The sequence below is a fragment of the Nycticebus coucang genome, chromosome 1, assembly GCF_027406575.1.
Source record: "Nycticebus coucang isolate mNycCou1 chromosome 1, mNycCou1.pri, whole genome shotgun sequence".
In the NCBI taxonomy this organism is placed as follows: Eukaryota; Metazoa; Chordata; class Mammalia; order Primates; family Lorisidae; genus Nycticebus; species Nycticebus coucang.
In genome coordinates this window covers 12,947,871-13,071,228 of record NC_069780.1, presented here as the reverse complement: position 1 = coordinate 13,071,228, position 123,358 = coordinate 12,947,871, and the positions used below count along the sequence as shown (strand labels likewise).

The following is a 123,358-nucleotide window of genomic DNA, read 5'->3' as shown; positions in this document are numbered from 1 at the left end:
CTTCTAGAATTTGAACACTGCTGAAACTCCTCTAGTCTTACTGCGGAAACCAGAAAGTCAATTTGAGACCCTGGAAGACAGAGGTTAGTGCCTGTTTGCGGTTGCTCCAGGCAGCCCACGCTCTCTGTGGGGTTTCCTGTGCACTGCAGAAAACGCAAAGGTGGGTTTGATAGGGCGCCGTCCTTGAGAGACATGCAGCTTAGCAGCAGAGACAGGATTCTCATAAATAAATGCACCGAAAATGGTAAGAGGAGGAATTCAAGGGAGAAGGTGGAAACACAGTGCTGAAGGAGATGAAAAGAGGGTGTTGAAAATTATAATCGAGGCCAAGCTGGTACCACTCATCACAGGACAGCCAGTAAGGTGAGAGACAAGGTGTCGCGAGGAAGAAAGTAGCTGTTATTTGGGAGCCAACAGCCCTGGGTGTCAGGCTAGTGTCCTGACAGACCATTTTAAGTTAGTACAAACTTTAGGCACCTTTTTATCTTAAGGAAAGGGGAAATGGAGGGGGTTGTTACCACCCAAGCGGGTTCCTTGCCCACTGCCCAGGAGGACGCCAATCCACTGTGACAGCTGGGCTTACAGCAGAGAAAGAACTTAATATCCCAAGGTACCAAGTGAGGAGATGAGAGAAGTGTCTCAAATCCATCTTCCTGGGAATTTGGGGGCTAAGATTTTTAAAGGTAGTTTGGTGAGCAAAGGGCTAGGGAATTAGATCTCCTGATTGCCTAGGGATGAGCTCATAGGGTTGAAAAGCAGAAATTATCTTCTTGGCTGAGACTGTTCCTGGGTAGAGGGTTGCAGGACCCACTGGGTCAGTTCCCACACATGGCCAGTGGCCTAGGTGATATCAATTGGTGCCCCCAAATGCAGAGTCTGGAAGATATTTCAAATATCAGTCTTCGGTTTTACGATAGTGATTGAGGAAGTCACAAATCTTACACCAGTCAAAGATACATGGCTCATAAGCAGTAAGCAATTACAGGAAGGCAAGCTTTGAAACAATTGCTAGGTGACTGTTAGCTATGTCTGTACTTCTGTAGAAGTCAAATGTTTACTGCAGTTGTTGCCTTATGGCCTTAATTTACTTCTATATAGGAGATTTCATCCTCAGAGCTAAGCAAAACCTTCCAAAAAAGAACTCCTCTTTCATCCTTCTCATGATGGCTAGAAGAATAAATTACGATTGATGAAAACTTAGTTATAAGACAAACCATGAAGCTACACTGGTTTGGTTCTTAGGGCTCATGCCCATATCACGAGGACTGAGAAAGATACCAAGGTACTGTTACCCCCCGAAAATGAGACCAGCTCTGAGGCTGGTATATGCGCAGGTGTCTTCCACTGAAAACTCTAAGCTCCTCTGTGAAGAGCCGCATCGCCTGGTGGTCCTGAAACACACATCAGGCGACTCGCTTGCGTAGTTGGGACCGAAGGCGCACCACACGCAGCCCAGCCCCATTCTAAGCTCAACTAACTGGTTTGTGTATTTTGATGATTTGTGTACCCAGTGTTTCTCAAAGGAGGGAAATTCCCACTCCCTCCCTTGGGAACATCTGACAAAATCTGGAAACACTTTTTGTTACGGGTAGGGGCTGGAACAGTCCTACTGACATCCTGGCCTCTTGAGACTTCAGTATCTTGTTTTTTCGTTGTTGTTATTTGTGTGTTTGAGGCAGAATCTAGCCCAGGCTAGAATGCCATGGTAACAGCCTAGTTCATAGCAACCTCAGACTTCTGGTTTCAAGCAATCCTCCTGCATCAGCCTCCTGAGTAGCTGGACTACAGGCGCCTACCAAAATGTCCAACTAATTTTTCAATTTTTAGTGGATTTGGGATCTCACTCTTGCTCAGGCCGGTCTGAAACTCCTGATATCAAGCAATTCTCCTGCCTTGGCTTCCCAGAGTGTTGGGATTACACTCTGGGCATGAGCCATGATGCCCAGCCAATACCCTGACATTTGTTTAATGACTAAAATAATGTAAAATGGGACTAAGCCCTTGGTCCTTGACACAGTTGCCTCCTGCCCAATAGCCGTGGTCCTCACAGTAATTATGAACTCCTGCTTTTACTGTTTGTTATTTGTCAAGCAGAAGGAGACAACATGAGGGTCACAAGAAAACTCTATGCATTTGTTTTGCAGTGAGAATGAATACCTTTGATGTAGTTAGCTTAGAAGTCTGATTGGTCAACATGCTCTGAGACTGAGGGAGCACAGACTTCACTCCCAGTCCCTGGGACCTGCTTCCCTTCCCCACCATAGAAACCTCCCCCAATCTCACATCTGTGACAAGGTGGATCTGAGAGATTTGCTCTCCTGTCTTCTGTTTGGCCAAATCAAATAAACTTGTCCCTGTCTCCAGGCATCAGTGTCAACAGTGTTTACCTTTAACTGAGCCTGAATTTGGGGTTCCACAACAGAAAGAGGCCAGGCAGGCTACTAAACATCCTATACACAGGACAGCCACCACCACAGAGAATTGTTGGCCCCCCAAAATGTTAATAAAGCTGTAGGATTCAGGACATGCTACTCCCACATAGGACACCTTGGCGTATTGAATATTTTAAGTGGAAGGAATTTGAGATTCCCTTTACTCAGGAGAAAAGGAACATCCTTATCTTGGAAGCCGCAGGGACACAGAGGGATCTGAATACACATGCCTCACTAAGTTCCCTTCCATCAGACCATTCGTCCAGTCGTGTTTCTCCACACCTGTCTACTCTCCATCAAGTCAAGCAAGAATACTCAGGTTTACCCCATTGCTTTGGGTCTTCATTTCCTCAAGAAGATTCCTGTGTCATGTAAAAACTTGTTACATAAATTGTGATGCTTCTTTTCTTGTCAATCTGTCTTTTGTTACAAGTACCTCCAGGCAATGAACCTACCCCTAAGAGGGGTAGAAGAAAAGTTGAAAAATCCTGGCTAGGCAATTAGAAAAGTTAGTGTGTTCCTGCTACTTTGCCAAAAAGGAAAATGGCATACTTGACATTTGCTAAATTACCTTTTTTACCTCATTATCTGACACAAGTTAAATGAGTTTACAATGACCCTACAGTGTGTGGAAGGGCAAATAAGTGACTTAATTCTCCCTGTGGAAATTAAAAGAAGAAACTCATGTCCCCACTTTTTTTCCTTTTCTTTCAGAATTCTTTTATCAGTTCTCTTCAAATGTATGTAAACCTTTTAATAGCTAAATAAGCCCCTTGGCAGTTCCATAATTCAGGACTATTTCCTCTCTTTGAAATATAGTCATCAAGGAAGTGATACCCTGTCTCCCATCCTCCTGGGAGGAATGGCCGCCTTTGGCTATCACCCTCCAGTTTGCGAAACCTATCTGATGTGTTACGTTATAGCCACTCAGCTACAGGCGAGTGAGGTTTCTTTCTGCCTTTGCAATCTCTTTAATGGATTGCCTAAGACTCACATCACATTCTGGTTTAATGCTTGCTCAGTCACATGTTGTTTTTTTTCTCTTCCTTGTGGATAGGTTTGGGGGGGATGGGATATTTTATTTTTAATTATATTTCCCTAACAAATGCCAATCTATTAGAGTGGTTCAAGGGCAAAAATCTGTCCAAGATGTGGACACACACATTTTTTCATGATTTCTTGATAGGCTACATCCACCAAAAAATAACCCAAACTCTGTAAAATAATTTAAAGAGGTTTATTCTGAGTCAAGTTTAATGACCATGGCCTGGAGCCATGATCAAGAAGCCTTGAACAAGTGGGCTCTCTGTGGTTAGGTTATAGTTTGGTTTTACACATGTCAGGGGAATTACATGTAGATATCTCTAAATGGAGATTACAGGTTATAGATGGGTTTAAAAATTCTTTGTTTTTTGTTTTTGTTTTGAGACAGCATCTTCTTTTGTCACCTTGGCTAGAGTATCATGGCCTCAGCTTAGCTCATAGCAACCTCAAACTCCTGGGTTCAAGCAGTCCTCCTGCTAATGAGATTCCTCCTTAGTAGCTGGGACTATAGTCATACACCACCAGGCCCAGCTATTTTTTCTATTTTTATTGTTTAGACTTTTTTTTTATTTTTGAGACAGAGTCTCACTTTGTCACCCTCAATAGAGTGCCCTGGCATCACAGATCACAGTGACCTCAGACTCTTGGGCTCAAGCAATTCTCCGGGCTCAGCCTCCCCAGCAGCTTGGACTATAGGCACCTGCCACAATGCCCGGCTGTTTTTAGAGACGGGATCTCGCTGCAGCTCAGGCTGGTCTCAAACTCATGAGCTCAGGTGATCCACCTGCCTCAGCCTCCCAGAGTTCTGGGAATTTTTCTATTTTTAATATAGATGGTCTTGCTCTTGCTCAGGCTGATCTCAAACTCCTGAGCTCAAGTGATCTTCCCAACTCAGCCTCCAAAGTGCTAGGATTACAGGCATAATCCAACAAGCCCTGCTGATTCTTTGATTCATAATTGGTTAAAGAGATGAAGCTTAGTATAAAGGCTTGGAATATTTTAAGTAAAGATAAAGAAGTCTGCTAATCAGAGACAATCCCATATACCCAGACTCAAGTGACCTGTTGAGTATACTGATGACCTGCGGGTGTGATTTAAGCTTTGCCTTGAATAGCCTTAGGCCTGTTGCAAAGAATATCTCTAAGAAGGAACCGGGCATGAGAAGGCATGTCTGACCTCTGTTCTCATGGCCAGCAACTCAGCTTTAGGGTATTTCTGGGGTCCTCTTGGCCAAGAGAGGGTTCGTTCAATCAACTGGAGGGGGGGGGTGTTTAAGATTGTATTTAATTCACAGTTAATTAACACCAAGCTATTCTTATTTTCTTATTTAATCTTGATTTGGCTTAAGTTCTCCGTTGTTTAAATATTCTTAAAATTTGTCCTTAACCAAATTATAATGAACATTAGCATTGTTTTCAAATAAATTGCATGTAATCTTAAAATCACTTTTGTTTTGGCTCAGCACCTGTACCTAAACAGCTAGGGCAACAGCCACATACATCAGAGCTGGTGGGTTCGAATCCAGCCCGTGCCTGCCAAACAACAATGACAACTACAACCAAAAAATAGCCAGGTGCTATGGTGGGCACCTGTAGTCCCAGCTACTTGGAAGGCTGAGGCAAGAGAATCGCTTAAGCCCAAGAGTTTGAGGTTGCTGTGAACTGTGAGACCTCGGCACTCTACTGAGGACAACATAGCAAGACTCTGTCTTAAAAAAAAAAAAAATAAGAGATTTGAACAGAAGTTTTCTCTGAAGAAGATAGGCGCATGGCCCACAAACATGAAGAAATGCTCATCATCAGAGAAATGCAAATCAAATCCACTTTGAGATATCATCTAACTCCAGTAAGATTAGCCCACATCACAAAATCCCAAAACTTAAGATGTTGGCATGGATGTGGAGAGAAGGGAACACCTCTACACTGCTGGTGGGAATGCAAGCTAATATGTTCTTTTTGGAAAGAAGTTTAGAAAACACTCAAGGAACTAAAGTAGACCTGCCATTCAATCCTGCAATTCCATCTCTAGGTATATACCCAGATGATCAAAAATCATTTACAACAAAGACATTTGCAGAATGTTTATTGCCACCCAATTCATAGTTGCCAAGTCATGGGAGCAGTGAAAATTGTGGTATGTTACACCATGGAATACTATGCAGCCATAAAAAAGATGGAGACATATTTTATGTTTACCTGGATGGAACTGGAACATATTCTTCTTAGTAAAGTATCTCAAGAATGGAAGAAAAAGTATCCAATGTACTCAATACTATTATGAAACTAATATATAATCCCCCACACTTTCATATGAATGATAAAACAAACCTATAGTCCAGAAGGAAAAAAAAGGAAGAGGAGAGAGAGGGGAGAGGAGGGGGGAAGCTGAGAGGAGGGAAGGTATTTGGTGGGACCAAATCTATTGCACATAATGCAATGGTACATTTTAAGACTATTAAGAGTAGAGTATAAATGTCTTACCACAACAAATAAGGGAGGCGTTGGTTATGTTAACAAGTTTGATGTAAGCTTTCCACGTTGTATATCAAATTATCACATTGTACCCCATAAATGCATTAATATACTGTTATTATTTAATAAAAATTTAGAATTAAAAAATAATTATAAAAATAAAAGTGGGTTTCTGCTCCCAGGGATGCTTATCTATGTCTAGCTCCTCCAAGGGTTAAAAAAAAAAAAAAAGTTTTCTTGAAGTTAAATATTTTCTAAAATACTCATAGATCATATAACATGCTTCTAATTGTAGATAAACATAGGTAAAGTATGTTGTAAGTTGAAAGAAATAAGGTAAAATGTTTTAAATTGTTTATAGATGGTGGGATTTGAGTGAAATTTCTTTCTCTATCATTATTTCGTCAATTGTCTGAAAAGAGCACAAATTATCTGAATAAGCAGAGAATAAATAATTTCTAAAACCCTCAAAAAAACAAAAAAACACTTTGTTTCAAAAGGTGATTGTTTTCCTCTGTTTCATTCTTTCCCAAGAAACCATAGACTGATTTCAGGACACACTTTTCCAAAATATAGCACCTTGGCTAGTCGAGGTGGCTCACACCTGTAATCCTAGCACTCTGGGAGGCCAAGGCAGGTGGATTGCTTGAGCTCACAAGTTCAAGAGCAGCCTGAGCAAAAGCAAGACCCTGTTTCTACTAAAATTAGAAAAACTGAGGCAAGAGGATTGCTTGAGCCCGAGTGTTGGAGGTTGCTGTGAGCTTTGACACCACAGCACTCTACCCAGGACAAAAGTTTGAGACTCTATCTCAAAAAAAAAAAAAAAAAAAGCACCTTGGAAATTGAGAAAACAACAGTAAAAAGGTCACTCTCTGACCTTGTCCTGACTTTTCTATGTGAGAACTGACCACAAACATTCTCTGAATGTAGATCTTGAGACCCTTGTGTGACAGGTGTCCTGCCCTATACCCAGAGGAAAAGAATGAAGACACAGTGACACGGGGACAAATGTAAATTCCCCCAGTTTATTACCATTAATAATTCCTGTTCTCTGATCATCTAGTGATCGGCATAAAAAACAAATAGATCCTACCAGCTTTTTCCCATTATGTTTCTCCACAACTTTTCGATCTTCATCAAACCTTAAGCATAAAAATACACGGTTGTGCCTCCCACCCCCATTTCTTTGAGTCTTCATTGTGAAGGCTTCTATGTCACATAAAATTTTTGTTAAATAAATTTGTTATGCTATTCACTTGTTAATATGTTTTTTATTGTAGGAGTGTCAGCCATGATCTTGCAAGGAGTGAGGGAAAGATCATACTTTTTCTTCCCTACATCATTCTACTAATTTCTTTCTTTAAAAAAAACCTCCTGTACTCAGCCCTACTATGAAACTAATTTAGGGTTTTCACATGAAAGCTATAACCCAGTTACAACCTAAGAATAGGGGGAAGGGGGAAAGGGAGGGGAGGGAGGGGGGAGGGGGGTAGAGGGAAGGGGATTGGTGGGATTACACCAGTGGTGCATCTTACAAGGGTATATGTGAAACCTGGTAAATGGTCTGTGAAGCTAGTGAATGATGCCCCATGATCCTATCAATGTACACAGCTATGATTTAATAAAAAAAAATTTAAAAAAACCTCCTATCTTTCATTAGTAGGGGCTATGCTTAATATTAATAAAAATAAGTCCTATAGCTGAGCCTGCATAAGTAGTGATTACCTGTGCAATTGCCAAAAACAGTAAAATAAAATGGACTCTGATTTCAGGATAGGAGGCAAATGTTGAACCCCTACAGAGGCTGCAAAATCACAAAGGAAAATCTCTCTTCTGCTATATGTGTAACCATCCAAACAGCAGGGAGTGCTGGTATGTGTAAGTGCTTAAACAGCAATGTCAAGTCTGGATTCAAGGTTAAAAAAGACAAAAATATCAGAACACAAAGAGCGATTTTGTTACCACAGGTGCCGCCCTATTTTTGATTTTTAATTAATGTTTATTATGAAAGAAAGAGCTTTCTTATTATAAAACTAATATTTACTCCTGGAAACTTAGAAAATAAAGAAAATCTTTAAAAAGATTAATTTAATTAATTAATGCCAATTAAAAAATGGCAATGCCTGTGGCTCAGTGAGTGGGGCACCAGCCCCATATACGAAGGTGGTGGGTTCAAACCCAGCCCCGGCCAAACTGCAACAAAAAAATAGCTGGGGGTTGTGGTGGGCGTCTGTAGTCCCAGCTACTCGGGAGGCTGAGGCAAGAGAATTGTCTAGGCCCAAGAGCTGGAGGTTGCTTTGAGCTGTGACAGCAGGGCACTCTACCGAGGGCAACAAAGTGAGACTCTTTGTCTCTAAAAAAAAAAAAAAAAGTTAATTAAAAAATTTCCCCATCAGCACCTGTAGCACAGTGGTTATGGAGCCAGCCATATACACCAAGGCTGGTGGTTCGAACCCGGCCTGGGCCAGCTAAACAGCAATGACAACTGCAACAAAAAATAGCTGGGTGTTGTGGTGGGCGCCTGTAGTCCCAGCTACTGGGGAGGCTGAGGCAAGAGAATAGTTTAAGCCCAAGAGTTTGAGGTTGCTGTGAGCTGTGACGCCCGGAGCACTCTACCAAGGGCGACATAGTGAGACTCTGTCTCAAAAAAAAAAAGTTCCCCATCCAGAAATAATTCATGCTGACTCTTTGGGATACCATTTTCCTGCCTTCCCTTGAAAACATAGACGTTTAACAAGGTACTGGAACATGTGGTCAGAGGTGTCACCATGGGCACCCATGGTTCAGACATAGGACAGCAGTCGCTAGAAGCTGATGGGAATATAACGATCTTGTCTTTTCTTCACAAAATCATTTCCCCTTGTCAAGATAAGGTTTCGGAAAGTCTGTGTTTTGTAGAGCCACACACCACAGATTAAAAAAAATTAGATCTTTTTGAAAGGCTTTGTAGGGGAAGAAAAATGCTTTCCTCTGCCCTTTTATACTCTGTAGCTCAGACCTGTGAATTACACTGACAAAAATAGAGTAAGAGGAGGAAAAGTTTTATTTATATGCACACAGGAGCCAACAAAAGAAGAAGCTGGCCTGTTAAATGGTTGAGGTTAGTAGAGGAAATGGAGCGGAGCGAGGGAAGGCGTCTGTGGGAAGAAGAATAAGATTTCCTTGGGAAAGACAAATGGAAGACAAGGGAATCTGCAATAATGTTTGTCTTATAGGTGCAAATGATCTTTCCATCTTCTTTCAGGCCATAAAACTCCTCTGGAGAGGATATTTATGATAGATTTAGGCTTGGTTTCTCTCCTAGTAGAAAATGCCGCAAAGAAATGTACGGCAGGAACTAAACAAAGTTTTGGTTTTAAGTCAGGTAAGGGGAGCTTCAAGTAGGCTTCCTTCTGCATCTGTTGTATCTCAAATGCCTTTGGTTCAGAATAATCTCTACAGCAGCGCTGGGCTTCCAAGTGGGTTCCCCACACCTTCAAAGGGGAATAAGCTGCAAGTGGAAGCTCGTGCTTTTTAATGCCTGGCGCTGGGCTGGGCTCTGGGCTCTGAGTAAATCACACAGTTCCATGAAAGTGGACCCATTTTACTTTTAGTCAACAATGAGTGAGGGAACCCTAAGTGGAAGATGTAACCAAGCATTGAGGATGCAAAACCAAATAATAAATTGCTGCTGGCTTGAAGGCATTGCAGTCTAAAGGGAAATCAAAGCAGGCTGACGATACTGTGCACTGGGCAGGTGCTGTGACAGAGACGGGTATTCTGCACACAGAGGGCCGTGTCATAGAAACCCGTAGTCGGACACCTGCCTCAGCCAGCTGACAGTTCTCTGGCTGGATCTGGGCTTCAAACATATCTTATTTGACTTATACAGTTCTTTTTTTTTTTCCTTTCCTTTTTTTTGAGACAGAGCCTCAAGCTGTCGCCCTGGGTAGAGTGCTGTGGCATCACAGCTCACAGCAACCTCCAACTCTTGGGCTCAAGTGATAATCTTGCCTCAGCCTCCCAAGTAGGTGGGACTACAGGTGCCCGCCACAACGCCTGGCTATTTTATGGTTGCAGCTGTCATTGTTTGGCAGGCCCGGGCTGGATTCGAACCCAGCAGCTTAGGTGTATGTGGCTGGCGCCTTAGCTGTTTGAGCCACAGGCGCCAAGCCTGACCTATATACAAGTTTTATGGGTTGAACTGTGTCTTCCAAAAGACGTGATGGAGCCCTAACCCTCAGTCCCTCAGAATGTGATCTTACTTGGAAATAGGAAGCTGCAGGTGTAATCAGTTAAGATTCATACTGGAGTAGGGCGGGCCCTGACTCCAGTGGGACATGTGTCCTTGTAACAAGACAACACGAAGACACAGGGGGAGATGTCACCTGATGATAGAGGCAGGGATGGGAGTGATGTGTCTACAAACCACAATTCAAGCCAGCAGCAATTTATTATTTGGTTTTGCATCCTCAATGCTTGGTTACAACATCTTCCACTTCGGGTTCCCTCACTCATTGTTGACTAAAAGTAAAATGGGTCCACTTTCATGGAAATGTGTGATTTACTCAGATATCTCTACTGACACTTCGATTTTGGACTTTTTGCCTCCAGAATTGTGAAAGAATAAATTTCTGTTGTTTTAAGCCACCTAATACTTAATACTTCATTATAGCAGCCCTGGGGAATAAATACAACAGCGTCACATTTAAACAAAATAACCCGGTGATTATTGTTGGTGGTGACACTGCGTACTTCTTCACCCTCCCTGATCTTCTCTTCCGGTGGATGGAGGGAGCTCCACCAGCACAAGGCCCCTGCCCCTCCCTCTTCCCCAGCAGAGGAGTGAACTGTGGTTGCTGAGCCTGGAGTCAGGAACAGGGCTCCTGCCCAGCTCGGCCTCTTCCTGCTTCCCTCTGGGAATGCTGCTCAGAGGGCCCCTCTGCTGCCCAGCTCTGCTGCTCTGTAAATGTAACAGGGCTTCCTGGAACCAGACCCGAGATGAAAGTTGTTTCCATGCTTCACAGGCAGATGCTGTCAGGAGCAGCAGACCAGAGCAAGCAGGGTGGGACCCCGGGATAAAGCTGAGCCTAATCCCACGGAGATGCTCTGGGGCACAAATGGAGACACTGGGCGGGGGCTGGCCTTCTGTCCCTGCCCCGTGGGTGAGAGCCTGGCACAGCCTCCTGGGCAGATAAAGGCAACTCCTAGTTGCTGAAGGCAATTCCCCAGCAAAGGGGGCCGCTGCTGCCCAGGGTTTTGGTTTTTTGTTTTTTTTCTTTTATTTCAGATTCGGGTTTTGTTTTTATCTTTTTTTCCAGGTTAATATGAGTGTACATATGCTTAGGTTACATTATTTGTATTTGGAAGGTAAAGTCCAAAGTCCAAATTGTAGTTGAATTCTTCAGTCAGGAAGTGTGCCATTAGCCCATATGCACAGCAGCTGGGGACGGGGTGGGTGCAGGCACCACCCACACCAGCACTGAGAGCTGTTACAGCAGTGGGGGGCTTCTCCTGCCTGGGTGGGAAGGGGATGGAAGAAGCAGAGAATCCCCTCTTCCTCCAGTGTCCATCTAGAACCCTCTACTGATAAAACCTAGCAAAGTTGGGTGGCACCTGTGGCTCAAAGGAGTAGGGCGCCAGCCCCATATGCCAGAGGTGGCAGGTTCAAACCCAGCCCCGGCCAAAAACTGCAAAAAAAAACCTAGCAAAGTGCTTACCGCTCTGGAGGCCAAGGCGGGTGGACTCTTGAGCTCAGAAGTTTGAGACCAGCCTGAGCAAGCGTAAGACCATGTCTCTACTAAAAAAAGTACTAGCTGGACATTGTTGTGAGCACATGTAGTCCCAGCTACTTCTTGGGAGGCTGATCAAGAGGAGCACTTGAAGTTGCTGTAAGCTATGACGCCACAGCACTCTACCCAGGGTGGAGAGTTAGACTCTGCCTCAAAGAAAAAGAAAAGAAAAAAAGTATTCATTGCGGAGGAGAAACACTTGGGAGTGTTTCATTATCACAGAGCTGATAATAGAAAGTGGGTTTTGAGTTGAGCAGCAATATAGTGACAATTGGCAGGCACACTTAGAGAACTGTGGCCACCAGCAGGACTCGAGGTGGCACAAGAAACCACACGAGAAAACCCACCTGGCCACAGCCCTCACAGCCAGCTCCTCAGGAGGCCCTTCCACGTAAAGCCACGGCAGACTCCAAACAGGTGCTTTCTGCCCTGCAGCTGTTCCAGCAATCATGGCAGCTCCAACTCTGTTGAGAAAAATGATGACGTTTTGTTGGCTGCATTTGGTTACAAAGATCATGCTATTGCTGCCATTCCTAGAGTCGCTTTTAGGTTGTCAAAGTAGCTGGTGTCTCTCTCTTGGCCTTGTACAAAAGGTAAGAAGTTTTAGTTTACATTTTTATTTTCTTTACATTAGAAATGTATAGTTTACATTTTTTTTTTAGAGACAGAGTGTCACTTTATCCCCCTTTGTAGAGTGAGGTGACATCACAGCTCACAGCAACCTCCAAATCCTGGGCTTGGGCAATTCTTTTGCCTCAGCCTCCCAAGTAGCTGGGACTACAGGCGCCCACCACAATGCCCAGCTATTTTTTGGTTGCAGTTTGGCCGGGGCCAGATTCGAACCCACCACCCTTGGTATATGGGGCCGGCGCCCTACCCACTGAGCCCCAGGCGCTGCCTATAGTTTACATATTTTAAGTTAACATGTTTAAAAATAATGTTTTAATTAGCCAAAGTAAATAGAATCATTGTATTTTTCATATATTGTAATTCTGTTCATTGTCATAAAGAGAACACCGCGTCATTGCTATACCAGGAGGGTACAGAGGAGAACACTCAGGGCACCACAGGTTTTGTCCTGTTCTCCTGCCTGTATTGATCCATCTTCAGAGTTGATTTCAAGCAATGTGCTCAGCGTTAACTTACGACTTTAGAGCTGAGTGAACCATCAAGCACAGAGCTCCTTTATACTCCTGAACCTTGCAAAAGAAATCTGAGCCGCTCACCAGAATTACCCACTTTCTGTTCCTCTATATTAGGAAATAGCTTTATATTACTCATATCGCTGGAGTTCTTTTTTTTTTTTTAGTGTTTTAATTGTGCTCTTACATGTATCAGAAAAGCTATTCATTTTTTCCAGTGATCAATAGAAATGTTCTGAAAATCAGCGATTGCCTTCATCTTTATGGGGTGATTTTAGAAATTATTATTATTATGTTCTTCCATTTCCAGGAACATTACCATTTAGAGGTTTAATGGTAACTAGTGCAGAGCACGATACAGCATATTTAATGCAAAGTATCAGTAATGTTATTCTATTTATTTGTGTCTACTTTTGTAAATGAAAGAAATGCCGTATAAGATGGTAGAACCTCCTCAGCTGACCGCCTTCCTACACTGGCCGCCTGCTGCCGTTGACTTAATTTTCAGAGACGGGACATGCACCACGTGTACGTGTCGGTCCAGCAGGCCTGGTTCCTTATGTTGCCCCCTCCGTAGCCTGACCAGTCTGGTCTAGTTCCTCGGGTGTCAACTTGCAGAGGTTCTACTGTATTTCCTTTTATGGGTAAGTATGGGCAGGTCGACTGCGTAATATTCTGGTGTCTTTGAAGAGTGGTGGCTTCTCTGTAGCCATATTCAGTGGGCCGTTCTCGGTCCCCACTCTCCCTGACCCCTCTGCAGTGGCCAATTCTGTCAGCGGGTCCCACACTCTTCTTTATTCTCAGGTGTTTGAAAGGCACTGATTCTCTTCTCTGCCCACTACTCCACACCTCCGTTTGCTCCCCTTTCCCCTTCCACTTGGACGTATGCCAGACAGTCCTCACCCTCCTCCTCTTCACTATAATTATAAGATTTGAAGACATTACGCTGGTTATAGGTTCCTAATTCCTTCCCCCAGATTCCCTTTCCCTAAAGGTTTCCATGATCATCAGTGAAACTCTCATATCTATGTGCTCGCAGCCAGGACTCTAGAACGGGACCATCAATCAAAAAACCTGACTTTAAACCCTAGATTTATTCACTCCTGTTGTGGGCCTATGGGTGTCACTTTGCCTCTCTGAACCTCAATTTCCAAATCTGTAAACTGGGGATCTCAACCCTACCTTGCTGTGAAGGTCACGCGAGGTTATATCTAAGAAAGCATTTTGTAAAGGAATAAGTCCTTTATCAAGATCTTACAACAATTCAGATATTATTGAGGATATTTTACCCTTATCATTTCATTTGATTCTAACAACAATCCTGTAAGGTATGTATTATTGTTATTGTTTTACAAAATGAGAGAAATCGAGGCTTAGAAATGATTAAGTATCTTGTTGAAGGCCACAGTGCTAGTGCCCGGGCTGAAATTAAAACCTTCCATGTTTATTTATTTATTTATTTTTTGAGACAGAGTCTCACTATGTCACCCTCGATTGAGTGCTATGGTGTCACAGCTCACAGCAACCTCAGACTCTTAGGTTTAAATGATTCTCTTGCCTCAGCCTCCCAGACAGTTGGGGCTACAGGTGCCCACCACAAGGCCCGGCTATTTTTTAGTTGTAGTTGTCATTGTTGTTTAGCAGGCCCTGGCCAAGTTTTAACCCGCCAGCTTTGGTGTGTATGTGGCCAGTGCCTTACCCACTGAATAATGGGTGCCGCCTGCTTTCCACGATTAGTTCCAAAGCTCACCCCCAAGCCTCAGTCGGGTGGTGAATGTTGTTTAGCCACATGAACCCTCTCCCCTCCTCCTCCTCTCCTCCTAAGACAAAGACACAAAGGCTCTGGCTAGCCTCCCCACCCCAAGTTTGCCCAAGACCCTAACTTTCTGGGGAAGCTATGGAATTTGCCCACCTCCTGAGGCCCCAGGTAAAAGAGGTCTCTAACTTCCTCCCAGTTAGAGGAAGGTCACCCTTCCCTTGCAATACACCTGGCCTGATGGTGTCTGCTGCAGCCTCCTCTCTGGATGCCACCGCTTATACTTTTTACCAGAAACTGACTCTGACAGTTACAACAGGAGGTAGCACAGACTTCAGAGTATTAGTCTGAAGTTGAGGCCCAGACCTGGAAAATTAGCTAGAACAAAGGCAGCTCCAGAGAACAAAAGAGGGGGAAGGGAATAAGTCTTTCTCAGAGCTGGTCTTTGGGAGGGATACTGTGACACCAGACTCTGCTGCCAACTCAAGAGAGTGTCACGCAGCTGCCATGAACAACCACTCTGTGTCACTTGTTCCAGATTCAAAGTCCCTCGGGAGCATCACACTGGCAGAGTTTGGAACCCACGACCCAGCCCTGGCTGCACAGCCCCAGGAGAGAGGTACCCTCTGAATTCTCCTTCCACATTAACATTACCAGCCACTGTTCACCTGAACGGCCTTTTCATTAGGCGCTGCCGGGCAGGCCCTGACAAGGCCGGATGGGCCTCCGTGCCGTGCCGACACCTGGAGGTTGTTTACTCACTTCCCAGGCTACAGGCACAAGTAAGTCGGTGAACTCCGTGGCTCTGGTCAAGGACCCAGGGCACTCTGCACCCAGTGAAGCTGCAACTGGCTGTAAATTTAGTCTAACTAGGCACGCTTGGAAGATACAGCCATCTTCAAAACAAGAGATATTTTGACTCTGTAATCCATAAAGGGGCTGCCCTGTACTAATTAATAACACTGCTGAGGTATGGGCTAGTGCTGTGAGGGCACAAAACTGACAAGGAGAAACAAGGGGGCTGTTTCTGTCTCTGAGGAGATGGCCTCGCTGCTCTCCGGAATCGCTGCTTTTCTGTAAATAAAAGTGAAACTGTTGATCTCTCCGCTTCTCCACGGACTAGCTTGGGTGACAGGTGGGCAGACTCCTTGGTCCAGCAACAGTAGCGGGGAGGGCTCTGTGATGGGCCAGGCAGGGACAGCTCTTCCAGGGTTGCACAGCCCTGCGTCCTCACGCGCTCACACACCCGCATAGTCACACGCACAAGCACACACACCTTTTCCTTTCCCTTCTGAGAAGGTGACGTGTTTTCTCTCTGTGCAAAGCCAATCTTTCTGTTTTTGAAACAGAGAGCTTTCCATCGTCTTCAGTCTGTGTACAAAGGGGTTAAGTGTCTCCGGTAGCTATTAGGACACTCACTGCAGGGAGCAGCAGGATAACCCAACCTCCGTGGCTCCAGCCCTGCCCAGAAATCACAATACTTCTTTGGTCAGCTCCCTCTCCAGCTCACGGCTACTTCAAACCTCCACACCCATCAGATCCGGAAGTGTATAATGTTCTGTCACCCTCCAGGAGGCACAGAAAAACCTGTCTTACCTGTCTCAGAAGCAAAAGGTCAATGATTTCACAGCGGCAACCCTAGAAAGGGAGTCTGGACCCTGGAAAAGTAGAGGAGACCAGAGGAAAGAGGAAAGTAGGCTCACAGAAGACCATCCTAAGTTGGAGGTCCAGAGGGAGGATCTAGCTAAAAATGGAAAGAAATGTTTTGCAGTTATTTCCGGTAATGGTCTGGACTATATACAGGTCTCAGATGCAAAGTAAGAGAGTTACATACAAATATAATTTTTATATTTATTTATTTGATTTTATTACGTATTTTATTTTATTTTCATAGCTTGTTGTAACCTGAAACTCCCGGCCTCAAGTGATCCTCCCACCTCAGCCTGGTAAAGTGCTGTGATTGCAGGTAGAAAGATTCTAATCTGTGCCCAGACTAGAATCCAGTTGTTATGAAAGACAAATTATCAAGGTCAAGTGAAGAAAGAATGGTGGTGTCAGAATAATTGGTTAAAAATTTAGAGAAAGAAAAACTTGTTAGGTTCTTACCTGAATAATACCAAAATAAGCTCAAGATACTTTAAAGGTATGTAAATAGGGCCAGGTGCAGTGGTTCACACCTGTAATCCCAGCACTTTGGGAGGCCAAGGCAGGGAGGACCGCTTGATGTCAGGAGTTCGCAACCAACCTGAGCAAGATCGAGACCCCAGTCTCTACTAAAAATAGAAAAAAAAAGCCAGGTGTGATAGCATGCACCCATAGTCCTAGCTACTCAGGGGGCTGAGGCAGGAAGCTTGCTTGAGCCTAGGAGCTGGAGACTGCAGGGAGCTATGATCACACCACTGCACTCTACACAGAGTGACAGATCCAGACCTTGTCTCGGAAAAAAAAAAAAGTGTATACATAAATAGTACAAAAATATAAGAAACTACAATTTTAAAAATAAGGAACTATAAACTGAGGGGAAAATGGGCATATTTAACTACATAAACGTTTTAACTCCTGTATATAAAAATATAAGTTGATTAGAAAAATTTTTTATAATGTAGGGGAGGGAAAATTTTATCCTCTTATGGGTTTCAACTTGGCCTGACAATTAAATTGTCATAAGACACATCGACAGGAGAAAAGTGTACAGATTTATTTAATGCAAGTCTTACGTGGCACAGGAGTTCTCACAAGGAAATGAAGATTACACAGACTCAGTGAGAGCAGAGCATTTATATAATCAATCAGACAAAGGGCAGGAAGTCAGAACACTTGCCAGGGCAAAGGGACTCCAGCCAGGGGGGTTAACTGAGTGGAGTAGAGACTAGGAAGATATGGGCTAGTTTCATAAGGTTCATTTGTACAGATTCCCCTCTGCCTCAACTTCCTGTCCCTGATGATAAGAACGATACTTTCCTTCTGGTACAGGAAGAACATCTTCCGCATGGGAATGTCTTCTCCTGCTCTTAGGAAACAGAAGAAAGGTTGGAGCACCCTTCTCACACCTGCTGTTTTGTTGAGTGCCTCTAACTCAGCAGTTCTCCACCTGTGGGTCGCGACCCCTTTGGACTGTATTAAAGCATTAGGAAGGTTGAGAACCACAGCTCTAACTCAAGATAGTCAATATGCCAGAGTGGTATGTTTTGGGTGGCATGTACTAAACTCCTTCAGTAGCAAATATGATAGTCAAAGGGTTAGTGTATTTTTTATCAAAATTGCTCATGTCAGTTGATAGCAAAAATGCTTAAAGTGGAATAGTTCAGTTGGCTGAGGACACTGTTATAGGCTGATTCGTGTCCTCCCTCAGATTCACATGTTTAAGTCCTAACCCTCAGCGCCTCAGAATGTGACTATATTTGGAGATAAGGTCTCTAAAGAGGTAACTAAGTTTAAATAATGTTATTAGAATGGCCCTAATCCATAAGAAGAGATTAGGACCCAAGCACACACACAGGGAAGACCATGTGAAGACACAGGGAGAAGGTAGCCAAGGGGGAGGGCTCAGAAGAAACCACTATTGCTGGCACCTTGACCTTGGATTTCCAGCCTCCAAGTTGTGAAAAATTTCAGTTAGATAAGCCACCCAGTTTGCAGTACTTTGCTATGGCCACCCTAGCACACAGACATAAATAATTTGCAGAAGAGAATAGTTAATAAACAAAAGCATATATTCAAAACGGGAAGGGAAATTTTCACATTTGAACTTGGTCCTAAGAAATTAAGAACTGTTGACATCTGATCAGCATGTAATATAGATATATATTTTTTTTTTTTTTTTTTTTTTGAGACGGAGTCTCAGTATGTCATCCTAAGTAGAATGCTATGGTGTTACAGCTCACAGCAACCTCCAACTCTTGGGCTTAAGTGATTCTCTTGCCTCAGCCTCCCAAGTAGCTGGGACTACAAGCGCCCACCACAATGCCTGGCTATTTTTTGGTTGCAGTTGTCGTTGTTTAGCTGGCCCAAGCTGGGTTTGAAACCGCCAGCCTCAGTCAGTGTATGTGGCTGGCACCATAACCACTATGCTATGGGCGCCAAGCCAGCATGTAATTATTATGCAGTGTTGGTTTGCTTTTTCTAAAGAAAAGACATCATATTTTTCCAAAAATGAGTAAATTTGAAACACATAAGCTAAAGTTTTATAATTTTGTATCCATAAAACAGACAGACAATAAAAGAGTTGGATCCAGGGCAGGACTTGCCAGAGGAAGACAGCATAGCGGGAAAGATGGCCGCTTGATCAAACAGCAATATGTCAGATAAAATCTAGAAGTCATGTGTATTGCTTTGATAGGGTTTTGTGGTGAGCTAATCTTAGGGCAGCAGAGACAAAGAGATGCCTTGAATGGCTGTTCACTGTTCCTGTGCCCATTTTGCCGTGGACAGCCCTGGGTCTGCAGCTGTTCCCTGGGGATGGATGTGGTAGGACAGCCACACCTCTGTCATCCTAACTCCTCCTAGTGTGCCCTTGGGAGCCACAGAGTGGGGAAAACCAAAAACCACATTTTCTTCCCAGACGTCCTTGCAGCTAAATTCTAGACATGAGATAAATTATACCAATGAGTTGCATGCATGTCTGTACTGCTACTTATCACCCATGTGACATGGATATGCTTACTTTTTCTTTACCTCGGTTTTCACGTCCGTAAAATGGGGATAACAGCAACATCTACCTCAAAGAGTTTTTAATGAGAACTAAGTGAGTTAATCATGCAAATTGCTTAGCCTATTAATCCATAGTTAGGATTAATAATTGTTAGCTTTATTATAATCACATTGTTGTTTGGAAGGTGGAATTAAGGCAGAGGCCTTCCTTCCTGCTATGCAATCTTCCTGGCAAGTCCTGCCCTGTATCCATTTGGGTTTTCCATAGCAGGATCCTGGTATCCATCATCGGCTTCGTGATATCTAGAGTTAGCTGTCCTGGATCAGGTTATGGGGCTGTGTCCTTGAAGTTGACACATCTTGCTCGAGACTCTGACTCCTTGTTGGGCCAATTCTGACATAAACTTTGAAAATCATCCCAGAGGCCCAGCCTAGAGCCCTTATTTCTAGTCCCTCCAGCAACTTTGTGAGTGCTTCATTAGCTTTTATTTTTTATTTATTTTTTTCTTCTCTTTTTTTTTTTTTTTTTATTGTTGGGGATTCATTGAGGGTACAATAAGCCAGGTTACACTGATTACAATTGTTAGGTAAAGTCCCTCTTGCAATCATGTCTTGCCCCCATAAAGTGTGACACACACCAAGGCCCCACCCACCTCCCTCCTTCCCTCTTTCTGCTTCCCCCCCATAACCTTAATTGTCATTAATTGTCCTCATATCAAAATTGAGTACATAGGATTCATGCGTCTCCATTCTTGTGATGCTTTACTAAGAATAATGTCTTCCACTTCCATCCAGGTTAATACGAAGGATGTAAAGTCTCCATTTTTTTTAATGGCTGAATACTATTCCATGATATACATATACCACAGCTTGTTAATCCATTCCTGGGTTGGTGGGCATTTAGGCTGTTTCCACATTTTGGCGATTGTAAATTGAGCTGCAATAAACAGTCTAGAACAAGTGTCCTTATGATAAAAGGATTTTTTTTCCTTCTGGGTAGATGCCCAGTAATGGGATTGCAGGATCAAATGGGAGGTCTAGCTTGAGTGCTTTGAGGTTTCTCCATACTTCCTTCCAAAAAGGTTGTACTAGTTTGCAGTCCCACCAGCAGTGTAAAAGTGTTCCCTTGTCTCCACATCCACACCAGCATCTGCAGTTTTGAGATTTTGTGATGTGGGCCATTCTCACTGGGGTTAGATGATATCTCAGGGTTGTTTTGATTTGCATTTCTCTAATATATAGAGATGATGAACATTTTTTCATGTGTTTGTTAGCCATTCGTCTGTCATCTTTAGAGAAAGTTCTATTCATGTCTCTTGCACATTGATCTAGGGGATTGTTGGCTTTTTTCATGTGGATTAAATTGAATTCTCTATAGAGCCTAGTTATCAAGCTTTTGTCTGAATGAAAATATGCAAATATCCTTTCCCATTGTGTAGGTTGTCTCTTTGCTTTGGTTATTGTCTCCTTAGCTGTACAGAAGCTTTTCAGTTTAATGAAGTCCCATTTGTTTATTTTTGTTGTTGTTGCAATTGCCATGGCAGTCTTCTTCATGAAGTCTTTCCCCAGGCCAATGTCTTCCAGTGTTTTTCCTATGCTTTCTTTGAGGATTTTTATTGTTTCATGCCTTAAGTTTAAGTCCTTTATCCATCTTGAATCAATTTTTGTGAGTGGAGAAAGGTGTGGGTCCAGTTTCAGTCTTTTACATGTAGACATCCAGTTCTCCCAACACCATTTATTGAATAGGGAGTCTTTCCCCCAAGGTATGTTCTTGTTTGGTTTATCAAAGATTAGGTGGTTGTAAAATGTTAGTTTCATTTCTTGGCTTTCAATTCGATTCCAAGTGTCTATGTCTCTGTTTTTGTGCCAGTACCATGCTGTCTTGAGCACTATGGCTTTGTAGTACAGACTAAAATCTGGTATGCTGATGCCCCCAGCTTTATTTTTGTTACAGAGAACTGCCTTAGCTATACGGGGTTTTTTCCGGTTCCATACAAAACGCAGAATCATTTTTTCCAAATCTTGAAAGTACGATGTTGGTATTTTGATAGGAATGGCATTGAATAGGTAGATTGCTTTGGGAAGTATAGACATTTTAACAATGTTGATTCTTCCCATCCATGAGCATGGCATGTTCTTCCATTTGTTAATATCCTCTGCTATTTCCTTTCTGAGGATTTCATAGTTTTCTTTATAGAGGTCCTTCACCTCCTTCGTTAGGTATATTCCTAGGTATTTCATTTTCTTTGAGACTATGGTGAAGGGAGTTGTGTCCTTAATTAGCTTCTCATCTTGACTGTTATTGGTGTACACAAAGGCTACTGACTTGTGGACATTGATTTTATATCCTGAAACATTACTGTATTTTTTGATGACTACTAGGAGTCTTGTGGTTGAGTCTTTGGGGTTCTCTAAGTATAAGATCATGTCGTCAGCAAAGAGGGAGAGTTTGACCTCCTCTGCTCCCATTTGGATTCCCTTTATTTCCTTGTCTTGCCTAATTGTATTGGCTAGAACTTCCAGCACTACATTGAATAGTAAAGGTGACAGAGGACAACCTTGTCTGGTTCCAGTTCTAAGAGGAAAAGCTTTCAGTTTTACTCCATTCAGTAAAATATTGGCTGTGGGTTTGTCATAGATAGCTTCAATCAGTTTTAGAAATGTGCCACCTATGCCTATACTCTTCAGTGTTCTAATTAGAAAAGGATGCTGGATTTTATCAAATGCTTTTTCTGCATCTATTGAGAGGATCATGTGATCTTTATTTTTGCATCTGTTAATATGGTGGATAACTTTTATAGACTTGCGTATGTTAAACCAGCCTTGCATCCCTGGGATGAAACCTACTTGATCATGATGAATGACTTTTTTGATGATAAGCTGTAATCTATTGGCTAGGATTTTGTTGAGAATTTTTGCGTCTATGTTCATGAGTGAGATTGGTCTGAAATTCTCCTTTTTGTTTGGGTCTTTTCCTGGTTTTGGTATCAGGGTGATGTTTGCTTCATAGAATGTGTTGGGGAAGATTCCTTCTTCCTCAATTTTTTGGAATAATTTCTGCAGTACAGGAATAAGCTCTTCCTTGAAGGTTTGATAGAATTCTGGAGTGAAGCCATCTGGACCAGGGCATTTTTTGGTTGGAAGATTTTTTATTGTTTCTTTGATCTCAGTGCTTGAAATTGGTCTGTTCAGGAGCTCTATTTCTTCCTGGCTGAGTCTAGGGAGAGGGTGCGATTCCAAATATTGATCCATTTCCTTCACATTGTCAAATTTCTGGGCATAGAGTTTCTGGTAGTATTCAGAGATGATCTCTTGTATCTCTGTGGGATCAGTTGTTATTTCCCCTTTATCATTTCTGATTGAGGTTACTAGAGATTTTACTTTTCTATTCCTCGTTAGTCTGGCCAATGGTTTATCTATTTTATTTATTTTTTCAAAAAACCAACTCCTTGTTTCATTAATTTTCTGAATGATTCTTTTGTTTTCAATTTCATTGATCTCTGATTTGATTTTGGATATTTCTTTTCTTCTACTGAGTTTAGGCTTAGATTGTTCTTCTTTTTCCAATTCCATAAGATCTCTTGTGAGATTGTTGATGTGCTCTCTTTCTGTTTTTCAAATGTAGGCATCTAAAGCGATGAATTTTCCTCTCAAAACTGCTTTTGCAGTATCCCACAGGTTTTGGTAGCTTGTGTCTTCATTGTTGTTATGCTCAAGGAAGTTAATGATTTCCTGTTTTATTTCTTCCTTCACCCATCTGTTATTCAACAGAAGATTGTTTAGTTTCCATGCCTTTGGGTGGAGTCGAGCATTTTTGTTAGAGTTGAGTTCCACCTTTAGTGCCTTATGGTCTGAGAAGATACAAGGTAAAATTTCAATTCTTTTGATTCTGTTGATAATTGTTTTGTGTCCCAGGATATGATCAATTTTGGAGAATGTCCCATGGGGTGATGAGAAGAATGTATATTCTTTATCTTTGGGATGGAGTGTTCTATATGCATCTATCAAGCACAGTTGTTCTAGGGTCTCATTTAAGTCTCTTATATCCTTGTTTAATTTCTGTTTAGAGGATCTGTCCAGCTCTGTAAGAGGAGTGTTAAGGTCCCCTGTTATTATGGTATCATCAGATATCATATTGCTCAGACTGAGTAAGGTCTGTTTCAAGAATCTGGGAGCATTTAAATTGGGTGCATAGATATTTAGAATTGAAATGTCTTCTTGTTGTATTTTTCCCTTGACCAATATAAAGTGACCATCTTTGTCTTTTTTGACTTTAGTTGCTTTAAATCCACATGTATCTGAAAATAAGATTGCAACTCCTCTTTTCTTCTGAATTCCATTTGCCTGAAAAATTGTCTTCCAACCCTTGACTCGGAGCTTTAATTTGTCTTTTGAAGCCAGGTGTGTTTCTTGCAGACAGCAAATGGATGGCTTGTGTTTTTTAATCCAGTCAACCAATCTATGTCTCTTCAGTGGGGAATTCAAGCCATTAACATTTATTGAGATAATTGATAAGTGTGGTAGTATTCTATTCGTCTTATTTGGTGAGAGTCCATTGCTTAGTTTTATCTTTTGCATCAGTGTGGAGGTTTGGTTCTGTCCTTAAATTTCTGAGTTCTTACTTTGCTGCTGATCCATTGTGGTGGTCAGTGTGCAGAACAGGTTGAAGTATTTCCTGTAGAGCTGGTCTTGTTGTGGCGAATTTCCTCAATGTTTGTATATCCGTAAATGATTTGATTTCTCCGTCAATTTTGAAGCTTAGCTTAGCAGGGTACAGAATTCTGGGCTGGAAATTGTTCTGTTTAAGTAGATTAAAGGTAGATGACCATTGTCTTCTTGCTTGGAAAGTTTCATTAGAGAAGTCTACGGTCACTCTGATGGATTTGCCCCTGTAGGTCAATTGGCGCTTACTCCTGGCAGCTTGCAGAATCTTTTCTTTTGTCTTGACTTTGGACAGGTTCATCACAATGTGTCTTGGAGAAGCTCGGTTAGAGTTGAGGTGACCTGGGGTCCGATATCCCTCTGAAAGCAGTGTGTCAGAATCTTTGGTGATATTTGGGAAATTTTCTTTTATAATATTCTCTAGTATGGCTTCCATTCCTCTGGGGCATTCTTCTTCCCCTTCTGGAATTCCTATAACTCGTATGTTGGAACGCTTCATAAAGTCCCATAATTCTGACAGTGAGCGTTCTGCTTTCTCTCTCTTCTTTTCTGCCTCTTTTACTATCTGAGTTATCTCAAAAACTTTGTCTTCTACCTCTGAAATTCTTTCTTCTGCATGGTCTAACCTGTTGCTGATACTTTCCATTGCATCTTTAAGTTCCCTGATTGACTGTTTCATTTCCTTCAGCTCTGCTATATCCTTTTTATATTCTTCATATCGTTCATCTCTGATTTGATTCTGTTTTTGGATTTCCTTTTGGTTATTTTCCACTTTATTAGCAGTTTCCTTCATTGTTTCCATCATTTCTTTCATTGTTTTCAACATGTGTATTCTAAATTCCCTTTCTGTCATTCCTAACATTTCTGTATAGGTGGAATCCTCTGCAGTAGCTACCTCATGTTCCCTTGGCAGGGTTGTTCTGGACTGGTTCTTCATGTTGCCTGGAGTTTTCTGCTGATTCTTCCTCATGGGTGATTTCTTTTATCTGTTTCCTTGCCCTAATTTTCCTTTCACTTCCTCTTGCTCTTTAAGTTCTCGTGCCTGTGGAAGTTGCGGGCGGGTTTAGACGGATTGAACACACGCGACCGCTTGCCAGTTTTCCACTGTTTTAGTCCTCCTCTTGGGGTCCAGAAGTCTCTTGCTGACTCCCTGTATCCTCTCAGGGGTGATGATAGGCAGATCCCACCAGCCAGAGATGCCTGGAGTCCTATATCCCCAGACTCATGGTGCCCAGATGCAAGGAAGCTGTTACTCGGCTGCCATCTTGCTCCGCCTCCCTTCATTAGCTTTTAAAGCATGTGGAACGGTGTCTGTTTCCTACAACTGAATCCTGAGTGATCTACCTGTGTGAACCTCTCTCTCAGTTTGCCTTTGCTCCATTTCCAGTTGTGAAAATAGACAGGAAGATTAGTTTAGGAAAAGGCTTCTGCAGGCTGGATGTAGAAACCACAGACAGAGCTCTTGGTGTTGGCAAAGACCAGCCTGGAACCCGGGTCTCCATTGTCCTATTGGGTACATTTTTATTAGCTCAGGCCCTAAGGAATGTGACCTTTCCAGACCAGCTAACTGATCCTATGGTCTCTCCCATCCGTCTCCATGGATCCCCAACAGCAGAAATGGGAGGAAAAGAACTTGCATGTAATTTATCGACTATATTGGTGGGTTCAGACTGGTGTAACAAAGTATTACAGCCTGGGCTACTCATTAACAACAAATAGTTATTCCTCCAGTTTCTGGGGGTTGGAAGACCCAAGATGGAGGTTCCAGCAGATTCAGTGTCTGGTGAACAGACGGCATTTTCTCGCTGGTCCACATATGGTGGGTGGGTAGTGAGCTCTCTGGGGACCACTTTATAGGGGCACCAATCCTATTCCTGGAGGCTCTACCCCCATGACCTAACCACTTCCCAAAGCTCCCACTCCTAATAGCATCATTACTTGGGTGTTAGGTCTCAGTGTCTGAATTTTGGAGGAATACAGATATTCAGTATATCGTGTTGACGTTCTCTATGTATGCCTTGGACATTCCCTCCAGAGGCCAGAGACCATTCTTGGTCATTTTGTATCTCCACTATGGGCACAATCTAGTATATCCTCATTAAGTGTCTGATAAAGGATCTGAACCGAGCTGTTAAGCAAGCTATATTATTTTGTAGACTCCATAGATCTCTGCTGGAAAGTAAAAGTTTATGAGGAAATCAAGGGCAAATTGCAATGTGGTTGTTTCTACATGTGTTCAGTTTGGTGTTTTAGGTGAACTTACTGGGCACTTTATTTGTTTTGAGCTGGGAATGGAAACTGTAAATGTGTAGAACCTAATATAACTGTTTAGGCCACAATCTTTTTTTCACTAAAGGTGGCATTATTTTTCTCCTAAGTAAGTTTGTTTTTTCTTTTTAAATATTTAGATTCCATGCCTAATTTTTAGTAAATGGCTTGTACTTCTTAGTCAAAGTTCTTTGAGTTACAAGTAAGAGAAATCCATGCAAAGTGACCCGGGATGAAACAGAGGCTTTATTGTAAAATGTGGGGGTACTTCATAGATTCCAAGAACAGGATGTACACTCAAGAGCACGTGGGTGCATGTGGGAGTACTTAAGGGAAAGAGTCATATCTTAATGTGCTTGCATTGCTAGCAATAATGATTTTATAAACTTAAAACCAGTATTCAAGTTTTAGTTATAAGTAGGTTAGGAATTGAATTAAGAAAATGATCGCAGAGGATGGGCAAAGGAAAACAGAAACAGGAGAGAATTGGATTTGAGAAACCCTAAACCCAGTGAAAAAGGCACTGCTGGAGGCCTCGTGCCTTTCAAACTCAAGAAGCATCTTGCTGAAATTTCACCCCTCCGCCAGCGCTACTCCGCTGGCTGCCGAGGTCTCTAGGCAGGTGAGGCTCCACAGTGGGGTGGGCAGGGCTGCTCTGGGAGAGTGAGTGCTTTTTTTTTTTTTAATTGAGACAGAGTCTCACTATGTCACCCTTGGGGTAGAGTGCTGTGATGTCACAGCTCACAGCAACCTCAAACTCCTGGGCTCAAGCGATTCTCTTGCCTCAGCCTCCCAGTAGCTGGAACTACAGACACCCGCCACAATGCCCAGCTAGTTTTTTTTTTTTGTTTTGTTTTGTTTTTTTGAGACAGAGTCTCACTCTGTAGCCCTTGGTAGAGTGCCATGGTGTCACAGCTCTCAGCAACCTCCAACTCTTGGGCTTAAACAATTCTCTTGCTTCAGCCTCCAGAGTAGCTGGGACTACAGGCGCCGGCCACAACGCCCAGTTATTTTTGTTGCAGTTGCCACTGCTGTTTTAGCTGGGCAGGTCTGGGTTTGAACCCGCCACCCTGGGTATATGGGGCCGGCATCCTACCCACTGAGCCACAGGCGCCACCCAACACCTAGCTAGTTTTCTTGTTTTAGGAGGCCTGGGTTGGGTTCAAACCCACCAGCCCTGGTGCACGTGGCCAGCGCCCTACCCAATGAGCTACAGGCATTGCCCAACAATGAGTGCTTTTGTGGAGTTAGGATATGCAGAATGTATAAACTTTGCTAAAGAAGGCAAGATTTGCTCCAAACTAGGCAAGGAGATAAAAAATTTCTCTTATTCTGTCACCTTGGTATAACCAGAAGCGTCTGTCTGTCTGAGCAGAGAGCTTCTTGAGTATTAGTTGTCATTCCTGTGCTTTGTGTGCATGGCCTAATTGGGGTCTTCTCTGACATCCTGCTCTTGGACTCTTTTCATGGTTCCATGTTCGGTTTGTGTTAAAGATCATAAATACCTTAGAAAAATAAAAGTAAAAAGTAAACTCATCCAATTAATGTAGTCAGTTAAAGAAATAGTTTAGTTAGAAAAGTGCAAGTGCAGTAAGAACCATAGCATAATGTTTGCCTTTCCCTCATGAGATTTATGATTAAAACAGTGGTGTATGAAATAAAAACGGAGCTAGCCTGGAGCAAGACACTGCATACTGTGTTGATCCTCACGAAGAAGGTATGCAGTCTCCCGGCCCAGCTACCTCTTAAACTTTATCTAGTCTCTTGTCTCCTCATTTTTTCTTTGTCCTCTCATTTCTGCCAAGCCCCTGGGAGGGACCCAAAGCATATTTGGGGCTGGTCCCTGATAGGAGCACAAGGTCCTGGTGACAGGAATGAGAAAGCTGTCAGAAACCAAGGGCTTTGGCGCAGTGGCTCACGCCTGTAATCTTAGCACTCTGGGAGGCCAAGGTGGGTGATTGCCTGAGTTCACAAGTTTGAGACCAGCCTGAGTCAGAGCAAGACCTCGTCTCTAAAAATAGCCAGGCATTGTGGCAGACACCCCAACTATTCCCAAGGCTGAGATAAAAGAATCGCTTGAGCCCAAGAGTTTGAGGGTGGTGTGAGCTATGATGCCAGCACTCTACCGAGGGCAACAAAGTGAGACTCTGTCTCAAAAAAGGAAAAAAAAAAAAAGAAACCAGAGGCTTTGTGTCTGCTGTGCTTCATGGCCCATGTGTACTTTCACTGTGCCGGAGTCTCTGCCCTATTCTCTCTCTCTGTAGGCAGACTCGTGGCCCTTACAGATGTGTGGTACGGGAGATTGGCTGCACAACAACAGCAGCCTCAGAGCCACACTTACAGGACGACATTTCCACATCAACAGGCACTCTCTCCAGTCTTTAAGTCAAAATTTCCCAGAAAGCAATGACCAAGCTTAAATTAGATTTTCATTCTTAGTCAATCAACTGTGGCCAGGAAACACTGGCCATCACATAGTACAAATTTACCACACAGAGGCAACTCTGTGGACGGGTGGGAGGAGAAGTTCTTGGAGGCTCAAAGAAGAGCCAACACAACAAAATATATGGGTGACAATACTACAGGGAACAAAGACTATGTAACTTTAATGTGAAATTAATATAACTGTTAAACTGCATATAGAAAAATCATGACCTTCACATTTAAAAATTAATGCTGTTTACATATGAATATGTATAGTTGGTCCTCCATATTGACTAACCAACTGGTCCCATTCAACTAAAAATACTCACAAAAAAATCCCAAAACCAATAAAATCTACCAAAAAAGCAATACAACAACACGTAAAATAGTATAACAATCATATAGACAGCATTTTCACCACCTTGAGTATTATAAGTAATTTAGAGATATTAAAAGCATATGGAAGGATGTGTGTAGCAGGTTATACGCAAATATGACACCATTTTATATCAGGGATTTGAACATCCGTGGATTTTGGTATCCATGAGGATCTTGGAACCAACCCCCATGGACACACAGGAAGGACTGTGTTCTCATACAGCAGCTTGGAATAGCCCATGTTAGCTCAGCATTTTTAGCATTCCCCTATCCAAGCAATATGACCTTGCTAGTCTGAGAATAGCTATCAAAGTAAGTAGAAAGTTAATTAATGAGATAAATAAAAACAATTTTCCATTTTGCTGGGTGGTTAAATCGTGCTCAGGATGCAAACTGGGCAATTCAACAGGGGCATCCATTTATTCAGGCCTCTAGGGCACCATTTAAGGAATTATTACTCTGGTAAATGAGCATAAATAGGACCCCAGTGACTGAAAGTTTGCGGCTGCTTCCAAAAGCTCTAATTTTGCACCCAGGGAGTACAAGGAAGAATCTAGGTGGACCAAATAGACAGATAAATAATGCAAAAACTGAGTCTGGGCCCAGGTGGAAGCCATATTTGAGAGATCAGGTACTGATGGCAAATTTTAGATTGTGTTTTACAGAAAGGTGATCATAGCAAATTGATTGACATGGGGCTTTGACAGTAAGGTGTCAGTCACTAGGGCATGTGACATGTGAATTCCCAGATAAATTCATAGCTCAAGCTGAATTTGAGCTTGGGACTGAGACCCCAAAATGGCAAATACGAGGTTTGGGCAAAAGGAGCAGACTGCTATTCTCACTTGGTTCCGGTATCCCTACCTTTCTCAACGGTCCTTCCTTACGGCTCATCTAAAGAATGATCTCTCCAGTGTGACACATATGAATATATTGTCAGGGCATGAGTGATTTTTGTGCACAGAAAGTTATTTTTAAAATTAGCATTCAAATTATTCAAAACCTACTTATTTCTGAAGCTTTTTTTTTTGTAGAGACAGAGTCTCACTTTATGGCCCTCGGTAGAATGCCATGGCCTCACACAGCTCACAGCAACTTCCAACTCCTGGGCTTAAGCGATTCTCTTGCCTCAGCCTCCCGAGTAGCTGGGACTACAGGCGCCCGCCACAACGCCCGGCTATTTTTTTGTTGCAGTTTGGCCGGGGCTGGGTTTGAACCCGTCACCCTCAGTATATGGGGCCGGCGCCTTACTGACTGAGCCACAGTATTAGCCACAGCCGCCCCTATTTCTGAAGCTTTTAAGAAGCCACAATTTTTAAAAACATATAATTCCCTTTGTAAATCTAGTCAATTTCAACATTCACATTAAAGATTTTTTAATTGAATTGAGTAAATTCCCTTAACTATTTCCAGCTATACTTATACATTTAACATATTTGATTTTCCTCCCAAGAACTGTTTAACAACAACTACAACAAAAACTGGGACACAGGCAGTGGCTCATGCCCCAAATACCAACATTTTGGGAGGCTGAGGCTGGAGGATCTCTTGAGGCCAGGAGCCCAACACCAGTCTGGGCAACACTGAGCCATCCCATCTCTATTAAAAACAAACTGTCCCATGTTCTTAGATAGGCTAGTGTCTCATGAATTCAACTTATAACACTTCAACTTAAAATCATGAGCTAAATCAATTGCTCAATAACACAATTAAGAATTACAAAGCTGCATCACTCTAACATGCTAAATTATCTTAAAACACTTCCACATCAAATATGTACAGTTTCTTTAATCCCCAAACATGCATGTATGGGACTGCTCCTCCTAAGTGTTTTCTGGGCTAAGAGATGTTTACCCACCAAGGGAAAGAATGTGTCAATCCACACTCTTTTTCTCTCTCTCTCTCTCTCTTCAGACAAGGTCTCTCTCTCTCTCCCTGTCACCTGGGCTGGAGTGCAGTAGTATCATTACATTTCACTGCAACCTCGAATTCCTGGACTCAAGTGATCCTCCTGCCTCAGCCTTCCGAGTAGCTGGGACTACAGGTGTGTGCCACCACACCTGGCTACTTTTTTCTATTCTTTTATAGAGAGGGGGTCTTGCCATGTTGCTCAAGCTGGTCTTGAACTCCTGGGCCAATCCACACTCCTAGGGATTGCTTTCTCAGATGTTTGAGAGTGGCGGGACAACCAGATGTGTGGCCTGGCCTAAGAGGTCCCTTTTATAATTACTATAGTTTCTTATACCATAACTAAAAGAGGGTGTGATCACTCACAGGACTGACTTATCCACTAGGCAGAGTGGCTCAGGGCCACAGAATTCTACATTTGCTTTCAATTTTTACTATCTTGAAGGGCATGCAACCCTCATAATTTTAAATGCTGTTCAACTTGCAAAAATTTGAACAGTCATTTCATAAAGGAACCTAATCAAATGTGGCAAATAAGCAAATGAAAACATCATCACTCATAAGAGAAATGAAATTAAAACCACAATGACATAGGATTATATATCTACTAGAATTGCTAAAATTTTAAAGACTAGCAGCACTAAATGTTGGTTTAGGTTTTGGCAGTTTTGTATCAATGCTATGACCCAGCAGTTCCCCTCCCGGCTATTTACCCTAGAGAAATGAAAATACAGTTCTACAAATAGACTGAGATAAGAATGTTCTTAACAGCTTTATTCACAATAGCAAAAAAAAAAGACAAAGGCCTCAAATCAATAGGAAAATAGATAAGCAAACCACGATGTATTCATACAATGAAAACTACTTAGAAAAAAAAAGAGGAAAGAATGAACTCAGATATACAGAGCCTAAATTAATTTCAAAAACTCTACACAAAGGGGATGTATATGGCTCAGTGCCCATACATAGCTCAGTGGGTAGGGCATCGGCCACATACATGGAGGCTGGTGAGTTCGAACCCACCCTGGCCAGTTAAACAACAACAACAACTGCAACAAAAAATAGCCAGGCGTTGTGGCAGGCGCCTGTAGTCCCAGCTACTCAGAAGGCTGAGGCAAGAGAATCACTTAAGCCCAAGAGTTTGAGGTTGCTGTGAGCTGTGATGCCACAGCACTCTACCCAGGGCCACATAGTGAAACTCTGTCTCAAAAAAAAGAAAAAAAGAAAGAAAGAAAGAAAGAAAAGAAAAGGAAAAAGAAGGGGATGTGAGATGTGGTTCTTTATAAGCATCTCCGTTTTGGGTTTTTTTTTGTCATTTTTTTTTTTCTGAAGTTCTAGAGCAAGCTAAACTATTTTATGATGAATGAAGTCAGACAGTGGTTGCCTCTGGGGATGGGGGCAGGGATTTACTGAGAAGGGCTTGAAGGAATGTTCTGGAGGGATAGAGGTTTGGGTGTATGTGTTTGTCAAAACTCATCCATGTTGCATTTAAGATTTGTGCATTTCATTGTATGTAAATTTTGCCTAAAAGCAAAAAGAATCATAAATAAATGTTGAACTCTAGTTAATAATATGATTGTTGAAGGCTTTAAGAATAAAGTATCCCAATGTCCGCAGCTTATACACAAAATAAGACAATGGGCAAAGAATAAAAATAGCTATGTCTCCAAAGATATACAAATGGCCAATAAACACATGAAAAAAAATGTTTGGCATCATTTGTCATTAGGGAATGAAAGTCAAAACCACAATGAAATATTAATTCAATTCACACTCCCTAGGATAGTAAAGGGGTTCAGAACACACCACACCAAAATATGCCGCTTTTGCACATGGATTATTTTGAACTGAAGGCACTTAAGAAACAGCAAGTGCAAGAAGGATTCTCCGCCCTCTTCCTCTCTACCTAAAAGCAGCCCATAAATTTCCTATGAGAAAGATGCCTTGGGCAGAGCCTGTGGCTGAAGGAGTAGGGTGCCGGTCCCATATGCCGGAGGTGGCGGGTTCAAACCCAGCCCCTGCCAAAAACCACAAAAAAAAAAAAAAGAGAAAGATGCCTTTCTTGCACCAAGGAGAAATAACATCATTATCACCAGAAACTGGGAGCTGACCCTAAAATGGACCTATATAAACAAACCTATTGAAATAACCTTTGTCTTCCATTAGTTTTCATATATATTTTCTAGTCAGCCCTCCACAATTTACTGCCTCTCCCTAAAGCCCCTTTGTCTTGTTACATCTCCACAATGTATCGTGTTTTGTGTACAAAGGTATATGAGCATTCGTTTTTCTTCTGAAGATTTTCACGTACATATAAAAACATTAAATCGATTTGTGTGTTTTCCTCTTGCTGATATGACTTACATCAGTTTAATGCTGAGGCCCAGCCACCAGAACCTAAAAGGACAAAAGGAAGTTCTTTCCTACCCTACAAATGGTTATAATAAAAAAGACACACAACAGTAAGGGTTGACAGGATGTGGAGGACAGGGAACCCTCCTATATTGCTGTCAGGAATGTAGAAAACAGTTTGGGACATCCTCAAAATGTTAAACACAGAGTTATCATATGACTCAGCATTCTATACCTAGGTACAAACCCAAAAGAACTGAAAACATATGTCCACGCAAAACCTTGTACATGAATGTTGGTAAGAGCATTATACATATAGCCCCAACGTGGAAACAACACAAAAGTCCATCGATGATAAACAGACACAAGAGGTATATCCATTTAAGGGAATATTATTCAGCCACAAAATACTTTTTGCACTGATTTGTACAACAACATGAATGAACCTTGAAGACATTTTGTTAAGTGAAAAAAGCCAAAAACTAAAGACCACATATTGCGTGATTCCTTTTGCACAAAACATCCAGAACAGGCAAATCCACACAGAGAGAAAATAAATGGCAGTGAACAGTGACGGGGGTTTCCCTTTGGGGCGATGAAAACGTTCTGGAATTATATAATAGAAACAATTGCACGATATTGTGAATATGCTAAAACCACTGAATGTTATACACTTTTAAAAAGGCGAGTTTAGTATATAAAAAATTGCATCTCTATTAAAAAACAAGATGGATTGATTAATAGAGGATGGTTAGATGGATAGACACATAATAAAACAAACATAGCAAAATGTTAATTATAGAATCCAGGTGGTGGTTATATGGGTATTTGCTGTACAATTCTTCAAACTTTTCTGTATGTTTACAATTTTTACAATAAAATGATGGAAAAAATAATGACTGGTTGATAAAACTTTTAAGATTATTCTATCAACATATATGAGATGGATTAAAGATCTGAAATCATAAAAATTCTGGAAGAAAACCTAGGAAAAACTCTTCTGGACATTAGCCTAGGCAAATAATTCATGGCTAAGACTGAAAAAGCAAATGCAACAAAAACAGAATAAAAAAATGGGACTAAATAAATTAAAAAGCTTCTATACAGCAAAAGAAATAGTCAAGAGTAAACAGACAACATACAGCATGGGAGAAATATTTGCAAACTATACATTTGACAAAGGACTAATATCAAAAATCTATAAGGAACTCAAACAACTCAATGAGAAAAAAAAAACAAATAAACCCATTAAAACATGGGCAACGTTAATGTACACAACTATGATTTAATTAAAAAAAAAAAAAAAAACTGGGCGGCGCCTGTGGCTCAGCGGGTAGGGCACCGGTCCCATATGCCGGAGGTGGTGGGTTCAAACCCAGCCCCGGCCAAATTAAAAAAAAAAAAAAAAACCATGGGCAAAGGACATGGACAGACATTTTTCAAAAGAAGATATGCATGTGGCCCGGAAACATAAAAAAATGCTCAACATCACTAATCATCAGAGAAACACAAATTAACACCACAATGAGATATCATCTTATACCAGCCAGAATGGTTATTTTTTTAAAGTCAAGACATAACAGATATTGAAAAGGATTCAGAGAAAAGGGAATGCTTATACACTGTTTTAAAATTTAGTATGTATAGAGAAGGAATAGGGAATAAAATAAATATTGTGATAATCTTTTTTTTTTTTTTGAGACAGTTACTAAGTACAACCTCTAGTGGAAAACTGGAGATTTCTCAAAGAACTAAAAATAGAACTACCATTCAATTCAGCAATCTCACTATTGGGCATCTACCCAATGGCAAACATATATATCAAAGATACCTGTCCTTTTATGTTTATTACAGCATTATTCACAACAGCAAAGAAATGGAATCAACCTAAGGGTCTGTCTAGAAAATGTGCATGGTATACACACCTGCCCCCCCACACACACACCTGCACATACACCATGGAATACTACTCAGCCATAAAAAAGAATGAAATCACGTCCTTTGCAGCAACATGGGTGGAACTGGAGGCCATTATCTAAAGTAAAATAACTCAAAAAGAGAATGTCAGATACCACATTCTCACTTACATCTGTTCACATGGACATAGAGTGTGGAATGACGCTCAGAGGGTGGGAGGGTAAGGTTGAGGGGGTGAAGGATTAAAAATTACTTAATGGGTACAATGTATTGTATTTGGGTGATGGCGACACTAAAAGGCCACACTTCACTGCTACACAATATATCCATGGAACAAAAACTGCATCTATACCCCCAAATCTATAAAAAAAAAATTTTTTTTTAATTAGAGAGTGCTGTAATCCTAGCACTCTGGGAGGCCAAAGTAGTTGGATTGCCTGAGCTCATGGGTTCCAGACCAGCCCAAGCAAGAACAGACCCCATCTCTTAAAAAAAAAAAAAAAAAAAAAAAGCCAGGCATTGTGGCAGGTGCCTATAGTCCTAGCTACTCGGGAGGCTGAGGCAAGACAATTGCTTGAGCCCAAGAGTTTGAGGTTGCTGTGAGCTATGATGCCATGGCATTCTACCAAGGTCAACAAAGTGAGACTCTATCTCAAAAAAAGAAAGATTATCACAATATTTATTTTATTCCCTATTCCTTCTCTATACCTACTAAATTTAAAAACTTTCTTATTGTTATAAAAAACATATAACATAACATTTACCACCTCAACCGTCTTTAAGTGAATAATCTCTTGTAGTGCAAGTGTATTTATGTTATTGTGAAACAGATCTCCAGAATTTTTCCATCTTATAAAACTGAAACCCCATAACCATTGAACAACAAACAATTCTCCTTTTCCTTCACCTCTTGTATGTGAAAATCACCATTCTATTTTCGGTTTCTATGTATTTGCCTTAGATACCTATGTAAGTGGAATCATACAATATTTGTCTTTTTGTGACCAGTTTTTTTTTTGAGACAGAGTCTCACTATGTCACCCTTGGTAGAGTGTGGTGTCACAGCTCACAGCAACCTCAAGCTCTCGAGCTTAAGTAATTCTCTTGCCTCAGTCTCCCAAGTTTCTGGGCTACAGGTGCCCACCACAATGCCTGGTTATTTTGTGTTGCAGTTGTCATGGTTGTTTAGCAGGCCCAAGCCGGGTTCAAACCCGTCAGCGTTGGTATATGTGGCTGGCACCGTAACCGGTTTATTTTATTTAGCATAATGTCCTAAAGGTTCACCCATAGTATAGCATGTGTCAGAACTTGTTTCCTTTTTAATGCTGAATAATATTTTATTGTATGTATGTACCATTTTTTATTTATCCTTTTATCCTTCTATGGACAGTTAATGTTTCTACACATACTAACTTTTTAAAAAGAACATGTATTCGCTTTATAAACAGAAATAAAATAAAGACATTTCCATTTTGGAAAGAAATCCTACTCTCTCACAAAGCACAGGTAACAAAGAGAAGGAGCTAGCTGGCTGTAGACAGGTCTTTGACTTAGCTAGTCAGCCCCTCCTGCAGGATGTCTGGGGAGTTAACCAACCATGATGAGGTAGGGGCGGGATTGTCTCTAATCCCAAAATCCACGAAGAAGAAATAAGGGGCTTGAGCTGCTAGAAATCTCCCTAGAAGCTGCAATTTACTCTAACTTGAGCCCTTCACTCTGAAATTGGGGTCTCCCTACTGATTACTCACTATGGTCTCCCTTCTTTGACTTAACCCAAGTCAACTTGGCCGCTATAGCTTGCACACACAAGTCTTTAGCTTGCACACACACTCTGTGTGCATGAGCAGGGGATCTGTGAGGGGCACTAGGATTCCAGAGAGCTAAAACCATCATAAAATTCCTGATCACATCTTGCCCATTTGATAATCTGATACTGTAGTTCTGGCATTATTTTTAAAACACATTTTTTTAAACTTTTAATTATAATTTCTAATACATACAAAAGTAGACAGGATGGAACGATGCACCTCTATCTCAGTTATATTTTGCTGCCTCACAAGCCACCCCGAATTTGTGATGTAAACAAGAGCCATGTGCCTGTGGATTCCCGAGGCTAGGAATTTGGACAGTGTGTGGTAGAAATGGCGTGTGTCTATTCCACAGCGTCTAGGACTTCAACGAGAAAGACTAGCCTGGCTGGTGTGACTTGAATCACTGGGGCTAGCATCATCTAGAGCAGTGGTTCTCAACCTTCCTAATGCCGCAAACCTTTAACGCCATCACAACCCACAGGTTGAGAACCACTGATCTAGAGGTTTCTTCACTCATGTGTCTGGTTCCTGGCTGGGACAACTTGAAGGCTGGGCTTAGCAGGGACCAGGGACGGAGCATTCACACAGGGCCCCTCCGGCTGACTGGAGCTTCTCACACTGTCAGCTGGTTCCCAGAGAGAGCACCCAAAGCAGATGTGTCTAGAAAGCGAGTATACCCAGAGCATCAGGTGGGAGCTACATGGCCTTTTATGAGCTGGCCCCAACGTCATGTTATGTCATTTCTGTTAAACTCTATTGACTAAAGGGGTGTACACTTGCCTCATATTCAAAGATGTGGGGGGGAGTAGAGCCTCACTTTGTAAGGGAGGATGGAAAGGTCAAAATACAGAAGAGCATGCAGGTGGAAAACATTGTTGTCACAGTCAAAAAATAAAATCTGCCAATATCATCACCCGGCTTCAATAACTGTTCACTCATGGTCAATCTTGTTGCATACATTCCTATACCTACTTCCCTCCCCATTCTGGCTTTATTTTGAAGCAAATCTTAAATGTCATATCAGTTTACCCACAAACACTTCAGCAGGTATCTCTAAAAGATAAAGATCTTGGAAAAAATAGCTACAATTCTAATATCCCACCTCAAAAATATAACAATAACTCGCTTGATAAAATTCAATATCCAGTTTATGTTTCCCTGATTGTCTCATAATTTTTTTTTTTTTTTGAGACAGTCTCTCACTGTTTCCCAGGCTAGGGTGCCATAGCATCAACCTCGCTCACTGCAACCTCAGACTCCTGGGCTAAAGTGATCTTCCTGCCTCAGCCTCCCAAGTAGCTGGGACCACAAGGACCAGCCACAATGCTAGGCTAGTTTTTCTATTTTTAGTAGCGACCAGGTCTCCCTCTTGCTCAAGCTGGTCTCAAGCTTCTGAGCTCAAGCGATTCACCGGCCTCGCCCTCCCAGAGTGTTAGGATTACAGGCATGAGCCGCAGTACCCAGCCACTCATAAATATTTTTTAATAAGGTGTATTTGTTTGAGTAGGCATTGAGATAATCTATTTCTTCAATAGGCTCTTTATGGTTTTTTTTTTTTTTCAGTAGACAATGTACATTTCACCTTCTTAAATCTGAAGAGCATCAGATAGGAGACAAAGGTTTGTCTCTATCGGCACCCCTAAAGATTTCCTACCTGGTTGCAAATGAAGTAAGGAAATGAGACCCGTGCTTCTTATAAATAGCATTTGCCTTTCCTGTTCATTTTATGAAATAATTACAAAGTCTAATAAAATAAATAATTGGCCGATCATGCCTGTCTAGTCCATTTTGTGCTGCTCTAACAGAATACTGGAGTCTGAGTAACTTATAATGAACAGAAATTTACTTCTCACAATTCTGGAGACTAAAAGTACAAGACAGAGGCACCTGCACCTGGCGAGGGCCTTTCTTGCTGTGTCATCAGTGATGGGAGGTGGAAGGAGAAGGTGAGCAAGAAACCAAAGTTGTCCAAACTAACCCGCTCTCACAATAACAGCATTAATCTATTAATGAGGGTACAGCCCCCCCTTGCCTGATCATCTCTTAAAGATTTTTTTTGTAGTTTCACTCTGTTGCCCTGAGCAGAGTGCTGTGGTGTCATAGCTCGCAGCAACCACAACAGCAACCTCAAACTCTTGGGCTCGAGCAATCCCCTTGCCTTGGCCTCCTGACTAGCTGGGACTACAGGCATGCGCCACAAGCCCAGTCAGTTTTTCTATTTTTGGTAGAGATGAGGTCTCCCTCTTGCTCAGTCTATTCTTAAATTCCTGAGCTCAGGGAATCTACCCATCTTGGCCTCCCAGAGTGCTAAGATTACAGAGAGCCACCATCCCTGTGGCTGTAATTGTCTCATAATTTTTTTTTTTTTTTTTGAGACAGTCTCTCACTGTTTCCCAGGCTAGGGTGCCATAGCATCAACCTCGCTCACAGCAACCTCAGACTCCTGGGCTAAAGTGATCTTCCTGCCTCAGCCTCCCAAGTAGCTGGGACCACAAGGACCAGCCACAATGCTAGGCTAGTTTTTCTATTTTTAGTAGAGACCAGGTCTCCCTCTTGCTCAAGCTGGTCTCAAGCTTCTGAGCTCAAGCTCAAGCGATTCTGAGCTCAAGGCCAAGGCAAGGGGATTGCTCAAGCCCAATCCCTGGCCCAAGGTCCCGCTTCTTAATACTATTACAGTGGCAATTAAATTTCAACATAAGCTTTGTATGGGACACATTCAAACTGCAGCAATGCCTGGACCAACAATTCAATAAATGCTGTAGAAGCAATTGCCTACCCCGCCCTGTGACCACGGCAAACGCACTTTGCCAACATCTAGGAGCAAACAGTGTCATTACAAGGCTTCAGTTGCCAGTGATAAATGAGTCCTATCACAGGGCTATTCCCACACAGGGCTCTTCCTTCTTAACTACTGATCTCTAGTCCACAGGAAATACTTTTGCCCAACTTCCAAGCACATATTTCTTGAGAAAATCCAAAACCGATATCTGGCCCCAAAAGTCAAGAACGTAATAGAAAGTCCAGCCTACAAATAATACTAGGATAGGGTATCTTTGCCCAATCTCCCCACCTCAGCCACTTCCTTATTTCCAATGCATTTGGTCGAGGTCTTCTTTCTCTGCCCTGTGTTTACCTTGCTCACACTGCTTATAGAACCTAGGGGTACAATAAATAATATCCCATTTAATTTACTTTATTATGCTTTTAGGGAATCAGTATAATTAGTAGGGTCTTCCAGGGCCTTCTTTATCCCAAAGACAAGCAACCACAATTGGCCACTCAGCTCTTTGGGAACTGCTGAATAATCCCTCAGCCTATATTATAATAATCTACCTGTTATACTGTGTGACCACTGGCGCTTACAAGTTCTTATTCTAGGGACACATCTTGTTTTCTCTGATACCCTCTAGTTTACTTACTGGTTCCCAGTACCCACTTTCCAACAGACACAGAGAAATACATATTTATAGTATGTATGTGTATATATAGATAGATAAAGATATAGACACATATATTTAAGCTTAATAAAAGAAAATTAGAAACTGTATCTACAGAGAAATGCACATCCACATCTAAATAAATAGATATCTATGTGACAGAGGAAACAACATTTATAGTTGGCTTTTTTTTTCTTTGAGACAGAGTCTCATGCTGTCACCCTCAGTAGAGTGCCACAGCGCCACAGCATCACAGCTCACAGCAACTTCAAACTCTCGGGCTCAAGCGATTCTCTTGCCTCAGCCTCCCAAGTAGCAGGGACTATAAGTGCCTGCCACAACAGCAGATATTTTAGAGATGAGGTTTTGCTCTGGCTCAGGCTGGTCTCGAACCTGTGAGCTCAGGCAATCCACCCGCCTTGGACTCCCAATCCTATGCTAGGATTATAGGCATGAGCCACCATGCCTGGCTTTCTTTCTTTCTTTCTTTCTTTTTTCCCAGACAGGGTAAAGTGCCATGACATCATAGCTCACATCAACCTCAAATTCTTGGGCTCAAGTAATCCTCCTGCCTCTGCCTCCGGAGTAGCTGGGACTACAGGCGTTGCCACCATGCTTGGCTGATTTTTTTCTGTTTTTTTTTTTTTTTAGTAGAGACGACGTTTTGCTCTTGCTCAAGTTGGTCTCAAACTCCTGAGCTCAAGCAATTCACCTGCTTCAAATTCTCAGAGTACTAGAATTATAGGCTTGAGCCAGTGCACCTGGCCTAATTTTCCTTTTAAAAATAGGAATCTGAGCTCAGCATCCATAGCTGGATGAGCCAGCCACATGCACCAAGGCTGGCGGGTTCGAACACAGCCTGGGCCAGCTAAACAACAATGAGAAAGGCAACAACACAACAAAAAATAGGTGTTGTGGCAGGCGCCTGTAGTCCCACTTACTTGGGAGGCTGAGGCAAGAGAATCACTTAAGGCAAAGAGTTGGAGGCTGCTATGAGATGTGACGGCATGGCACTCTACCCAGGGTGACATAGTGAGACTCTGTCTAAAAAAAAAAAAATATATATATATATATATATCTGAATCTGATCATATCATGTCATCTATCTACCCCAGACTTTAAGCCCTTTCAATGGCTTCCTATTGCTCCAAGGATAGTTCTAGGCTCTTCAATGTTTGTCCCTCTGTCCCCAGCTGTCCTCTTGCTTTCTTTGACCCAGATGACCCCCGCTTCTCTCAGTCCTCTCATCCCCCATGCTCCCTCCCTCCCTAGGACCTTTGCACATGCCATCCCCTCAGACTTGAATGATTTCTCCTATCTTTGCTAGTTGTCTACGTACCATTCAGATCTTAAATCGAGAGTCACATCCTCAAAGACTCCTTCCCCCTCCACACACCTCAAATTTATATCCTTCATCACGCATGTGCAAAGCATCACGCTCATCCGGGGAGCACCTTGCACTTGCAATTTGACTTTTGTGTGATTTTTAAAATACCTCTAATCTCTGGCATCTTCTCTAGTAAGTAAGACTTCAGAGCACAGGTGCCATTCCTGCCGCTGCTTACTGGTGCCCAGCTCAGTGCTTGGTGCATAGCAGGCAGCTGGTACATATCTGAGGGAACAGATGAACAGATGAATATGGGAAAGCACCTTAGACAGCAGCACTCAGCAGACGTAACTCCCTTCATTTCAGCACCTGGCAAAGATTTTCGTTTAGTTTAAACTTGTTTTAGATTATAGTTTGATCACTAAATAATCAAACCTTAACCGTAGGACTTCATAACCCAACAACTCAAAACAACACAGTACATAACTATGTACACAGTATATGACTGTTAACATACAGCTGACTATTGCTAACTTCAGTAAGTCATAATCTAGTAACTCAAAACAACACAGGGTGTATCTATCATATTTAGGTAGATATAAAAGTTGCTCCCATTAATAGATTTCTACATTGAGAAAATTGTAATTTTCTTGAAAGACAAGTGAAAAGATTATTTTCTGAAAACACTCTGAAATCAGCCTGTTGTCCCACAAGCCCTGAGTGTTTGCCCATGGAAATCTTGTGTGAATCCCTCAGAACCCATTGCCACTACTGAATATCAGTCCAAACGCTACGAGAATGACCTCACATTATGATTATTAAATGATTCACATGAACTGCCCTGGTTCATTTGAAAATTTTTATTTCTAATTCATTATCATACATAATTTGAGTCACCAAACCTGGGTGATACATGTATAGTGGAAAGACCCTGGACTTTCCTGAATCAGAAAGCTGGATCTAAACCTACTTTACAAGAGTACTGTGAAGATTAAAAGGGGGGGGGGTGTAATTTTTTTTTTAGAAGCATTCGTCTATTAAACACATACTTCATATTACAGATGGAGCTAGCTGTGTTACATATATTAAGTCAATTCTCAAAAAAGACTACAAAAGGCTGAGCGCAGTGGCTCACGCCTGTAATCCTAGCACTCTGGGAGGCCAAGGCGGGTGGATTGCCTGAGCTCGCAGGTTTGGGACCAGCCTGAGCAAGAGTGAGACCTCGTGTCTTAAAAAAAAAAATAGCTGGGCATTGTGGCAGAGGCCTGTAGTCCCAGCTACTTGGAAGACTGAGTCGAGAGACTTGCTTGTGCCCAAGAATTTGAGGTTGCTGTGAGCTATGATGCCATAGCACTCTACTGAGGGGGACAAAGTGAGACTCTGTCTCCAAACAAAGAAGACTACAAGATATATTTTTCTTCATTTTACGAATGAAGTAACTGATACTCTTAAAGGTTGACAAACTGGCCCAAGATAACTACACCCTACCAAGCAGCAGGGCTAGGATATATGTAGCTGTAACTTGCCATGAAAAATGTAAGGTGTCCAAATGCAATCAGTGTAACCTGGTTTCTTGTACCCTCATGAATCCCCAACAATAAAAAAAAGTAAAGTGCCTTATTATAAAATATGTCTGAAGTGACAATTTCTATTAATATCCCCATATATCCTCCTGTCTGTGCTCCCGTCGAGTCCTCTTATCCAACATAATGGATGAAACCGACTTAGGTTCAGGAGCCAGAAAGTCATCCAGTCTTAGCCAACAGATGATCCTGTGTGCAAGTTGCTTCTCTGCTTCTCATTTCTGTCTTCCCAGTTCCCACACTGTGGTAAGTGCGCGTAGACTGCGCTGGCCCACATTTCAGGATGTCGTGAGGATTCACTACTCAGAAAACTTGCAATGATCCACTTTTCAAATCATCCAAATATTTCAAAGAAATTGGTGTGACTGTTGCCCCATGGCAACAGGAGGCAGAGGCATGAGGTGAGATGTGGGATCAAAGTCAGGACAAAGATTAAAAAAAAGATTCAGACACTCTAGCCAGTGTGACAGAGTGAGACTCTGTCCTTCCCTCCAAAAAAAAAAAGGTAGAAAAAGAGCCTCATCTTCTGCTTTTCCACCTCCGGTCTGCCCATGATTATACTCTCCCGGTATCACAGCGTGTGGATATATACGTGTTCATGCATGTATCATAGTAATTGTAGGATAAGAACCTGATTCAGGTTGAAAAATCAAACACTTAACTTTTAAGTTGCTTAAGAATAGACAGATCTATACAAATCAGACATGCATCTCAAAACAGTCAGCTTTTATTTATTGTTTTTTGGTGGTACAATTAAGCGGAAAAACCTAGGAGTTTTGGCATTTTTGTTTACTCAACTAATACCTATTGGGTGTCTACTCAGAGCCAAGCAGGGTTGTGCGCATGGGCTGCGCTATCTCCCGGTGTGTGAGACAAACCCTGTCTCTGCTTTTGTGGAGAGTATAATCTAGTAGGTGCGCCAATGTTGAGCGACATCGCAATGGTGACAAACAGGCTCAGGTCTAACAAATTCGGGACCCTGTGAGAATGTGTGTGGTGGTGGTGAGACTTCTGCTGCCTGGAGAGGCAGAGAAAGCTTCTTTGAGGAAGACACGTGTGGGCTCAGGCAGACTGCCACCTGAGGTGGTGTAACTGATCACATCTCAAATCTGACACTTGGACAAGTGACCATCTCAGAGCCGGAGTTCACCAGTGTGAAAGACGGAAAATGCGCACGTGGCGGGGCTGCGGGGAGGATGAGCTGAGCCGCAGGTAAGCACCTCACAGTTTTAGGCCCACAGGAGGCTCGAAGCGCCTGGTGTTGGCTGTAATTATAAAGCAATGAAAGTATCGAAGAAAAGCTGATGTCCGGCCAACACCTGCAGACCAAGCACAGAAGAGAAATGTGGCAAACGCTCCAATAAAGGGAAGTCAGGGCCCACACTTGGTACAGAAGCCTCACGTCCTGGATTTCAGACGCCGCAGCACCAGGCACGGTGTATCTGCTGACCACTGTCCTCACGAGAGGCTGATAGGCACTTCTGGCGATTCGCCTCCTTCCAGCTGCAGTTTAGCCCATGCCCGGGTCAGAGTTTTCAGGCAAAAAGTAAGGGACCTGAACCAGCCGCCTGGTCAGGGACACGGGTGACTCAGGTTGGGGCTGGCTGGGGCTGGCTCAAGGGACAAGCAAGTGCCGCTCAGCGAGATGGGCGGGGAGTGGTGATGCCCAGCTGGAGGCTCTGGGGGACGGTCGGCGGGAAGACCAGGCGCCCCCGGGTAGGAGCTGGCAGCGGGAAACGGCGCGCAGCACGCGGGGCATCGGGAAGCCGAGTCCGGGGTGGCCGGCCCAGCCTCCCGGGCGCTGGGATCGCGGCCGTCTCCACACCCTCCAAATGGGTGTGGGTGATTTCGTAAGGGAACGGATCTGCCACGGAGGGGACAGAAACCGAGGAAGTGGGAGCGAGCCGGGGAGGCTGGGCGGGGGAGGGCGGGCAGGGGAGGAGGACGCGGGGAGGAGGAGGAGGGAGGGAGGAGAGCCGAGCCGGAGCGGGCGCGGTGGCCCGGCGGGAGGAAGTGCGCCAGCTGCCCTCGCGTCCTGGCCGCGGCGCCCTGCAAGGAGCAGCCAGGTGAGCCCGCGATGCTGCCGCGCTCGAGTCCGGGGCTGCGGCTGCCGCGGCTGCTGCTGCTCCTCCGCGCCCTCTCCCCAGGCGCCCTGCTCCGACCCGCGGAGGCGGAGGACGTAGTGGAGCTGGACTTCCTCACCGAGCAGCCGCTGCGCCTGGTCAGTCCCGCGTTCCTGTCCTTCACCATCGACGCCAACCTGGCCACGGATCCGCGGTTCCTCACTTTCCTGGGGTAAGCGCCGGAATCCGGGTCCTGTCCCCTCTCGGGTCCTGCGGACCCCGCGCCTGCCCCGCCAGCCAGTCTCCTCTCTCGGGCACTGAAAAAACTTCCACCCGGAACCCCCCACCCGTCCTCCACTCCTCTCCCCTCTCTGCGTCCAGCCCCAAGCCGCGCTTCCGTTCCTCATTCGTTCGCTCAGCAAGCTTGACCGAGAAGCGCCCGGGGCCAGGTGTCCAGGAGAATTTGGGGAGAGGAACTAACACCTGCTCCAGCACCTCCCCGGCAGGGGACCTGGGCAAGTGCGCCTGGCGGGCTGGGAGCGCTGAATTTGCGCAGAGAAGGATAAGTCCAATTGTGGGTCAGGACTCTGTCTTTTATTTATTTTATTTATGTTTTGAGAGTCTCACTTTGCCGCGAGCTTGGTAGAAAGCTCTGGCGTCATAGCTCACAGCACCTTAAACTCTTGGGTCAAATGATCCTCCTGCCTCAGCCTCCTGAGTAGCTGGGAGTACAAGCGCGTGCCACAACGCCCAGGAAAGTTTTTAGAGCCCGGAGTCTCACTCTTGCTCAAGCTGGTCTCCAACTCCTGAGTTTAAGCAGTCCATCCACCTCGGCCTCCCAGAGTGCTGGGATTACAGGTGGGAGCCACCGTGGCCCAGCAGCCCCAGGCTTCTGTCTTTTAAACTCTGTTAGAAAGGGGTTTTTTGGTTTTGTTTTTTAAATAGTCAGGTGGAAAAGACTTTAAGAGAGAAGAATAAAAGTCTAAATACGAACTAAACGAGACTAGAAAACCACTGCGTGACTTACAGTCCTGGTATCTGTCCAAAAGAAGGCTGCAAAATGTGGTGCTGCTTTGTCAGCTGCAGGTTTTTTTCTCATCCCGGGAAGAATGACCCTGGTACAGGTTCAGGGCTCCTGTCCCAGACGTGCAGACCCCAAGGGGCAGCAGAGGGCCCCAGGGACAATCCCAGGTCTTCTCAGCCACTTATCTAGGCCTCAGGAGTCTCCAGAAATGGCCACAACCGGGCCGCCCAGACAGGAGGAAATCCTATTATCTCACCATTGTCAAACACTGCCCTTCCTGAGCACAGGCTGTCTAGGCTGCCATCCCTAACCACTCACACCACCCGCTTGGCCGAGGCCCAGCTGGATAACTTGGTTTTTACATAGTTCTTGGCCACTCCAAGTCTCAATTTCTTCACCTGTAGAATGGAATTTCTAAAACCTGCCTTGTGGGATTATTATGAGGATTTGATAAGTACCAGAGCAAGTGCTGAAAATTTAAACTCTCTCTCAATTTCTTCACCCCTGATATTTTTTGGTAATCTTCACTCAGTGTTGTAACGGAGCCAGCTTGCACCAACTGTACATTCCTTCTCAACTCTGCATTCACTGATGTCCCAAGGGCATCTTGAAACCAGCTGCAGTAAGAACATTTACACCATGGAAATGGGCGAACACTAATAAATAGGAGAGAGAGAGCGCTTATCAGCAGACGCTGCTTCACTCCATCTCCACCACCTAATGCCATGGCTGTGCCTTTTCAATGCCAACTTTTCAGCATCTGAAATCTGAAATTCAACCCTTCCACTCTTGGACCACAACTGCTTACCCTCTCAGGCCTTTTACTCTATAATTTCATCTACTGAATAGCAGCCTCTTCTCTCTGCCTCTGTCGTATCTGATTTGAGTGTCTTGAACCACTCTTATAATAATATCTCCAAGCCCCTGTTCCATTGTTCTTCCTGATAATTCTCCAAACCTGGCTTAGTCCAATTATACTTTCTCTCTTTAGAATCTACAGGGTGGCCCCCAAATCTGGAAATTGAAAAGTATTACTTTTTTTTTTTTTTAGACAGAGTCTCACTATGTCACCCTCAGTACAGTGCTGTGATGTCACAGCTCACTGCAACCTCCAACTCTTGGGCTTAAGCAATTCTCTTGCCTCTGCCTCCCAAAAAGCTGGGACTACAGTCACCTGCCACAATACCCGGATATGTTTTTGTTGCAGTTGTCATTGTCGTTTAGCTGGCCCGGGCAGGGTTGGAACCCACTAGCCTCAGTGTAAGTGGCCTGTGCCCTACCCACTCACTGAGCTACGAGCGCACCACCCTTAATCATGAATATTAATGCATACGAGTAAACCATTTTTTATGCATTTTCCTGTTTCCAGTCTTAGGGGCCACCCTGCATAGCTAGGCTGTTGAGCTTTTAGGGGAAGGAAGGAGTGAAAAACCTCCCAGCCATGTTTCACCATAACTTATTGATCTCCAGACTTATTTGCAATGTCCCCTAACTCTTCATTTCCCTACCTCTCTCATTCTCAAAAAAAAAAAAAAAAACTCTGATTCCACCTCCTCACTCTTAGCACCTGACTGTAATTCTGCTCCCAGAGAAAATGAGCTCTTGTTTGTCTGTGTCCAGGCTTGGCCCTTTCCCTCATCTCTGGACAGTTCTTCCAGTTCCGCTCTGGACCTCATCCTCTCCTGCCTCCCAAGGACGTTACTGTGTCACTCATCTCTTCTCTCTCCTCTCCCTATTTTTTTTTTTTTTTGAGACTCTCACTCAAACTGGAATGCAGTGGTGTCACCATAGCTCACAGCAACCTCAAACTCATGGGCTCAAGTGATCCTCCTGCCTCAGCCTCCCGAGTAGCTGGGACTAGAAGCATGGATATCTTTCTGTTTTTTGTAGACGTGGCGTCTTGCTCTTGCTCAGGCTTGTCCTGGCCTCAAGCCATCCTCCCATGTTGGCCTCCCAAAGTAGTAGGAGGCCCAGCCCTCTCCTCTGTTTAGCCTCTCCTTTTTTGTTACCTCCTTCCTCACGTATAAACATCTCCAAGTCCTCCCATCTCAGGCACCTCTCTGCACATGTGTCTTCCCCCCACCCTTTGCAGCTTCTTTAGAGCTTGTTCCTTCCTATTTCGCCCTTACAATGTCACCATCATTGTGTCACTAAAACCAATCCCTCTGACATCATCAATGATCTTCTGTTCTTGAAAAACCCAACAAACTGCATACCTTACCTTTTTTCTTGAGACAGAGTCTCACTATGTCACCCTTGTGACATACGTGCCATGGCATCACTGCTCACAGCAACCTCAACATCTTTGGCTCAAGAGATTCTCTTGCCTCAGCCTCCCAAGTAGCTGGACTACGGGCACCCACCACAACGCCCAGCTACTTTTTAGAGCCGGGATCTCGCCTGGCTCAGGCTGGTCTCGAACCTGGAAGCTCAGGCAATCCAACTGCCTCGGCCTCCCAAGTGCTGGAATTACAGGCATGAGCCACCATGTCAGGCCTGATGTCCTTATAAAAAGGGGAAATTTGTGGGCGGCACCTGTGGCTCAAAGGAGTAGGACACCGGCCCCATATATCAGAGGTGGTGGGTTCAAACCCGGCCCCAGCCAAAAACTGCAAAAAAAAAAGGGGTGGAGGGATTTGAGCCAGGCACAGTGGCTCACACATGTAATCCCAGCACTTTGGGATGCTGAGGTGGGAGGATTGCTTGAAGCCAGGATTCAAGACCAGACTTGGCAACTTAACAAGACCAAAGTCTTTACAAAAATAAAGATTGGCCCATTGTTCAAGCCAATCAGTTTGTGCTTCTTTGTTACTGCAGCCCTAACAAATTTATACAGCCTCCTGGAAGCACCACACCTCATCTCTACTAAAAATAGAAAAACTGAGGCAAGAGGATTGCTTGAGCCCAAGTTGGAGGTTGCTTTGAGCTATGACGCCATGTCACTCTACCTAGGGTGATAGCTTGAGACTCTGGTCTCAAAAAAAGAAAAAAAAAAGGCTTTATTTTTTTCAGAGCAGTTTCAGCTTCACAGCAAAATTGGCTAGGAGGTGCAGTGATTTCCCTGTGTACTCCCTGTGCCCACACGTGCATAGCCTCTCCCAGGTAAAGATCCCCACCAGGATGGGACGTTTGTGCCATGTGATGAACCTACATGTCATTATCACCAAAGTCCATATTTACATTGGAATTCACTCCTAGTGAGGATTGCCTAAGCCCAGAAGTTTGAGGTTGCTGTGAGCTACGATGACACCACTACACTCTGGCCTGGGTGACAAAGTGAGACTTTGCCTCAAAAAAAAAAAAAAAAAAAAAAAAAGTACTGAATACGATCATGCTTGTCAAGGTAAAACATAAGCTCTAGGCTGGGCATGGTCCAGAGGATACTTGAGCCCAGGAGTTTGAGGTTGCTGCAGTAAGGTATGACATCCTCTTCTCAAAATAAAATAGGCTCAGCGCCCGTACCACAGTGGTTACAGTGCCAGTCACATACAACGAGGCTAGCAGATTTGAATCCAGCCTGTGTCAGCTAAAACAACAATGACAACTGCAACAAAAAATAGCCAGGCATTGTGGCGGGCGCCTGTAGTCCCAGCTACTGGGAGGCTGAGGCAAGAGAATCACTTAAACCCAAGAGTTTGAGGTTGCTGTGAGCTATCACCCCACAGCACTCTACCAAGGGCTACTACATAGTGAGACTCTGTCTCAAAAATAAATAAAAATAAAAAAACTCTCACCCAAATTAGAGCTCCAAGTTGCCTGCAGGTGATGAGAATAATAGTCCTGCAATTAGAAAGATTCAGATTCAAGTGATTCCCCTCCACGTCCTGCACAGTTAGATGTTAGGGAATAGGCCCTCCACTGGAAAAGGAAATGAGAACATCTGACTGGATTGTCTCAGAAAAAATAAATCTATTTCCTTGCTTGTCTTCATAACAGTTCTCCAAAGCTACGTACCTTGGCCAGAGGTTTGTCTCCTGCATACCTGAGATTTGGTGGCACCAAGACAGACTTCCTAATTTTTGATCCCAAGAAGGAACCGACTTTTGAAGAGAGAAGTTACCTGCAATCTCAAGTCAACCGGGGTAAAACATGAACGATTTAATTAACTTGAGTCAGTCACGAGAATACTTGGAGAAAATGGCTATTGCTCACACCCAGCAGTAAGAAAGTAATAAGGGCCCCCCTCCCCCAGCTGAGCTATGGAGACACCTAAACAAAACAAGGGGGCAGGTGGCTGCGGTGGCTCACACCTATAATCCCAGCACTCGGGGAGGCCCGGGCAGGTGGATCATTTGAGCTCAGGAGTTCAAGACCAGCCCGAGCAAGAGCAAGATCCTGTCTCTACTAAAAATAGAAAAAATTAGCCAGGCATAGGGATGCATGCCTGGAGTCCTAGCTACTTGGGAGGCTGAGGCAAGAGGATGGCTTGAGCCCAGGAGTCTGAGGTTGTGCTGTGAGCTGTAACACCACGGCACTCTACCCAGGGCAACAGAGTGAGATTTTGTCTCAAAAAATAAAAGAAGAAAGAAAAACAAACAAACAAACAAAAACAAGTGTGCATGTTTCTTCCTCATGATGTTTTCATAAATGTGAGACTTTACAAGAAAAGATGTCTGTGTATAAATGAGAGTTAATTGTGCTGTAAACAGAAGGATTATAGCTGAGGGACAGAGCTGCTTGGAGGGCACAATGGGTAGAAATGTGTCGTACTGGAGAGAGTATTTCCAGAGAAGACATGGTGGGAGACGGAAGCGTATTTATTCAGGAAATAGAACCTGAATGAAAGATAGAGCGAGGGCACGCAGAGATAATACTCCGCTTCTAAAGGTAGAGTACACTAGTTTACTGGGCAGTGGTTCTCAGGTTTTATGGAGTATCCGTCACCACCTGGGTGAGTGTGAATATTTGGATTTCTGTGCTCCAACTTAGACTGCAAGTTGAAAAAGGTGATTCTGATGTTGGTTGTCACCCAAAAACCTGCACTAGGATGGTCCTGTGTCTTTCAGAGGTGCTATCAGACACTAAGTGGAAGCTGAGTCATTATATTACTAATGTATTCTGTATACATCATGGAACCACACCAAAGTGTGTACCGTGTATACATTCATGAGGAATATTTAATTATTTCATATATTTCATAATTTTCTTCTGTTTATTATCTCCAGTTAGCAAGTATTTAGAACAGTTCATCTGTCAGTGGGCCAAAATCGATAAAATAGTAATTGGAAAAAATAGAAAAAAGGCAGGAAGGTTTTCTTTGAGTAAGAAGGAATACTTTAGGTTTAGACTTGGTGCCTTCCCTCCAGTCATGGGTGTCCAGGACATCTGATAGGTTTAGGCAGGAAACTGTCCTTTGCTCATTAGTCTTCTTCATCCTGTCGGGGACAGGGCATTGGGATTATCCAAGTTCCTCTGAAACGTCTTTCGTGAGCACCGGATGGATGAGGCAGTGGCCTCCCATAAGTCACAGAGCACAGCTTCCCAGAAAGGAAGTCGCGGCGGGTCAGCCTGTCCTGGCAGCAAGAGCCTGGTGACCCTGTGGTCCTGTGACAAAGTAATGGTCTGCCTGACAGGATAGTGGTGGATTTTTCCAAGTGTGCACACTGCGGTTCCAGAAGCTTTGATGGTACCAAATTTAAAGGGAAAAAAGTCTCTAGTTCCTGTCTTCCAAAAAGAAAGAAAAAAATCATCACTATGCAGATGAAGTCCATGTGAAACAACTTCTATGTATTCTGAAAGGAAAGAAAGAAAACTGAGCTGTTTCTTCATTAGGGCTCTCTGGCAAAGTGAAGCTTCTGAAATTATGGCCAATGTATTTGCATCCAGTGTTTCTAAGGAAACCTGCCCGGTGGTGTGTTGTGTTGTGTGTCTAGTAATTGATGAGCCCATAAAGTTGTCATGTGTTAACAGAGTATTTCTTTCTCTGATCTCACACCCCATACCCAAAAACTTAATTATCCTGGTTTAGTCATATAAATAGCTAACTAAATATGTATAAACAATTTCAGCCTTCTCTCTGTGAAAAGAAATCCTCTAAATGATCTCTTCCACTTACAGATATTTGCAAATACGGGTCCATCCCTCCTGATGTGCAGAAGAAGTTAGAGTTGGAATGGCCCTTCCACGAGCAAACGCTGCTCAGAGAACAATATCAGAAAGAGTTCAAGAACAGCACCTACTCAAGTAAGAAGGGAAAAGCACCTTGCAGGTGTCTGCCCCCAAAAATATTTGGATAGGTTGCACGTGGGCTTGAATTCAGTAAGTGCTACAGCACATGTGAAAAGCTGTACAATACCCAAACATTATCAAGAGTTAATGGGAAATCCTGAACCTAAAACTTGCTGGTTTATTGTTTTGTTTTTTTGTTTGTTATTTGTTTTTTGAGACATTCTCACTTTTTCTCCCTTGGTAATGTGCCGTGGCATCGTAGCTGACAGCAACCTCAAACTCCTGGGCTCAAGCGATTCTCTTGCCTCAGCCTCCTGAGTAACTGGGACTATAGGCACTCTCTACAATGCCCGGTTATTTTTTGAGACAGGGTCTCGCTCTTGCTCAGGCTGGTCTCAAGCCTGTGAACTCAGGCAGTCCACCCACCTCAGCCTCCCAGAGTGCTGGGATTACAGGCATGAGCCATCATGCCCCACTTGGTTTATTTTTCTTTTTTTCCATCTCACTTTGCCTGCTGGCCACAGAGTGAAAGATAGAACTCAATCATTCATGATCTAATAATGACGTTCACTGCTTTTTGAAGAGCTAGGAAGACACAAATATATTTTCATATGAAAACAAAATGCAAAAGCATAAAGGGTAAAATTAAATTCCTCTCTCACAAGTAACCCCTAGTCTGCGTTGGTTTGTGTCATTAGACAGGGGAATCCTGGGTTACACCAGTCTTGGCCACCAAGCAGCTTTGTCAATTTCTTTCTTCTATGGCTTTGCAAACACACGGTTAGTTCAGCTAACCAGGCATGGATTTCCATTCCGAGTAGGTTAACATCGTCACACAGGGCTTTAAAGCAAATGAAACTGGTGATTCTTATTTAACTATGAAATACATGTTTATTTGAAAGTTGCTCTTTATCCCCTAAAAGATGATGTTGCCCCAGCTCTCAGTTAAGGAACTGACTTGCTCAGATACACTAAAACTGTCTTCTTTTGACTTTTGAAAAATAGATTATCTTAAAGTCACTGTACTTTAAATTAGTCAACATTATTTATTTATTTTTATTTATTTATTTGGAAACAGAATCTCACTTTGCTGCCCTCGGTAGAGTGCCGTGGCATCACAGCTCACAACAAGTTCAAACTCCTGGGCTCAAGCAATTCTCTTGCCTCAGCCTCCTTAGTAGTTGGGACTGTAGGTGCCCACCACAATGCCCATCTATTTTTAAAGACAAGGTCTCCCTCTTGCTCAGGCTGGTCTCAAACCTGTGAGCTCAGGCAATCCATCCACCTTAGGTGCACCCAGAATGCTAGGATTACAGGCATGAGCCACCGCACCCAGGCTCAGTCAACATTATTTAAAGTGCATTATACAAAATAAATTATTTATCTTTGTAAGATTTTACTGTACACTACCTGAATTTCAGTGTATGAGATATATTTTAATTTATATATATATAATATTTATGTTTATGAGGCACAGAAAAACGTCTGTGTTTTCACACAGAAATTAAAAAATAGCTTATATGCTAGTAACTAATGTATTTCTCTAAACTAGTATTTTTCATTTTTAAGAGGGGAAAAACAACTTAATACTTTAATAAACATGATTTATTGTTAAATGGAATTTGACATGAGACAGGGCCATTTCAGATCCTGTTAAAAGAATGACAGAAAGTCTAAGGGAATCACCTCACCCATTTATAATAAATCATTATGATATGGGCTTACTACGAGAAACCCCCATGGTATTAGGCAATTAGTGGATTCCCAGTTTTGTTGGTCATGTTAAACATTGTTCCAGTTCATCTTTGATTTCTAAAAAAAGTTTGCCACCTCATATGATCTTTCTGTCACCACAATAATACATTTCTAACATCTTTGCCTGCCTCTAGGACTTGGGCCTTAATGGTTCTTGTAGCAGGGGAAATGCCTTCCTTTGCTAACTGTGCAACTGTGTTAGTAGTACAACTCCAGCCACCTTGCTGTCAATGCTAAAAATATGTAAGCAACTTACATGTTTTATTTGTATTTGGAGTCATTCGGGTTTTGGCTTGAAATTTTCCATTTTCATGGCATGTCGTGGAAACGTAGACAAAAACCTGCTGTGTTCAGTCTAGGTAACTACTCACCATAGTGAAAAAATATTTCAGAAGCCAGTAGGCATTTCCACATGTTGTGATGAATCTTTGGCCGAGTAACTTGGGGGGCATCCTACAAGGAAGATGCAGCAAAGTCCGTTGTGGCAAAGACATGCTAAGTCCTTAGCAGTCTGCGCCCTAGAAGATGACAGGTGAGTTTTCTAGTACAGAAAGTAGGTGGTGTACTCCACCATCTTAAGTAGAAGATGACGAAAACGTTTTTCCTGAGAATGTCGACTCATTGTAAACTGGTTTGGGCAAGAAAAGGAAGCAAGGTTACAGATATAATTCTGGGTGTGACTGCAGAAAGGAGAACTCCCTTAGTACAAGAATCGTACTTAATGAACTAATTATTTTCCTTCCTTCTTCTCTACCTCTTTCCTTCGTCACCCCCTCTTCCACCCCTCCACCCAGTCCCATGCTGGCGGTGGGCACATTCTATAAATTTACATGGCATAACCCAAGGGAAAGAGTCTGCTATTTTTAAAAATGTGCTGTCTGGGTTATCTTCATCCCAAGGATCTCTTCACACTCTCAGAGAGTAGAAGATAAGAGTTTGGAAAATAGGAATAGGATAATTAATTATAAGGTTTTTCTACTTCCTCTTTGGGGAGGAAGTGGGCCCGGTGGCTCTTCTTTTCTTTTGAGAGTAACTTTAAACTCAGTCCTATATGACCTTTATTGTAGGAAATATTACTGTTTATTATGTTATAAGATGTGTATAGTAAATTTCAAGCTACATAAATTCCAAGTGCATCTGGAAAACTGAAAAAATAGAAGAGACTGTGGTGGCTCACACCTATATCCTGGTTCTTTAGGAGATTACTTGAGGCCAGGAGTTTAAGACAAGTCTGAGCAAGGTGAAGACCTCATCTGTACAAAAAATAGAAAAATTCAAGGCCGAGCACAGTGGCTCACTCCTGTAATCCTAGCACTCTGGGAGGCTGAGGTAGATGGATTGCCTGAGCTCCCAGGTTCGAGACCAGCCTAAGCCAGAGCGAGACCCCCATCTCTAAAAATAGCCAGGAGTTGTGGCGGGTGCCCAAGTAGTCCCAGCTACTTGGGAGGCTGAGGCAAGAGGATCACTTGAGCCCAGGAGTTTGAAGTTGCTGTGAACTATGATGCCATGGCACTCTACTGAGGGCAACAAAGTGACACTCTGTCTCAAGGAAAAAAGAAAAAAAAGGGAAAATTAGCCTGGTGTGGTGGTGGACAGCTGTCATCCCAGATACCCAGGAGGCTTAGGCAGTAAGGCTGCTGGAACCCAGGAGTTTGAGGTGGCTGTGAGCTATCATGATGCCACACTCTAGCCTGGGTGACAGAGTGAGACCTTATCTCAGGAAAAAAAAAAAAAAGAAAGAAAGAAAGAGAGAGAAAGGGTAAAATGAGTTGGATAAATATTTTAAAATGCAAACATTCTGGGTTTCTGAAGATGCTGTGATCTTTGTAAAGGGGTGGGCCACAACAGTGTGGATGTCCATAAGGGATTTTTGTGATTTACAGTTTTCACATGTGTCATTTTAACCTCAGTTTTGTGGGGTACGCATATGACCGCCAGTGCTTGTTCCAGGCCTGTTGAGCCATAGCTGAGGCTCCTGTTTGTATCTCAGTCTGTAAGATGTCACCCCTGATTATATTTCAGTCTATAAGTGGAAGAGCTAGATAGACCTGGAGCTCAGGTCTACAATTCTTGATTTCGGGCAGCTTCTACAACATGATTTTGCAATACACGAAGCTGCAAAATAGTTGTGACTTGGGCAGTTGAGTCACCACCCCTTTGTAGCAGGCTCTGGTGATTGCACTACCACCAAATAGCTGTGTGATATTGGTCAAAGCACTTGTTTGAATCTCGATTTCCACATAGAAAAAAATTAGGGTGGTGGTTTGGGGCAGGATCCATTTTGTCTCAAACTGTGACTCTCTGATCCAGTAGAATCCTGAGTCACAGGACTCTGACAGCTTTTCAAACCCAACATCTGTCACTTCTTGAGTGTAGGCAGCAGTTGCAGAACCAGGGAACAAAGCAAATATCCAAACACTTTTTAAGCAGGCCAGGCACAGTGGCTTGTACCTGTAATCCCTGCATTTTAGGAGGCCAAGGTGAGAGAATGACTTGAGGCCAGAAGTTCAAGACTTAACCTGGACAATATAATGAAACCTCATCACTACAAAAAAGTAAGAGAAAGTATCCAGGCATGATGGTCCTCACCTGTGGTTCCCAGCTACTCAGGACGCTGAGGCCCGGGAAGCCCAGGAGTTTGAGGCTGCAGTGAGCTATGATCATACTACTACACTCCAGCCTCCACTACAGAGCAAGACCCTGTCTCAAGAAAAACTCACACCTAAAGCAGTTTGCTAGAGTAATTTCTGTTTGTCAGAATCTAGGAATTACTTGGATGCTATGGTTATTCAAGTAATTCAGGCCAGAGATTTAGAAACAAGACAAAGTCACTTTTAAAGAGAAAGCATTTATGTTCAAGAAAGTTTTCTTTTTCTAAACTAGGGAAGTTCAAAAGTGAATTACCATTTGACAAATTACTCTAAGTATACATGAAAAAATTCAAGAACTTATGCATATGATAATGGATTTAAAAACAACTCTTAAAACCATATGGTTGACACTCTCAAAAAGGAATCATAGATTGACTAAAGTCTAAAAAGCAGACCATATAAGTTTCCAAACTCTTGGTGGCACCTTAGTGTCTTAGAATTTTTTTTTTAATAGCCTACCTAGGCTAAAGTTTTTGATTTGTTTTTTAGCATGTTGATTATTAAATTGTTAAGTGTAAATAATTTAATAGTAATAAATTACGTTTCCCTTGCAAAGTTGAAAGATCTTACAGTGCCCCAGGAATAGATCTGCCTGATTAGATTTGAATTTAAGATTAAATATTAATAATATATTTAGCTTTTTTTTTTTAAGAGACAGAGTTTCATTTTGTCACAGTAGAGTTCATTAGAGTGGTGTGGCATCACAGCTCACAGCAACGTCCAGCTCTTGGGCTTAGGCGATTCTCTTGCCTCAGCTTCCTGAGTAGCTGGAACTACAGGCACTCACCACAATGCCTGGCTATTTTTTGTTGCAGTTTTGGCTGGGGCCTGGTTCAAACCCATCACCCTCAGTATATAGGGCCAATGCCCTACTCACTGAGCCACAGGCCCCGCTCTATTTTTTTAGCATTAAGTATTTCTCAACTATTGCATAGGACATACCCTATAAATTAATTAATTATTTTTGCCATAGAGTCTCACTCTGTTAACCAGGCTAGAGTGCCATGGTGTCATCATAGCTCACAGCAACCTCAAACTCCTGGGCTTAAGCAATTCTCCTGCCTCAGCCTCCAAAGTGGCTGGGACTACAGGTGCCTGCCATGACAGCCAACTAATTTTTCTTTTCTTTTCTTTTTTTTTTTTTTGCATTTTTTTTTCTTGTTTCTTTTGCATTTTTTTTTTTTTTGGCCGGGGCTGGATTTGAACCCACCATCTCTGGTATATGGGGCTGGCGCCCTACTCCTTTGAGCCACAGGCACCGCCCTAATTTTTCTATTTTTAATAGAGACAGAATCTTGCTCTTGCTCAGTCTGATCTCAAGCTCCTGAGCTCAAGTGACCCTGGCTTCCGACAGTACTAGGATTATAGATGTGATCTGCCGCTTCTGAGCTTAAAAATGATTCATTACTTATCTGAAGTTCAAATTTAACTAGGGGTCCTGTGCTTTTTATTTGCTAAATCCTACAACTCTATGCCTGAATTCATGGTGGCTCCCCCACCTTGCCATGTAGTTTGGAAACCATGATCTTATAGTCCTATGCCAATTTTTAATGTAAAATTCTAATTTTAAATTGATAAATCATGTATGGGCCTTTTAAAAATTGTTTTAAATACAATTAAAATTACCAAAACATTTTGTTTGAAGAGATAGTTGATTACAAAGAGCAGAGTCCATGCCAACTAATAACAGTCTGGCTGGGCACGTTGAGCACTGAGCCATGAATGTGGTTTCCCCAGTTCACCTGATGTCACTTGAATGAAGCAGGAGACCAGAGTTTCTTCTGTCTTCCCTGGGACTCCATTCGACTGCTGAAAGAAATGAAGTCAGATTGACTTTTTTAATTTGCCTGTCCAAATTGTGTTGTTCCTTAGACATAATTATAGTCACTTATTAGAAATAGAGATCCATTTAAAAAAAGAAATATTAACTGACCATGACGAGCAAATCTAGAAGACTTCATTAGAAGTGCTGACCTAACCTAACGTTGCGACCTTTCTCTCCTAGGAAGCTCAGTGGATATGCTATACACTTTTGCAAATTGCTCAGGACTGGACTTGATCTTTGGTCTGAATGCATTACTAAGAACAGCAGATTTGCAGTGGAACAGTTCCAATGCTCAGTTGCTCCTGGACTACTGCTCTTCCAAGAATTATAACATTTCTTGGGAACTGGGGAATGGTAAGTACCTCACTGGCATTACTGTTTTCCTATTTCTGACATTTCTTTTTACACATAATGTTAGCAAATATACTCCTGCCGGGGCACGTTCTAGTAAGTGCTCAACAGTGCAATGTTTGGAACTGGATATGGCAGAAAACTCCTTTATAATATATCCCAGAACCTATTTCGAGTTGCAAATCCCAGTTTTTCTTACATTTGAGGTGAGAACGAGTAGTTGCAGCTAGCAATCTTCCCAGCTCCCAGGTCCACCTGGAATTTTCAGAGTCACTTCCCCCTGTTACACTTGTCAGGCTAGACTCAACACAACTTGGCACTTTGGTTTCCCTTGGCACTTTGGTTTCCCTCATCCCTGTTTCTCAGCTTGTCAGTTAATCTCAGCACCTCGTTCCAACTTTCACCGCGTGCTCAAGCTGTCTGGGACTTGCTGGTGCAGAATCTTACCTGGGCAGAGCTCCTTATTGTCTCCTTTGCTTTTTTGCAAGGAACTTATAAATTCCAACTTCAGTATTAATGATTAGCCACATTTATTCAAAACATATTTATAGCACTTTCCCACATATCAGCCATGAAATGAGATGTAATAATACGGCAGAGCTGTGTACTCCTCCCACCCAAACTCTTTTTAAGGTAAATTAGGTTATTGGATACTGCATTCTATCTGACAAAGATCCATTGGATTGTTATTAAACTAACAATTAGTAATTAGTCCCATTATTAACTGTGAATTGTTATGCCTCTCGGACCTTAGTTACATAGTTTGAATTTGTGTTTTGCTGGAATACCTTCTGTATTACTAGAGAGTTTACTTTTCTTGACTTTGAATTCTAAGCTTTTGTAATTTAGAAAATGTTTTGTTTTTATATACTGCTGTATGTTTGCTTTTAAATAAAACATTTCTAGGTGGGTGTTATTTTGAGAATTGCTGTCTTTCAGAGCCCAACAGTTTCCGGAAGAAGGCGGGTATTTTCATTGATGGATTACAGTTAGGAGAAGACTTTATTAAATTGCATAAACTTCTAAGAAAGTCCACTTTCAAAAATGCAAAACTCTATGGTCCTGACGTGGGTCAGCCTCGGGGAAAGACTGTTAAGATGCTGAAAAGGTATGAGCTGAAAGACCCTGAGCCACTCCTTTTTTTTTTGCAGTTTTTGGCAGGGACTGGGTTTGAACCCACCACCTCTGGCATATGGGGCCGGCGCCCTACTCCTTTGAGCCACAGGAGCCACCCTCACTTCTTAAAAGTAAACATCCCACGCTGGTGAAGCAGCCTCAATAGACACAGGTTACTAAACAATTTGCTGCCAGATGACAAGCTTACCAAAAGAAGAAATGTTAATTAGTTCATAATATCAAGGATTCTGAGGCAAATGGCATCTGTGATAAAACCTGCTCTCAGAATTGGGAAGTGTGTGTTTACCTGATCTTAAAGTAGTAACCAGCCTATTTCTAGGGAGTAAAGTTCCTGTGAATATATTACACGTGTACATATTGTGCGTATGATGACTGAGTAATAACATTAGAGATTTTTCCCCCTAGTTTCCTGGAGGCTGGGGGAGACGTGATTGATTCAGTTACATGGCATCAGTAAGTATGTCTCCTATTCTCAATACTGGGAAAGTAATGCTAGCTTTATTCATTACCTAGTTTTCAAAAATTATTTCCATTTAACTGTTAATTGACTCTGAACTACAAATAAACAGTGTCTGAAGAAGCAACGTAGAACCCAGGCGAGGTGGCTCACACCTGTAATCCCAGCACTCTGGGAGGCTGATGGGGGAGGATCACTTGCACGCAGGAGTTTGAGACCAGCCAGAGCAAGAGTGAGACCTTGTCTCACCTAAAAATAAAATAACTAGCCAGGTGTTGTGGTGGGCACCTGTCGTGTCAGCAATGCAGGAGGCTGAGACAGGAGGATTGCTTGTACCCAGGAGTTTGAGGTTGCTGTGAGATAGTCTGATACCACGACACTCTAGCTTGGGCAACAGAGGGAGATTGTCTAAAAAAAAAGAAGCAGTGTAGAATTTAAATATTAAAAAAAGCAAAAATTTTATGTTGTTCTAATGTGCTGGTGAATATTCCCTTTCGGTATCGGTCTTTCCCTAGTAGAATTTCTGCCTCTTTTATAACAAGGAGGTTGGAGAATAGGAAAAATAGGATAAGGTTGGCAATTAACACGCAAGCAAAAAGTAAAGTTTGTTCTTTTCTTTTTCTGTATATTTTCTGAATAATTTAGCTACTATCTGAACGGACGAATTGCTACCAAAGAAGATTTTCTAAACCCTGATGTGTTGGACACTTTTATTTTATCTGTGCAAAAAATTTTCCAGGTAATAGTCTTTATAAAATTTTTAATGCAAAACCAGAATCCGTCTTTCATAGTCTAGTTCTAAGTTCCGTAGTTATATATATTTACATGTTTTTATAATTTTAGAGAACAAGCACTGTGACTTATTCACCATTGGTCCCCCCTTAGCAGTTGTTCTCACCCATGTACGTTGATCAGAAATTAAAAATACTTCTATAACCTTTCAGTAGAATTAATTAACCACAGACCATAACAATGGGTTTGTTTCCATTCCTTCCACATCAAGAGTATTCCGGTAAAAGAAAATTGCCTGAGACCTAAATGATTGTGAAAGTATTTTGTAACTTTATAGGATGCGTGGATCTAGGAAATCTTCATCACCACAGCTGGTCAGCTGGTTTGTGGTTACCATGGAGACTTTCCTTTCCACAGGTTGTTGAGGAGACCAGACCCAGCAAGAAGGTCTGGTTAGGAGAGACAAGCTCTGCGTACGGGGGCGGAGCACCCTTGCTCTCCAACACCTTTGCAGCTGGCTTTATGTGAGTGAAGCAGCACTGACCCCAGGGATCTGCTCTTCCCCCCCTTCTATTCAGATGAGGTAGCTCCTCAGCCAAAAAGCAGATGAAAGATGGTTTTGGTGGTCGAGTCCCAGCCCCAAGAGTCATGTTAAATTCTTCAAGAAAATAATTCGCTAAAGCTTTTTGGGCATCTTGGACAGGTATCCCAAATTCATTCTTGTAAGAATGAATTGTTTTAGAAATATTGTTTTTGGCCGGGCACAGTGGCTCAATCCTGTAATCCTAGCACTATTGGAGGCCGAGGAGGGAGGATCACTTGAGCTCAGGAGTTCATGGCACCAGGCTGAGCAAGAGTGAGACGCTGTCTCTAGTGAAAGTAGAAACATTAGCCAGGCTTTGTGGTAGGTGCCAGTAGTCCCAGCTACTCAGGCGGCGGAGGCAGGAGGATTGCTTGAGCCCAAGGAGTTTGAGGTTGCTGTGAGTTAGGCTGACACTACAGCACTCTAGCCTGGGTAACAGGTGTCAAAAAGAAAAAAAGAAGTATTATTCTTTCATTATGGCCTATAAATATAGGTGTCTTTCCTTTAAAGAAGTACATTGCAAAAAAACATGCCCATCTACTGCTTTGGCTCAGAGAAGGACACTTAGTATATGTAACTATATTCATAGTTTCCCAAGAAGTTTAGAGCCTGAAGTGTGGGGTCACACCGAGGGGCCATCAGTGAGTTTAAAGATTTACTAAGTCACCTCATTCTCCAGGGGCACGAACTTGATTGCTTGGAACTCTGGGTTTACTTGGTCTCACCCTGAGGGGGTTTCTTCTCTTCCTTCTCCCATCCTCATTCTTATCACCCCAGAATAAAGCAAAAATCTTTTATGCTCCTGGGGGCATGAGGAGATGTTTGTTTTGCAGTTAACTAAAGCTTTGCGTTGGGGGGGCAGAGGAGAATGGGGGAGAGGTATTCAGGATAGTTCTAGGATGATTCTGCCTGTTTCACATCTACAGCTGCTGACCACAACCTTCCCTTCAGCCCTCACTGCAGAGGTTGTTGGGGGTGGGGGGCAGAAGGCGACAGGGGGAGGAATTGTCCATAGGGGAGGGGATGTGTCTGCTCTGCGTTGTGGAAGTCCTCTCACCCTGCCAGGGACTCCTCTGGCCAACAGTCTCCTGCGATTGGTGATCATGCTGACGGGCGGGAAAAGAGGGCGAGGGATTCTGCTGCTACTGGCTGTCGCCATGACTTAGTCAGAATTAATGCTGCTCTTCTGGCTTCCTGTTAATTCTTCCCACATAGAGGAATAAAGCAGGATAAGTGTGTAATTACCACTCAGTGATTTTTGTTTCCAAACCTGAAGAAAGCTCGGGCTCTCTGTGTCACAGGTGGCTGGATAAACTGGGCCTGTCGGCCCGGATGGGCGTAGAAGTGGTAATGAGGCAAGTGTTCTTTGGAGCCGGAAGCTACCACTTAGTGGATGAAAACCTCCAACCTTTACCTGTGAGTGACCATTGTTTTCCTATTTCTAGAGTAACGTGTACTCAGGAGCCCTGGCATAAACCTCCTAGAACAGTGGGTCCTCTCAGTAAATAGCTAGATCACATGAGGATGAGTTGGAAGGAAACAGATGATCCATTCTAACATTTCTTTGTCTCAAGAGAAGTAATCAAGAGGCCAGAGTAACTTTTTAAATATGGGCCATTTGGGGTGTATTTTTTTAAAGGAATAATTTAAAATTTTATGACTCATTTTACAAGATAACAAACTTGGATTAAAAATGTTTTGCAAAGTAAATCAAAGTTAAAATTGCTTATGGTATCCAAAGCTTCTAAACTCTTTTTATGACATGAAGTCATAATTTTTTAACTTTAACATTAGCCAGTACTGTGCATTTGTTAAGTCTCAGCCTTAGAATTGACTATTCTGTTAATAATCTTCAAAGTCTCATTTTCACTCTACCTCCAAGTGGATCTGGTGCTAAATCAGGAAATCTTTCTATCCAAAAAGCCACCTGGAAGATATATATGTCTAAAAACTGAGATAATAAAAGATGTAGCCTGGAGAAGTATGACCTTGATTTTTGTAATCTAAAATGGCATTTTTGAGTATCTATTTTCTAAAAATAATTCCTAAAGAGATTATTTAAATATTGTAGGAAAGCTAAGACATTTTCCAAAGAGCATATGCCAAAATACAAGCTAGGCTTTTGTGATTTGTGGACGTCTTTGACAGGTGTCTCAAATTAATTCTTGTAAGAATGAATTGTTTTACAATAATTAAGAAAATGCCATGAAGGCTATGTTAACCAGTTCAGTGAAAATATTTCAGACTGTATATGGAACCAGCACATTGTACCTCATGAATGCATAATTGTACACAGCTATGATTTAATAAAAATAAAAAAAAAAGAAAGAAAGAAAGAAAAAAAAAGAATGAATTGTTTTAGAAATATTGTTCTTCCCCGGGCACAGTGGCTTAATCCTGTAATCCTAGCACTATTGGAGGCCGAGGAGGGAGGATCCCTTGAGCTCAGGAGCTCATGGGACCAGCCTGAACAAAAGAAATTCCAACAAAATACCTTTTTATCTGTAGTAGTCTAAGCTTGTGGAGTATACTACTCATGTTTATTTTAGAAAATTCTTAGAAAATCTCATGCAGATGTTGAATGAGGAAAAAAAAAAGAAAATTCTCAAAAAAGTTAACTTGTTCTATAACTGGGGTCACTTGGGCCCACAGAGAACATAAGCCCTGCTCTTGATTGACTTGAAATCAACAGAAAATATTTCAGGGATCAATGCTTTGTGAGCAAACATCAATAAAATTACAAACTAAAATTGTGAGGACATTTTAAAAGGATTTATAAAAGAAATTAAACTTAATAAAATAATGACATTTGACATAAACATGTTTTATATATATGTATGTATGTGTATGTATATATAAACACTCACGCATATGGGAGATTATTTTAGCTCCCAATCAATAAAGAAATGCAGTGTTGAAAGGATTTGTAATGAAATATGGGTCACAACTTACATTTGTGTGTTTTGAAATGTGCCTTCAAATTTAAAAGGAATCAAGAGCTGGGAATATGCCTTGGCTTTGGATATAAAATGAGAAAAGTACCAAGAAATATCAGCAATGGAGAGATAGGGAAATGATTCAATACAAATGATTTAATCTTTTTTTTTTTTTTTTAAGACAGTCCCACGTTGTCACCCTCAGTGGGGTGCTATTGCATCATAGCTTACAGCAACCTCAAACTCTAGGGCTCAAGTGGTCCTCTTGTCTCAGCCTCCTGAGTAGCTGGGACTACGGGGCCCATCACAATGCCTGGCTATTTTTAGAGATGGAGTCTCGCTCTTGCTCAGGCTGGTCTCAAACCTATGAGCTCAGGCAATCCATCCACCTTTGCTTCCCAGAGTGCTAGGATTACAGGCATGAGCCACCACACCCAGCCGATTTAATCTTAAAAAAAAAAAGGTGAGCTTTCAAAAAATGAAATGTATCTTTCCCCAAGCATATTATGTCATCTATGAGTTAAACCATTAGACAAATGTTCGAAATCTACCCCTGGCCTTTTCTTAAATGGACAAGGAAGATAAATTATTTCGTAAAATTCACTTTGAGTACAATGTATAAAAATTAGCTAGCTATCAGCAGCACTCAGCGCCGGAGCCGAGAGCCCGCCGCCGCCATGTCCCACCAGACCAGCATCCAAGCAAGTGAAGAAGTTAAAGATATCTTTGCCAGAGCCAGAAATGGAAAGTACAGACTCTGAAAATATCTATGGAAAATGAGCAACTTGTGATTGGATTGCGGAGTCAGCCTTCAGGTTCCTGGGATAAGGATTATGATTCCTTCATTTCACCTCTGTTGGAAGACAAACAGCCATGTTATATATTATTCAGGTTAGATTCTCAGAATGCCCAGGGTTATGAATGGATAGTCATTTTGTGGTCTCCAGATCATTCTCATATTCGTCAAAAAATGTATGCAGCCACAAGAGCAACTCTGAAAAAGGAGTTTGGAGGGGGCCACAATAAAGATGAATTATTTGGATCAGTAAAGGAAGATGTATCATTACATGGATATAAAAAATATTTGCTGTCACAGTCTTCCCCTGCCCCATTGACTGCAGCTGAAGAAGAATTACGACAGATTAAAATTAATGAGGTACAAACTGACGTAAGTGTGGACACTAAGCATCAGACACTCCAAGGGTAGCATTTCCTATTTCTCGAGACGCTTTTCAGGCTTTGGAAAAATTGAATAACAGACAGCTCAACTATGTGCAATTGGAAATAGATATAAAAAATGAAGTTATAATTTTGGTCAACACAACAAACACAGAACTAAAAGATTTGCCAAAGAGGATTCCCAAGGATTCAGCACGTTACCATTTTTTTCTGTATAAACATTCCCATGAAGGAGACTATTTAGACTCCACATGCAGTTCAGAGAACGGATGTTGTATTCTAGCTGCAAGAGCCCTCTTCTAGAAATCGTAGAAAGGCAACTACAAATGGATGTAATCAGAAAGATTGCGATAGACAACGGGGATGAATTGACTGCAGACTTCCTTTATGAAGAAGTGCATCCCAAGCAACATGCGCAAAAGCAAAGTTTTGCAAAACCAAAAGGTCCTGCAGGAAAAAGAGGAATTCAGAGACTAATTAGGGGTCCAGCTGAAACTGAAGCCACTACTGATTAAAATCTATACATTAAACATTGCAATACTAGTTTTTTTAAAGTTCAGCTTTTAGTACAGGAGAACTGAAATCATTCCATGTTGATAAATAGTAGGGAAAAAATTGTACTTTTTTAAAAATAGCACTTTTCACCTCTGTGTGTTTTTAAAATTAATGTCATATAAAGACTCATGATTTCTATTTTTGAGTTAAAGCTAGAAAAGGATTCAACATATTGTTTAATTTTGTCACACTGTTTTCATAGAATGTTGATTCCATTTTATACAGTTTGACTAGTTCCAGGAAGTTTAATGGTCGCCAAGTAGGATTTACTTTTTATTACATTTTAGTGAAATATCTGAGTTCTTTTTTAAGAGAGACAGAAAGACCTTAAAATATTCACACTACTTAATATCTTAAGAACCAGATTAGATTATTTTCTAAGTGAAAATTCAGTGTGCCTAGGAAAAGGTGGGAAGTTGTTTACTTCCAAGGAGCTTTGCTAACTCTGTCAGATTGTAGGATCACATCTGCAGCTTTTAGAAACAGTGCTTTATTGCAGCAGTCTTTTCTATTTGACCTTTTTGATTTTTTTAGTGGCATTGAAATTTCAGAAGATCAGCTTTCTCTGAAACTTGAAGGATACCAGATATTTTCCTGTCCTGCAGGATTTCTGATGACATTGAAAGAGTTTGAACAGCCTTAGTAAATTCTCTCTAGTGCTTTAAAAATTTTGCATTTCCAAAGTAAGTCATTTCATTGTAATACGATGGGGCCAAATGTTTATGCTCAGATTAAAATTTAATATAATTCAAAAGGAAACAAAACTAAGATAAATTATTGAAATAGTTCTAAACATCAAGATTGACATTTCTCTCCCCAAACATGTATTTATAGGCAAATTGTGTTCTTTATCACTTCTGAGCAAATATTCACATTTAAGATGTTTTTAAGGTCCTAGTATTTATCAGCCTAAAACAAGTAAACACCTTGAGAATCTTTTTTCAATTAATATCTTCCAAATATATTTACTGTTTTTTAAAGCTTTGCATTTTCAATTACAACCTAGAGAGATTTTGAGCCTCATATTTCTTTAACACTTGAAATGGAGCTAGAACACTTCATATTTAATCTGTTAAACCTGCTGCAAGAGCCATAACTTTGAGGCATTTTCTAAATGAACTGTGGGGATCCAGGACTTGTTATTTCTTGATCTAAACCCTGTGCTGCATAAAACAAATATCAGAAGTGCACATTTCATGGTATAAAGCACTCATTTCTAAACCTTATTGTCTAAGGTAATATATGCACCTTTCAGAAATTCAGTGTGTGTTCAAGTAAGTAAATCTGTTAGAATAACTATGGGTTGACAGATTTTTAAAAATAGAATTTAGAGTATTTGTGTGGAGTTTTGTTTACAGACAATCAGACTATAATATTTAATCATGCAAAGTCATCAACAATAATGTTGCATTGTTTACTAAAGATACACTTTAAGTTCTTCCATGGGTGCACACATAGATACACACACACACAAATTACTGCATTATGAATCCTGGGGCTATGTGGCAGACCATAGCTGAAGCTGTTGTTTCAGTCAGGAAGAATGTTACCTGTCACGAAGATACAAAATAATCCAGTAGTGAATGTTTTTCTCTACCATCCATGTGCAATTATGCCCCAAATTCCACAACACTACATGGACATTGCAGAATATAGATGTGATTATATAGTCTAATTATTAATAAACCAATGATTGCTGAAAATCAGTGATGCATTTGTTATAGAGTATAACTCATCGTTTACAGTATGTTTTAGGTGGCATTATAAGTAGATGGTGAATAACCTATTCCCAATAAATTTATATAGTATCAAAGAAAATGACATGCTTTCTGTGGACATTTTATAAGTGCGTTTTACAACACAAATAAAATTTTTTCTCTTTGAAAAAAAAAATTAGCTAGCTATCCTGTTACTCTAAAAATAATACCAGTTATTTATCATGTTACCCAAATCCTCCCCAGGCCCAAACATAAACCTTTGGCTTAAGAACGCGTTGTATATACACTAAATATGCTTCTTCCTAAGGTTCTCAGGCAGCTGGGAAAACTTGCAAGAGTAAATGGCACCCTTGATCCCTATAGGATCTAAGAGAATTGGCCTTAACCCCACTGTACATGTCTGATTTCTAACTGGATTTGCATGGCAGTCCTGTGAAGTGGCAAGGCAGGCATTTGGATCCATTTTTCAGATGAGGAGTTCAAATTGAAAAGAGGTTGTATGATTCGCTGGAAGCCACACTGCAGTCCTGTATTGCTCTAAAGAATCCCTCCCAAATCCTGCCTCTGAGGCCAGCATGCTTTCCAGCCTCAGTTACCATTTACTGAACTATGCTAAAGTTATGTCTCCTTCGAAAACATTTAATTGATTCCAGTCTTGTCTCCCGTGAAAAATTTGAATTTAAGCAGAGAAACAAACGCTGTTTGTCCTGTTGAATCTACTTTCCCTCTACTTAAAAAGGAGGGTTGGGGTATATACCAAGTTAGATTTTAAGAAAACTTTTGTGGCTGGGAGAGGTGACTCACACCTGTAACCCTAGCACTCAGGAAGGCCAAGGCAGGAGGATTGCTTGAGCTCAAGAATTTCCCAGCCTGAACAAGAGCAACAGGGAGAGTGAGAGTGAGACCCCATCTCTATTAAAAATAGAAAAACTGGCTCAGGGCCTGTGGCTCAAGCAGCTAAGGCGCCAGCCACATACACCTGAGCTGGCAGGTTCGAATCCAGCCTGGGCCCACCAAACAAAAATGATGGCTGCAACCAAAAAAAATAGCTGGGCATTGTGGCGGGCGCCTGTAGTCCCAGCTACTTGGGAGGTGGAGGCAGGAGAATCGCTTGAGCCCAGGAGTTGGAGGTTGCTGTGAGCTGTGATGCTACAGCACTCTACCCAGGGTGACAGCTTGAGGCTCTGTCTCAAAAAAAAAAAAAAGAAAAATAGAAAAACTAGCCAGGCATGGTGGCAGGTGCCTATAGTCCCAACTCCTTGGGAAGCTCAGGCAGGAGGATCGCTTGAGCCCAGGAGTTTGAGGTTGCTGTGCGTTATGCTGACGGCACTCTAGGCTGGGGCAACACAGTGAGACTCCGTCTCTAAAAACACAAACAAACACACATGCAAAAATTTTGTTATAGAAAACTTCAATCATGTACAAAGTACAAAGAAACCACTGGCGCGTAGGAGACGAGAATACGCTGCCCCAAACTATCCCACTTTGGCATAAGGATATTTTGAACTGAAAGCAATTGAGAAGAAGCAGATACAAGGACAGCTCTCTGTCCTTCCCCCATTTGCCTAAAAAGCAGGACATAAAGTTACAGAGTGTCGCTCCTCCCCTCACTACCTGGCAGAACTGAGGTTAGTGGCTGAAGACAACTTTAAACCCTTCACAGTCTGGAGATGGCAGCCGGAGAATCTACACCACCAACTCATTTATTATGCTTCCCACAATCTAACACCCTTATAGACTCGAAATCCTTTTCCCTTCTCTTGACACTTGTCTAAAAATATACTGTTCTTTGTTAAAGATGTTGAATATAAATGATAGTTCTAAGCCACCCCTTTGAGAATTACTCATTTCCTGGTTATCTCTCATGTATATATGAAATATACATGTTAATAAACTTCTCTTTGTTTTACTCTTGTTTTTTGTTATAGAGATCCGTCCCAGCTAAGAACTTAGAGTAGAGGGAAGATTAATTTTTTCCCCTCTGTACACCTCAATCTTGTTTAATTAATAATTCTACCCACTCCTCACCTCCTACTTACGGGATTACTTTAAAGCAAATGTCAGATATATTATTTTATCTATAAATATTTTAGTATGTATTGCCTTTGTAAAAACATTACCACAATTTATTATCATATTTTAACAGTAATTCCTCAGGATCATCAAATTATTTAGTGTTTTATGTTTTCTTTATTTTCTAAAATATTGTTGATATGGCAGTCCCTGTAGCTCAGTGGGTAGGGCACCGGCCACATACACCCAGGCTGGTGGGTTCAAACCTGGCCTGGGCCAGCTAAAACAACAATGACAACTGTAACAACAACAACAAAAAATAGCCAGGCGTTGTGGCGGGCACCTGTAGTCCTAGCTACGTGGGACGCTGAGGCAAGAGAATCGCTTAAACCCAAGAGTTTGAGGTTGTTGTGAGCTATGATGCCATGGCATTCTACCCAGGGTGACAGCTTGAGACTCTGTCTTAAAAATAAATAAATAAATAAAATAAAATAAAATATTGTTCATTATTGGTTTATTCAAACCAGAATCCAAATGTGGCCCATATATTGCATTTCCTTGATATGTCTCTTAATCTTTTCTTATTTAAGTTCCTCCCCACATTCTTCTGTCTCTTGTAATTTACTAAGGAAATCAGGTAATTTGTTCTATAGTACTTTCCACATCTGGATTTTGATCAATTTTTCCCATAACATCATTTAGCATGTTCCCCTGTCACCTGTATTTCCTGTAAACTGGTAGTCATATACCTAGAAGCTTGAGCTTATTCGAGTTTTTAGATTTTTGGTTTTTTGCAAGAATTCTGCACAAATTATGTTGTGTGCATCCATTAAGGAAAACATAATATCTGATCGTCTCTTTCTGACCTTGATAGCTAGTAACGATCATTACTAATCCATTACTTTATTAGGATTTTAAATGAAATTGTCTTTCAAACAGAAAAGTTTTATTTCAAATACTACTTAGCTTCATTTATCTGGGGGTATATGTCTAAAAGTTTGGCTTTAAGCTTTGCTTTGAATTCTTGGATAAAAAATAGCCAAGAATATTTAGACTCTCTTGTCTAATCAATGGACAGCATTCTTGAAATGTATCTCATAGTGGCTGTGGCCCTCTGAATTATGGACATAGGGTCTTTCAGTGAGAAAAAGCATCAAAAAAAACATTGCCCTCAGATTTATGGTGGTCACACGCACCCCACCCCCCAAAAAGGACAAATCATATTTAAATACCCCCAGGATAACAATCACACTCTTTCTAGGATAACTACTTGCTTACCACTGATTTTGTTAATAAACAAAATAAGTAATGATCCATTTTTGTTCCTCCTCTCCCCAACCATCACAACTAGGATTATTGGCTATCTCTTCTGTTCAAGAAATTGGTGGGCACCAATGTGTTAATGGCAAGTGTGAAAGGTCCAGTTGGAAGTAAGCTTCGAGTATACCTTCACTGCACAAACATCAACAAAAGGTAAGCATGAACCATGGCCTTTACCAATCAGCAAGTTTTAATTGGTAAAGCATGTAGCTTCCTACTCAAGCACTCTCTTGCAAAGTATCTACATGTATACAGTGGGTCTAAGATGGGTCTGTGTTCTTTTTTGTTCTGTTCTGTTTTTGTGTTCATAGTTATATGTATGTATGATGTCAAATCTAACTAAAAAAAATGTTGCTTAAATAAAAGTATATGCAGTCCAGAAAAGATTTATATGATGATTCCGATTGCCAGAATCTATAATGGAAATATTCCCTGAATTTTAATAAATAGTATACTTTTTAATAAATAGTATAAATATAAGAAAATGTTACTATTTTTATATGAACAATTAATTCATTGAAGGACTATGGATGAATATAAATGTGAATCAATGTAATAGACTTATCTCCTTGCATCATAGCTGACAAATTTAATAAGGAAGAAGAATTGAAAGAAGAAGGAAAATAACACCAACAATAATATCCTCAAAAGTTGCAGCCACAATTTCTGGAGTTGAAATGCCATAGAGATTTTTGTAGCCTCATACTCTTCCTTTAGATAGCAAAGAATGTTTCTAAACCTCAGGGTTTTTCTCTTCTTTTTAGTATTAATCTCTCTTTCCCGATATGATGATACTAAAATACTAATTATAGCTCAAATAACCCCCTTACCATTGCCCATTTCTGGAGACTGAGAGCTCTATGGATAAAGAACACACCTGTAGGAATTAGTGGGGAGATGGCTTGAATGGATAAATTCTAAAAAGTGTCAATAGATTTAATTTTCTTATTTGTTTTGGTCTTTTTATAAGGCTAGGAAAAGCCCCTGTTAATATAGTTTATAATTTGAAATTCACATGAACCCACAAAATTTGTATTTTATCATTTAACTTTCTACCAACTCACCCAGCCAAGCAGCAGAGATCTCAGGTGTTCTAGTCCAGAAAACAGTGGTGTGAAGCGCAATGTTTTTTATCATGTTTAACATGTTTTATCATGTCTGATACTATCATAAAAGCAAAGGCACTAAGAGGTCCCATCATCATTATGGATGCTAATACTTAGTATCCATGATCACATTTCTCATTGAGTTTTTAGTTGCTTAAATTAGATAATATTTTTATTTATTGAGTTAACCTATTTGCTTTTAGCCCAAGGTATAAAGAAGGAGATTTAACTCTGTATGCCATAAACCTCCATAATGTCACCAAGTACCTGCAATTGCCCTATCATTTATTTAACAAAGAAGTGGACAAATACCTTGTGAAACCTTCAGGACCTGATGGATTACTTTCCAAGTGAGTAATTTTTCTTAGTCATTTCAAACTTTCAATAAATTCTTGGTATTTATCAGAATAGAGAGTTTTGATAAGGAAAAAAGTGAACTATTTCAAGTTCTTATAATTCTTAATCTGCAGGAAGTTTATATATGAAAACTTATTTGTACAAGTGTAACTCTGAGAGTCCAAAGCAGAGGAATATTAACGCAAACTAGCAGCTGTCTTAAAGAACAGTTTGTGGTTCAGAGTAACTTGATATATTCAGATCCACTGGATGCATTTACATTACTTACTGCAGAAAGACTTGATAACACAGTCACTAAAGCAAAACATACCTGTATATAATTACTATTAGGGCATGATGATTGGTATAAAATATAATGCCACATGAGATGGGTGTGATTCTCATATAGCAATTTTTTATTGGTTAGAGTAAGAAAAGAAAATGGCCAAAATGTACTTCTAGGTGGATTATTTGAAGTGAGTCCATATATCAATATATATATGGGCATATATATATACATCTATATATATGTAATATGTATATCTATATATATGTATATGTGTGTGTATATATATACACATATATATGTATGTATTTTTTTTTTTGAGACAGAGTATTGTTCTGTTGCCCTAGGCTAGAAATCAGTAGCATCACCATAGTTCACAGCAACCTCAAACTCTCGGGCTCAAGTGATCCTCTTGCCACAGCCTCCTGAGTAGCTGATACTGTAGGCACCCACCACAATGCCCAGCTTGTTTTTCTGTCTTTAGTAGAGCTGGGGTCTTGCTCTTGCTCAGGCTGGTCTCAAACTCCTGACCTCAAGCAATCCACCCATTCTGGCCTCCTAGAGTGCTAGGATTACAGGCATGAATCACCATACCCAGCTTGCATTTTGGTTTTAAAAACCAATCATTAAATATGTCTTATAAAAGCCCATAATCAACAGAGTACCAAAAACTGAGAGTTAGGCATATATACATTTCAAGGTTTCTCCTATCTATCTCTATCTATTCTCATATCAGAACATAAAAAATTAAGAGTTTACAAAATTCTCACCCTCGCCTCCCATCTTTGCAAATGCTACATGATATTTTCAGTGACCATTAACATCAGAACTTGAGAAGGTACAGGAAGCATGCTTTCTTCAAATTCTTGTCCCCACACACAAGTGTTATTAACATGGGACACTGTTCTTCTATCCCCTGCCCAACTGCTTTATTTTACTGCAACTGTAATCATATAACTTGTTTCTAATGGAAAAAAAAAGTTTGGGAGATCAAAAGTTTTCCCAAGTGCCTTTCCATACACAGTCTTTGTAGACATTTTTAATAGGCTGAATGTTTTATAAAATACTAGCATGATTTATTTAACCATTTTCCTGCTATTTAAATCTCTTCCCTTCCCAAACCCCCCTTGTAGGTAGTGTGTCTTTGGGTAACAGATACTTTTCTTTATTTAGGATTCTGAGCCTTTTTGAAATGGATTTTTTTTTTTAGCATATCTGTTTGTTGCTGGGAAATTTTTTTTTCTGAAGTCATTGAATAATAGTTGTAGAGTTGGAAGTGTCTTAAGAGATCATTTTAGTCAAACCACCCACCGAAAGCCCTTCGGCTCTATTCAGTTATCCCTGTCTTGTAATACACAGCCTCTCAAGGTGATTGTTCTCTCTGGCAAGGACAAAGCAAGCCACTTGTTGCCTTTCCTTGCTACTCTTCGTTCTAGTCTCTAGAGGAGAAGTTGGAAACTATACCTCATTCATATAGACAAGTGGGTTTGAAAGAGTCCCCACACTTTTTGTGATGGAGGAGGTTGGCATGCATTTTGAACTCATTTTTATTTTTAATTAATTGTCAATAAGCTGAGTGTGGTGGCTCAAACCTATAATCCTACCAATTTGGGAGGCCAAAGTGGGAGGATGGCTTGAGCTTAGGAGTTCAAGACAAGCCTGGACAACCTAGTGGGATCCCATCTCTATAAAATATTTAAAAAATAAGCCAGGTGTGGTGGCATCTGCCTGTTGTCTCAGCTACTCAGGAGGCTGAAGCAGGAGGATTGCTTGAGTCCAGGAGTTCAAGATTGCCGTGAGCTGTGACTGTGCCACTGCACTCCAATCTGGGTGATAGAGTGAAACCCTGTCTCTAAGAAAAAGAAATCATTATAATTGTCAACATGTAACAATTGATGACTACTATCTCATGTGTCCTCACTTACATGTGGACGGTTATCAGAGGCTGGGAAGGGTAGCAGGGAAGGGTCCATAAAGTGGGTATGGTCAACAGGTGGACAAATAGATAGCTGGATACAATCAACAACATTTGATAGCACAACAAAGTGTCTATAATCAATAATAAGTTAGGCGGCTCGGCACCTGTAGCTCAGCGGCTAGGGCGCCAGCCACATATAAGGGAGTTGGTGGGTTCAAACCCAGCCCGGGACTGCCAAACAACAATGACAACTACAACAACAACAACAAAAATAGCCGGGCATTGTGGCAAGCGCCTGTAGTCCCAGTTACTTGGGAGGCTGAGGCAAGAGAATCACTTAAACCCAAGAGTTTGAGGTTGCTGTGAGCTGTGACGCCACAGCACTCTACCCAGGGCGACATAGTCAGACTCTTTCTCAAATAATAATAATAATAATAAGTTATGGTATACCTTCAAATAACTTAAACAGTAGAATTGAAATGTTCCTAACACAAAGAAATGATAAATCTCTGAGGTAGTGGATACACTAATTACCTTGATTTGATTAAATCATATTGTATACCTATGTTAATACATCACATGTACCCTATAAAGATATACAACTATTGGCCTGGCACAGTGGCTCATGCCTGTAATCCTAGCACTCTGGGAGGCCAAGGTGAGCAGATTTCTTGAGCTCAGGAGTTCAAGACCAGCCTGAGCAAGAGTAAAACCCCGTCTCTACTAAAAATAGAAAAACTGAGACAGGAGAATCACTTGAGCCCAGGAGTTTGAGGTTGCTGTGAGCTATGATGATACTATGACACTCTAGCCAGGGTGACAGAGTGAGACTGTATCTCAATATATATATACATATAACTATTATGCATGCATAATAATTAATAAGGAAAAAAGAAAATAAATATATATATTTTGTTTGTTTGTTTTCTTTTTTCTTTTTTTTTTTTTTGAGACAGAGTCTCACTTTGTTGCCCTTGGTAGAGTGCCACGGTGTCACAGTTCACAGAAACCTCAAACACTTGGGCTTAAGCAATTCTCTTGCCTCAGCCTCCCAAGTAGCTGAGGCACCGGCCATAATGCCCAGCTATTTTTAGAGATTTGGATCTCACTCTGGCTCAGGCTGGTCCCGAATTCGTGAGCTCAGGCGATCTACCTGCCTTGGCCTCCCAGAATGCTAGAATTGCAGGTGTGAGCCACTGCGCAAGACCAGTATATATATTTTAAAAGATAACTAGTAAAATAACTGGATTTCTAGCATTTCTTTAAAAATGGATGCTCTAGCAATTTTGGACTAGTGTTTCTACCTAACTGGAATTGAATTGGGGTTATTTACTTTAGGCAGGTGATTCAGTTTTTAGTTCACAGTCTCTACTTCACCCTGTTATCTTAGGCCTGTCCGACTGTACTTGCATATATAACTTCCTTGGCCCTTGTGGAATTTGAGTTTTGCACCGCTAGTCTGGAGAATGGTGAATACCTTATTTTCTCCAGGATAACTCTCAAAATTTTTAAGGAAAATTGGATTGTCTTCTGTTCAGGCTAATTGTTCCTAGTTTCTCCAGTGACCTTTTTTTTTTTTTGCTGTAGTCAACAGACCCTATTGCTTTCTGATCACACATTTCATGTTTTATAATTAGAAAATTGAAATTACAGATAACGAGCCAGGTGCAGTGTCTCATGCTTGTAATCTCAGAACTCTGGGAGGCTGAGACAGGAGGATGGCTTGAGTTTAGGAGTTCAAAACCAGCCTGAACAGGAATGAGACCCCATTTCTACTCAACAAAGTGGAAAAATTAGCCAGGCATTAGGGTGGCTAGTCCCAGCTGCTTGGGCGCCTGAGGCAGGAGAATTGCTTGAACCCAGGAGGTTGCTGTGAACTAGGCTGACACCACAGCACTCTAAGTTGGGGCAACAGAGTGAGACTCTGTCTCAAAAAAAAAAAAAAAAAGAGAGAGAGAGAGAAAGGAAGAAATTATGGTTAATGTTTTATTCTCCAAAATTCTTTTAATGAGTGCCTATTACCTATATTCTTCTCTCTTTAAAATTTGGCAAAAACGTTCTCAGTATGTTTATGAATGAAAGGTCTGAACGCTCACTCACCTTAATGACTTCAGAATGTTAAACAATGGCCACCTTTACAAATGATTTCTCACATTAGCAACTCGTTTAGTGTCTATGGAGGGTCCTGCATAGTAAGTATTTAATAAATATTTAACTTTCTTTTTGCGGTTTTTGACCAGGGCTGGGCTTGAACCCACCACCTCCGGCATATGAGGCTGGTGCCCTACTCCTTTGAGCCACAGGCACTGCCCTAAAAATTTAACATTTTTAATATAAAAGCAGTATTTTAGATTTATCTCAGATAAATTTTGCTTAGCATCCCTAATTCTGCCAAATCTGTTGCTTGCTAATTCCTTCCAGTTTTATTTCCTCTGAAAGTTGACAAATAGGTCTTCTATTTCTTTCTCATCTTGTTATTGACTTCAAAGTATAAAACAAGGCCGGGCACGATGGATCACGCCTATAATCCTAACACTTCAGGAGGCCAAGATGGGTTGATTGCCTGAGCTCAGGAACTCAAGACCAGCCTGAGCAAAGAGTGAGACCCCGTCTCGACTAAAAAAAGAAAAACTAGCTAGTTATGGCACACACCTTTAGTCCCAACCAGTCAGGAGGCTGAGGCAAGAGGATTGCTTGAGCCCAGAAGTTTGAGTTTGCTGCAAGCTATGACACCACGGTACTCTACCCAGTGGTCACCCAGGGTGACACAGTGAGACAATAAAAAAACAACAAAATGTAAAACAAGATGCTACCCTCAGATAAAACCCCACCCTCATTGTCCAGCCTGATCTGAAAATTGTCAGCATACTTTAGGCTTACACTCGGAATATGTATGGCACCTGTATTTAGATTAGACAGCTGATTAGACATATAGCCTGGTGGTATAGTGTCTTGCCCATGTTCTTCATCTTACCCAGACATTATCAATCACAGTGATCAGATTTACCTTGAAACTCTGTAGCAAATACCCTCCCCAAAAGCACATCCGAGACTAGTGTGTGCATGTTCCTGCAAGGTCCTTAATGTGACACAGATAGTCTCTTAACCATTGTCATTTGGACATATATATATGTCCAAAAATATATATATATATTTTTTTTTGTATATTTTTTTTATTGCCCTTGGTAGAGTGCTGTGCCATCACAGCTCACAGCAACCTCTAGCTCCTGGGCTTAGGCGATTCTCTTGCCTCAGCCTCCCCAGTAGCTGGGACCACAGGCGCCCACCACAATGCCCAGCTATTTTTTGTTGCAGTTTGGCTGGGGCCGGGTTTGAACCCACCACCCTCGGTATATGGGGTCGGCGCCCTACCTGCTGAGTCACAGGTGCCACCTTGACATATTTTTAAGACCTATTTTTGTTTGTGGTTTCCTAATGGTGGTCATGGTATTTCCTCCCTCACACCCTCTAAAAATTGATGTGATATGGATGTTAAAACAAAAAGCAATGTGTGTAGACTGAGTACAACTGCACACAGGCTTCATAGCCTCTGGCATAGTCATGGTGTGTTACTGATACGTCTTAAGCCTCAGAACCCAAAGGTTCTTACCAAGGTTGAGTGGAAACCAGTTTTACTGCTTAATGAGAACAGAGTTTAAGAGATCTTTTTTTTAATTATTTTTTTCTTTTCTTTTCCTTTTGCTCCCTCCCTCCTTCCCTTCCTTCTTTTCTTCTTTATTATTATTTTTGTTTGTTTAGACCTACTTTCACTCTGTTGCCCAGGCTGGTGTGCTGTGGCATCACCCTAGCTCACAGCCACTTCAAACTCCTGCCTTAGCCTCCCAAGTAGCTGGGACTATAGGTGGCCACCACAATGTCTGGATAATTTCTCTATTTTTTTGAGTAGAGATGGGGTCCCAGCAGGGCCAGATTCTGTTCACCCCTGCTGTGACTGGTCTTGAACTCCTGAGCTCAAGCCATCTTCCTGTCTCAGCCTCTCAGAGTGCTAGGATTATAGGTGTGAGGCACTCCACCTGGCCAAGAGATCTTTAATAATGAAAAATAATATAATAATGTTACATGGAATCAACAAAATGTCTAATATTAGAGGACTAAGTAAATAAACTAGCATACACACATCATGAAATCCTGTGCAGCCATTAAAATGAAGTAGTAGGCTTGGCGCCCATAGCTCAGTGAGTAGGCGCTGGCCACATACACTGAAGCCAGCGGGTTTGAGCCCAGCCCAGGCCTGCTAAACAATAATGACAACTACAACCAAAAAATAGCCGGGCATTGTGGCAGGCGCCTGTAGTCCCAGCTACTCAGGAGGCTGAGGCAAGAGAATTGTTTAAGCCCAAGAGTTTGTGTGACCTGTGATGCCGCGGCACTCTACCGAGGGTGACATAATGAGACTTTGTCTTAAAAAAAAATAAAAATAAAATAAAATAAGGTGGTAGATGAAGGTTTAATGGTGTGAGCAAATGTTAGGATGCGCTAGGGAGAATCAAATTTTAAGTAAATACGTACAGTATACCTATTCTTATGTAAGCACAAACATATGTGCACAGTCACATGTCACTTAACACTGGGGACACATTCTGAGAGGTGCGCTGTCAGGAGAGTTCGTGGCGGTGTGAACATCATGGGTGCATGCACACAAGGCTAGGTGGCACAGCCCGCCACACACCTGGCTGTGTGAAGCAGCAGAGTGCCACTCCTGCGCTGCTGACCTGACCAGCCAATCACTGTGCTGCATGCCATGGGCGACTGTAGCACCAGGGTAAGTATTCTGTATGTACACGTAGTCACACACAGAACAGGAATGTTATAGCATTGTAACTGCTGGAGCTGAGAGTTCACCTCTGAGCACTTCTGTGGACCTGGTTCGGTTCACCCAGCAGAGCTAGCAAGTTCAGTTGAGTCAAGGGACGGTGAGAAACTGGAGGAGTGGACAGTGAGGCAGAGGAGACTCCAGTGTAGCACCAAAAAGTAGTACAGATTTTTTTCTTTTTCTTTTTCTTTTCTTTTCTTTTTTTTGAGACAGAATCTCACTTTGTTGCCCTCAGTAGAGTGCTGAGCTGTCACAGCTCACAGCAACCCCAAACTCTTGGACTTAAAGCGATTCTCTTACCTCAGCCTCTCGAGTAGCTGGGACTACAGGTGCCCACCACAACACTGGCTATTTTTAGAGGCAGTGTCTGGCTCTAGCTCAGGCTTGTCTGAATCGTGTGAGCTCAGGCGATCTGCCCACCTCAGCCTCACAAAGTGCTGGGATTACAGGCGTGAGCCACCTTGCCTGGCCCATTGTCTCTGTTTTATGGGGGCATCATTCATGTGCTAGAGGACATGGGTCACAGGCTAGAACTTATATTTTGCAGGAACAATACCTACTTGGTTAACTAGGTCACACCCACCCAAAATTTCTCTTTTAGCTTCGGGTCCTTTCCAACTTTCTTATCTGGAAGGGCATTATCCTCTCCCACCTCCCCCGGTTAGCCCCTTTAACATCCTTTCATCCCCAGTCAGTAACAATGGCTACAAAGTCACTGGGAAATTGAAGTTTTCAGCTCCATTATAATCTTATGGGACCACTGTCTTACCGGCCGGCGGTGGTTGACGGAAACATTGCCATGCGGCTTGACTGTGTATACAGGTGTTCCACGGTGAGTGGGTCCATGCAAACCAACATCTAAGGAAGCTGAGAGACTGCAGAAAGAGTTCTATTTCTAGTCAAGTTCTATTTCTCACAGAAGAAAACATTTAATAGGGGCTTCCAAATCAAAGCTCACGGCTTGAGTAGTGGCAAGCCCAGAAGAGATGGTGGGTCATGTTACTGCTCTCATCTCCACTCAGGGCTTATACTCCACAGGGAAGGAATATGTAGGACCATTGAAATCCACCCTTCAGGGAAAGGCAAGAATGCTATGTGAATCTGCCTAATGGCAGGATTTATCATCAAGGTTATTTGGACATAAGGACAGGATTTTTTTTTTTTTTTTTCAAAGACAGAATCTCACTCGGTAGCTGAGGTGTCACAGCTCACAGCAACCTCCAGCTCTTGGGCTTAGGTGATTCTCTTGCCTCAGCCTCCCAAGTAGCTGGGATACAAGCACCCGCCACAGCGCCCGGCTATTTTTTTGTTGGCAGTTTGGCCAGTGCCAGGTTCAAACCCACCACCCTCAGTATATGGGGCCAGTGCCCTACTCACTGAGCCACAGGTGCCATCCATAAGGGCAGGACTTACAGTAACTGTAGACAGAGTAGAAATCTTACAGGCATTCCCAGAACAGGGGTTAACCTGGAGGCAACGTGGTGGATTAGCATCCAAAATGGAGTTGCCTTAGCCTCCACATATAGAAATGAGATGAAGGAATAAATATACATCAGATTTAGATAGTTACATTAATTTTATTATATTTATCTGAATAATGATGATAGATACATCATTACAAAGCTTACCGTATGCAAGGCACTGGTATATGTGTCCTACATACATTAATGACATAAATGCTATAAATATAACTCTGATAGTAACTAATCTTGTGAGTTTTTAATAATTAAAAATTACTCTTTCCATAATATAAAAAACATTTGAGAGCTGAGGTGGGTGGATTACCTGAGCTCATAGGTTCGAGACCAGCCTGAGCAAGAGCAAGACCCCATCTCTAAAAAATAGCCAGGCACTGTGGCAGGCGCCTATAGTCCCAGCTACTTGGGAGGCTGAGGCAAGAGAATCACTTAAGCTCAAGACTTTGAAGTTGTTGTGAGCTGTGACGCCACAACACTCTACTGAGAGTGACAAACTGAGACTCTGTCTCAAAAAAAAAAAAAAATTTTTTTTTTTGAGAAAAAAAATTAAAGATAGAATCATTGCTTGGAATGATGGAAGTAACTAACAGTAGAACAAAAGCAGACCAACGCTTTTCTTCATAAGCTTTTGTCCACATTGGATTTGTTGCTATGAGCATGCATCGACTTGATTTAAATAACAAGTATGTACAAGAAATAATACTTGTACTTAAGTATTTTTTCTTTTTTTTTTTTAATTTGAATTCCAACAGTGAAATACACAGGAAACATAATTTTTTATGTGGTTTAGCCAAAGTTGTTTTTGTTTTGTCACAGCCATATACATTCTACCAAAATATCTTAACAACAGTAAGAACATGAATGTATGCCTCCCGGAAGAAGAGGGGAATTAGACAGTTAATAGGCATAGTTGTAAGTGGGAAATTTCATTGAGTGCTATTATTATGTTAAATTCATGAAAATGCCATTCCATTCTCTCTCTCTCTATGTGTGTGTGTATATAAAAATGGTTTCAATTATTGGCCATCAAATAAAACAGCCACAACTCCGGAAGTTATGTCACTTTATTATATAGGGTGTCCATAAAGTTCATGTGCAATTTACTATGTTAAATTATTTCAACATGAACTTTATGGACACCCTGTACTTCCATCATATTGCCTAGCATAGATTGTATGTGTTCCATTTTCTGTAAAGGGAAGATAGAAAATGTTTCAGGATTTGGGACAATCTGGTATCTGTCACAACTACCCTACCACTGTAGCTTAAAAGTTACGTAGGGTGGCGCCTGTGGCTCAGTGAGTGGGGCGCCGGCCCCATATACCAAGGGTGGAGGGTTCAAACCCAGCCCTGGCTGAACTGCAACCAAAAAATAGCCAGGTGTTGTGGTGGGCGCCTATAGTCCCAGCTGCTCAGGAGGCTGAGGCAGGAGAATTGCGAAAAGCCCAAGAGCTGGAGGTTGCTGGGAGTCCTGTGACATCATGGCACTCTACCAAGAGTGGTAAAGTGAGACTCTGTCTCTACCAAAAAAAAAAAAGTTACGTAGGTCAAATACCTAATGGAAACAATGTTGAAATGCGAGTTATATAATATAGGCTGCCACAGAAATAATTGTTTTGGTCTAAAAAAAGATCTTAAGACTTTCACAGGAGGTGAAAGGAGCATGCGCAACTTGGCTAACTCTGCCTGTCTTTCTCTTGGCAGATCTGTCCAACTCAATGGTCAAACTCTGAAGATGGTGGATGATCAAACCCTGCCAGCTTTGACAGAAAAACCTCTCCGCCCAGGAAGTTCACTGGGTTTGCCAGCTTTCTCATATGGATTCTTTGTGATAAGAAATGCCAAAGCTGCTGCTTGCATCTGAAAAACAAAGGCATATACTAACTCTGAGATTAAATTTTTCAAATGTATTTATTGGTAAGAGTAAAGCAACTCAAACTCTAGAAAGAAGGCAAGCGGATACATTACAAATCAACCAGTAGGAACTTCAGAAACATTGGGACAATTCCAGTGCTAGATTTAGCACAGTATTATGATCTCTTTAAGTAGAACACTGTTAATAATAATAGCTAATATTAACTGGTTTCAAACACTATTCTTAGCACTCTGCATGTACTATTTTTATCTAAGTTCATTAAAAATGTATATGAATGCTAACATGGCCAGAGGCAAATAAGTGAAGGATGTAATAATAGTTTTAAGATAGAGCTTAGTTGTTTTTATTTTAAAAAATAGTTATAAAAAATCGTCAGATTCTTTCCTTCATGGGCCATTTCTATGCGCTCCCATGGGAAAAAGTTTACTGCTACAACCTTGAAAACTGCTTGTGAAAGTTGCAAATAGAAGAAAAACTACCTCTTGGCACTTTAACAGAGACCTAGATTCAGCTGCTGCTTTTTTTCCTCTGTTCTGTTGGCCTTTGTCAGAAATAATATGTGACAGAAGAGATGGTTAGGAGGCGCCCTACCAGCTCAGTGGGTAGAGTACCAGCCACGTACGCAGAGGCTGGTGAGTTCGAGTACAGTCCAGGTCAGCCAAAACAACAACGACAGCTGCAACCAAAAAATATATAGAGAGAGAGCTGGAGGTTGTGTTGGGCACCTGTAATCCTAGCTACTTGGGAGGCTAAGGCAAGAGAATTGCTTGAGCCCAAGAGTTTGAGGTTGCTGTGATCTTTGATGCCACGGCACTCTAGCCAGGGTGACAGCTTGAGACTCTGTCTCAAAAAAAAAAAAAAAAGAAGAAGAAGAAGAGATGGTTAGATGTGATAATACAAAAAAATGGTTCAGAGGGGAAAGATTATGTAAACTTCAAATGAAATTTAAAAATGACTGTAGGCTTGGCACCTGTAGCTCAAGCGGCTAAGGTGCCAGCCACATACACCAGAGCTGGTGGGTTTGAATCCAGCCAAGATGTGCCAAACAACAGTGACAACTACAACCAAAAAATAGCTGGGTATTGTGGTGGGCGCCTGTAGTCCCAGCTACTTGGGAGGCTGAGGCAAGAGAATCACTTAATCCCAGGAGTTGGAGGTTGCTGTGAGCTGTGATGCCACAACCCTCTATCCGGGGCAACAGCTTGAGGCTCTGTCTCAAAAAAAAAAAAAAAAAGACTGTAAATGAAATTGATTTACTAAAAGGAAAAAGTTTAGAAAATATATAGTGTTGTGGTGGGCACCTATAGTCCCAGCTCCTTGGGAAATTGAGGAGAATCACTTAAGATGAATCACTTTAGCCCAAGAATTTGAGGTTGCTGTGAGGTGTGATGCCACAGCACTCTATCAAGGGCAACATAGTGAGACTCTGTCTCATAAAAGGAAAGAAAACATCTATTACATTATAACCATCTGTTAATATTTACCTTTTCTCTACCTTTAGTTCTTATTTCAATTGGGAAGCTTTTGGCGGCAAGTAACGTAAAAACCCTAATTCAGATAGCTTAAGTGATAAGGAAATTTATAATCCCACATAAGAAGTATAAGCAGCTCAGTATATCACCAAGGATCCAAGTTCTTCCCCTTTCTGCTCTGTCATCTTTAGTGCTGGCTTCATTCACAGACTGTGGTAGCATGCTGGCTACAGCTGTTCCATGGACCCATTCAGACCTGGTAGCAGCCAGATGAAGTAAATGAGTAATTTTTGTCTCCTTCACAGACTTGAAGAACTCTTTTTCAAAGGTCGTCTTAGCAAACCTCTCACAATGTCTCTTCAAGCCTTTTTTTTTTTTTTTTTTTGAGACAGAGTCTCACTTCGTTGCCTTCAGTAGAGTGCTGTGGCGTCACAGCTCACAGCAACCTCAAACTCCTGGGCTCAAGCAATCCTCTTGCTGCAGCCTCCCAAGTAGCTGGGACTACAGGTGACCACCACAACACCTGGTTATTTTTTAGAGATGAAGTGTCACTCTTGCTCAGCCTGTTCTGAAATCAGTGAGCTCAGGCAATCCACCTGCCTCAGCCTCCCAAGTGCTAAGATTACAGGCATGAACCACCAAGCCTGGCATCTCTGCAAGTCTTATTGGTCAGGAGAGGGTCATGTGGCCATTTCCCCAATCACTGCCAACAACACTGAGATTCCGCTAATTGTCTCTGAGTAATAGTCCTTTGGAGTGGAAAGTGTGTTGGTGGGTCTACAACACTGAACATTACAGTTCTGTGCTTTTTGCATATGACAGAATGTATAATTTCCCCCTAGACTTTAATCCACTTAAAGATTAATATTCTTTATATATATGCCTACTATAAATATTGTCTCAAATTTAAGTATATTTAAGGCCGGTGTGGTGGCTCATGCCTATAATCCTAGCAGAATGGGAGGCCACAGCAGGTGGATTGCCTTAGCTCAGGAGTTTGAGACCAGCCTGAGCCAGAGCAAGACCTCCTCTCTAAAAATAACTGGGCATTGTGGTGGGCGCCTGTAGTCCCAGCTACTTGGGAGGAGGAGGCAAGAGAATTGCTTAAGCCCAAGAGTTTGATGTTGCTGTGAGCTATGATGCCATAGCACTCTACTGAGATTGACAAAGTGAGACTCTGTCTCAAAAAAAAGACAAAAGTTGAGGTTGCTGTGAGCTATGACGCCATGGTACTCTACTGAGGGCAACAAAGCGAGAGTCTGTCTCAAAATACAAATTAATTAATTGATTGATTAATGTAAGTACATTTATAAGGAGCCTAAAGTTAAAATTTTGGATGCTTCAATACCCTTAAACTTTATATGTGGTTTTTATATTTTCACATACGAAATAAAGTAATTTTTATAACCTTAATATTGCATTTTTTAAAAATAAAATAAAGCTTACAACTCCTCTATTTGGAAACCTTGTTTTCTTACTGCTTTGTTTATCCCTCTTACTTTTATTTGTCCTTTCAGGCTCCCCAGCACCAAAAGAATTTGACCTTAAGGAAAAGAGACCATTGGGCACAAACACTGTTTCTTATCTTACCCCAAAGATTCAATCAAGATTGAAGTCATCCTGTTTTCTTTTCCTTGTCCCCTTTGCCACTTGAGGCCTAATTTCTTACTTATGTTATTATAACCATCTCCTAATTATTCATCCTGACTTTCCTTAAGAGTTCTTAAATGGCTCCCCATTTCTTATAGGGACAGAAGGTCCCAACCTAAACCTGCACCTATTTCTTCAAGCCCACCTCTTTTCACTCCCTCCATGAATTCTCCTCTCCAACCACACACGAGTTGAGAAGTCCGAACATACATGCTCTTTTACCTTTTCTTCCTATGTTTGTGCAGTTCCTTTGAATCCTCTCACGGCGGCAAACTTTCATGTTCATTAAAACCCAGCTCACACATAAGTTTCAATAATTCCTCTGTCCTGCACAGGGCTTTCATCATATTTCTTTGCTCCCATAGCCCTTTGTAGATTTACAGTGGCACTTACGATGCATTTTAATCATGTCCATAAATCTGTTTCACTTGACTTTAAGCTTATAAGAAGCAGGCATGATACCTCAATCATCTTTGTATTCCCTGTAATTAGCATCTTCTCTGGCACACAGTAACCCCTCATAGAAAGCTCTTCTATGCTATTTCCTTAATAAAGTTATGGAGCCAAAGATGAAAGATTATTCTGAGGCGCAAGATGAAAGGAAAACGGAGGCCTGGTTTGTGCAATTAAAATGGCTTTATTCCACCTGGCTGCAGGTGGGGTAAGATTTCCAACCAGACCAGGATGAAATCCACACGTGGGTAATGGTGAACAGGGGTTTTAAAGGTCAGGAAGGTGGGGGTCAAGGCATTCCCTTTCCTGGGTTGGACATCTGTTGTAAAGGTGAAGGGTTGGCCACTTACCTTTCCCAGGTGGGACATCCAGTGGGAGAGGGTAGGGGGGTGATTCTTTTAGGCGGGTCCTCCCTATTTGGGCAGGGTTTGAATGTGTCACTTAATGGCATAAAAGAGCATTCACGTTTGAAACCTGGCTGAGGTAAAATCCAAATGAGTGACTTGCCCAGGGTTACTCAGTTGGGGTTAAGGAGGATACTACAGGTAGAGCGCCTGGCACAGTACCTGGCCCTCAGCAGTACACAGGACTGCCTATGTTAAGAGGGCTGGCAAGACCCTGTAGCTGCGGGCTCTTAGCATTACACACGCTGGCGGACTCTTGATTATACAGATTCCTTAGAATGAATGTCAAATCTAAAGTTTTCACTTGTGTAGTGACTGTCCCTTACCCTTGGATGCAGTTTTAATTGATATTATTATTATTATTATTATTATTATTATTATTTTGAGACACAGTCTCACTTTGTCGCTCTTGGTATAGTACCCTGGCGTTGTAACTCACAGCAACCTCAAACGTTTGGGCTCAAGCAATCCTCTTGCCTCAGCCTCCAAAGTAGCTGGGACTGGGCACCCACCACAAGCCCCCGCTACTTCTTTTTTTTTCTTTTTTTTTTTTTTGCAGTTTTTGGCCGGAGCTGGGTTTGAACCCGCCACCTCTGGCGCCCTACTCCTTTGAGCCAGAGGCATCGCCCGCCCCCGGTATTTTTAGAGAGGGGTCTTGCTATTGCCCTGGCTGGTCTACGACTTTGGAGCTCAATGTGATCCTCCCACCTCGGCCTCTCAGAGTGCTGGGATTACATGCATGAGCCATCTTGCCCAGCCTTAATTTACATTCTTGGATTTGGCTGGTTGGTGCCCTTGAATAAGAAAATACCTGGATGCAAATTATTATTTGGGGGTTCAGTAGGTTTGTCAAGGCTTTCTTTTTTCAGGTACAACTGTTCCATAGGAATAAACTATCCATCTATTACGAAACCAACGACACTGTTAAATGAAAATCATAAGAGGTCATTGTTTTCGGAATAAATTCCTGCACTAGACCCCACCAGCCAGACTAAAAATCAAAATGAAGTCACCCACGCTAAAGGTCCATGTAACCGGGTTAAAACTTCGGGGAGAAATCAGGAGAGCTGACAGCCAATTTCCCAAAGAAGCCACTTTCAATCTGTAGCAAGCATGATAAGGAAATTCCTTGTTTAATCCTCAACCTGAAGTAACCTGATGTTAACCAACCAACTGTTTCTCTGTTGTTGTTTTCCCATCCCCACTTTACTAGGAAAGTAACTTTGAAATGACTAATCCGCTTTTTGTTCATTGTTTCTGCTTTCTTCTGCCCTTTTTCTGTCTATAAGGCTTATAGAATGAAGCGTTGCCCAATTCCAGATTCACAATGCCAACTGCGATCTTCAAACTGACGTTAATTTTGTATTTTGACAGCAGGAATTCCTTTTACGTAAGTATGTCCCCTAGCAGGGTAACCGACCAGGACGCGATTGGAAAGGTCCAGCCCACACCAAAGCCCTTCTGGGCAGGCTCTGCGCATGCCCGCAGTGACTCGACGCCAGGGGACGACGTCAGCCTGAGCGGGTGCACGCTCTCCCCTGCGCCATGCTGGGCTGGCGGAGCGCGCGGGGCGCGCGGGGTCTGCGGGCTGTGGCGCAGGCTTGGCTGTGGGGCTCGCCGGGACGCCCCGCAGCTCTGGCGCGCGCGGCAGGGGCGCCCCGCCGCAGGAACTGGCAGTCCCCAGCAAGGCCGGCGCGGCGCCCTCTCAGCCTGTCGGCCGCCGCGGTAGTGGACTGGGCGCCCCGCCCCCTGCAGCCCTACCTGCGCCTCATGCGGTTGGACAAGCCCATTGGTGAGTGGGGCGCGCGCGCGGCGCGGCAGCCCGGGTCGGCCACCCGCGGGCCTCGGAGTCGGGCCCCCCGAGCTGTCCGCGGCGGCCGGCCCTGGCGCAAGGGAAGTGAGAGACTGAAAGTCAGGGCGTGGCTGCCGTGTGCTACGGGTCTCCTCGGGACACCAGGTCGGACAGTCACCGAAGGGGAGATTGGTTTTCACGCGGGTCTGTATTGTGAGCCACCGAAGCGGGTAAAATACTCACTCCACAGATAAATTATTTGAATGGTGAACCTAAAAGAACATTGCTTTCTCGTGGCCCTGCAGATTTACAGTATTGAAGCACAACATTCATCGTAGGTTTGTCCTCGAAGGGAGATAATTAAAACGGGTGGCGCCTGTGGCTCTAAGGAGTAGGGCGCCGGCCCCATATACCGGAGGTGGTGGGTTCAAACCCGGCCGCGGCCAAAAACTGCAAAAGAAAAAAAAAAAGTTAAAACGCTAAGGAAACTAAGGCTTCTCAGAGCCAAACCAGAAGAACACCGTGTTTTGATGCTGAGTCTAAAGTTCTTAACTGCATCACTCTTAAAGCAAAAATTTAATTCATTTGAACGCAGCAGATGAGGTGCTGTGGACTGCCCGTCAGCTCACAGTCGCTCCCTACAGGAAGATTTCCCTGACACTCCCGTTTTAATTAATACCTATCGACTTCACTCTTTACCCCTTATTCCCTATCTTTCTTCATAGCGCTCACCACTAACTAACCTTGTGCACGTACTGGTTGATTGACTTCTTTGGTAATATTAAACGAATTAATAAATTCCTATCACATTGTTTAGCCTTAGAGATAGAAAAAGCTGTGGAAACTCCCTGCTTTCCAGGAACTTCAGTCGCTGAAAAAAACTATTTGGTGAGCTGGGAAATTATCGAATCTGGTACAGATAGTAACTGCTACAGGAAAAAGAAATTACTGTGAATCTCTATTGCTGGAAAACGTTTCAAGAAGAAATTATACTTTTTTTGCAGAAAAGGGAAGAGACCTTGGTGGGAGAGATAACTTCCCAAAGACCCAGGGTGTCCTGTTAGAACACTAAGAATATGAGTCTGGGATGGCGCCTGTGGCTCAAAGGAGTAGGGCACTGGCCCCATATGCCAGAGGTGGAGGGTTCAAACCCAGCCCCAGCCAAGAACTTAAAAAAAAAAAGAATATGAGTCTGACCTGAAACATCAAGTGGGTATAGAAAATGGAAGATGGGGCTGGATAAGAAAGTAAGTAAGGTGGATAATGAGGAGGGAGGGATGGAGGCTGAGCTCCAGCTAATCTAGTTGATGACATTTACCATTGCAGTGCGTAGACGTATCAATACATTCAAATGCCCACATGCATTCACTCCACCTTTGCCCATTCTAGGCCCAAGTTAGGCCTTGATTTTGGTATTCTAGAGCACTAAATTATAACAATTGACAAAGTGTAAAAGCACGTTAAGCTATAGATACAGGCAGCCATCATCCGGAGGTCATGTATGACCCCTTACCTTTTCAGGCCAGATTCAGATTGACAGGCATAAATTTCCAAGCCCAGTTCTAATCTGAAGCCTGACTGTAATTCTGTTCTTGGAGTCTGCATCATGGAACTGTAGTGTAGGCTTATAGATGGACAAATGCCATTATCCTTATTAACACAGTTAAACCTCTGGTAACAGAAGGCTACAAAGGAGCTATGAGCAGAGCTCTGAGGCAGACTTTTGGATTTGAATCTCCATCTTCCCGTTTGAAGGACCTTGGTTAAATTACCTCAATTCTCTGTGCATTTATTTCTCATTCATAAAATGATGATAACTAATGATTTTGACTTTATAAGGTGTCATGAAAATTCATTGATATATGTTAAGTCATTAAAACAGTGCCTAGGCTCCACGCCTGTGGCTCAGTAGCTAGGGCACCAGCCACATACACCAGAGCTGGTAGGTTTGAATCCAACCCAGGCCTGGCAAATAACAATGACAACTACAACCAAAAAATAGATGGGCATTGTGGTGGGCGAGCATCTGTAGACCCAGCTACTTGGGAGGCTGAGGCAAGAGAATCACTTAAGCCCAGGAGTTTGAGGTTGCCGTGAGCTGTAATGCCACAGCATTCTACCAAGGGCAACAAAGTGAGAATCTATCTCAAAAAAAAAAGAAAGAAAAAATACCAGCCTGTATGCTTCAGTTCTAAATAAGGTGATGATTAAAGGATTTTGCAGAAAACCTATACTACATTAGAATGCATTCTACAAACATTTTTGAACCCCTACCATATACCAGAAATGATAATTAACAGTAGTTGAATTCCAGGTTTGACATTTCTTTAATTTTTTTTTTTTTTTTTTTTTTTTTTTGAGCAGGGCATGGTCCTAGCATTTTTGGAGGCTGAGGCAGGTGGATTTCTTGAGGTCAGGAGTTTGAGACCAACCTGAGCAAGAGCGAGAACCTGTCTCTACTAAAAATAAAAAAACTAGCTGGAGATTGTAGCCAGCACCTGTAGTCCCAGCTACTTGGGAGGCTGATGCAAGAGGATCTCTTGAGCCCAGGAGTTTGAGGTTGCTGTGAGCTGTGATGCGATGGCATTCTACCCAGGTCTACATAGTCTCAAAAAATAATAATAAGTAAATAATTTTTTGGTAGGATAATGGTATGTTAATTGTTTTGCTTTGTTAAATAGTAGTAAGTACATCTTACTACTTTCATAAACCAATAATTAGTTTCATTGTTTTTGAGAAGGCAATACAGTGGGTCAACCTAGTTTGAAATGGGTCAACCTACATTATTTCAGGGAGTTTCAGTAGGTGGCACTCTTTCCACTAAATTGGCAATGTAATTTTTTTTTTGTTTCATTGCATTTTTAGGTGATTATGTTGTCTTAAAGATAATCTGTAAGTATTGAATGAATCTTAAACCTGTTTTTTGATTTGCCATCATGCCTCGGATCTTGGTCATTTTATTTCATCTTCCAGAGAGTTCTTTGTTTTTCTACAATAAACATTTCTTTCTGTAACCTACATATCTTTTCTCCTCACCACTTCTGCATCTTTCTTCATAGCAGAGAACATAGGGAATGATAGCATCATAGGGAAAACAAAAAAATGTTGCTGGAATCAGTAGGGGTAAAAGTATATACATCTAAAGCCTTTAGAACACCGCCTGCCATTTTGAGAACGCAGTCGATGTTAGCTGCTGTTAATGTGGGGCCCACTAAATGTAAGTCTGTCCAGGACGAATTGAATTCAGGTCTGGACTAGCCATTTCTCAAGGTTTTAACTTGAGGTCTCTACTTACCTTTTTTTTTTTCTCTCTCTCTCCTTGCCTTTTCTGTTGTGTCAATTTAAGCCCCAGTGGGAAAGTCTTCTGATTCCTTTCCAGCTCCTCCTCAGTTAACTTGGATAGTTTTGTTCTGTGCCTTTGTAGGACCCTATTCTTATCCTATTGTTAGATTGGTCTTTTATTGCATTTCTTTCTTTTGATTTATAAGCTGCATGAAAGCAGAAGCCAGCTTTCTCTTAGTCACCATTGTATTGCAGTTTGTAGCACACTCTTGGCACAGTGTGTATGTTTCCTGAAGCTTATTTGAAGCTTAAACATGATTATAAAGACTTTAATCATTTGACCATTTTCGTGCAGGATCTGATCTTTCTTTAGACCCAAATCCCTTTCCTCTTAGATCCCTAAATAGGGAAGGACTGCTCAGAATTTTTCTAATAAACACTATGTCAAACCCTAGTTCAAAGACTTTCTTTTAGAAAGAGACTATCACAGTTCACCTGTGAAGTCTCTTATCCATATAATCTATTTGCTTTAAGTTTAATACCATACAGTTTGTGGATTAAGTACTAAAAACAAACCCTATTTGTACATATATCTGCCAAATATTCAATACAAAATAACAAACACAAGACCATCTTAGCAGCTTGGTGCCTATAGCTCAGTGGCTAGGGCACCAGCCACATACACTGGAGCTGGCGGGTTCGAATCCAGCCCTGACCTGCCAAACAACAATGAAACTACAACCAAAAAATGCCAGGCGTTGTGGCAAGTGCCTGTAGTCCTAGCTACTTGGGAGGCTGAGTCAAGAGAATCACTTAAGCCCAAGAGTTGGAGGTTGCTATGAGCTGTAACGCCATAGCACTCTACCCAGGGCGACATAGTAAGACTGTCTCAGAAAAAAAAAAAAAAAAGACAAGAAATAAAAAATTTCTAATAAAATTTTAAATTAAAAAAAAAAAGACCACCTTAGTGTTTTGTACTAACAGTAAAGGAAATTTTTACTAACTTTTTTGAGTAGGTGGTTATATATGTGTCTATAATATGAAACTCAGAATGTACCAGGGTATAGAGTACAAAGTAAATCTCCCACCCCTGTCTTCTGTCTGTGCAGTTTCCCTCCTCAGAAGCAGCCATTGTTAATAGTCTCTAATGCATCCTTTCTGACATGGTCTGTGAGTATTTAACATTCACGTGCATTGTGTCTACATATATGTACACATGTGTGTATATTTACTGTAAACATTTTCGAAATTTTTTAGTTGTTCTCCGTAATGGTAGGACCATTTTATAACCATCAGAAATACATAAGGGCCAGGTGTGGTGGCACTCTATGAGGCTGCAGTGGGTGGATCACTTGAGCTCAGGAGTTCAAAACCAGCCTGAGTTAGACTGAGACCCCAGGTCTATTAAAAATGGAAAAATTGGCCAGGCCTAGAGGTGCTACTCCAGAGGCTGAGGCAAGAGGATTGCTTAAGCCCAAAAGTTTGAGGTTGCTGTGAGCTATAATGATGCCACATTGCTCTACCTAGGGTGACAGAGTCAGACTCTGTCTCAAAAAAAAAAAAAAAAGAAAGAAAGAAATACGTAAGAATATTCAATTCCCTAATTAGGATGTGTTGTCAGACTTTGAATTTTGTCAATCTGAAAGGTGAAAAATATTATCTCAAGGTAGTTTTAATGTGTGTTTTTGGACCAGGCATGATGGCTCATCCCTGTAATCCTAGCACTCTAGGGGGCCAAGGCAGGTGGATTGCTTGAGCTTACAAGTTTGAGACCAGTCTAAGCAAAAGAGAGACTCCATCTCTACTAAAAATAGAAAAACTGAGGCAAGAGGATGGCTTGAGCCCAAGTTGGAGGTTGCCATGAGCTATGAGGCCACGGCACTCTACCCAAGGTGACAGCTTTTGACTCTGTCCCAAAAAATAAAAAAGTGTGTTTCTCAAAGTTGTGTATCTCTTCATGTATGCATTTATATTTCTTTTTCTGTTAACTTCTATTGTGTGTTTTGCCTATTTTTTAATTGGACTGTTGATCTTTTCTCTATTTCTAGGAGCTCTTTACACATTAGGGAGAATATTCCTTTGTGATAAGAATTGCAAATTTATTTTCCCAGTCTTGTTGTGGGCTTTTTGATTTTGCTAATAGTGTTCTTTACTTCTTTGGGATATGCTATTTAAACAAATGAAGACAGTTAATTGATTAGAATTTGCACCTTTTTTGTCTTGTCTTTTTTTTTTTTTTTTGCTTAGGAACCTGGCTGCTGTATCTGCCGTGTACCTGGAGCATTGCTTTGGCAGCGGAACCAGGCTGTTTTCCAGATTGGTACATGCTGTCCCTCTTTGGCACTGGAGCTGTTCTGATGCGTGGAGCAGGCTGTACTATTAATGACATGTGGGACCGGGAATACGATAAAAAGGTAGTTTTGTCCTGGAAAACAGTAGAGGATTTCCTCTCACTTCTGCAGAATAATATCACTTTTGAATGCCATGAGAGGTCCTGGTGTCAGAAGAATAGCTGTTGCAAAGTGCAGTGTACAGTATTTCCTTTCTAAACACAAGAGTGGCCCCAGGGGCAAGGTGTGTATTTCATTTCTACAAAGTAAATTAAGAATTTGGAAGACTGAAGGTCAAAGAGTCAAAGGTTAGGAGTTAAAGTGAAAATTCATCCGGAACCTTTGAGTGTTCAAGATCTGTCATCCCTTACTTTGAGATGTATTTTAGAGCCCTAACTCTTCTTATATAATCAAATCTTTTTTTTTTTTTTTTTTTTTTTTTGTGGTTTTTGGCCGGGGCTGGGTTTGAACCCGCCACCTCCGGCATATGGGACCGGCACCCTACTCACTGAGCCACAGGCACCACCCTATATAATCAAATCTTAATTTAAATGAACCAAGGCAGCCTTATCAGCATTTACTCTCTCTATATATACATATATATATATAATTTTTTTTGAGATACAGTCTCACTCTGTTGCTCTGTATAGAATGTTATGAAGTTATAGTTCATAGCAACCTCAAACTCCTGGGTTCAAGCAATCCTCTTGCCTCAGCCTCTCTAATAGCTGCGACTACAGGTGTGCACCACCATGCCTAGCTAATTTTTCTATTTTTAGTAAAGAAGGGATCCCTTGCTCAGGCTGGTCTTGAACTCATAAGCTGTGAGCTCAAGCAGTCCACTTGCCTTGGCCTCCCAGAGTGCTAGGATTATAGGGGTGAGTCACTGTAACCAGCACTTACTTGACTTTTATTCCAGAGGCCATGCCATGATTAATACAGGATCATTCAGTGCTTGAGTAAAGAATCAAGGGAACTTTGAATTTAAAAGAAACCCATATTGACTTATATAAAGTGAATAATCTTATATAAACTTAGATAAAGTAAATAATCACCCCAGTTTGCCTTTCACATAGTCTGAATTTCCCTTAAGCAAGGCACACTTAAAAAATAATTTTTTAGAACAGTGTTAATGTTTGATGATTTTTAAATATTAATACTTTTGTTTGTTTTTTTGAGACAGAGTCTCATTTGATCACTCTTGGTAGTGAGTGGCATCTTAGCTCACAGTAACCTCAAACTCTAGGATTCAAGTGATTCAGCCTCCCAAATAGCTGGGACTACAGGTGCCTGCCATTTGAGACCTGGCTTCAAGCTGGTCTCAAACCTGTGAGCTCAGGGAATCCACCCACCTTGGCCTCCCAAGTACTGGGATTACAGATGTGAGCCATGCGCCCGCCCTAAATATTTTTTAATTCAAATATTTAATTCAAATATTTTAATTCAATATTTTTAATTCAAAAATATTTATTGATTATTTGCTGTATGTAAGACTCAGTAACGGGTTCTAGGGCTACATAGGTGAAGGATTGCATTCTTCCCCTCAGTATTGTGGTTGGTGCTACCCGTTAGCATCTGTGACCTTGGAAAGATCTGAGCCCTTGCCTGAGTTTTACCCACATTAGAAATGGCAAGAACTTGTGACTGGCTGAAACACAGGGTCACTAAGATTTGATGATACGATACAATTAAAGCTCTTGGAATAAACACTCATATACTAGCTAGAATGACGCTAGGATCTTGAAGCAAATATTTTCTTTTATTCTTTCTCTTTTTTTTTTTTTTTTTTTTAAGACAGTCTCAGTTTGTCACCCTCGGTAGAGTGCCATGGCGTCACAGCTCACAGAAACCTCTAGCTCCTGGGCTTAGGCGATTCTCTTGCCTCACCCTCCCAAGTAGCTGGGATTACAGGCGCCCGCCACAACACCTGGCTATTTTTTGTTGTAATTTGGCCAGGTTTTGGTTCAAACCTGCCACCCTCAGTATATGGGGCCGGAGCCCTACTCACTGAGCCCCCAGCACCACCCGAAGCAAGTATTATTTTAAATTTCAAACTATAGGAACCAAATTAGGAATAAAAGATCCAATTCTGGTACTTGAAACTGGATGACTCATTACTCACAGTTGTTGATAAGCTGCTTTGTCCCACAGTGAAGTGTGACATAAATCCATCAGCAAACTTCTTCTGTAGAAGACCAGTTAGTAAATAGATATTTTAGGCTTTTTCTTTGGACATTGAACATACACTTGATAAGCTGTGTAGCTAAATGGCTAGATAAGGAATTTGCTTTGTTTTGCTTGTTTGGATGTGGGGAAGGGAGAAAAGGGAATGAGCGATGGGAATTTTTAGTTCTTCTCAAAGGTATCCTAAATGGGAAGTTTTGATTCTTGGTAGTACTTCAAATGTTGATTTCACTCTTTATTCATCTTTGTGCCTTAAGGCCTACCATGGGCCATTCTCTTGATTAAATGTTTAAATAAGTAACTTTAACATGAAGCTAAGGTATCTGTTTTTATGTGTTAAGGTTACAAGAACAGCAAATCGCCCAATAGCTGCTGGAGACATCTCCACTTTTCAATCCTTTGTTTTTCTTGGAGGACAGCTGACCTTGGCACTGGGTGTTCTTCTGTGTCTGAATTATTACAGGTATATTAAGTGTGTTTTCTATAGTTATGTATAAAAGCTCTCTTTTGAAATTTTCCAGAAAATGTAGGAATAAAATAAAACTGAAATATCTTTCTCACAAAGTTTATTGGCTACCTATCAAGTATCTAAATAACTTACTGCACCAGGTATACTCTGCGTCAAAACTGCTTTCAGCCAAAGAAGTTAAGAGATCAGCATTTCATTTATTTTGAGCCACCTTCAGTATTTGCCCCTCATGGTCCCCAACTTTTTCAGCACCAGGGACTGGTTTCATGGAAGACAGTTTTTCCACAGAGAGAAGGTGGGGATTGTTTCGATATAAATCTGTAAGCAGTTGACTTATCATGGTCTCTGTGCAATCAACCCTCTCTGCTAATGATAACCTGTATTGCTGCTTCCCAGCACTAGCATCATCACCTGAGACCATCAGGCGTTGATTCTCATAAGTAGCAAACAACCTACATCCCTCTCATGTGCAGTTTACAGTCGTGTCTGCACTCTTATGAGAATCTAATGCGGCCACTGATTGACAGGAGGTGGAGCTCAGGTGGTGATGCAAGCAATGGGGAGCAGCTATAAATACAGATGAAGCTTTGGGCTGCTCGCCTGCTCCTGTGCAGTCCAGTTCCTGACAGGCCATGGTCTGGTACTACAGCCTTACAGGGCACAAGACACTCCTAGGTTTTCTGAGTATGTGCATGGATCTGTGTGTATCTGTGTGTATATGCACAATTTTATTTTATTCATGCTGATATTGTCTATGAAGTAGATGGAAAAAGAAGTGATTATACTCATTTTGCAGAAAGCAACTGCGTCTTTCTCAGAGTCATGTTACTAATCAATGCCAGAAGGAAAAAGGAGCAGGACTCATTCCTGTATCTTTCAGATCAGCAGTTCTCAACCTGTGGGTCGCAACCCACGGGACCTATATTAAAGGACCACGGTATTACAAAGGTTGAGAACCACTGTTTTAGATAGAGACAAAACTAAACTTCTGTACATCAGATGGCTGCTTACAAAGTGCATCAATTAGGAAAGAAAAAAGACAAAGGGAAGGAGGTGCAGGAAATAAGTATTACTTTGTAGAGACTAGACTCAGTCGCATGCCTTGTCCTGATAGCATCAATAACACGAGAACATCTTTGGGAGGTTACTCTTGGAGGGAGTCTTAGATAAACTTTGAGATGCCTAAGAACATCTTATTTATCATGTTTTCACAGGTGCTTTCCTTGTCTAGAGAAGTAACTTCCAGTTTTACATATGAAGAGGGATATCTTACTAACTCTCGGGATGTCTGAGTTTATTAGATGCCTTAATATTTGTAAATGGAGTTAAGATAAGCAACTGCATATGGCCAGGGTGTCTAACTTGTACCCCCATGGATCACATGCTGATTTTATGAGGATACTTTTTTGCTTATCTGTGGTATCAGATACCACGAAAAGCATGCATAGACCTATATTTTGCTAATCAGCTTTCCTCAATGTTTGTATATTTAATGTGTGGCCCAAGACAGCTCTTATTCTTCTAATGTACAGTAGAGAGAAAAAAAAGTTGCATACTGCTGGCATAAATGGTTAGTAGGGTAGACTCTAGAGCCAGGCTGCCTGAGGTTTGAATCTGGGCCATCCTGCTGACCAGCGGTCTGCCAGTTGGCAGATTACTTCATTTTCCTCATCTGCAAAAAAGGAGGAGAAAAAAGGAGGGTCCTAGGGTAATTGTAAAGATTATAAGGAGTTAACGGTAAAGCCCTTAGAACAGTGCCTGTTACATTAAAGTACTGTGTGTTAGCTGTTACTTTGTATGATTATTTTGTAACATTTTACATATTCTGATCATCCTTTATAATAGGAAAAGTCAAAGTGTAAGAAGAGAATTTACATAACAAAAAATATAATTTAAGATAAACAGTATCTTCAACTTGGTATTACTAATGTTGTCTTAAAGTATTTAGTATTTCTCAGAGATAATCTTTTTATTGGCTTTCCTTGTTTTCAGTATAGCTCTGGGAGCAGCATCCTTACTTCTTGTCATCACCTACCCACTAATGAAAAGAATTACATACTGGCCTCAATTAGCCTTGGGTGAGCTTGAAACAACTTTGAGTATTTCCTTTGATATGCCCAAACTGTACATGGATAGGTAGGTAGGCAGAGATGAAATGTCAAATCAGTCATAATAGAATTTCAGATTTTAAAGGAGGGCATTTAGCCACTTATATTTACTAAGAAATCTTGTGTATTTATGAAGATCATCATTTATGATCATTATTATTTTCTGAAATACTTTTTAAAAAATCTAGTTATTTCATGAAGAGGTGTTTGACATCCTGTGTTTCCCATCAATAAATTGTAAATGACTAAAAGATAAAGTATTCTTCATCTATAGCCCACCAGCTATAGTGCTTGGGATAGCACAGGTATTCAATACATATTTGTTGAGGAGAGATAGGTAGGTAAGTCACAATCTATTGCAAAAATATCTATTACCGGGCAGCGCCTGTGGCTCAGTGGGTAGGGCACCGGCCCCATATACCGAGGGTGACAGGTTCAAACCCGGCCCTGGCAAATTCTGTTGCTATAGCATATACGGAAGGTAGAGTAGGGATGGAAAGAACACAGGTTTTTGAGTGAGCTAGGTCCAAATTCAGACTCAGAATCTCCATTTGTCTACCATGCTAGCTAGGATAAATGTTCTCATTAAACCTCCTATTTTACTGGGGGATATTAGTCTTTCTGTTGGTTGTGTTATTTTAATTGTTAATTATCCTCTCTGAGCAGGTTTCCTTTTTTGTGAAAGGGAGTTAGTTACCACAGAGGGCTGAGAGGATTTAATGAAGGTGCATACAGAAAACACAGCCTGATACGCAGGAAGCACTGAACAAATGCTGATGCCGGTCTCCTTGGGATTCTAAAGTATGTTCAGGCTTTCCCCTTTTTGTGTTTTACTAATTATAGGGCTGACATTTAACTGGGGAGCATTGCTTGGATGGTCTGCTGTCAAGGGTTCCTGTGATCCAGCTATTTGCCTGCCGCTGTATTTTTCTGGAGTTATGTGGACACTAATATATGATACTATTTATGCCCATCAGGTAAAGAAATGGTATCTTTTTTTTTTAACTTTGGATTAGTTGTATGGAGTGTTCTGTTTTGTTTTGAGATAGTCTCACTCTGTCACCCAGGCTAGAATGCTGTGGTGTCATAGCTCACTGAGACCTCAGACTCCTGGGCTCAAGCAGTCCTCCTACCTCAGCCTCCCAGAGTGCTAGGATTATAGACATGAGCCACCACTCCCAGCCTTAGTTTTTTTGTTTTTGGTGCCATGGCATCAGAGCTCAGAGCAACCTCAAACTCTTGGGCTTAAGCTTCCCAAGTAGTTGGGACTACAGGCACCCACCACAATGCCTGGCTATTTTTGTTGTTGTTGCAGTTGTCATTGTTGTCCAGCTGGCCCGGGCCAGGTTTGAACCCGCCAGCCTGGATGCATATGGCTGCCTTAGTTGTTATTTTTTAAGAACTGTAAAGTAAGAAACAAATTCAGGGAAAAGTTTTGTTGTTGTTGTTGCTTGTTTTTTTATTTTTGAGATGGGGTCTCGCATTGTCGCCCAGGTTGGAGTACAGTGATGCAATCAATATAGCTCACTGTAGCTTCGAACTTATGGACTCAAGCAATCTTCCCACCTCAGCCTCCCAGGTAGCTAAGACAATAGGCGCAGACCAGCAGGACTGGTCCAAAGTATTTTTTTCTTAAAAGAAAGTCATTCATAATTCTGTGGCTCCAGCAAAGTATTTCTGTTTCATGTTTATGTATGTTTACCAAAGAGTTCAGCTCATTTAGTTTATTTACAAGCACTTGTATAGTACTTACTATATGCCAGACACTGTCTTAAATACTTTACAAATGCTTATTTAATGCTCACAAGAATCTGTGAGGAAAGTTCTTTTATTATCCTCATTTGAGAGAAGAGGAAACATGTGAAGAAGTAACTTACTGTGTCATACAGTTAGTGGGTGGCAGGGTTGAGAGTCAAGCCCAGATGGTGTTCAGGGATTCTGTTTCTAACCACTGTGCTCCCCTGCCCTTCTGCGTGTGCCGCTAATCACTGTATTTTTTTTTGACAGAGTCTCACTTTGTCGCCCATGGTAGAGTGCCATGGCATCATAGCTCACAGCAACCTTCAACTCTTGGGCTTAGCGGTTCTCTTGCCTCAGCCTCCCAAGTAGCTGGGACTATTGGCACCCACACAACACCCAGCTATTTTTTAAAGACAGGGTCTCGCTCTGGTTCAGGTTGGTGTCAAACTCCTGAGCTCAGGCAATCCACCAGCCTCAGCCTCCCAGGTGCTGAGATTATAGGCATGAGTCACCATGCCCAGCCCCCTAATCACTGTATTATGCAGCTCTTTTACTTGACTTAGATAATAAACATTTTCTTTTTTTTTTTTTTGTCAAGAGTCTCACTCTTAAGCTTAAGCGATTCTCTTGCCTCAGCCTCCTGAGTAGCTAGGACTACAGGCTCCTGCCACAACACTCAACTATTCTTTTGTTATAGTTGTCATTGTCGTTTAGCAGGCCCATACTGGGTTCCAACCCACCAGCCCCAGTATGTGGCTGGCGCCCTAACCACTGAGCTACAGGCACCAAGCCTATTTTCCCATGTTTTTACCAACTATTTGTTTTCTTTTCTTTTCTTTTTTTTTTTTTTTGTTGAGACAGCACCTCAAGCTGTCACCCTGGGTAGAGTGCCGTGGCATCACAGCTCACAGCAACCTCCAATTCCTGGGCTTAAGCGATTCTCTTGCCTCAGCCTCCCAAGTAGCTGAGAGTACAGGCACCCGCCACAACACTTGGCTATTCGTTGGCTGTAGTTGTCATTGTTGTTTGGCAGGCCGGGGCTGGATTTGAACCCACCAGCTCTGGTGTATGTAGCTGGTGCCTTAGCCACTTGAGCTACAGGTGCCGAGCCTTTACCAATTATTTTTTATAGTTAAAGAATGTGTAATAGCCCATTGATTTAACATGTCATAACTTTTAAAAATTTAACAATTTATCTGTTTTGAAAATTTGTTTAAATTTTCACAATTATAAACAATACTGTTCTAATCTCTAATAATTCATGAATATGAGTTTTTCAGGTAAATTTTTAGAAATTGTATTACTGAGTTAGAGGCTATAAACATTTTTACAGTTTTTGATATTGTCTTTTATAAGTTTATCTGTAAAACTCCTTTTTTGCTCTCTTTCTTATGTGGCCTTAATTTTCTTTTTACATTTATCAAATTTTTTCCCAGCTTTACTGATGTATAACTGATAAATAGAAATTGTGTATGTCCAGGGTATATAATATGGTGATTTGATATGTGTATACATTATGAAATAATTACTACAAATTAATTAACACATCTATCACAATAGTGACCATTTTTGAACTGTGCTAAGAATACATTTATGAACATTTTAAAAGTTTTTTTCTTGGTATTTTTCTGAAATAAGATCATGTTTTCTCAATCATTTACTTAAAGGTTTTTTTTGTTTGTTTTTGAGACAGAGTCTCACTTTTTTGCCCTTGGTAGAGTTCCATGGCATCACAGCTCACAGCAACTTCAGACTCTTGGGTTCAAGCAATTCTCTTGCCTCAGCCTCCCAGGTAACTGGGACTACAGGTGTCTGCCACAAGGCCCAGATATTTTTAGAGATTGAGTCTCGCTCTTGCTCAGGCTGGTCTCAAACCCTACATCAAGAACATGTCTGGATTTTTTCCTGTTTTCTTCCACAAACCCCCTATCCTGGGGTGTTTAACCTGCATGCTACATGCTAATTTTGTGAGAACTATTTTTTGCTGATCTATGAATGTCAGATATAAAAAGTATGCACAGACCTTTTTTTTTTTTTTTTGCTAATCAGCTTTCTTTAGTGTTTGTGTATTTAATGTGTGGCCCAAAACAACTCTTCTTCAAGTGTGGGACAGAGGGGGAAAAAAGGTGAAGTGAAATTTGACTTGCAGCTTAGAAGAGATGCCTGTACTCTTTGCAAGAAAGTCTGGAGCCAGTGGTTAGGATAAATTTACTCCAGTGAGATTAACTTCTTCACCAAAACACCACATATTCAAGACACTTTTGTGATTCCTGTAACTAAAGATATAATAATCCAAAAATGATTGTAGTATGAAAGAAAAAGATAGATACACTAACCACACATTCATTATTATTTGGATTTGTACCCAAAAAGGTGGCCTGCCTACCTGCAGGTCAGTGTGCAGCCACTGATACTGCACAACCATTATTTCAACAGTACATGGCAATGCTTACAACTCAAATCCCTAGAGGAAGCCAGGCAGCTGCATAACCAGGATTTGATAAGAAAGGCAAGGAATAAATTGAGCTCAAAGTGGAATGTGAGTGGTAGTGAGCATTTTTCTACATGTGTGATTTAGCAAGATTGAAACTAAAATATATAGGCAATTACTGAGTTTTAAGAACTATGAGGAGGCCAGGCGCGGTGGCGCATGCCTATTATCCTAGCACTCTGGGAGGCCAAGGTGGGTGGATTGCACTGAACTCACAGGTTTGAGACCAGCCTGAGCACAAGAGCAAGAAAGACCCCATCTCTAAAAAATAGCCGGGCTTCGTGGCAGGCACCTATAAGTCCCAGCTACTTGGGAGGCTGAAGCAAGAGAATTGCTGGAGCCCAAGAGTCTGAGGTTGCTATGAGCAGTGACGCCATGGCACTCTACTTTTTTGAGACTGTCTCAAAAAAAATTAAAAAAAAAAAAATTTTTTAGGGTGGCGCCTGTGGCTCAAGGAGTAGGGCACCGGTCCCATATGCCGGAGGTGGCGGGTTCAAACCCAGCCCCGGCCAAAAACCAAAAAAAAAAAAAAAAATTTTTTTAATCCTTATATTTTAAAAGTATTAATAGTTAAAAGCCATTACAGTGTTATAAGAAATACAGTGAAATGTAGAAATAGAGCTAGATGGTGGTTTTAGCAGTGACATTTAACTTTGGTCGGCCTGCAAATTCATTACTAAATGACCTGCTTTGAGTTACTGTCATTTTTCACAGCTGGTGGTAAATCCACATGTTCTTTGGAAGATAATCTCTTCTGCAGTTAGATAGTGGCAGTGGTTGACTCTGTGACTGTACTAGAAACCGCTAAATTGTACATTTCAAAATGTGAATTTTATGATACGGAGTATGTGAATTAAATCCCCCAAAATGACAATTATTATTACTTCCTGTATTAGGACAAAAGTGACGATGCTCTGATTGGTCTAAAGTCCACAGCCCTGCGGTTCCATGAAAACACCAAGCAGTGGCTGGGTGGCTTCAGTGTTGCTATGCTGGGGGCGCTGAGCCTGGTGGGGGTGAGCAGTGGCCAGACTGCTCCCTACTACACTGCTCTGCTCGCCGTCGGAGCACATCTGGCTCACCAGGTTTGATAGTTTCTTATTTATCCCTCGTTTTTCTTTGGTATAAATTGCAAAAATAATTTTTTAAAAATACCCTTTGTTGTACCCTCAATGAATCCCCAACAATAAAAAAAAATACCCTTTGTGTTTACCAGGCCAGAAACATCTTTAAACAACTACTTTGCTCCTACTACCTCAAACCACCCCTCCCGGTTCCAACTTGCCATGTGAACGTGTTATTTTAGAGAAAAAACATAACCCTAAACTGGGGTTTTCCCCTTTGATTCTCTCTCTGATTCATGTCTGGAAAAATGTCTGAAGCTTGTGGTTTGAGTTGAGTTATTCCAAAAACAAATTGGTAAAACTTTATTTTTTTAAACCTGGGTTTCTAGTGGTGGTTAAAGTAATCATTTATAAATTTAGGCTCCACTGGTACAGAGACCAAGGTCAGATAAGATGTGAAATACTAAACATGTCAAGGTTCTACCTAGACAGCAGGAAACTGTTGTTTGAGGCATTCACCCAGCCCTGCTTCTCCTGCCCCACAAGCTTATACTGAGAATCTACCTTATTGACTTGCAAGTCAATCAACTAGATCTAATATTAATTAAATGAAGTATATTTTTCTATCAATTTTACTGTTACTATCATTAAACAGAATCAAAAAGATGTTAGGAAACCTGTTTTTAGATGATCTGTTTCATACAGATTATTGCAAATTACTTCCTAGCATGGGTAAGACGTGCACAAGGTAATATGAAGGAAATTAAAATCTGCTGTCTAGGGTCTGGACCAGTGGCTCATACCTGTAGTCCCAGCATTTTGGGAGGCCAGGGTAGGAAGATTGCCAGGCCCCAGGAGTCCAAGACCAGCATTGGCAACATAGCAAGACCCCATGTCTACAAAAAAATAAAAAAATTATCCAGGCATGGTGGTGTGTGCCTATAGCCCTAGCTACTCAAGAGGCTAAGGGAGAAGGATCCCTAGAGCCCAGGAGTTCAAGGCTGCAGTAAGCTATGATTGCACCCTCAACCTGGATGACAGCAAGATGCTGTCTCTAAAAAAAATGATGATGTCTCTTAAAGTAAGCCCGTATCCCCTTCATTGTTTTCCTTACATGAGAGCTAAAAGGTAAAAATTGGTGATTCTCCAAGATGTTACCACTTTCCTTTTCAGAATTTCTCAGATTCCCCTCTTGGTTATAATTCAGTTCCATGTGGGTTGTCATCTTGTGGTCTGGATAATGGATATGTAGTGATGGTTAAGCATCCGAATATTAGCAGAAGAAGGCAAAGTTACAAGGACAACCACAAATACAATAAATATTTGGAATACTTTATATTTCAAATTGCTTTTCTGATCCTCTGTTGAATTCTTGACATAGCATTTGAAGGTAGACGCAGTCTTCTAGAATTTGAATAGAAGTAAATCAGGATGATTTTAAATATAATAAAGGAAAGTTAGTTCTTTAAGCTTCGGGAAAGAAAGGAAGGTAGGAACATGAGACTTCCGTGATAACATTTATAGGCCTACCCACGGGGAAAAGGAGTGTGTTTGTTCTAGGTTGCTCGCAGCAGGTCTCTAGGTTCCCCTCTGTATGTGGGCATGGGAGGGAGATTTGTAAACGTATTTCTGGCCATCGTGATAAAGTGGGAGGAAGCACTACAGGTACTCAGCGTGTGACGTCCAGTGAACGTCCCTCAGGGCACTAGACAGCCCTGCACAACAGAATCGTCCTGCCCAGCTGTGATTTGCTCTTCACTGAGAAGACTAAACAGAGAAGAAAGCTAGAATTGCAAAGTAGGGGCTTTGAGGGAAGCAGATTTTTAAATAAGTCAGTGTAAGGAAGAGCTTTCTAAATAGAAGTGAAAATAGAATGGGTTGCCTCTCACAGCATTCATGAACTCAACTGGAAGTTATGGGGACACATCTTGGAAAGTATGGTAAATTTTTCTACATTCAGAAACATTTTGCACTATAATAAGGGCTTCCTGTTGCTTAAAATTCTGTAACAAAATGCTGTTTTCCCCTCTGTACTGCCGTGTTTCTATGTATGTCCCCAAGTGCAGATCAGGTACTAATGCGGTGTTGCCTTCTTCTCTTCCAGATTTACACTCTAGACATCCACAGACCAGAGGATTGCTGGGATAAATTTACCTCCAACCGAACAATAGGACTAATAATTTTTTTAGGAATTGTCCTTGGGAATTTGTGGAAAGAAAAGAAGACAGATGACATAAAGAAAAATACAGAGAGTAGAATAGAAAATTAGTGAATGAAGTTTATCTAGGAACTATTAAAACAAATTTTTACAAAGAAAATCCCAAAGATGAAGATTTAGAGCATTCTTACCGGGATTTTAATTCAACTATTTGTTAGCAGAATTCTTCCCTGTCACAGAAACCAGGGACTTTTCAGGAGTTGAGATAACCCTGAGTATTTAACTTGATGAATTCTTCAGTCCATTATAATTCTGATTGCAGTTATGGGAATTGTATGAGTTTTGGCACTTTAGGGAAAACCCGATGTGTATCTCACTTAAATGAATGTCTCAAAATGCACTCTTTTTTTTTTTTTTTAAGGGAAAAAATCAAAGCTGCTACGGAAGTTTGGGGCTTATTGTTTTTTATGGTGACCTTTACTCACTGCCCAAAACTAATCACGGAAACTTCTATTTTTTGTGTTTTAGGCAAATAAATATTTTGGCCTATTACAGTTACATGTACCACCCTAACATATGCTTGGGAAATCTGGTTTCTGTGTGGAGTCACAGTCACCAGAGATTAATTTCTATTTTTATCTTAATCTAATTATAATTTATAGCATAGTGACACAGTGCTTAAACATTCAGTATTTCTCCCGTTGCCCCCATCAGAATGTTTACAACACAGCAACCAGAGTAATTCTCTTAAAACCTACATAGGCCTTATCATTCTTCTGCCCAGAACCCTCCAAAATCTCCTTAGGTCACTCAGTACAAGCTGAAAGGCCTGCCACCTGCCAGGCTTGCCATGATCTGCCCTCATCTCTGACAGCTCTTCACACTTGGACCTGCTCCAGCTAGCCTGGCCACCTCCCTGTTCCTTAACTGGCCAGGCTCTTCCTGCCCGGGGGCCTTTGCATTTATTGTTCACATTGCCTGCAGTGCTCTCCACAAATTATGCCTTCCACCTTCACTGGAGGTCTTTCCTTAAATGTACCTTTTCAAGGAAGTTTTTCTTTCTAAAATTTTATATACAAACACTACCCATACCTGCTATTCCTTTTTGTTTTTTTTTTCCGTTCAGCACTCCAATCTAAAATGTATTTTGCTTGATTTAAATGGCTCTCACTGTCAATGGGGTGTAGGGAGACAGAGTGCACAGGCAGTGGTCAGCAGTAAACACTGAATGGCCTGGTGATGATGCAGCTCACGGAGCACTTACATATGTGCACCTCTGATAAGCACAGGAAGACATATTTGTTTATTCAGCAAACACTGACCCACTGAGAGTCAGGGTTTAGACTTAGCACAGTAATAGCAGCTGTAACTCTGCTAAAGCAACAGTGAGCAAAAGAGGAAACAAATAGGAACATTGTAGCCTGCTTTTTTTTTTTTATAAGGCAGAGTCTCCAGGCTAGAATACAACCTCAAACTCCTGGGTTCAAGCCATCTTCCTGCCTCAGCCTCCTGAGAGCTGGGACTACAGGAGCCCGCCACCACACCCAGCTAATTTTTCTTTTTTTTTTTTTTGAGACCGAGTCTCACTTTGTCTCTCTCGGTACAGTGCCATGGTGCCATATTTCAAAACAAGTTCCAACTGTTGGGCTCAGGCCATTCTCTTGCCTCAGCCTCCTGAGTAGCTGGAACTACAGGCACCTGCCACAATGCCCAGCTATTTTTAGAGACAGAGTCTTGCTCTTGCTCAGGCTGTTCTCAAACCTGTGAGCTCAGGGCAATCCACCCACCTTGGTCTCCCAGAGTGCTAGGATTACAGGTGTGAACCACCTTTCTATTTTCAGTAGAGACAGGGTCTTGCTCAGGCTGGTTTATACTGAACTCAAGTGATTTCCCTGCATTGGACTCCCAGAGTACTAGGATTACAGGCATGAGCCACCGCACCCAGCTGGTACCCTACTTTTAAGGAAGTATGATTGACTTTGATTTTATTTAATTCTCATTCTGCATCAGAATAGATAGAATTTAAATCTACGCTGATTTCCGTTTTTGTACAGTTCTCACCCTATATTTTAAAATCCTTAAAACATCTTAACCCATTAGCATTGGTTTCCATTAAAGGATGGTGAATGCAGTGTGTTGCAATTTTATTTCATGTTCCTAAATTAGTAGATGAAAAAGTGGAGCAAATCTTAGAATCAGTAAAAATCCTGCAACCTTTGTGGATTAGGAGAATGCAAAGTTAATTCATAGGTATGTGAATTATACACTTGAAATTTGCTAAGAGAATAGACCTTAAATACACTTGCACCTAGAAGAGGTACCCATGTAAGGTGTGGCTGCATTAATCAGCTTGATCATGGCACTCATTCCCTACCTCGTATATCTTAAAGTGAATTTATAGGTTATCCTCTCAAAAAGCTGCTTACATTTCATTGAATTATTTCAGTTCTTTTACATTTCTCCTTTTCCCAGTATAAAGGCTGAAAAAAAATAGTATAAATAGGCAAGGGCAGATAGGAAAAAAGAAAAAGATGAAGTAGATCAGCCTCTAAAAACGAGGAACTTAAAACAATTCTGGGTGGGAAAGAAGTGTGGCGGTCACCCCTGAGATGCCAGGATTGGCTGTCTGCAGGGAAGCTGAGAAGGCATCACCAGGCGCTGGTGGGAGTCAAAATGACAAGGGCTGCCTTGGGGAATCTGTTGAGTGGAGAGGAACCTTGCCCTCGTCTGTTTGTGAGTCACTGTCAATTTGTAAGAACTTTAACTGGACGATTATTTAGTTAAAGTTTGATGGGGGAAATGCTGCCTCTCCCTCATCCCTGATTTCATTGCTAGATTGCTCAGTGCCTGTGCCAGACTGTAAAGGCCTTCATGATCCGACCCCACCCTGTGTTTCTGCTCTTTCTGGCGACTCAAAGTTCACCCTCCACCCTCTGCTAGTCTGTGGCATCCACAGTCACACTCTGCCATCACAGCTGCCCTGGCATCCCCGGCCTGGCTCTTAGAGCAGGCAGGCTAGGGGAGAATCTCCCTTTCGTACTTGACATCTGGGAGACACTAGGCAAGGGGCGAGGTACTGTCAGCCACGTTCCGACTGCCAGCTCCTGTCAGCAGTTGTTGGCATGTGACTTAAGCCTATTCCAGGTGAATTGTATCCCCCCAGAATTCCTATGTTGAAATCCTAACCCTCAGTACCTCAGAGTTAAACAATTTTTGTAAATAGGGTTTTAAAGAGGTAATTAAGTTAAAATGAAGCCCTTAGGATGGGCCCTAGTCCAGAACAACTGTCCTTTCCAGAAGAGGAAATCTGGGCACAGACAACGTTTGAGTACAGAAGACACCACCTGCAAGCCCAGAAGAGGCCCCAGAAGCCGCTGAACCCGCAGCGCTCATCTCAGACTTCTGGCCTTCAGAATCCTGGGGAAACAGTTCTATTCTTTTTAGCCACCCAGTCTTCAGTACTTGGTTAGGGCAGCCCTGGCAAACTAACACCAAGCCCTTGGTGCTGGGCCTGCCGTGAGAAAGACGGTCTACCAATGTAGCCTGCGGGAAAGCCCCCCATATCCCGCTTCTTTCTGTTCCAAAGCACAAGTCTAACCTTCCCAGTGCCCACAACAGTTTGGCTGAATAAAGCCTTCCAGAGATGTCCTTGTAATCCCCAGAGCCAGGGAATACGTGACCTTACATGGGGAAAGGGACTTCACAAATACGATGAAGGATCTTGAGTTAGGAAGAGGGTTTGTCTAGGGGTGCGGTACAGTTCCCAGCGTCCTTAGAGTGGGATGAGAAGGGAAAGGCCGCAGTAGAAGACATAACGTAAGCAAGTGGTGGGAGGAAAGCAGCGCTAGCCCAGGAAGGTAGGCAGCCTCTAGAAGCCACAAGGAAACTGGTTCTCCCTGCAGACCATCAGAAGGAACCACCCTGACACCTGACAAAAAGGTTTTTTTTTTTTGTTTTATTTTTAATGAGACAGGGTCTCACCTCTGTCATGGGCTGAGGCTGGAGCACAGTAGCATCATCATAGTTCACTATAACCTGTAATTCCTGGACTCAAGCCATCCTCCCACTTCAATCTCCAGACTAGCTAACACTACAGGTGTGTACTATCACATCTGGCTAATTTTTTTCTTTTTCTGAGACAGAGTTTCACTCTGTTGCCCAGCCTGGAGTGTGATGGCATCAGCCTGGTTCATAGCAACCTCAAACTCCTGGATTAAAGCAATCCTGCTTCAGCCACTCAAGTAGCTGGGACCATAGGCCCCTGCCACAACGCCCAGCTAATTTTTCTATTTTTAGAAGAGTTATGGGGTCTTGGTCTTGCTCAGGCTGTTTTCGAACTCCTGAGCTCGGGGGATCCACTGTCTCTGCCTCCCAGAGTACTAGGATTATAGGCACGAGCCACCACTCTGGGCCCTAGCTATTTCTTTTTTTATTTTTTGTAGAGATATAGTCTTGTTTTATAGCTCAGGCTATTCTCAAACTCCTGGCCTCAAGTGATCCTCCTGCCTTGGCCTCCTCCAAAAGTGCTGGGATTACAGACAAGAGCCATCATGCCCAGCCCTGCTGACATCTTCACTTGAGCCCAGTGAAAGATTTTGGACTTCTGATTTCCAGAACTGTAAGGTAATAAATTGTGTTGTTTTAAGCCATTAGATTTGTGATAATTTGTTATAGCAGCCATTAGTAAACTAAAACGTTTCCAGCTCTATTTGATCTGTTCTCTGAATTCCCAGAACATTTGGTTGGACCAGTGAAGAAGCAGCTTGCGTAGGTTGGAATGCTGTACTTTTAACACCTACAATTTGGATGATCTTGGAAAAGTTAGTCTCTGACCCCTCTGTGATTCAAATGTTCAAATAGGAATAATAATCCATTTTTAGGCTTGGTGCCCGTAGCTCAGTTGTGGCAGGTGCCTGTAGTCCTAGCTACTTGGGAGGCTGAGGCAAGAGAATCACTTAAGCCCAAGAGTTTGAGGTTACTGTGATCTGTGACCCCCACGGCACTCTACCCAGGGCACAGAGTGAGACTCTGTCTCAAAAAAATAATAAAAAGAAATAATAATAATTAATTAATTAAATGCCTTTTTCACAATAAATACTTTTTCAAAATTTTCTTTCTCCCATCAGCATGTAAATTTCAGGACATTGGATGTCTTATTCATTGAAATATCCTCCATGCACCACACTGTAAGTTTAAAAGTAAACATTTATAACTTATTGTATGTCAAGTAATCTAAGGTTTGAGTTAATTATCAGACCTGGTGTTAGGGGCAGTAATAGAAACTTTTTTTTTTTTTTTTTGAGACAGAGTCTCATATGTCACCCTCCGGTAGAGTGCCATGGCATCACAGCTCACAGGAACCTGAAATTCTTGGGCTTAAGCGATCCTCTTGCCTCAGCCTCCCCAGTAGCTGGGACTATAGGCAACCCACCACAACGCTGGGCTATTTTTTGATTGCAGGTATTTAGCAGGCTGGGTCCAGGTTCAAACCTGCCAGCCTCAGTGTATGTGACCAGCACCTTAATCACTGAGCTATGGGTGCCAACCCAGTAATAGAAATTATTAATGTCATTTGATGACATATAAAAAAGTTGACAACATAACACCATAATAAAAATATTTTCATGTACATATCATTGGAACTATGCAAAAACATAGGTAATGAAGGCTAAAGAAACAAATGAAAAAGTTATCTCGAAAGTAGCATAGGTTGTAATATCACTCTGTAATAAAAATTGAAAGGGCCTTGGCTCTAAATTTTGTGCTTTAATCTTTTTTTATTGTTTGGGATTCATTGAGGGTACAAAGAATTAGGTTACACTGATTACATTTGTTAGATAAAGTATATCTAACAATTATAATTGTGTCCTGCCCCCAAGATGTGTGCCATACACCGTGACCCCCCATTTCCCTCCTCTCCTCTCCTGGCTCCCTCATTCCCCTACCCCCCACCCTTGTATTAGCTCATCTACTGCCTTCATATTAGAATTGAGTACACTGCATTCTTGCTTCTCCATTCTTGTGATGCTTTACCAAGAAGAATGTGTTCTACCTCCATCCAGGTTATTACAAAAGAGGTAAAGTTTCCATCTGTTTGTGGGGGTGGGGGAGACAGAGTCTCATTCTATCACCCATGGTAGAGTGGTATGGTGTCTTAGCTCACAGCAACCTCAAACTCTTGGGTTCAAGCAATTCTCTTGCCTCAGCCTCCCAAGTACCTGGGATTACAGGAGCCTGCCACAACGCCCAGCTGTTTTTAGAGACAAGGTCTCACTCTGGCTCAGCCTGGTCTTGAACCCATGAGCTCAAGCAATCCACCCACCTCAGCCTCCAAGAGTGCTAGAATTACAGGCATGAGCCACCATGACCAGCCAGTCTCCATATTTTTAATGGCTAAATGGTATTCCCTGGTATACATATACTACAGCTTGTTAATCCATTCCTAGGTTGGTGGGCATTTAGGCTGTTTCCACATTTTGGCAATTATAAATTGAGCTGCGATAAAAAGTCTAGTACAAATGTCCTTATGATAAAAGGATATTTTTTTCTTCGGGATAGATGCTTAATATTAGGATTGCAGGATCAAATTAATCTTTAAAAGTAACCTTTAATTCTTATAAGATAATCTGTGTTTTTTAATATTTGCATTTTTATAATAGATGTTAAGATAACCTATATGAAGCCACCATAAAAACAGAAGTAGGAAGATTATTATTATTTTCATAAGCCCTTTCCAAAGTAAAAACTAGGTCTGAATATTAGAAGAAGGCCTACAATTATGGCCTGAGACTTCCCTGTCTTCCTTTGATCATAATCCTTGGCTACCTCAGAAAAGGAATTTCAGTTGTAAGACAGAGGACCAACCCCAACAGAGCCCTAAAGTGAGAATATCCCTTTGGCTACCAGGAAGTCACATTGTGAAACTGTCCCATCCCCGTCTCACCTAGCTCCCTAATGACGTCAAAAGGCCTCCTATAATGCTGGGTAATAGGTTACCACACCTTGTTCATATCAGAACAATGACCAGGAATAGCAATATCACCTTGCTTGTCTTCAGCAATTTATAAAGAACATGAAATAAGAAGTTCCCATGTCTTTCTTCTCTTCTAACTCTAAAAAATAATATTTACTGCATTTTTTTCCTACATGTACATTGGGGGAAGTTCAAATGCAACATGAAAATCATTTATAATAGCATTATTCAAACATATGCACTGCAGAGTGACAGTCTTCCAGCTTTCAATAGGCGTATAAACATTTTTAATAAAACTGATGTTATACTATACTTTTTAAGAATCTCAGCCAGGTCCTCCCCCTGTGGTGCGCGAGCCAGGCCCGCACGGCGTGGACCTTTTCCGGGATCATCGCCCCTCCCCTCTTCGGGGCCGCGAGCCTGCTGCACGCAGCCTCGGGGCCGCGCTCGCTCGTGCGCGCGCTCTCCGCCCGCCCGCATGCCAGCCAGTCCTCTGAGCGCGCGCTCGGCCGCCAGACGGCGCGGGAGCCGCGCAGCCTCGGGGCCGCGCTCGCTCGTGCGCGCGCTCTCCGCCCGCCCGCCCGCCTGCCAGCCAGTCCTCTGAGCGCGCGCTCCGCCGCCAGACGGCGCGGGAGCCGCGCGCGCTGGACCAAGAGAAAAACATGAAGAACGAAATTGCTGCTGTTGCCTTCTTTTTCACAAGGCTAGTTCGAAAGTTAAACTAGCCTTTCACAAGGCTAGTTTCGATAAGTTGAAAAAAGAGGCAGTTGAGAGGTTTGCTGAGAAATTGACTCTAATACTTTAAGAAAAATACAACAATCACTGGTATCCAGAAAAACCATCAAAAGGACAGGCTTACGATGCGTTCGTGTCAATACGTTTCAGAGAATTGATCCTGATGTCCTGAAAGCTTGTGAGAATCTCAGCCAGGTGCAGTGGCTCACACCTGTAATCCTAGCCCTCTGGGAGGCTGCATCTTGTACAGGGACCTGGGCTTGCCAAAGGAGCTGAGCCTCTGGGTAGACCTCTGTGAGGTGTGCTGTCGGTAGGGGGAGAAAAACAATGCAGTCATTATCGCCAGCTTTGAAAATGAGGATGAGAACAAGGACAAGATCTCCCAGTAAGTTACCTCTGATTATCATTCAGGATCTTCTTCCTCAGATGAAGAAACAAGTAAGCAAGTGGAAGTGAAACCCAATTCGGTGACTGCAACACCAAGCCCCGTGTACCAGATTTCAGAACTGATATTCCCACCTCTTCCAATGTGGCATCTGTTGCCCAGAAAAAAAGCCAGGAATGTACTAAGGGAATGGCCATCAGAACCACCACCCTCCTCGTGTTCCATTTGGTGATCCAAGTCAGGGAAGGAAGAATAAACCATACCGTCCAATTCCAGTGACATGGCTACCTCTTCCTGGAATGCACTGTGACCCGGAATCACTGGATTAATCCTCACATGTTTCTGCTCCCCCCCCCATAACCTTAATTGTCATTAATTGTCCTCATATCAAAATTGAGTACATAGGATTCATAGCAGAAAGAGGGAGGGAGGGAGGGAGTGGGGCCTTGGTGTGTGTCACACTTTATGGGGGCAAGACATGATTGCAAGAGGGACTTTACCTAACAATTGCAATCAGTGTAACCTGGCTTATTGTACCCTCAATGAATCCCCAACAATAAAAAAAATAAAAAATAAAAATCCTCACGTTAGCACCTCACTAGCTTCTTTTGATTTTGTTGGTGTCATGTTGAGAGAAGGGTAGAATAAACCTCACCATGCACTGAAAGTTAAAAGTTCATACTAATAGCAGTGAAGTTAGATGGACCAAACTAGCAAACTTATTTTTATAGAAGTTATAGAGAATAATCTTTCTTAAAAATATATATGCGGGTGGCGCCTGTGGCTCAGTCGGTGAGGCGCCGGCCCCATATACCCGAGGGTGGCGGGTTCAAACCCGGCCCCGGCCAAACTGCAACCAAGAAATGGCCGGGCGCTGTGGCGGGCACCTGTAGTCCCAGCTACTCGGGAGGCTGAGGCAAGAGAATCGCCCAGGAGTTGGAGGTTGCTGTGAGCTGTATGATGCCACGGCACTCTACTGAGGGCCATAAAGTGAGACTCTGTCTCTACAAAAAAAAAAAAAAATATATATATATATATATATGCACTTTAGATATATTGATATCGTTTGGGAAACTTTATCAAGGTTAGTCAAGTGCCTGAGTTTTTTTTTTTTTTTTTTTTTTTTGTAGAGACAGTCTCACTGTACCGTCCCCGGGTAGAGTGCCGTGGCGTCACACGGCTCACAGCAACCTCTTAACTCTTGGGCTTACGCGATTCTCTTGCCTCAGCCTCCTGAGCAGCTGGGACTACAGGCGCCCGCAACAATGCCCGGCTATTTTTTGTTGCAGTTTGGCCGGGGCTGGGTTTGAACCCGCCACCCTCAGCATATGGGGCCGGCGCACTACTCACTGAGCCACAGGCGCCGCCCTTTTTTTTTTTTTTTTTATGTAGAGACAGAGTCTCACTGTACCGCCCTCGGGTAGAGTGCCATGACGTCACATGACTCACAGCAACCTCTAACTCTTAACTCTTGGGTTTACGCGATTCTCCTGCCTCAGCGTCTCAAGAGCTGGGACTACAGGCGCCCACCACAACGTCCGGCTATTTTTTTGTAGCAGTTTGGCGGGAGCTGGGTTTGAACCCGCCACCCTCGGCATATGGGGCCGGCGCCCTACTCACTGAGCCACAGGAGCCGCCCAAGTGCCTGAGTTTTTAATATTGGACTTGAGTATTTATATATTGTGCATGAATACAAGAACACCGTGGGAGTAGATGATCTTTATAGCACCTTTGAGCGTTTACTTTATGGAGCATTTACTTTATGGAGCTTTATGTAAGTTATTTATATAAAAGGAGATCTATTTTATGTCATTGTTTAGAAAAATTGCGTGAAATCATGTAGCTGCAAAAAAAAGTAGTTTGAGGCATGAAAAAAAAAAAAGAATCTCAGCCAGATGCAGTGGCTCACACCTGTAATCCTAGCACTCTGGGAGGCTGGCAGGTGGGAAAGAATCTCTATGGGCTCAGTGCCTGTCGCTCAAGCGGCTAAGGCGCCAGCCACATACACCTCACCTGGCAGGTTCAAATCCAGCCTGGGCCTGCCAAACAACAATAACAACTACAACCAAAAAATAGTTGGGCATTGTGGTGGGCGCCTATAGTCCCAGCTACTTGGGAGGCTGAGGCAAGAGACTCTCTTAAGCCCAGGAATTGTAGGTTGCTGTGAGCTGTGATGCCATAGCACTCTACCCAGGGCAACAGCTTAAGGCTCTGTCCCAAAAAAAGAAAGAAAAGAATCTCTATGTATATGCCAACAATACATTAGTGAGAATTTTAAAAATACTTTAAGGAAATAAGTAGTTTGCAAAATTAATGTCCTAAATTATAATATGAAATTACTTAAATTCATGCTCCTTTTTTTGTTTTTTGTTTTTTCCCTAAATTGCTTGTAGACCAGTAAGGCTGGCTTCTCTGAATATTACACAAGTCAGGGACCACCCCAATTTGTACAGAGGTCTATTTTTTTTGTTTGTTTGTTTTTTAGACAGACTCACTTTGTTGCCCTCAGTAGAGTGCTGCAGCATCATAGTTCACAGCAACCTCCAACTCTTGGGCTCAAGTGATTCTCTTGCTTCAGCCTGCCAAGTAGTTGGGACTACAGGCACCTGCCACAACACCTGGCTATCTTTTAGAGGTGGGATCTCGCTCTTGCTCAGGCTGGTCTCGAAATCCTAAACTCAAGTGAATCCATGCACCTCGGCCTCTCAGAGTGCTAGGATTATAGGTGTGAACCATTGTGCCCAGCCCAGAGATCTATCTTTTTTTTTTTTTTTTTTTCAGTTTTTTTTTGGCCAGGGCTGGGTTTGAACCCACCACCTCCGGCATATGGGGCCGGCACCCTACTCCTTTGAGCCACAGGCACTGCCCGAGATCTATCATTTTTAAAGCTCTTTGAGGCCAGGTGCAGTGCCTGATGCCTGTAATCCCAGCACTCTGGGAGGCCGAGACAGGTAGATTGCCCTGACAAGGTTCAAGTGTGAGCAAGAAAAAGACCCTGTCTTTAAAAAAATAGCCTGGCGTTGTGGCAGGCATCTATAGTCCCAGATACTTGGGAGGCTGAGGCAAGAGAATTGCTTGAGCCCAAGAGTTTGAAGTTGCTGTTAGCTATGACACCATGACACTCTATCGAGGGCAACAAAGTGAAACTCTGTCTCAAAAATAAAATGAAATAAAATGCAAAGATCAAAGAACATAAAATTCAGCTAGGTGTGGTAGTTCACTATGTAATCCCAGCACTTTGGGAGGCTGAGACAGGAGGATTGCTTGAGGCTAGGCAGGAGTTCAAGACTAGCCTGGCAACACAGCAAGACCCTGTCTCTAAAAAAACAAACAAACAAACAAAACAAATAATCAGGGTGAGTTTTCTACTGATTACACTGGCACAAAAAAGTTTTTAAATGATAATACCCAGGGTTAACAGGATGTAGGAAAGCAGGCATGATCATCTCTCTGTTGGCAGTAAAGGCTGCTGCCTTTTATATAGCATTTTGGAGAGCAATTTGGCAATCTATAATCAAAGCAATAAAACTGTTTATAAGTTAGCAGGTGAAAGAGAAAGGTAAATTCTTTTTTTTTCAATTCCACATTACATTGTTATTTGCGAAAGGCTGAAAATTATTTCAGTAGATGGAGTTCTTGTCCTTGCTTTTCCCAGTTTGTAGAGGTAAGAGTTTGAGGTTGCTGTGAGCTGTGATGCCACCGCACTCTACTGAGGGCAACATAGTGAGACTCTGTTACAAAAAATAAATAAATAAATAATAGAAGGGCATTCTGCATTTGGAAAACAGGTCCAGCTGGTGCGTTAACAGCAAGTGCATCAGCCTTGACACAGGGAGGAACCAAACAGATACAAAGAGGAACAGAAAAATGTAAAAGTGTTTGCCAGTGGTTTCCTTCTAAAGCAGAGAAGATTCAAAGCCCCACCATCTAAAGGTCTGCTGGGACAAAGTGATACTAGGGAAGTAATAACAGGCGAACCCCAGAGTGCTGCTGGGTGCCAGGTGCTGTCCCAAGGACTTTGCATCTGTCAGCTCAGATTTCAGGTGGAGAAACTGTAGTCTTTGCTTTTAATCTCTGAGTTAATCTCAGTTATATTGCAGTTTCCACAGGCAGTAATGCAATCAGATGCAAAGAAATTGATAGAGACTCAGTAGTTGAGGACTGTATTTTGCCAAAGCAAAAAAGAATCAGTTTCATTTTCAATAAAGACCCAGATGCAGGAAGTAGACGCCCTATACTGTGTGGTATGAGGGCAGTGTGGGACTCTGAAAAGGAATGGATACTTCCCCAGACCCAGAGGTGAATTGTCACCGTCAGTTCCTTCGAGAAGAAGTAGAAATTGACCTCAGGATTTCCAGAACTGTGTAAAGTTCAGACTGGGTTCATTCTTCACTTCTTTCGTCTTATTCATAAAATCCTGAATTATAGAATCCTTCAGGGAATATTTACATGTCCGTAGCTGCACAGAATGGACCTAGCTGACGATAATCATCTCTGTTCTGGTGCCCTGTCTATTCACAGTGTGTGTGTGAATGTTTTCAATATACATCCAGGGCTCGGACAGTGTGATGTGTGTTAGCTGTTAGTTTTAATCTAGAGATGACAATGTAGCATTTGAAGTTCCCTAATGAAGATTATACCCTCCAGGGTATGTTTGAAATGCTTTTCTCAGGTCTCCATGTTCCAGAGGACCTACTTACTGTAAGTGGTTCACTTATTGCTATCTCATATGCTAGGTTTTTTTTTCTTTTTGAGAGTCTCACTGTGTCACCCAGGCTAGAGTGCCGTGCTGTCAGCCTCGCTCACAGCAACCCCAAACTCCTGGGTTCTAGCCTGCCTCTGCCTCTGCCTCAGCCTCCCAGGTAGCTGAGACTGTAGGCGCCTGCTGCTACATCCGGCTAATTTTTCTATTTGTGATAGAGGCTGGTTTCTAACTTCTGAGTTCAAGGGCTCCTTCTACCGTGGCCTCCCAGTGTGATAGGATTTCAGGCATGAGCCAACACACACCTGGCCCTAATATACTGATTGTCAATATGCCTTAAAAGTGATAGGCCTAGTTTTTAATTGGCAAAATTTGTAGTATTTAATATATGTGAATTAATTAGCAATATGATAGGGGCACTGTGCCCTTATGTGTATAAAAGTATGTAATATTTACAAGCCCAGGGGCCTATGTCTTTCAAAGTAGTCTTCTTAGCTCAGGTTCTGATTTGGACTTGAAAATTCTGCTATTTCTTCTTAGTAATTAGTACGCTTAATTTGCCTCTCGAATATTATTGCCTATCTTTGGATAAACCCTTTCATGGAAGACACTTAGCAATGTGCTGTGGTGGAGACGACGAGCTATCCACCAAAAAACCTGTGGCTCAGTGAGTAGGGCGCCGACCCCATATACCAAGGGTGGTGGGTTCAAACCCGGCCCCGGCCAAACTGCAACAAAAAATAGCCGGGTGTTGTGGCAGGTGCCTGTGGTCCCAGCTACTGGGGAGGCTGAGGCAAGAGAATCGCCTAAGCCCAGGAGCTGAGGTTGCTGTGAGCTGTGATGGCACAGCACTCTACCAAGGGCAATAAAGTGAGACTCTGTCTCTACAAAAAAAAAAAAAAAATTCCTTCCTCAAGTGCATGGCTATACCACATGGCCAGCCCACCTAACAACCAGTTGAGGTTATGTGCCTAAGTTTCATCTGATGGCATTTGAGTCAAAGAACATGTACCTGGATTTCAGGGCCCATACTTCAAGACCATGACTTCTGAGTAGCTGAGACTACAGGTACCCCCGACTACACCTGGCTAGTTTTTCTATTTTTAGTTGAGATGGGGTCTCTCTCTTGCTTAGGCTGGTCTTAAACCTCTGAGCTCAAGTGATGCTCCCACCTCCGCCTCCCAGAGTGCTAGGATTACAGTCATGAGTCACCACACCCATCCTCCAATGTCATCTTATTTGCAAGATTTAGAATTTCATTTCAAAGCACTTCTCCCAAACACTTGTCATCTTCCCTTTGGGAGTCTCTTGTCTAGGAAATCCAACCATTTATGAAAAATGTTTCAACCTGTTTTACCAAAGTCTAGGATATATACCTGATGATGTCCACCCCTCCTGCCTGTCATGAACTAGAATAACCCGATCACTTTCCCCCAAGGGTTCCTGCTACTTCCACTTCTCTGACCAGTTTCTTTCTGTGGCCAGCATTTGGTACCTACTTCCTCTATTTCTGAGAAAACTCACATTTAATTAAAAAAAAAAAATTGCTGCTGCCCTGAAGCATGGTAATTTTATTATTTATTTATTTATTTTATTTATTTATTTTTTTGAGACAGAGTCTCACTATGTTGTCCTTGGTAGAGTGTTATGGTGTCATAGCTGACAGTAACCTCAAATTCTTGGGCTCAAGCAATTCTCTTGCCTCAGCCTCCCAAGCAGCTGGGACTGCAGGAGCCCACCACAACACCCGGCTATTTTTAGAGACGGGATCTCGCTCTGGCTCAGGCTGGTCTCGAACCTGTGACCTCAGGTGATCCAGCTGCCTCGGCCTCCAGAGTGCTAGGATTACAGGCATGAGCAACCACACCCAGCCCTCACTGCATCTTTTTCAAATGCTGTTTGTAAATTTCTAAGAAATCTTGGCTTTCACAGATTTAGCATCTTTTGCTTCAACTCCTCTAGTAATGAGGCCCTGGTGCAGACCAAGCCAGGACTCAGGATCTGAGGTCTGACTCGAGGATGAGAAGGGCGGGCCTAGGGTAGAACATATAAGACCAGCTTCTGACATGAAGGACCTCGTCTGAGGAGTCAATAACTCAATCCCAAGAGAAAGGTCTAGAATAAAAAACCAATGCCCAGTGGGCTGTTCAGAGCAGAGCCTGGGAAGGTTTCCTGAGACAATAGAAGTATCCTTCAGTAGGAATCGCCTATGAAACTCAGATGAGACTAAAAAGTTCAAAAGGCCTCGTCACCCCGCAGAGTCCCAAGTCAAGCAGAAATGCCACTGGAGGCCAAGGAGAGTCAATGACAGCTAAGACCAAAGCCCTGTTTCAATTGGGACAAAATACTGCAAGGTCTGAGCAGGGAGCTTGACTGGGCTCCAAGATGAAAGTGTATTTCCTTCCCTGGCAATACCTTAACCAGCGCTGAATTACCCAGCAGTCAGACAAAGTATAATTTTGACCGGTGTTAAAAGGAAAACTGAAGCACAGTGAGATTTTAAAGAATTTATTGGAGCAAACAATAATTTATGAATCAAGAGACACCAAACTGGAGATGGTTTGGAGATCCACCAAGGAATGCAAGGGGAAGGCTTGGATAGGGTGAACTTGAAAGCAAAGTATCTTAGTCCAATTTGTGCTGCTGTAACAGAATACTGTAGACTAGGAGTGATGTGTAAAGTAATTCACTTCTGAGCCAGGTGTGGTGGCTCACGCCTGTAATCCTAGCACTCTGGGAGGCTGAGGCTGATGGGTTGCTTGAGCTCAGGAGTTCAAGACCAGTCTGAGCAAGAGTGAGTCCACCATCTCTACCAAAAATAGAAAACTAGCAGGCATGGTGGCCAGTGTCTGTAGTCTTAAATGCTCAGGGGGCTGAGGCAAGGGGATTGCCCAAGAGTTTGAGATTGCTGTGAGCCATACACAGCACTCTACCCATGGCGAAAGAGTGAGATTCTATCTAAAAAAGAAAGGAAAGAAAGGGAAAAGAAAAAAAGGAAAGGAAAGGAAATTAAGAAATTAATTCTCATAGTTCTGGAAGCCAGAAGGGCCAGTGTCAAGGTGCCGTCATCTCCTGAGGGCCTTCTTCCTGCGTCAGCTTGCGCCAGAAGATGGGAGGGCAGGAAAGTGGGAGAGGGCAAGCTATCCAACTTACGACCTCAAGCCCTTTCATTATCAGCGTTAATCCATTCATCAGGGCAGAGCCCTTATGGTCTAATCAGCCCCTCAAATTCCTACCTTTTAATACTATTGCATTGGGGATTAATTTTCCAATTTATGTTTTTGGGGGGGGACACATTCAAACCATAGCATAAACCAAAGAAAATATTTTAT

At 42.1% G+C, this 123,358-nt stretch overlaps 2 protein-coding genes and 2 pseudogenes across 5 annotated transcripts; all 4 read left to right on the top strand.

Annotated features, from left to right (window-relative positions):
* The first annotated feature begins 44,099 nt into the window (after positions 1 to 44,099).
* Positions 44,100 to 83,648, top strand: HPSE (heparanase). Of its 3 annotated transcripts, XM_053597850.1 has the most exons (12): positions 44,100 to 45,628; positions 50,357 to 50,502; positions 52,478 to 52,603; positions 59,000 to 59,173; positions 60,110 to 60,278; positions 60,713 to 60,760; positions 61,410 to 61,503; positions 61,914 to 62,020; positions 63,381 to 63,495; positions 71,832 to 71,953; positions 73,110 to 73,256; positions 83,463 to 83,648. In XM_053597850.1, the coding sequence occupies exons 1-12, from the start codon at positions 45,411 to 45,413 to the stop codon at positions 83,620 to 83,622; spliced, it is 1,626 nt and encodes a 541-aa protein (XP_053453825.1). In that variant the 5' UTR covers positions 44,100 to 45,410; the 3' UTR covers positions 83,623 to 83,648. The 3 variants fall into 3 exon arrangements, with proteins under 3 accessions (XP_053453825.1, XP_053453891.1, XP_053453959.1); XM_053597916.1 differs by lacking the exons at positions 61,914 to 62,020; positions 63,381 to 63,495; XM_053597984.1 differs by lacking the exons at positions 71,832 to 71,953; positions 73,110 to 73,256; positions 83,463 to 83,648 and adding an exon at positions 65,069 to 65,142.
* On the top strand, positions 65,666 to 66,806 carry LOC128590852 (twinfilin-1-like; annotated as a pseudogene). The gene has a single exon (XR_008381358.1). The product of XR_008381358.1 is annotated as a twinfilin-1-like (transcript).
* Positions 83,649 to 89,097: 5,449 nt separating the features above from the next.
* On the top strand, positions 89,098 to 109,570 carry COQ2 (coenzyme Q2, polyprenyltransferase). The gene is made up of 7 exons (XM_053598246.1): positions 89,098 to 89,405; positions 94,935 to 95,101; positions 97,543 to 97,664; positions 99,663 to 99,748; positions 100,622 to 100,755; positions 104,906 to 105,094; positions 107,178 to 109,570. The coding sequence occupies exons 1-7, from the start codon at positions 89,159 to 89,161 to the stop codon at positions 107,340 to 107,342; spliced, it is 1,110 nt and encodes a 369-aa protein (XP_053454221.1). The 5' UTR covers positions 89,098 to 89,158; the 3' UTR covers positions 107,343 to 109,570.
* Positions 109,571 to 114,276: 4,706 nt separating this feature from the next.
* Positions 114,277 to 115,684, top strand: LOC128590030 (protein BTG3-like; annotated as a pseudogene).
* Positions 115,685 to 123,358: the final 7,674 nt, after the last annotated feature.

Coding starts and splice junctions, on each gene's coding strand:
- COQ2 (XM_053598246.1), top strand. CDS start 89,159: ATGCTGGGCTGGCGGAGCGCGCGGGGCGCGCGGGGTCTGCGGGCTGTG. Junction 97,665..99,662: donor CTGTGTCTGAATTATTACAG/GTATATTAAGTG, acceptor CCTTGTTTTCAG/TATAGCTCTGGGAGCAGCAT. Junction 100,756..104,905: donor ATACTATTTATGCCCATCAG/GTAAAGAAATGG, acceptor TTCCTGTATTAG/GACAAAAGTGACGATGCTCT.
- HPSE (XM_053597850.1), top strand. CDS start 45,411: ATGCTGCCGCGCTCGAGTCCGGGGCTGCGGCTGCCGCGGCTGCTGCTG. Junction 59,174..60,109: donor TTCTTGGGAACTGGGGAATG/GTAAGTACCTCA, acceptor GCTGTCTTTCAG/AGCCCAACAGTTTCCGGAAG. Junction 73,257..83,462: donor CCTGATGGATTACTTTCCAA/GTGAGTAATTTT, acceptor TTCTCTTGGCAG/ATCTGTCCAACTCAATGGTC.